General features: G+C 44.1%; 1 protein-coding gene across 1 annotated transcript; it reads left to right on the top strand.

The window, feature by feature from the left end:
* The first annotated feature begins 45,186 nt into the window (after nt 1-45,186).
* LOC145417187 (serine-protein kinase ATM-like) lies at nt 45,187-134,591 on the top strand. The gene is made up of 31 exons (XM_080285961.1): nt 45,187-45,510; nt 47,100-47,330; nt 52,568-52,832; nt 53,915-54,008; nt 56,716-56,847; nt 60,861-61,014; nt 62,204-62,323; nt 65,592-65,743; nt 67,503-67,585; nt 75,023-75,186; nt 77,481-77,634; nt 83,517-83,575; nt 84,800-84,938; nt 88,242-88,366; nt 89,320-89,470; nt 92,751-92,850; nt 94,350-94,476; nt 98,398-98,508; nt 100,827-100,991; nt 104,460-104,669; nt 105,392-105,560; nt 114,012-114,219; nt 117,595-117,796; nt 118,188-118,257; nt 121,746-121,864; nt 123,135-123,287; nt 127,170-127,424; nt 129,475-129,606; nt 131,005-131,151; nt 134,423-134,524; nt 134,568-134,591. The coding sequence occupies exons 1-31, from the start codon at nt 45,187-45,189 to the stop codon at nt 134,589-134,591; spliced, it is 4,641 nt and encodes a 1,546-aa protein (XP_080142087.1).
* The last annotated feature ends 9,588 nt before the right edge of the window (nt 134,592-144,179 follow it).

Genomic DNA, 144,179 nt, shown 5'->3' with positions numbered 1-144,179 from the left:
GGTGATGATGATGATGATGACATTGATGATGATGATAGGTCTGGATGATGATGATGATATTGATGATGGTGATGAAGACAGTGATGATGATGATAACAGTGATGATGGTGATAATGATTGATGATGAAGGTGATGAAGATAGTGATGTTGATGATGGCAGTGATGATGATGATGACAGTGAAGGTGATGATTGATGATGATGACAGTGATGATGATCATGATGATGACTGATTAGTGATGATGATGGTTGATGATGATGATGGTGACAGTGATTGGAGTGATGATGATGATGACAACAATGATGATGGTGGTAGTGATGATGATAACAGCAATAATGATGGTGATGACTGATGGTTGTGATGATAACAGCAATGATGGTGATGACTGATGGTTGTGATGATAACAGCAATGATGATGGTGATGACTGATGGTGGTGATTATGGTGATAATGATAATGAAGACAATGATGATAGTGATGATGGTGACTGATTGTAATGATGATAGTGACAACAGTGATGATGGTAATAGTGATGATGATGACAGTGATGGTGATGACAGTGATGATGATGGTGAAAATGATGATGATGATAGTAATAGTGATGTTGATATTGACAGTGATGGTGATGATGATGATGATTTATTTTTTTTGTTTTTCAGGACCGTGTACACATGGTCAAGGAAGGTGTATCAGCGCTGGTGTCTCTCCTATCGTCCTTCACCCTGCCCAAGCACATACAGGTGACTCTGTCTATCTATCTGTCAGTCTATCTACCTGCCTACCTACCTAGCTGTTTATTGCCGGACACCTTATTCCTCTAAGGGGTGACCACAAACAAACTGCCTCCATGTCACCCTGTCCCCTGTGTGTGTGCATTAATATACTAAATTATCACAGAGAAGGAAGCATTATCATTTTTTTCCTGTTTATTGAGGAAGTTTCCTGACACCATTTCCTAAGCAGTTTATTTATTTATTTATTTATTTTTTTTTATAAAGAAGATTGACTCAGTCAGATACATTTGTGTGAAGCTGCAGAATGTGATGAATGTTTTTGGTGTATCCGGATTCCAGGGGCTTGAATGATGAGTGAATGGAAGTGTGGCCTATTTGGATTGGGCAAGTTTGTACTGTCTGGACATTGCTACTCCTTACCCTGCCCTAGGGTGGGAAAGGAGGTCCGGATGATGATGATGATGATGACGATGAAGAAGATAAACAGAGTAAGGAAGAACAAAAAAAGAAATCCCCACACCAGATTACATGTTTTTTTTTTTTTTTTTTTTTTTTTTTTTTAATAACAGAACGGAGGAAGGAAAAACAAATGGAGAAAAAAAAATAATCCATACACCAGATTACTGGTGTCCTCTGTTCATAAAATATCTGTAACAGTTAGACTTGAAGAGTTGTAGGTTGAAATTTGGAGGAAAACAACTCTGGGGAAGCGAGTTCCAGAGAGATGCAGTTCGGGGAATGAAAGAATTCTGATAGGCAGAAGTTCTGCAATATGGTTGAGTGACATTCCAGTCATGAGCGCTACCAGATGCCCGTGTAGCACGAGGGAAGGCATGGAGAGGTGGCACCATGGACGCAACTTCGTCTGAGCATTTGCCAAAAAAATATCTGTAAAATAATGCAAGGGAGGCAACATTCCTTCTTACTTGCAGGGGAGGTAGTTTATATGTAATGGCAGGGTTGTTAATGATTCTAACAGCTTTATTCTGAATTTTGTCTAGTTGCCTTAATGCAACCTCTCCACAACCATTCCACAAGGGTGAGCAATATTCAAGCTGAGAGCGCACATGACTCTTATAAATTATAGCTAACTGCTCATCGGCGAAGAAGTTACGGACTCTGTACAATAATCCAAGTTTCTTTGAGGCGGTTTTAGCAAGTGATATGACATGAGAGGTCCAGCTGAGGGCACTGTTAAGTGAGACACCAAGAATTTCAATACTTTTGGAGATGGGAATATTAGTAGCACTGAAGGTAATGTACGAGTCTGGCAATATCTGTCTATTGGTAAACTGTATATATTTAGTTTTACTAGCATTAAAAGAGACAAGGTTGTTTTGTCCCCATTCACTGATTGTAGATAGATCTTCATTTATGGAGATCGCTGTATTGAGTTGAGAGGTAGAGATATTAGACTTTGTAAATGGATGTCTGAGTGTGAATGAACTATGTAGTGTTGAGTCATCTGCATATGAGTGAATGGGATTGTGAGTGACAGATAAGAGATCATTAATATGAACCAGAAATAGGGTTGAAAATGCGCCAGAACTGATCCCTGCGGCACGCCTCAGGGCGTTAATTAGTGGAAATTCGAATATACATCATCTACTTTTACTCTTATTTTCCTGTCACTAAGATAAGAAGAAATCAAAGGAACAAAAGACGTTAGTCCATAGCAAGGGAGTTTGGACAGCAGGGAACGGTGCCATACTCTGTCGAAAGCTTTAGAGATATCAAGAGCTACTGCATGAGTTTCTCCAAAAAGATCTATTGATTGATGGATGGTATGAGTTAAGAGATTGAGTATGTCAATGGTGGATCTTTCGTGGCGAAAACCGTATAGTCTATCATTAATTAAGTTGTTGGATTCAAGATGTTTAACAATATGCTTATTAATTAAAGTTTCAAATACCTTACCAAGAGAAGATGTGATAGCTATTGGTCTGTAATTGGAGGGGTCAGACGAACTTCCTTTCTTCGGAACTGGGTGGATATTGGCTTCTTTCCATGAATTTGGGAATAAAGAAGTACGTATGCATAGTCTGAATAATTTAGCTAGGACAGAGGCAAGTTCAGGGGAACACTTTTTCAAAACAATTGGCGGAATTCCATCTGGACCTGGAGCTTTGTTGGTAGGTAAATTGTCTAGGATGGATTTTACAAATCTTGTCTGTATTTTAAGTGGGGCAATTTCGGGAGAATCAAGTTCCAGTACTGAGACATTCTGGCTGGTATCATCTATGGTAGAGTTTCTTGCAAAGGTACTAGCAAAGATATCTGCTTTCACGTGGGTCATTTGTAATATTGCCATATGAAGATTTTAGTGGGGGAATGGAAGATGACTTGTTAAAGTTATTATTGAAAGAATTAAGAGTTGACCAGAATATTCTATTGTCATTAGGGTTGTTAAGTAGTTTTGATGCTTGCTTTTGAAGAAAGTTTGATTTAGATAGATTTAATACAGCTTTTGCATGATTTCTAGCAATTTTAAATTGGGAGAGTGATTCAGGTGTTTTTGATTTTAAGTAAGAGTTATATGCTAATGACTTTTGGGCTGTTGCTCTGGCACAATTGCCATCAAACCATTTTGGAGAGTTTGATCTTTTAGTGAATTGTTGACTTGGTATGAATAAATCCATACCAGCTAGTATTAAGTCACAAATGTGGGACTGGGTAGAATTGGGATCACTAGAGAAGAAAGACTGCCATGGAACATCAGCAAGATAATTTCTAAATCCATCCCAGTCTGCCCTGTCAAAGTGCCATCGGGTCACCCTGACAGGTTCGGAATGGGGAGGTGTAGGAGGGTTAACTAATGAGGCTTTGATGAGATTGTGGTCAGAGGATCCAAGTGGTGACCCTGTATTGATCTGGATTATTTGTCAAGAATAAATCCAAGAGATGGGCATTATGGTCAGGGTTATCAGGTATTCTGGTTGGTTGCTTTACCAACTGGGTGAGATTAAACGATTCCGCAAATAGCTCGCATTCTAGACCAGCGTCGTCAGTCCGGGCAGAATGCAATAGCCATTCAACATTGTGTATGTTAAAATCACCCAAAATGGTAATTTCATTGCCAAGGGCAAGGTCAAGGTTACTCAACTGAGTGGATATGGAATCAAATACACTGGGTTCCGAAGAAGCATTGGGGGAACGATAAACTACACAGATATATTTGGTAATGTTTTGGCAATTTAATTTATATAATGAGTAATCAAAACTGGATGAAGTGAAGTTTAAAATAGTATCAACTGCATATTGGGATTTGATATAACAACAGGTGCCGCCCTTGTTTCGAAAGTTTGTAAGGAGATGGTAACCGGGAAAACAAAATGGAGATATATCAGTAGAGGGTGAGATTTGTGGTTCTGTGAGGAAAAGGGCCAAAGGGGATATGGACTGAAGGAAAAAATGAACTGAGTTTAAATTCGTGGTAAGGCCGCGGATGTTGGTAAAGAATAAGGCCACACCGTCACCTCTTCGCCGACGAGTTTTTCCGGAAATAGCAACAGTCGCTGCTGGCACAGTCGCTTGATAGCGACCGGGAGGACCCTGTGCCTCCAGCCCTACCCTGCCGGTGGTGGCAATCCGAGATACCACCTCATTTGATTGTGAGATTGCAGCGGCCATTACTAAAGATGTGAATAGAAGGTGTGATATGTTATGCGCATGTAGTGTGGTGCAGACAGTTGAAGGTAGAGGTATCATGAGAGCATGCTGGCCTACTCTCTGTGTAAATGAATTCACTGAAAATGTTCAGAAAAGGGAGATGGTCAGGATCAAGTCCTGAGGGCTGGTGAAACGGGAGCTCCAGCTCTCCCTATCACCAGCTTGCCATCAACCTCGGGAGTACTGCCCTGTTCGACTGGTGCTACAGTCTACTCCTCACAGTCTACTCCTCACAAATGTGTCCATTCATACAAAATCTGTAACAGTTGGCCTTGAACAGCTGTAGGTTGGAGTTTGGGGGAAGCTAATCTGGGGAAGCAAGTTCCAAAGAGAAGCAATTTGGAGAATAAAGGAATGGTGATAGGCAGAAGTTGTGCAATATGGTAGTGTGACAGTCCAGTCATGAGCGCTACCAGATGCCCGTGTAGCACAGGGGAAGGCATGGAGAGGTGGCACCATGGACGCAACTTTGTCTGAACATTTGCCATAAAAGTACCTGTAAAATAATGCAAGGGAGGAACATTTCTTCTTACCTGTAGGGGAGGTAGTTTATTTGTAATGGCAGGGTTGTTAATAATTCTAACAGCTTTGTTCTGAATTTTGTCTAGTTGTTTTAACCCATAAAGGCCACAAATCTCCCAGACCCCCAGCCACAGATCCGCAAAAAGTGTCCGATTTTTTAACTTTCACCAAGGTAAAAAAAAATTTCTTACAGGTTTCAAGATCTTAAGTGGTAGGTGGGGGCACTCACCATCCATTCATTCAATGTAGTGCTGCTGTCGGGTCTCTGCTCTTTCGTCTCCTCCACCTTCTTTTCTTCCATCCTCTTCTGTCTTTCTTTTCTTCATTCTTTCCTCTTCCTTCTGCCTGTGGGTGACTCAACACTGAATGTCAAGCCAAATGGTTTCCTGTACACCAGAAAACCATTTACTATGCTGGGTGGTAACCATATAACCAAATTTTGACGCCTGGTGGTTTAGTGGGTAATTATGGCACTCCAATCGGATTGAGCCGGTGAAGGTTTATATCCAAGGGATGGTTGGGGTTGATTGCTCATGTAATGCCACTCAGGGATGAGTGAGGCTGGTCACTCTCATCTTAAATGTCGGGACCAACTGCCTAGCCCCAGGCTCGTACACTCCTCATGGGGCAACGTAGGATTGGATGATGGATGGATGGAATTTGCACACCAGAAGAAAATGTGTATCACTCTCACATGGCTGATGGTTACCACAATATCGACTGTCAGAGAATGTGAGAAATAAAATTGTTACCCCTCGTTTATAAAGAGAAAAAAAAATTGCACCAAAGTAAATTTTGGTCTTATAGATTTGAAGAGGTTGATTTTACACACCAGAAGATGTATACTGTATTTCACTGTCACATGTCTAATGGCTACTGCACAATTGACTGGCAAAAATTTTTAAGAAGCCACACCTTGCTGTGAGCGAGAATTATAGCGGATCTGCATGATAACGAGAGCACAGAACCTATGGGATTTATCCTAACTGGCACCAGGCACCCCACTCACAAACCCAAGCTTTCCCCCTTACAATTACTTATATCCACTAACTACACACACAGTGTTATGGTGAGCATCAGACACACACCTTCATGGTTAGGTTAATAGACAGTGATGACAAGGACACAATAAGGACCAAACACATACCATATACAGACCTGAGATGGGCTGGAGGTAAGGGGTTGTGAGGCAGGGGTGGACATGTAGTGGTCTCCACCACCTGGCATTAACTCCTGCAGTTGGCCAGCATCATGGAAACCCTCACAGCCACCACAAACCACACACACTGCACCATCAGTGTTGGCAGAAACCAGCTCAGGTGTGTGATAACAATGTTTTTGTTCCCCAAGAATGCAGGAGTGCAGATTTTCATCTTGCAGTGACAGTGACAGTCACAGAACCAAGGGATTGTTGTGCTCTACAACATGGTGCTAGGCATGAAGAAGTGCTATGGAAAGGATGTGCAGTATAGCCATAGTATTGTCTTATTCTGCCACTGAGCTATGGTAAATAAGCTGCAAAGTGATGATAATTTTTACCTATAGCTCATTCATTTTAACTTGGCGGGGATTTTCTTTATTTTGCAGCTTATTTCCCATAGCTCAGTGGCAGAATAAGACAATCCTACCATCCTGCATCCTTCCCATAGCAAATGACTTGCACCATATTCTAGTGTTAATCTCTTCCTATAGCTCAGCAATTTTACACCTGGTCAAGGAGAATAAAGGTATAGTGGAGATAATTGTTACCAACACAGGATTATTTCATTTAGGTAAGGAAAGGATAACAAGTGGGTGTGGAAAGTGAGAAGTGTGAACACCAGGGGTAGGCTTGCAAGAGGCACACCAAAAAACCTGGGACGAGTATGACCCCAGGGATAAAGGACTGAATAGGGAGACTGCCAGAGATCAAGCAGCATGGAGAGCTGCCATTAGACGACCTAGGCCAATGCATGCAAGCATGTTAGAGCCTATATAGATGATATGAAGTCCCTGTGTACACAGGACTGGTTTGCATGGTACCTCAAGTTTTACAAATGTCTGGGTAAACTGACTACTGTGCAAATACATACTGGTAATCATGGAGGGCCGGCCTACTGTATGTACTGTATGTTTTTAATGTAAGTGGCATTTATGTTTAACATTTCTTAACCTAGCAAGATAGGTATAAGTAGGTGGTGGTCAACCATTGAACCCCATTTTTTCCCATAGGTAGTATACTGTACTCTGTAACTACTTGTAACATCAGGACCCTTTGTACAGTACAGGGACATTTTATCTTGCATATTCAGTGCAGGTATTTAAGATAGTTTTTCTATGTCTGAGCAGTTATATTGTTTTTTTTTGTTTTTGTTTTTTTTATGCGAGGAGGAAGGAACCAAAGGCCATGAGCCCGCAGTAACAGTTCCCTCCAAGAGAAAAACAAAATACAATAGAGAGCCAAATTCAACATCCGATTATTTTGAGATGCCTGGACACACTGCGTTTGAAAGACTTGAGATCATAGGCAGCAGGAAATACAGACAGAGGGAGACAGTTCCAGAGCTGACCTGTTGCATAAATGAAAGACTGGGAGTAACGGTTAACTCTTCCATTAGAGAGTTGGACAGAAAAGGGATGAGAGTTTGCTGCCAGACGGGTGCTACGCGCCCGTCGTAGAGGTGGAGGAATGCAAGCAGACAGTTCAGAGGAGCAGTGACCATTGAAGTAGTGATAGAAAAGGGATAAAGATGCAACAGTGCGGCGAAGAGACAGAGGTTGAAGGGAGTCAGTAAGAGGAGGAGAGTTAATGAGACAAAAAGCCTTTGACTCCACCCTATTGAGAAGAGCTGTATGTGGGGAGCCTCCCCACACATGAGAGTTGTACTCCACACAGGGGGGGATAAAACCCCTGTATAGAGTCAACAATTGTGCAGGGGTAAAGAAAGAGCGGAGTCGGCTTAGCACACCCAATCTCTTGGAAGCAGATTTTACAAGAGATGTAATATGATCTTTCCAAGATAAGTCCCGAGTAAATGAAACCCCAAGCATGTTCAAGGATGATACAGGATTAAGCTGAATATTATTAAACATTAGTGGGTATACCTGTGGAAGATTTTGTTGGGTTGATAGGTGTAAGAACTGAGTCTTAGATGCATTAAAAACAACCATATTATTATTACCCCAGTCAGAGATACGAGCCAAGTCAGACATTAGGTGTGCCATAGCCTCATCCCTTGTTTGTTGAAGTAACTGTTGAGATGGGCGTTCCGGGAACTGAATGGAAAGGTGAAGGGTGGAGTCATCAGCATATGAGTGGATAGGGTTAGATGTACAGCTTAGAAGATCATTGATGAATAAAAGGAAGAGAGTTGGTGATAGGACAGAGCCCTGAGGAACACCACTGTTGATAGATCTAGGAGAAGAACGATGGCCGTCTACAACAGCGGCTATAGACCGACCAGAAAGGAAGCTAGCGATGAAGGCACAGATAGAAGGATAGAAACCGTAGGAGGGCAGTTTGGAAATTAAAGATTTATGCCAGACTCGATCGAAAGCCTTTGAGATGTCAAGTGCAATGGCAAAGCTTTCGCCAAAGTCCCGAAAGGAGGATGACCAGGAGTCTGAAAGGTAGGTGAGAAGATCGCCAGTGGAGCGTCCCTGACGGAACCCGTACTGACGATCGGAAAGAAAGTTGTGATAGGAAAGATGCCTTAAAATTTTTCTATTAAGAATTGACTCGAAAACTTTTGAAATACAGGACGTTAAAGCAATTGGACGATAGTTGGAGGGTTGGGAGTGGTCACCCTTCTTTGGGACTGGCTGAATGAGAGCAAACTTCCAGCAAGAAGGAAAGGTACAAGTTGACAGACAAAGGCGAAAGAGTTTGCCTAGGCAGGGTGTAAGCACAGAAGCACAGTTCTTGAGAACAACAGGAGGGACCCCATCAGGCCCATATGCCTTGTTAGTACAGAGGTCAGTGATGGCAGAAAATACATCAACTGAAGAAATTTTAATGTCAGCCATGAGGAAGTCAGAGGGGAGAAGTGATGGTGGAACAGCACCGGAATCGTCTAAGGTGGAACTGGAGGAGAAAGTCTGTGCGAAGAGATCTGCTTTATCAGTAGATGAAATAGCTACAGAACCATCAGAGTAGAAAAGAGGAGGGAAGGATGATGAGGTAAAGTTGTTAGAAAGGTTTTTGGCAAGGTCCCAGAAGGAGCGGGAAGAATTCGAGGTGGAGAGTTGAGAGCATTTAGTATGGATGAAATTATTTTTAGCAGAGCGAAGAACAGACTTAGCACGATTCCGGGCAGAAACGTAAAGATGATGTGATTCAGGGGTGGGTTGGCTCCAGTACCTTTTGTAGGCCCTCTCCTTGTTGCGGACAGCATTAGAACAAGCGTGATTAAACCAAGGCTTTCTTGCGTTAGTCAAAGGATATGAGAAAGGACTGTATGCTTCCATGCCCGAGAGAATAACCTCCGTAATGTGCAAGGCACACTCAGATGGCTCCCGGCCATGGAAGCAATAATCATTCCAGGAAAAATCAAAGAAGTACTGCCTGAGGGCCTTCCAATCTGCAGCTCCAAAGTGCCACAGACGACGTTTCCCTGGAGGGTCCACAGGCCGTACCAGAGTGATAGGACAGGTTAAGGTAATAAGGTTGTGTTCGGAGGAGCTGATATAGGGTATTAAAGAGGGTTACCTGTCCCTGGGGGCTGGGGAGGGGAGTGCATCAGTATCCGTCAGTACATCAACTACCATCACCCTTTGCCAGATGTAAGAGAGTTTACGGTTTTTTATTTAGCTTAGAAAAAAAATTTTGAACTGGATGAGTTATATACTGTACAGGTTTCATTGACGTCTACAGTACAAGACACCATTCATGAGTAAATAAAATTGTTTGGAATAAAACGTAAGTACTGAACACATACCTCTAAATATATACACATATACTGTATACATATCTACAGAGAGAGAGATTGAAGTACTTATATAATGAGGCAGTAGCCACAGAAAATGATTAAGAAATGTGATTATAATTGTGGTGCTGGTGATAAATACTATTTCAACAAACATGTTAACTGACCTTTTCCCACAGAATGATATGGTTGAACTGCCAAAGGATGTCAAACAAGAAGAAAGCAGACTGATGCTTCTGAAGGTACTGCTGCCAGTGCAGGCTAAAGGTGAGTAACACGTAATGAAATTTTTTATTTGCGTACATTTTGCTGAACACTGTACGTGAGAGGCAACCGTGAACCCTGGCAGGTACTACCATGAGAGTGAAGTGTGAGTGGCAGACCAAAGAAGACCTGGGACGAGGTCAGAGAGTGTGACCTCAGTGATAAGGCACTGAACAAAGAGGCTGCTAGAGACTGAGCAGCATGAAGAGCTGCCATTAGGTGATGATGATCAATGCATGGCAGCACACTGAAGCCTTTATGAATGAAACAAACATCCAGCAACTGTTGGGAATTAATTACAGCACAGCCTTGTTATGCAATAGAGTTGTTTCAAGTGAAGACCAGTTGTATAAATTATCGCATAATGAGGTTGATATAACATGGGTTCAGTGGGGTTAGGGAGGGTGACCTCAGCCACAAAGCCTGTAATGACCTACCGTATAAAACCTCCACCAGGCACCTGATGTTTGTCCTGTGCCGGTACAACTTGTCACCAAGGGTGCCCTGGCCCCAGGGTGGGGGACAGTTGGAGGGCCTGAATGACAGCTTCACAGAAAAGATACCAGTACAGTATCACTTTACATAATATCACACTGCGTTATTTATCAAGTACTTGCACGGTTATTTAACGAGAGCAGTGGTGTTTCAGTGGCCTGTTGCACACAAAATAAAACATAAGGCAATGGTCGCAGCCAGTACAAACACTGGCCAGGCATCTTGGCTCAGTCAGCTGTGTAGAGACATTGAAAGGGGATTATGGGTACCTAAGGTTGACATGATTTCCAAGTCAGAGACATTGAAAGGGGATGATGGGTACCTAAGGTTGACATGATTTCCAAGTCACAAGCTTTAGGATTTCACACACATAAAAGTAGCACTTCACTTAACATCACACACTGCACTATTTGTTAAGCACTTGCACTGTTATCTGGCAATAACAGTGGTGGTTCAGTGCTCTTTTGTGCACACATTAGAACAAAAGGTAATGATCACAGCAAATATAGACACTGGGCGGCCATTTTGGCTTGTGTGTGTCGCTGTGTCTGCACGAGATTCTCGGAGGCGACTGTTGAAAATACTGTGTCATTGCAGCAAAACTGCAATTAATTTTTTAACATTGTACCAAGACAAGGTATAACTTTTTAATTACAATTGTATTGATTTATCACATAACAGGGTGTTGTATAATGTGGCTGCACTGTAGCTGGTTTTGGCATTGGGTTTAGCTTTCAGTCCATAGAAAGCATCAGCCGTGCCATGGCCAACCTCTGTACACGGATTTCTATAAGACAAAACATGCCATCGTTTGATCAGTTTGAAATAATTTGCATCATTTCATTTGCAAATGCTCCAGCATGCTTGCATGTGCCGACATTGGTCACCTAGTGGCAGCTCTCCACACTGCTTGATCTCTGGCAGCCTCCCTTTTATTAATCTCTGGAAAGCCTTGATGCCTTTTTATGTATATTGCTGCTGCTGTAGGTAATTTTATGTATATTGCTGCTGCTGTAGGTAATTTTATATATTGCTGCTGCTGTAGGTAATTTTATATATTGCTGCTGCTGTAGGTAATTTTATATATTGCTGCTGCTGTAGGTAATTTTATGTATATTGCTGCTGCTGTAGGTAATTTTATGTATATTGCTGCTGTTGTAGGTAATTTTATATATTGCTGCTGCTGTAGGTAATTTTATATATTGCTGCTGCTGTAGGTCTATCTATCTATCTATCTATCTATAGCCCGACGCCCTAATCCCGCAAAGGGTGGCCGCAGACAAAACGCCTCCAAGTCACTCTGTCACCCACCATTTGACTCCCCTCCCCCCAACTCACCCCCCCCTCCCTCATATACCTCTCAACTCCATCCCTCCACCTCATCCTCGGTCTACCCCTCCCTCTCCCTCCCTCCACCTCACCTACATACACCCTCTTAGTCAGTCTTTCATTCTCCATCCTCTCCACATGTCCAAACCACCTCAGTGTATTTCTCCTAATCTTTTCAACCACATCCACATCTACCCCACAACGTTCCTTCACTTCTTCATTCGTCAACCTGTCCCTCCATGTCACTCCACATGCTCCTCTCAAGTAACTCATTTCCACTGCTCTCACTCTTGACTTGTTCCCCTCTTGCAAGGTCCATGCCTCGCTTCCATACGTCAGGGTAGGGATCACAATACCATCATGCAGTGACTTCTTAACTTCCATACTCACCTCCCTATTTCTCATCACTGCTTTCAGTGTGCCAACAACCTTCCTTCCCTGCTGTACCCTTTCACGTACTTCATCCCCCAAAGTTCCATCCTTACTCATCACACTACCCAAGTACTTGAATGCACTCACATTCTCCATATCCTCACCATCCAACCTCACTGCACACTCTGTGACTTCATTCCTCTCAAACACCATAACTTTACTTTTGTTTACATTAACTTTCAGCTTCCTCCTCCTACACACTGTCCCAAATTCATTCACCAAACCTTGCAACTCCCATTCATCTTCACTCAACAATACTGTATCATCAGCAAATAGCAACACCGGAAGCTTCCAAAACTCACCCTCATTCATTAGGGCCACCCCCACATCCACTGCCCTACCTTGTACCTCCTTTACGACCCCATCCATATATATATTAAACAGCCATGGAGACATTACGCACCCCTGTTTCAGTCCCACATTGAGATCAAAGAACTCACTCAGCTCACCATCCACTCGCACCGTAGCCCTAGCTCCCTCGTACATACTCTTCACAGCACTCAACAATTTCCCCTCCACTCCATATATTCTTAATACCTTCCACATACCTTTCCTATCTATTCTGTCATAAGCTTTCTCCAAGTCCATGAAGGCAGCGTACACTTTCCTTCCCTTCTCTAGATACTTCTCCACTAAACATCTTAGAACAAATATCTGATCTACACACCCTTTTCCCTTCCTAAATCCCCCTTGTTCTTCTCCAACTAGCTCCTCTGTCATATGCCTAACCCTATCAATGAGTATTCTACCATATATTTTACCAGTCACACTAAGAAGGCAAATACCCCTATGGTTACCACATACTTCTCTCTCCCTTTTCCTTTGTACAGAGGAACAATTATACCTGATTTCCAGTCCTCTGGAACCCTTCCCTCTTCCCAAGCCAATCTACACAACTTCCATATCCACTCCACAACAATCTCACCCCCATACCTAAGCATTTCACCACACACTCCATCAATTCCTGGGGCCTTTCCCAGCTTAATCTTCTTCATCGCTTCCACTACTTCCGACCTACTGATCTCTTCCTCCCTCCTCTCATCTCTTCTTCTCCCAGCCATTCCCCAACCACTTATACTCACACTGCTCTCACTCTCTACATTCAACAAATCCTCAAAGTGCTCCTTCCATCTCCTCAATTTCTCTCTTTTCTCCACCAACAATCTATTATTCCTATCTTTCACTCCCCTACTATTTCCCCTTTCACACTGCCTTACTTTCTTTACCTCCTTCCAAAACAATTTCTTACTCTCCCTCCATTTCACACTCAGATTCCTCCCAAACTCTTCATCCACTTTCTTCTTACTCTCCTTCACCAGTCTCTTAACCTCCCTTCTCCTGCTCACATATACCTCTCTCTTCTCTCTCTCATCTTCTCCCCTACCTCTACTCGCCAACCATTCACCATATGCCTTCTTCTTTTGTTCCACAGCTCGTTTCACCTCATCATTCCACCATGCTGTCCCTTGCACACCCTTGCATCTCCTCCTCACTCCACAAACTGCCTCACACGTTGCGCTTATCTCTTCCGTGAATATCTTACATACGTCTTCCACCCCTTCCATCTGCTCTAGCTCATACCTTCCCAATCTTTCTTCCACTATGCTCTTATACTCTGTCCTCTTCTCACTATCTTGCAATTTCTCCACTCTTCTCACAGGAGCTGCTTCCTCCTGTCTTCCCCTTCGCCTCCTCAACCACTTTCTTTTATATATTGCTGCTGCTGTAGGTAATTTTATATATTGCTGCTGCTGTAGGTAATTTTATATATTGCTGCTGCTGTAGGTAATTTTATATATTGCTGCTGCTCTAGTTAGGTATTTTGTGATGTAATGAAGGGGTAAATGAAGGCTGTATGTAGCCTTTCTAGTTCAGTAGCCTGTAAATAGAAAAAAAAATATATAGTGTATATATATATATATATATATATATATATATATATATATATATATACTGTATGGTTTTTTCTTTATGCAAGGAAGAAGGAATGAAAGGTCAGAAGCCTGAAAAATTGTTCCCTTCAAGAAAAGATAAAAATAATATAACATGGAGCCAGATTCAAGTTCTATTCATTTCGAGACGCCTGGACACACTGCATTTAAATGATTGGAAATTATAGACTGTAAGAAATACAGACAGAGGGAGACAGTTCCTCAGTTGACCTGTTGCATAAATTAAGGACTGGGAGTAACGGTTAACTCTTGCATTAGAGAGTTGGACAGCAAAGGGATGAGAGTTTGCTGCTAGGTGGAGGAATGCATGCAGACAGTTCTGAGAAACAGTGACCATTGAAGTAGCGATAGAAAAGAGAGAGAGATGCAACAGTGCAGCAAAGAGACAGAGGTTGAAGGGAGTCAGTAAGAGGAGGAGAGTTAATGAGACGAAAAGCGTTTGGATGTACTGACAATACAGTATGTAAACTGTCCATGAATTGAATGGGTTAAATACAGATAGAAAGCCCTTAAGTGTGGTTGTTTGTGCCTGTGAGATGGATTCAGGATTCCAGGGGCTTGAATGATGAGTGAGTCAAGATGTAGCCCATTTGATTGGACAGAATTTAGGTAGGTCTGCCTTTTTTTACCTCTGGACCTCCTTCTGTGAGAAAAGAGATCTGGATGATGATGATGGGGATGGTGGTGAAGATGATGATGATGACAGTGATTGATGATGGTGATGGAGATGGTGATGATGATGGCAGTGATTGATGATGATGATGGAGATGGTGATGATGACAGTGATTGATGAGGAGGAGGATGGGGATGATGATGACAGTGACAGTGATTGATGATGATGGGGATGGTGATGATGATGATGGAGATGATGTGGCAGTGATTGATGATGATGATGGAGATGGTGATGATGACAGTGATTGATTATAATGATTGATGATGATAGGGATGATGAAAATGGTGATGATAATGATGAGTGACACAGTGAGGTTGCTAGGTTTTGCTGATGCATATATGTGTTTCAGGCAAGGGTGCAGTAAGGAAGGACACGCTAAGCAACCCCACCCAGCTGGCCCAGGCACTGCTGTCCCTGTGCCACATCAACCCCACAGCAGCCAAGGTATGTGCCACACTTTTGATAAAACGTTGTCTGTCTGTCTATCTATCTATCGCCAGACACCTTAATCCCCTGTATGGGGTGGCCACAAATAAATTGCCTCCATGTCACCCTGTCCCCTGCAATTTCACTGCCCTGCTCCCGACTCACACCCCTCTCTCTCATATACCTCTCCACTCCATCCCTCCATCTCATCCTCGGCTTTCCCCCCTCCACCTCACTCACATACACTCTCCTCATCAGTCTCTCACTTTCCATCCTCTCCACATGGCCAGACCACCTCAGTGTGTTACTCCTAATACTTGTGTTACTTATAATTACTGTATTGGAGAGTGAGAGACTAACTAGGAGAGTGTATGGGAGTGAGGTGGAAAAAGGGGCATGAGAGGGAGATCAAGGATGAGATGGAGGGATGGAGTGGTGAGGTATATGAGAGACAGGGGTGTAAGTTGGGGAAAGGGCAGCGAAATAGCAGTGGACAGGACAACATGGAGGCGATTTGTTTGTGGCCACCTCATTCAGCATTAAATGTCTGACCTGTATTCTTATCAGTTAAGGAATCTCCCTAACACCTTTTCCTAAGTGATTTACAGTAGACCCTGGCTATAACAGACTTACTGGGGGGAAGCTTGATCCTATAAAGCTGATAATCCGTTATGTCCAATGATCTCCCCCTGAGGTGGGATTTCAAGCACACGTTTCAAAATAAATGAGTATAGATGGATGTGGAAGATGTGCAGATTGGCCTGGGAGGAAGGTGGAGTCCTAGAGGATTGGAAGTCAGGTATAATTATTCTCGTGTACAAAGGAAAAGGGGGAAAAAGAAGTGTGTGGTAATCATAGGGGCATTTGTCTTCTTAGTATAATAGGAAAAGTGTATGGTAGGATACTTATTGACAGAGTTAGAGAAAGAACAGAGGAATTAGTTGGAGAAGAACAGGGAGGCTTTAGGAAGGGAAGAGGTTGTGTAGATCAGATATTCATTCTTAGATCTTTAGTGGAAAAGTTTCTAGAGAAGGGAAAGAAGTTGTATGCGGCTTTCATGGATTTGGAGACAGCATATGACAGGGTGGATAGACAAGGATTGTGGAAAGTATTAAGAATATATGAGGCCCCTAATAACATGGTGTACCGAGCGCCATTGCAAGCGAAACCGAGTTAATCATACCACTATGTAGCCCAAACCCTCTTTGATCTGGAGAGCAACCACGAGGTACAGAAAGCAACTGGCATTAGGGTTCAAATTCCCCTTCTGTAACATGGTCTCACTGCCCGCTTCACCTCAGTGCGTCAACAAGCCTTCATGCTGGTAACAGAATGTACCAAGTGCCTCCAAGCAATGTGTTGTTTGGTATTACCAGATACTAGCATTTCTTTATGCTTACAGTCATGCATTTTTTTTTTTTTTTTTTTAGCATTAATTACTGTACCATTATTCTAACATATGGAATATTTTAGCATAAAATGGGATGATTTTAAGGGTAAGTTAGCCATAAGTACAGAAAATGGGCAAGGCAGAGAGCTCAGCAAGATATTGGCAACTGTGATCTGGGAATCTGTCGCAACGTGACACAGTTTTTTGTTTACCAGCCGGCCTAGAACACTGCCTGGATTAACTGGCTGTTTTCAGAGCTGTTTTAGTGTTTTTTCTCATTGTCTCAAGAACATGAGTGACTCTAGCAGTGAGCAAAAAGCTGCTGGTCCTTCTTGTAACAGAAAAAGAGCGAGGAGGCCACAGATGTGGGCACAAAACATTAGTAAGAAGCTTAGGAACACTGGGCTTTTGCTTTTGTAAATATTTCCCATTGATTGTTAAAAATGTATACTGAGAGTAGGTTTTGTCTCTCAATGACCACATTGGAGAAAAATGCAGCTCTTGTTGTACCTTTCAGAATGCTACTAATTTCTCTTATACCAAGATTATTATGACATGAAAGTATGAACTTCAAGCTTAAAAAAAAAAAAAAAAAAAAAAAATATTCCCTAGTTCCAAAGTTATGGCATTTTCAAAGTTACACAACTTTAACTGCGTTTTTCTCCGTTTTCAACATGTGGCATTCGGTACACTATGTTATTAGGGGCCTCATATGGAGTAGATGAGAAGTTGTTGAATTCTGTGAAGAGTATGTACGATGGTGCTAAGGCTACAGTGCGTGTGGATGGTGAACTAAGTGAATTTTTCTCTTTGAACATTGGGTTGAAACAGGGATGTGTCATGTCTCCATGGTTGTTCAATCTGTACATGGATGGGGTAATAAAAGAGGTACAAGGTAGAGTAGTGGATGTTGGAGTGGCCCTGGTGAGAGAGGATAGTGTTTGGAAACTCCCTGTGCTGTTGTTTGCAGATGATGCTGTGTTGTTGAGTGAAGATGAAGGGGAGCTGTAAGGCTTGGTGGATGAGTTTGGGAGAGTGTGTAAGAAACGGAATCTAAAGGTGAATGTAGGGAAGAGTAAAGTGATGGTCTTTGAGAGAGGTGAAGTCAGTGAATGTACAGCGAGGTTGGATGGTGAGGAATTGGAAAATGTGAGTACGTTTAAGTACTTGGGTAGTGTGATGAGTAAGGATGGAGGTTTGGAGGGTGAAGTGCTTGAAAGGGTACAGCAGGGAAGAAAGGTTGCTGGTTCCTTGAAAGCAGTGATAAGAAACAGGGAAGTGAGCATGGAAGTGAAAAAGTTACTACATGACAGTATTGTGATACCAACTCTAACGTATGGAAATGAAGCTTGGACATTGTTGGAAGGACACAAGTCAAGAGTGAGAGCAGTGGTAATGAGTTATTTAAGAGGAGCCTGTGGAGTCACATGGAGAGACAGGCTGACGAATGAGGATATAAAGGAGCGTTGTGGTGTGGATGTGGATGTGATAGGAAGTGTTAGGAGGAACACATTGAGGTGGTTTGGCCATGTGGAGAGGATGGAGGGTGAGAGACTGATGAGGAGAGTGTATGTGAGTGAGGTGGAGGAGGGGAGAGGGAGGGAGAGGCTGAGGATGAGATGGAGGGATGAAGTGGAGAGGTATATGAGAGAGGAGGGTGTGAGTTGGGAGCAGGGCAGTGAAATGGTGGCAGGGCGACATGGAGGCAATTTGTTTGTGGTCACCCCTTACGGGATTAAGGCATCTGGTAATAGATAGATAGATCCAGTATGTATGGCGGTTTGTTCGGAGTTTCTTAGATGTTTGTTAAGTCTGATATCCAGTTTAGCAGGACACGGTAAAGCGAAGGTCTGCTGTAATTTCCTTCCTTCTCTGTCCATGTTTCCTGCCTTCACTGTCCATGTTTCTTGCCTTCACTGTCCATGTTTCCTGCCTTCACTGTCCACGTTTCCTGCCTTCACTGTCCATGTTTCCTGCCTTCACTGTCTGTGTGTCCTGCCTTCACTGTCCATGTGTCCTGCCTTCACTGTCCATGTGTCCTGCCTTCACTGTCCATGTGTCCTGCCTTCTCTGTCCATGTGTCCTGCCTTCTCTGTCCATGTGTCCTGCCTTCACTGTCCATGTTTCCTGCCTTCTCTGTCCATGTGTCCTGCCTTCTCTGTCCATGTGTCCTGCCTTCTCTGTCCATGTGTCCTGCCTTCTCTGTCCATGTTTCTGGCTCCTACATCAACCCACCCTTGGCTGGGAAAAATCAGAAAGTTCATGATGGTGATGAAACTTACATAACTTGTTCATATATCACAGGGGCGTCATTCTTATTGGAATATCATGAGGGATGGAAATAATAAAGACTGTCCAACTCAAGGTGCTGACTATCTATCTATCTGTCTATTGCCAGACGCCTTAATACCGTAAGGGGTGGCCACGAACAAATCGCCTCCACATCACCCTGTCCCTCGCCATTTCACTGCCCTGCTCCCAACTCACATCCCCCTCTCTCATATACCTCTTCACTTCATCCCTCCATCTCATCCTTGACCTCCCCCTCCCTCTCTTCCCCCCCACCTCACTTACATACACTCTCCTTGTCAGTCTCTCACTCCCCGTCCTCTCCACATGGCCACAAGGCACTGACAAGGTTAAGAATTGAAGCAAGGTCAGGATGATGATTATAAACTTCCATTGCCTGTCAGTATGCTGCTGTGGAGTAATTTTTATTTGAATATCACAGGGGAATAAAAGTGGAGGGAGAGGGAGACTGGGGACGAGATGGAGGGATGGAGTAGAGAGGTATAACAGAGAGGGGGGGGTGTAAGTTGGGGGGAGGACAATGAAATGGAAGGGGACAGGGTGACATCGAGGCAATTTGTTTGTGGCCACCCCATACAGGATTAAGGCATATGGCTATAGATAGATAGACTAGCAACAGTGACATATATCCAGAAGAATGCAGTGACAAGGTACACAAATGATAATGATAAGCTTATGTAACTTTATGCTTCATAGTAATCCTCATTTGTATTTCAGAAAGGGTAGGTGGGGGCCCTTACCATCCACACACTCAATTCAGTGCTGCCCTTGAGTGACTGCCCTTTCCTCTCTTCCTTCCTTCTTGCCTTCCTTCCTCTTCTGTCTTTCTGTCCTTCATTCTTTCTTTTTCCTTCTTTCTATGGATGACTCTACACTGAGTGACAAGCCAAATGGTTTCCTGTACTCCAAGAAACCATTTACATTGCTGGGTGGTAACCATATAGCCAATTTATGGTGCCTGGTGGTTTTAGTGGGTAATTAAGGCGTTCCAATCAGATTGAGCTGGTGCAGGTTTATATCCAAGGGATGGTTGGGGTTTATTGCTCATGTAATGCCACTCAGGGATGAGTGAGGCTGGTCACTCTCATCTAATATGTAAGGACCAGCTTGTCACACCCCGGTCTCCTACGCTCCTCATGGGGCAACACAGAGTTTAATGATGATGATGATGATTTCAGAAAGGAGGGTGAGAGACTGAGTTTAGCGGAGTGAATACTGTGCACAAGAAGGTACTCGACTGATAATGATGATAAGCTTATGTAACTTACCTGTATGCTTCTTAGTAATCCTTATTAGTTTTTCAGAAAGGGTTAGAGGCAATGAATACTGTGCACCAGAAGGCATGGACGAGGCCGAGGGCTGCCGACCACTGCAGTGATGTGGAGGAGTTGTACCTTTCCTCGGCCATGGTGAGGCCACTGCCACTACTACCCACACAAGACCGTGGCGGCGGCAGCAGGGAAGCACCACTCAAAGCACCGGGCATCAGGCTGGTGCTTCAGTATCAACAGAGTGTCATTGCCAGGCTGCATACCTATATACAACAGGTAATGAGGAGGAGCACGATGATGAGATGATGATTGTGATGATGATGATGATGACAGTGATGATGATTATGATGAATGATGATTGATTGATGAGGAGGATTATGATGACAATGATGATGATTGATTGGTGATGAGGATGTTGATGATTGTGATGACATTGATGATGATTGAGTGATGATGATTATGATGACAGTGATGAGGATGTTGATGATTATGATGACATTGATGATGATTGATTGAGTGATGATGATTATGATGACAGTGATGATGATTGAATGATTGATGAAAGTGATGATGATTGATTGATTGATGATGATTTTGATGACAGTGATGATGATTGATTTATTGATGATGAAAGTGATGATGATGATATTGATGACAGTGATGATTGATTGATAAAGTGATGATTATGATGATAGTGATGATTGAGATATAGATGATGATAATAATAATGATGATGATGATGATAATGATAATGATAACTAGTGATGATGATGACTAATGATGATAATAATGATGATGGTGATGACAGGAATGATAATGAAAATAATGATGAGGATAATAGTGATGATGATGACTAATGATGATAAGAGTGATGATAATGACAGTAATAATGATGATGATGACAGTAGTGGTGATAGTGATAATAGTGATGATGTGATGATAATAATAATAATGATGATTAGTGATGATGACAGTACAGTAGTAATGGTGATGATGATGATGATGACCAGCAATGATGATAACGATAACAGTAATGATGATGACAGTAATGATGATAATAATAATAATAATGATGATGACTAATAATGATGGTGATGATGACAGTAGTGATGATGATGGTAGTGATGAGTGCCATTCTTTCCTCAGGTGAAGCTGGATGAAGAACTTGTCACAGCCAAAGGAGTGACAACCAGCCTTCAGATTGTGGAGCTTTCCCTCACACTGCTGCACCACATGTTTGATCCCAGGTGTGTTCAGTTTATCTATCTAGCTGTCTACTGTATCTGTCAGTCCATCTATCAGACTGTGGAGCTTTCAGTCACTCTGTTGCACCACATGTTTTATCCCAGGTATGTGCCCTGTTGTACGTTTTATCTATCTTTCTATCTATTTGTCTATCAGTCTATCACATTGTGGAGCTTTCCCTCACACTGGTGCACCACATGTTTGATCCTAGGTGTGTGACCTGTTGTACATTTTATCTATCCTTCTATCTATCTGTCTATCTGTCTGTCTTATCAATCTATCCATCTATCTATCTGTCAGTCTATCTATCCCTCTATCTGTCTGTCTATCTATCTATCCCTCTATCTGTCTATCTATCTGTCCATCTATCTATCTGTCCACAGCCAGACATCTTAATCATGTAAGTGGTGGGCACAAACAAATCACCTCCATGCTGCCTTGTCCTCTGCTATTACGTTGCCCTCCCCCCAACGTACATCCCCATCTCTCATGTACCTCACTGCTTCATCGCTTCCTCGGTCTCCCCCTTCCTAACCCCCCCTCCACCTCACTCATATCCTCTCCTAGTCAGTCTGTCACTCCATCCTCTCCATATTTTAACTTGGCAAAGTTCTTGTTGTGTTGGAGCTTATTTCACATAGCTCAGTGACACAGTTGAACAGTACCATGGCTTTATCCTTTCCATAGCACTTCTTTGTGACTAGCATCGTATTCTAGTGTTGGTCTAGTGTTATAACTCTTATTAAAGATGGATTAAGGACAGTTTTTCCTATCATGCACTACTGTACATGCACATTACACATCACACACTGTACCTGCTACATCATAGGGGTTGATGCCAGCAAGGGCATGTGGCCAGAAAACTTTGCTCCAGCTACCTAGTGGTGGACCTGAAAGGGGCGTGGCATGGGCTTCGCTGACATAGTTTTGGAGACTGGGTTGGGATGGGGCTCAGCTCTGTGCCAGAGGGTACAGGGCATTGCAGTTCCCAGGCTGCCACTGCCACCCAACAGAGAGGGGCCTGAACCGGGGAGTGGCACCCCAGGAGGCTGCCCTATCAGTGGGTGTATAATGGCAGGACAGTTGCAGTGCCAAGGCGCACTTGGAGGGTGTCCCTGCAGCTGTCCTGGCAGGGTGCCCCAGGGCCACTGCCACAGCCACTGGCCATGGCTGGTGAGTTGTGGGTCCCAGGTCCTAGGCCTTGACTTGGGACTGTGCTGGAGGGTAGGGCGGTGGTCTGTATCCTCCTTTATTTACCCGACTTTTGGCTATTCTAAAATGGTAGATGGAGGCGCTCACCATCCACTCACTCGATGTAGTGCTGCTCTCGGGTGTCTGCCCTTTCCTCTCTTCCTTCCACCCTCCTCTGTCTTTCTTGCCTTCATTCTTTCCTCTTCCATCTGCCTACAGATGACTTTACACACCCTCATCTGTCTTTCCTTCATTCATTCCTTTTCCTTCTGCCTTTGGGTGACTCTACACTGAGTGACAAGCCAAATGGTTTCCTGTACACCAGGAAACCATTTACTACGCTGGGTGGTAGCCATATAACCAAATTTTGGCGCCTGGTGGTTTAGTGGGTAATTAAGGCGCTCCAGTCGGATTAAGCCGGTGAAGGTTTATATCCAAGGGGTGGTTGGGGTTGATTGCTCACATAATGCCACTCAGGGATGAGTGAGGCTGGTCACTCTCATCTTAAATGTCAGGACCGACTTGCCTAGCCCCGGGCTCCTACACTTCTCATAGGGCAACGTAGGATTGGATGATGGATGGATGGCTATACAATTGGTTTCTAAACGTGCATCCCAGTTGTAAAACAAGGGCATGCTGTAATTTGATCACCTAAATTTGATGAGAATTTTTGTCAGTTTGCAGATTATTTCATGTAACTATTTTTTCTTTTAGGTTGGAGGAGATGCTGGCCGATGCACTGAAGATGGTGGAAATGAGTCTTGTGGATATAAGTCACAAGCCAAAGAAGGTGTGTTGGTCCCTGCTGCTGCCACCTCTGCAGACCCTCCACCGCATCTACCACGTCACCGCCGCTGCACCAAGGCTTTATCAGGTAAACAAGTAGATAAATACTAGAGTTCTTTCGCCTTTACTTGGCCCAGATTTTTGTCCCTTGCAGCTTATTTCACCTACCTGAGTGGCAGAAGGAGACAGTGTTGCGTCCCTGGATTTCATCCATATAACTTCTTCATGACTAGCATCATATTCTAATGTTAATCTGTTTGTACAGCTCAACTTTGAAAATAGACTACAGTAATGGCAATTTTAGGCCAAGTTAAAGTGAAAAGTGTATACCAAGGGTGAACAGACCCCTGCCAGGGGGTCTGTTCACCTTTGGTATACTTGGGATGGATGTGTAGTGCATCCTTGAATGCAAGGGGATTAGGATTAGGATTGAAGTGTTGAGAGGAAGGATGGGACTGGAGTGTATTGGTGTTGTGATGGTAAGGGGTAGATTGAGATGGTTTGTGCATGTGGAGAGGATGGAGGATGACAATAATTGGGTGTGGAAAGTCAGAAGTGTGAATGTTGGGGGTGAGGTTGTGAGAGACAGACCAAAAAAGACCTGGGACAAGGTCATAGAGTATGGCCTTAGGGATAAGGGATTGAATATAAACTGAGCAGCATGGAGAGCTACCATCAGGTGACCAAGGCCAATGCATGTAAGCATGTTGAAGCCTTATAAATGAATGGAAATGAAACTATGTCACAAGCAGCTGATAGTGTACCATTCCCTGAGAAAGCAGGTTTACCAGTGTGAAGGAGACATCATGGCACAGTTTCCAGTAACCATCACTGCTTGGCCTGTATTCTCATTGGATAAGGAGGCTCCCCAGCACCTCTTCCTGAACAGTTTATTTCCCAAACTACCCATGAACATCTTTTTGGTGTCATCTTTTCAGTGTTAACATGGGTTGCATGAATTGCACACAAGAATATAGTAATGGAGCAGAATCAGAAATAAACAGTAAGGAAGAGGTGCTAGTAAGCTTCTTAGCCACACAAGAATATAGTAATGGAACAATCAGAAATAAACCAGTAAGGAAGAGGTGTTAGCATCCTAACCACACAGGAATATTTAGTTGAGCAGAATCAGAAATAAATCAGTAAGGAAGAGGTGCTAGTAAGCATCCTACCACACAAGAATATCACTCATGGCCTCATTGCTTGGTGCTTGGCTTGTACTGCTAGTTTTTTTATTAACTGTATGTGTAAAATACTGGATGTAGTGACTGATGCAAGAAATGTAAGCATATTTATCATTTTGAAAGAATGAGAGGGACAGAAGTCAATAGTGAGAGCAGTGGAAATGAGTTATTTAAGAGGAGCCTGTGGAGTCACATGGAGAGACAGGCTGACGAATGAGGAAGTGAAGGAGCATTGTGGTGTGAATGTGGATGTGATAGGAAGCGTTAGGAGAAACACACTGAGGTGGTTTGGCCATGTGGAAAGGATGGAGAGTGAGGGACTTATGAGGAAAGTATATGTGAGTGAGGTGGAGGGGGGAGAGGGAGGGGGAGACCAAGGATGAGGTGGAGGGATGGAGTGGAGAGGTATATGAGAGAAGGGGGTGTGAGTTAGGAGCAGGGCAGTGAAATGGCGGGGGACAGGGCGATGTGGAGGCGATTTGTTTGTGGCCACCCCGTATAGGATTAAGGCGTCTGGCAATAGATAGATAGATTGTTTGCCGCATTCAGTTAGGCAGACAGTGATTAGTTTCTTAATTTATATCATGTTTTTAGTTTCTTTTCTTTTTTCATTATTTTTATATTTTTTATTTATTTATTTTTTTTTTTCAGGGCGAGGATGACAGGATCGATGGTGAGATGGTGCGTGATTTGCTGGTGCGAGTGACGCCGCCGGGTTTATTCTCGTTGGTGATGGACGCAGCAAAGTCTGTGCTGGACAAGTCTAAGTCTCCCTCCACATCACAGCCGGGGTTCTCCGCAACACAGAGTAAGCACTACCATTGAGTAAGTCTGTTGTATTTGTTTATCTGTCTATCTATAGCCCGACGCCCTAATTCCGCAAAGGGTGGCCGTAGACAAAACACCTCCAAGTCGCCCTGTCCCCTGCCATTTCACTGCCCTGCTCCCAGCTCACACCCCCTTCTCTCATATACCTCTCCACTCCATGTCTCCATTTGTATTTGTAACTTGACAAAACTGAGCCATGTTTACAGTTAATGATGAGCTGTGATTGGGTGATGCATGGTTGATATTGAGAATTTATCTATATCTATCAGTCTATTTATGTCTGTCTATCTATCTATTTCTATCTATTTGTAATGATGAGCTGTGATTGGATAGTGTTAGAGTGATGTTGAAAATCTGTCTATAACCAGACATCGGTAGAGAGGTGGCCTGCAGTCCTACCGGACCCAGGTTCAAATCCCGGCTGGGACAGGGAACAGTTTAAGGATTTGAATTTCATTACGGCAAATTTTACTGATCTACCAGAAGACCCACCGACATAACGTAAAAATACCCCCGCCGTGGCTCAGTGGGTTAGAGCGCTCCGCTCTGACCGAAGGGTCGGAGGATCGAATCCACCCAAGGGTCATTGGTAGACATCAGGAAGGGCATCTGGTCATAAAATGCTACACGCTCCAAACCAAAGTCCTCTACCCAGGGGCAACGCCTTAGCCCTTATCCAAAAAAGGGGTACCTGGCGTAAAAACTCACTTTTTAATACCAGTACACCAGTCCTGTATGAGACAGCCCTAGCATGTATTTAATATGGACAGTGGGTGTTAGCGCCGAAGTGGTGACATGTAGAGGTGTACGATATGTAGGAGGACTACTGGGCCTTGGGAGCAGGCTGAGAAGCCTATGCCCAGAGTCGAGCACATAAAAAATAAAATAAAAATCTTGATCCTGGAAGGTGTGGCCACAAATGAAATACCTCCATGTCACCCAATCTCCAGCCATCTGGTTGCCTTCCTTCTTGTTCACAGCCCCCTCACCCTCATATACCTCCCCACCCCATCCCTCCATCTCCTCAGTCTCCCCTTCCCTGCCTCCACCACACTTCTAGTCAGTCTCTCATTCTCTATCCTCTCATCTTCTCTAGTCATTATATAATTCATATATTATAACTTGTCAGAGCTGAGGTATGCCTGTCATTTGAATGCTGGGATGTTAATGGCTGATGTGAAGTTGATGTAGTTCCTTTCTTTTTACCTAACAGAGATTTGTAACCCATTTTTCCGCTTAGTTGGTGGCCAGGTGTATTCAGATTGGGGGTTAAATTTCACTATAGTTTCTGCGCATGATCCTGATGTTATCATTATCATGCCCTGGCAATCTATCCGTTAACTGTGCTTCTGATTTTGTGTATAATATGATGCGCATGTGGTTCGTGTGTAACATGTTCATGTATAATATGAAATCAGATACACTTTTGACAGGTAGGTTGCCAGGGTATGATAACGACAACCTCAGAGTTGTGCGCCACGACTATAGTAACCAAGCAAATTCATTCTTTCCTCATACCTAGGGCTTATTAAATTTGGTGAAACCATTGGGATAAGGACTGAATAGGGAGGCTGCCAGAGATTAAACAGCACGAAGAGCCGCTATTAGGTGATTAAGACCGACGTGTGCAAGCGTGGTGTTGGAGCCTTCAAAAGAAATACAAAGAGTATGATAATACAGCTTAGCATTTCAGTCATGGGAGTGGCCGATTTCCAGTAGATGAAAACAAGCTGACTGTTGTAAATTTGTCTCCCATAATGAAATGAAATACAGTACACTCAACCCCTTGCTATCGCGCCTAATTGGTTACAGCAAACCCGCGTGATAGCTGAATTCGCGATAGCTGAACTGAACAATCAATGGGAAACTTTCTAATTGGTTTTTCGGTGGGCCATTTATCTAACTTTTAACCACTTTATGCCTACGATTTCTTGCCATTCTCTCCTCCAACATGAAATAAAGCATTATTATATTAATAATAACAGTATAATGAATAAATAAACAACAAAAAGGCCATCAAACTTTTATAAGGATTAAGGCATGAGTGGCTTGATGGGTTCTGAGGCATGGGAGTGGCTTAGTTGCCGCCAGATCTCTTTGGCTGTCTCCATTTCTTTACTGTCCACAGCTAAAGGGGGTATCACGCGGTACATCGTATCAGGAACGGCCGAGGAAGATTTAAGTGGAACAAAACTTGCACGCTATCACACACGTTCCTCATACTGTTGCCAGAGCCCCGTCTCAGTTGTAAACACGTGATTACTTTATCGACATCACAGTTTTTTCGGCATAAGAAATATTAACTCTTTATAACGGTTTCAAAACAATTGATATTTATTCTAAAATGCAGTATTAATAAGTATTCAGTGTTAAGCTAAATTTCAATGCTGCAGTACGATATATTCTGTCAAGTTGAATGGGTTTTGGTCACTGTTTTGGCCGTCGTGTCCTCGGCAGGAATCCGTTCAGATGCATTCCAAATGCCCTTGGTATCGTCGGCAATTTTACCACGTTACCATTCCGATTAACCATTGTATCCTCGGCAAACCTCGTATGAAGTGCCATGTGAATAAGTTTCGCTTAGCCTGTCTTCAAACTCGACGCATGATAGCGGTCTTGGGGTGCGTGATAGCATGTACGGTTGTGCATTTGATGTGTGGGCGATAGCAGATAACCACGATAGCTGATCGCGTGATAGCAGGGGGTTGAGTGTAGTTATTGTTGTTATTCCTGTGCTACCCAAGCCTGAATGATCAAGCAGACCCATCAACCAAAGGCAAGCACCCTGCCATGTGGGGCCATCCTGTGCAGTAAAGCGGTTGTAGCTGATGATGCCTTGCCACAGCAAGGCATGGGGATTAGTGTGAAGGCTTGATTCCTGGGTGGATGCCACATTTGCATCTCCACCCAGTTAACAGGGGCACCATAGTAGGCTCCACAGCATCCCATTATTTGGTTATATGGTTACCATCCAGCTGTGTAAATGTTTTCCTGGGTTACAGGACACCATTAGGCTTGTCACTTAGTGTAGAGCCACCTGAAGTGGAAAGAAGAATAACTAGTGACAGGAAAGATGGGGGAAATAGGAAGAGAGAAGATCAGACTCAGAAAAAGAATGACAACTACAGTAAAAGTCCTATTATTCGGCAGCTGATTGTTCGGTAGATCCGACATTTCGGCAGTTTTGAGAAATAGTCCCATTTACGAAAATCATTGATTGTTCGGCAGATGTCCGGAATCATCTCGACAGTCTAGGAAGTGTTATCTATGGCTTGTAGGCCTAATGTTTCATTACACTTCTGTATGTTCACTAATTTCTATATTTTTATTCAGATTCAGGTATAGTACTGTATTGATTACAATATTGCACAGTATCGTACACTACAGTAACCACCCCCACCAAATTAGCGAGGGTTACGTTCCAAGCCCCCACGCTAATTCTTGAAATTTTCATTCTTGATGCCTTCCTGAAAATGACACCGGTAATTGAGTAGCCCATGAACCACTGACACTGTAATGCATTACCCATAAATAAATGTTGCTTGTTAAATCAGTTTCCCCGTTGTTTTTAGCTGTACGGCTGTGACAGCTCTAGTATTTTTATTCCTCAGCATAATGGTGGAAGGGACTGTCCTGTTTAACTGAACCTAACCAAACCAAGTTTAACTGTACCTTATAATTTAACCAAACCTAACCTAACCTAAAGTCAGAAAAATACTTAAAAATAAACTGGAGGAATATGAATTGCTAAGGTCTCTCTGATGAAAGTTAAACGTACATTTAGTGCTCATTCTTTTGTTTGTTTTTGTGCTTAACGTGAAAGAGAGAGCATTGATGCAAACAGTAATATATCCCATTAATCCTTTAATAACCTCCGGCACTGAACAACCTTTTACAGTACCGATGTCAGTGATGTTAAGTTAGTGTGAGCTATAAAGAAAACTGAACAATTATGGGGAGGGAACGAAGGTCAGTGGTATGTTTACATGACTATGCTACGATTCCAAGCAGTTAGGCGGTCGGTTAATCTCAGATGTTTTTGCCCATTTGGTAGATACACCGTAACTTTATCAATCTTTCCGTGACTCATAGCGAATCATAGCATGGGTTTAGGAAGCTAAATAACACATTGCTAGGTGAGCCAGACGATTATCTTCCCATCTTTAAGAAAAATAAATTGATTTCAGAAGAATGGAAGAACTTTACGTACTCAGAAAGGGATTTAATTTCTTCCATTTTCTTATAAGATGTGAAGATAATCGCCTGGCGCACCTAGAAATGTGTTATTTAGCTCCCTAAACCCATGCTATGATTCACTATGATTGACTGGAGAATTGATGAAAGTTACGGTGCATTTACCAAATTGGTGAAAACATCTGAGATTAACTGACCCCCTGACTGCTTGGAATCATAGCATAGAGTCGTGTAATCATACCAGTGACCTTCGTTCCATGTTTTTCCATAGCTCACTAACTCGACATCGGTACTGTAAAGGGTTGTTCAGTGTCGGAGGTTATTAAGGGGTTCATGGAATACATTGCTGTTTCCATCAGTACTCTCCTTTCACATGTAAAAAAAAAAAAAAAAAAAAACGAACAAAAGAGTGAGTGCTAAATGTAATTTATGACTTTCATCAGAAAGACCTTACCAGTTCAGATCCCTTTATTTTATGCAATTTTCTGACTATTTTATTTTGTTTGGAAAAAGTACCGTATACAGCACTCACTCCAAACATATTTGTAATAATATAAGTGGTGATGAGTTCACCAATACAAGTGATGTACTGAGCTGGTAGGTAATATTCCGTATCATTTCGGCCATCCAGGAAGTGTTATCTGACTTGTAGGCCTACTGTGTCATTACCCTTGTATATGTTCACTAATATATACAGTATATATATTTCAGACTCAGGTATAGTACTGTATTGATTGCAGTATTGTACAGTATACAGTACTCTCTCCAAACACAGTTGTAATACCGTACCATAAATGGTGATGAGTGTTCACCAATATATTTAAGGTACTGAGTGGGTAGGTTTTTGATTATTCGGCAAATCTAATTTCTCGGCATCATCCTGGTCCCATAGATGCTGAATAATGGGACTTGTACTGTATAAAGGAAGAAGTGGGCAGCACTAGCTCAAGTGAGTGGATGATGGGCACCCCAACTTTCCACCTGAAATGATATAGTGTAGAGCCATAACAATGTCTTCCCTGCAGTAATATGGTCCTGTATTCTCGTGCTGTCCTGTCTCATTTTTTTCTGCAAGTTTCGACTGAAGAGTTTGGTGGGCGGGGGAGAGCCTTTTTCTTTACTATTCATGTCTCTAGAAGGTTAGTTACTTTTTCAGGGGCTGCCTAGCATGGCCCAACTTGCCTACTGGCGTAATCCTCTCTCCTTATGTTCTGTGCTCTTAATACCATATCCTAATCTGTTTATTTTGCTTTTTACATCTTACTACCCTTCTTCTTGTTACATAAATCCTTGGTATAAGCAAAGGATATCATATCATAATTTTTTGTATCGTATTGTTTATAAAGGCTTCGCGCATGCTTCCGTACATCAGCCTTGGTCACCTGATGGTGGCTTGCCACATTGTTTGATCTCCGGCAGCCTCCCTATTCAGCCCTTATTCCTGAGGCCTCATTCTCTGACCTTGTCTCAGATCTTTTCAGTCAGCCTCTCGCAACCCAACCCCCCTCATTCACACCTCTCACTTTCTGCACCCAGTTATCATCCCCCATCCTCTACACATGCCCAGACCATCTCATTCTGCCCCTCTTCATCACAGCACCAGTACACTCAGTCCCATCTGTCCTCTCAACCCTTCAGTCATTAATTGTAAACCTAGCCCCCACCCCCCCATCCAGGTTATAAAGCACACATAAGAGCAGCCATTTTTCTGCCACAGGTGGTGCATCAGACAGCCTCAGTGTTGACTTAGATTTGATGGACCTTGCCTCTGTGTCGGCCATAGACGACTTCCAGCACTTTGAAGATGATAATTTTGCCTCACCTGAGGATACTACACAAGGCAAGTATAGGTTGATTTATGTTAACTCTCTCTCTCTCTCTCTCTCTCTCTCTCTCTCTCTCTCTCTCTCTCTCTCTTTCCAAACTACTATATATGCAGTGGGCAGTGTTGGCATCATATGTTATCACAGAGGCAGTGCATGTTGGAAGACCACAGTTGTTTTGCTGATACACATACACAGATAAGAAATTGTTTGTATGTGTGCAAGACCAAAACAGTACACACATACATACACTGTGCTGCCATACAAGAACAAAACAGTGGCAAGGTGCAGGGAAATATGAGTGGCTCCTGGGTGGATGCTGCAGCTGCCTTGCTCCATCTGGGGTACAGCACCACATTCACCACACGCACCACCACATAGCGGCTCCATGCGTGTGCTGCTGAATACACTTGATTGACTGATTGATTGATTTGTGTTACAGATGATTTCCGACTAAATGATATAACAACCTGGAGTGTGATGCATCAGTGTGTGAACGCCGGGCTGGGGTGGCTGACCTGCTGTTTACACCCGGCGGATGCGTCCACTGCCCCCTCACACTTCAACACCATCATCACCGTCATCTACGACCAGATTGACAACCATTCCCTGGACAAAGCAAGGCTGGGACTGGTAAGGGATGGATATGATTGTTTTGGTGTTGTTTGCCGTGGGTGTGAACACAGTGATGGTAATGGGATATCAGAGCAGGTGTGAAGGTGAGAGGAGGCATGGGTGGGTAAGGAGGAGGGGAATGCATGTGGCAGTAGTAGTAAAGCAACCCTGATCTGTCTAACTAAACAGACCCATCAACTGCAGGAAAGCAGTTGCCCTTTGCAGGGCCATCCCTTTCAGTGAATCAGTGTCCCATTGCACCAGACATCACCTCACCACAATGAGGTACAGGGAAGAGTGTGCAGGTTTGGTTCCTGGATGGATGCCATATTTGCATCTCCATTCAGTTACAGGGACAGTAGAGTAGGCTCCACATCACCTTGTTATTTATTAATCTAGTTACCAGCGGTGTTGTAAGTAGTTTGCTAGGTCACAGAAAACAGTTAGGCTCGTCACTCAGTGTAGAGTCACCCTAGGAAGAAATAGACAGCACTGTATAAAGTGAATGAATGGTTGTGTAGTAAAGGAGTGTGTGAGACAACGAGGTGTGGAGGGTACTGAGGCAGGGGAAGTGACAGTGGATCAGGCTGGGTGGATGGGTGTTGTACAAGGGCATGTATGGCATGGGTGTGGCTGACATGTTTATCATGACAGTGGATGGATTGGCTCAGTCTGACAGGTAGTTATGAAGCTGCATGTCAGTAGTATGCATATGAGGTGGAGCCAGGATTCCAGGGACTGGATTGGGGAATGAATGAATGTATGACCCATTTGATGTGGCATGTTATTGTTTTTCTTGCTTTCCTGATCATACTCCACCCTACCTCTGGTGGAAAAAACAGGTTGTGTGATGATGGACAAAGAGATTCAATAGACGAGTATATACAAGTGAGGTGGAGGGGGAGAGGAGGAGGGGAAGACCAAGGAAGAGAAGGACTAATGGAGTGGAGAGATATATGAAAGAGTGGTGTGTGAATTGGAGGAAGGGCTGCTAAATGGCAGAAGACAGGGCAGTGTGGAGGTGATTTGTTTGTGGCCACCCCTTATGGGATTAAGGCATCTGGCAATAGATAGATAGATAGATGATGATGAAAATGACAATGATTTGTGTGTGTGTGTGTGTGTGTGTGTGTAATGCATGTGTGTGGCTGATGATGATGATTTTTTTTTTTTCCTCCCTGCAGATATTGAAGTTTGTGGAGTGTGTGTGTGTGTGTGTGTGTGTGTGTGTGTGTGTGTGTGTGTGTGTGTGTAATGCATGTTTGTGGATGATGATGATGATGTTTTTTTTCTTCCCTCAGATATTGAAGTTTGTGGAGTGTGTGTGTGTGTGTGTAATGCATGTTTGTGGATGATGATGATGATGATGTTTTTTCCCTTCCCCCAGATACTGAAGTTAGTGGAGGGTGTGTTTGTGGCTGAGTACAGTGAGAACAACGTACACGACGGGCTGGACATTATGTGTGACGTGTGTCGGATTTATCAGTCCGACGCAGAGGTGATGGAGGCTGCTATCACTGTCCTCGCTGGTGAGTTAAAGCATTGCATGATTTGTGACAGCTGTGGATATGAGTTATTTAGGAGGAACATGTTAGGTGGTGGCAGCCTTCATCCACTCACTTGATGTAGTGCTGCCTACTTCTTCTTTCACCTTTATCATTCTTTTTCTGTCTGTCCTCCTCTCTTCCTATTTCACCCATCTTTCCTGTCACTTTTTATTACTCTTCTTTTCTTTTCAGGTGGCATTGCATTGAGTGACAAGCCTAATGGTTTCCTGTAAGCCAGAAACCATTTACAACGCTGGGTGGTAACCATATAACCAAACCATACATGTTCCCTACATGTCATCAAGTGGGTTGGCAGAGGGTTAGTGCCCCTCCCCGTAAAACAGCTAACTCAGATTCAAACAGTCACCCCTTACAGGATTATGGCATCTGGCTATTGATAGATAGTGAAGGCATTTTGTAAATATTTTCATGTAAGTGTAAGTTGTAAATATTTTCTTGTAAGTGTAAGGACTATATAGTGAAGTCAAGTTGTAAATACCTTCTTGAAGTCAGGTTGTACCTATCTTCAAGTAAGTGTAAGATAATGCATTCACAGTGAGAAAGACACACAAATTGTGATAGATGCTGAAGTAATAAGTAATCAGAAAAGTGTACTGAACATTGCTATACCTTCCCAGCATAAATACCTGAGTATACCTTACATAGAAAACAGCTTTCTCTCATGTATGTGGTGAGCGTGAGTGAGTGGCTATACCTGTACACGAGTACGCAGGACTCAATAAAACTCATTTCCGAGCCTCGGTGGCATTTTAACGACGAAATTCGTTGTTTCCACATCAAAATCTATCATTTTAGCCAAAAAAAAAAAAAAAAAAAAAAAGAAAGAAAGAAAGAAAAAAAAGAAAAGAAATGGCTGGCACTGGGGTGACCCATAGGGCTAAAAATAGCCGGCACGCTGCGGGTTAAATGTCAGGACCAACTTGCCTAGCCCCGGGCTCCTGCAATCCTCATAGGGCATCATAGGATTGGATGGTGGATGGAAGAATGTAACACAGAAGAGTACAGTAAGGTGTAATATGCAGAGTAAATTGCTTAGGAAAAGGTGTTAGCGAGCTTCCTTAAATGGTGAGGATACAGGTCCAGGTGTCTATTAATCTCTGTCTGCTTGTTTGTCTATCATTTTTGTGTTACTTCTGTCTATAGTCAGACGCCTTACTCCCGTAAGGGTTGGCCACAAACAAATCGCCTCCATGTTGCCCTGTCCTCTGTTATTTCGCTGCCCTCGTCCAACTTACATTCCCCTCTCTTATATACATCTCCACTCCATCCCTTCATCTCATGATTCTTCACCTCTTTATTTTTCATCCCCTCACAGCTCTGGTCCACCCCCTCTCTCGTATACTTCTCCATGCCATCCCTGCATCTCATACTCGGTCTTCTCCTCTTTACTCTTTGTCCCCTCACAGCTCTGGTCCACCCCCTCTCTCATATACCTTCCCACTTCGTCCCTCCATCTCATCCTCGGCCTTCACCTCTTTATTTTTCATCCCCTCACAGCTCTGGTCCACGTCAACGGCAGTCGTCTGTCTCGTGATCGCAAGGCTTCTGTCGCCAAACTGATTGACGACTTTTTCACACTGGTGGGAAAGGGTACATATGGCCCGGATGTGATCACCACACTGATTACCCTCACCAATGATGTGGCCAAGGTGAGAGAGAGAGAGAGTAATAGACGGTTTTTTCTCACTGGTGGGGAAGGGTATATATGGACCAGGTGTCATCACCGCACTGATTACCCTCACCAATGAAGTGGCCAAGGAGAGAGAGAGAGAGAAAGAGTGAGTGAGTGAGTGAGTGAGAGAGAGGTAGACAGACAGACGGATAGACAGGTATATGTGGGCCAGATGTCATCACTGCACTGATTACCCTCACAAATGAAGTGGCCAAGGAGAGAGAGAGAGGGGGAGCGAGGGAGAGAGAGTGGGAGAGTGAGTGAGGGAGAGAGACAGACAGACAGACAAACTGGTATATACGGCGCAGGTGTCATCACCGCACTGATTACCCTCACCAATGAAGTGGCCAAGGTGAGAGAGAGACAGACAGACAGATTGAGACACACACACACACACACACACACACACAAGGAGACAGAAAGACAGACAGAGGGAGGGGAAGACAGACAGACAGGTATATACAGCCCGGGTGTCATCACTGCACAGATTACAGTCATAGTAATCCAGTGCATTGTGGATGGTGATGATTTTCACCACACTCCATGGCACTTGGAGGTGTGGTGATGGAGACAGCAGAGGAGTACTTGATTGGCTGACATATATCCTAGTTATTCAAAGCAGTCGAGTGAGGTGTAAACAATGTTGTTGATGTTAATGTTGGTTTTCAGGTGGACCCGCTTGGCACGTGGGGGTGTGTTGAGGGCAGCAGCCAGGGGGTGTTGGAGCGTGTGTCGTATTTCCTGGATGTGCAGAGTAACAGCGTGCGTTGTGTGTCGGCGCTGTCCGTGTACCACCTTCTGGACAGCCTCAGTACTGGCAGTGGCACAGATCTGGTGAAGGCCTTTGAGAAACTGTATGAAGCCACACTGCGAGCCCTGCACCGCACCACAAACACACTGGTAAATACACTGTTTATGCAGATGGGAGGCTGGATGGGTGAGAGGGGGAGTGGGGAGGTGAAAGATGGGTGGGAGGGAGAGTGGGTGGATGAGGGTTAAGTTCAGTAGGTATACAAATGTCTCTATCAGATATGTTTATGTGAAGCTACAGAACGTGGTGAATGTTTTTGGCGTATCTGATAGAGCCAGGATTCCGGGGGTTGAATGATAAGTGAATGGAAGCGTGGCCCAATGGACTGGGCAAATTTGGGCTGTCTGGATGTTGCCACTCCTCACCCTGCCCTAGGGTGGGAAAGGAGGTCTGGATGATGATGATGATGATGATGTAAATGGAGAGGTATATGAGAGAGGGGGGTGTGAGTTGGGAGCAGGGCAGTGAAATGGCAGGGGACAGGACGCCATGGAGGTGATTTGATTGTGGCCACCCCTTACGGGATTAGGGCATCTGGCGACATAGATAGATTGTATGTTTTTAATGCAGAGTATGGCAATGTGTGAAGGATAATAAAACAGAATAGGACAGTAAGGTGTACTAAGCAAAATAAATCACATGGGAAAAGGTGTGAGGGAGCTTCTGAACAGACGAAAATGAGAAATCATTGCACTTCAGCACTATTGTTCATTTGTAAATTCTATCTATCTATCTCTCTATAACCTGACACCCTACTCCCACAAAGGGTAGCCGCAGACAAAACGCCTTTAAGTCACTTTGTCATCCACCATTTGACTGCCCTCCCCCCAACTCACTTTCCCCTCTCTCATATACCTCTCAACTCCATCCCTCCACCTCATCCTCGGTCTCCCCCTCCCTCTCCCTCTCCCTCCCTCCACATCACCTACATACACCCTCTTAGTCAGTCTTTCATTCTCCATTCTCTCCACATGTCCAAACCACCTCAGTGTATTTCTCTTTATCTTCTCAACCACATCCACATCCACCCCACAACATTCCTTCACTTCTTCATACGTCAGCCTGTTAATTCATCTGATAAATTATTACATGATGCTGCATGAGAGGATGGAGAGTGAGAGACTGATGAGGAGAGTGTATGTGAGTGAAGTGGAGGGGGGAGAGGGAGAGGGAGGCTAAGAATGAGATGGAGGGATGGAGTGGAGAGGTATATGAGAGAAGGGGGTGTGAGCTGGGAGCAGGGCAGTGAAATGGTGGGGGACGGGGTGACGTGGAGGCGATTTGTTTGTGGCCACCCCACATGGGATTAAGGCATCTGGCAATAGATAGATAGATGGTTTAGTGTGTGCAGGGGTATTACATGAAGCTGGGTGTGAGAGAGAGAGATTAGAGCAAGAATTTTACATATTTTCTCAAATGTTTCGGCCCACACAGACCCCATCTTCTGAGTGTAGCCTGAAACAGTAGAAAAAGTAAAAATTCAAGCACTAACCTCTCTCTCTCTCTCTCTCTCTCTCTCTCTCTCTCTCTCTCTCTCTCTCTCTCTCTCTCTCTCTCATCACATTGCATGTAGTGTTGTGTGTGTTGCCAGGGTTGATAGGTAAGTTTGTGTGTTGTGTGGTATGCAGGAGACAGTGTGGCAGGAGGTGTTGTGTTGGCAGTGGAGAGTTTGTTGGTCTATCCATCTATCTATCTATGTATTGCCAGACGCCTTAATCCTGAAAGGGGTGACCACAAACAAATCGCCTCCATGTCGCCCTGTTCCCAACCATTTCACTGCCCTGCTCCCAGCTCACACCCCTCTCTCTCATGTACCTCTCCACTCCATCCCTCCATCTCATCCTTGGCCTCCCCCTCCCTCTCCCCCCCCTCCACCTCACTCACATACACTCTCCTCGTTTGTTGGTGTTGATGTGTAAGTGTGTGTTTTGTGGTACAGGACAGTGTTGCAGGAGGAGTGTTAGGTTGGTTGTGGATTTTTTAAGTTTGTGTTTTCATCTATCAATCTGTCTTTTGCCAGACGCCATAATCCCATAAGGGGTGGCCATTTGACTTTGAGTTAGTTTTACAGGGAGGGGCACTAACCCTCCACCAAACCACTTGCTGACACATAGGGAACACGTATGGTTTGGTTATATGGTTACCACCCAGCTTTGTAAATGGTTTCTTGGCTTACAGGAAACCATTTGGCTTGTCACTCAATGTAAAGCCACCCGTAAGGGAAAGAAAAGCATTGAGAAGTGACAGGAAAGATGGGAGAAATAGGAAGAGAGGAGGGCAGGCACAGAAAAAGGATGATAAAGACTAAGGAAGAAGTAGGCAGCACTACGTCAAGTGAGTGGATGATAGTCGCCACCACCTACCACTAATGAGGCTAGGAAACTTAACAAGTTGTGGAGCTGGTTGCATGAATTAAGTATGGAGGAGTGCATGACTAGGGTTTGGTGTCACCCCCTTTGTGTGTGTGTATATATGTAGGTTGTGTGTGTGTGTGTGTGTGTTCATGCGTGCGTGCGTGTGTGTGTAAAACTTTCCAGCCATTATATTAACTCTGCCTGATGGTAATTATGAAGCTACATGTGGAAGGTGTGCCTGTGAGGGGGAGTTAAGATTCCAGGGTCTTGAATGCTGAGTGAATGACTGTGTGACCCATTGCTTAGGCACACTCTTAATTAGTTCTCCCACTATCATGATACACATTAATTTTTTTCCATGATTTCAAGGTCTTGAATGTTGAGTGAATGAGTGTGTGGCCCATTGCATCAGGCACACCATTAGTTCTCCCACTGTCATTATACACATTTATTTTTCCCTTTCCTTGCTTTCTGGGCTTTACCTCACCTCATGTGTGGATGGAGAAAAGAGATAGGATGATGATGATGATGGGGATGGCTAGAATGATGATGATGATGATGACAGTGATGGCTAGGATGATGATGATGATGATGATGATGACAGTGATAGCTAGGATGATGATGATGATGATGATGGATGATGGCAATGATGATGATGATGATGGATGATGGCAACGATGATGATGATGATGATGATGATGGCAATGATGATGATGATGATGATGATGGCAGTGATGATGATGATGATGGATGATGGCAATGATGATGATGATGATGGATGATGGCAATGATGATGATGATGATGGATGATGGCAATGATGATGATGATGATGGATGATGGATGATGGCAATGATGATGATGATGATGATGGATGATGGCAATGATGATGATGGATGATGGCAATGATGATGATGATGATGATGGATGATGGCAATGATGATGATGATGAAGATGGATGATGGCAATGATGATGATGATGATGGCAATGATGATGATGATGATGATGGCAATGATGATGATGATGGATGATGGCAATGATGATGATGATGATGGCAATGATGATGATGATGATGATGGATGATGGCAATGATGATGATGATGGATGATGGCAATGATGATGATGATGATGATGGACGATGGCAATGATGATGATGATGATGGACGATGGCAATGATGATGATGATGATGATGATGGCAATGATGATGATGGATGATGGCAATGATGATGATGATGATGATGGCAATGATGATGATGATGGATGATGGCAATGATGATGATGATGATGATGGCAATGATGATGATGATGATGGACGATGGCAATGATGATGATGATGATGATGGATGATGGCAATGATGATGATGATGATGATGGCAATGATGATGATGATGATGATGGCAATGATGATGATGATGATGATGGCAATGATGGCGATGATGATGATGATGATGATGGACGATGGCAATGATGATGATGATGATGATGATGGCAATGATGATGATGATGATGATGATGATGGCAATGATGATGGATGATGGCAATGATGATGATGATGATGGATGATGGCAATGATGATGATGATGATGGCAATGATGATGATGATGATGATGGATGATGGCAATGATGATGATGATGATGATGGATGATGGCAATGATGATGATGATGATGGATGATGGCAATGATGATGATGATGATGGTGATGATGGCAATGATGATGATGATGGACGATGGCAATGATGATGATGATGATGATGGATGATGGCAATGATGATGATGATGATGATGGATGATGGCAATGATGATGATGATGATGGATGATGGCAATGATGATGATGATGATGGCAATGATGATGATGATGATGGATGATGGCAATGATGATGATGATGGATGATGGCAATGATGATGATGATGATGGATGATGGCAATGATGATGATGATGATGGATGATGGCAATGATGATGATGATGATGGATGATGGCAATGATGATGATGATGATGGATGATGGCAATGATGATGATGATGATGAACGATGGCAATGATGATGATGATGATGATGATGATGGATGATGGCAATGATGATGATGATGATGGATGATGATGGCAATGATGATGATGATGATGGATGATGGCAATGATGATGATGATGATGGATGATGGCAATGATGATGATGATGATGGATGATGGCAATGATGATGATGATGATGGATGATGGCAATGATGATGATGATGATGGATGATGGCAATGATGATGATGATGATGGATGATGGCAATGATGATGATGATGGCAATGATGATGATGATGATGGATGATGGCAATGATGATGATGATGGATGATGGCAATGATGATGATGGTGGCAGTGATAGCTAGGATGGTGATGACAGTGGATGATGGCAATGATGATGATAATGGTTTTTCATTTTTTTCTGGCACACAGGGTACAGTGTTGGAGGAGGTGTCGCGTGAGGAGTGGCGTGGCGCGGTGTCGAGTCTGCTGTTGATGCTTGGGGTGGTGGCGCTCAACTCCCCTTACCTGCGCTCCCGTGCACTGTTTGCCCTGTGCCGTGCAGTACCTGAGCAGCGTGTCAACCCAACCCTTATTGCTAGACTCTGTGCCAGGTGTTTGTTATGTGCTTACTCTCTACCTATCTATATATACAGTACCCTCGCGTCCAAGACAGTAATAGTGATGCCTGGGGGTCCCATCTAGGATGAGAAACGTCTTGGACCAACATAAGACCTTATGGAAAAAATTATTATTGTCACGAAATCTTCAAAAAGTTCCTCTGAAAACATCAACCTAGATCTGTTTTGGCACCAAAGCAAATTTCCTCACCTTGAAAGTGTGTGTTTCTGAGCTTATGATCTGCAGCTTAGGAACTCTCATATCTCCAGCTTAGTAGCCTGAGGTAGTTGGTGGTGCTTCAAGGGGTTAGCAGACGGTTTCCTAGGCATGGAGAGGCGCAGTAACCTAGGAGCAAACGCTGAGGCAACACGCAGTAATAGTGTCCATGATGCACTGGTGAGAGACAAAAGCAAGCCCTGCCTGCTCATTATGTGACCAGATGCCAATATTTTATTGGACAACATCTCAACCACGTCACTCTCCCGGGCACGAGAATCCTGTTGGACCGGGAGAGACCGTGATGGCTGTAGTCTCCTCAGTTTTGGTCCGTTATGAACCGTTCCATATTGGACGTATTCAGCCGTATTACAGCAATATTTTGGATTATTATTTATGGTCTTTGTCTTGGCTGCAAAACATCTTGGACACGAGGGCACTGTACTGTATATCTGTGTATCTGTTTGTTTACCTATGTATGTATTGTATATCCATCTATCCTTTCACTCCATTCATTCATTCTCTCTCTCTCTCTCTCTCTCTCTCTCTCTCTCTCTCTCTCTCTCAGTACTCTTTTCACTCTAATTTGCCTTCAGGTCTGGCTAAATATTGAGCAGGTTAATTAGTATTCCATTCTCTCGCCCCAAAAGACTAGTAATTGACTGTTACTATTTTTCTGTCTCTCTCTATCTCTCTATCTCCAGTATAGCCAGATGCCTTAATCCCGTAAGGGGTGGCCACAAACAAATCTCCTCCATGTTGCCTGTCCCCTGCCATTTCATTGCCTTCACCTCAATGTACACCTCCCCTCTCACATATACCTCTACTCCATCCCCACATCTCTTCCTCAGTCTCCCCCTCCACCTCACACACATAAACTCTCCTAGTTAGTCTTTCACTCCATTCTCCCCACATGGCCAAACCACCTCAGTGTGTTTCTCTTAATGCTTTCTCTCACATCCACATCCACACCACATTGCTCCTTCACTTTCTCATATGTCAGTCTGTCTGTCCATTTAACCCCACATGCTCCTCTCACTCTCCATCCTCTCCACATGGCCAAACCTCCTCCAGGTATTTCTCCAAACGCTTTCTATCACATCCACATCCACACCACAACGCTCCATCACTTCCCCATTTGTCAGTCTGTCCCTCCACGTAACTCCACATGCTCCTCTCAACTTGCTTTTACAGACAAGAAACATAATGGCAGTGATATAAGTGTTTGGCTGACTTGCACAGATAAACAAACCTTCTTCAGTTCATTCCCTATCCCCAGAAAGGACAATGGTGGTTTGGAGAAGGGAAATATAACCCTGCAGTCCATTGGGTTCATCTATCTATCTGTCTATCTATTGCTAGACGCCATAATCCCATAAGGGGTGGCCACAAACACATTGCCTCCATGTCACCCTGTCCCCCGCCATATCACTGCCCTGCTCCCAGCTCACATCCCCCTCTCTCATATACCTCTCCACTCCATCCCTTCATCTCATCCTTAGCCTCCCCCTCCCTCTCTCCCCTTCCACCTCACTCACATACAGTCTCCTAATCAGTCTCTCTCTCTCCATCCTCTCCACATGGCCAAACCACCTCAGCTGTATAAGTTTGCATGATGCTGTTTTTACCGATGAGAAACTGTTGACTATGATAACTGAGTCCTAGATCAGGCCTGGATGGGATGATGTGTGACAGACTAGCCTATCTATCCATCTGTATACCTAGGCTGTTTCCCTCAAAGAAAGGGGGTAGCCAAGAGAGGACGACACTCCCAATTTACTCTCACACACACACACACACACACACACACACACACTTATTCGTATCATAGCCCCAAGGGGAGAAAGGACAGAGCCTCACCGCACCACACCGCACGAGTGTCTCTTCACAGCACTGTTGCATCTTTATCTCTTTTCTGTCACTACTTCAATGGTCACTGCTCCTCTGAACTGTCTGCATGCATCCCTCCACCTATTCAATGGACGCATAGCACCCGTCTAGCAGCAAACTCTCATCCCTTTTCTGTCCAACTCTCTAATGCAAGAGTTAACTGTTACTCCTGGTCCTTCATGTATGCAACAGGTTAACTCGGGAACTGTCTCCCTCCGTGTGTATTTCCTACTTCCTACAATCTCCAGTCTTTCTAACGCATGTGTCCAAGTATCTCGAAATGAACGGATCTTGAATTAGGCTCTCTTGTATTTTTTTTTTTTTTTCATAGAAGGAACGGACTACAGGGTCCTGGCCTTTCGTTCCTTTTTCCTTGCATTAAAAAAAAAAAAAAAAAAAAAAAACTACGTCTGTAGCAGGGTGAGGGGACTAGGGACCCCCTCCCCTTTTTTTTTTTTAATTCTCACAGTGAGACAGACTAGCCTAGTAGGTTAAAAGTTGAACAGATAAAATACTGTATTATATGGGTTCAGTACTGGTTAATTTTTAAACAAGGCCATTACTGTAATAATGATGACTAACTAATTACAGTAAAACCCCCTTATAATGGACTAATCGGGTATAGCCCAGTCCGATCAAGCCAAAAATCCTTTACATCCAATATCCCTCCCTGAGGTGGGATATCAAGCATATGTTTGAAAGTAAATGAGAACAATGACTTATTCTAGTGTTAAAAATGAAAACTATACTCATTTAACACCAACTTGGCCCATAATTTTGTTCTTCTGCAGTTTATTTCACATCCTTGTCATTGCACTTCTTCATAAAACGTATATGTTGTGATCGAGCTGGCTGGATGAATGTTGTGAGGAGAAGTGCATGATCAGGGATTTGGCATGCCTTTTTAATGTGGCAGCATCTAGATTGACTCAGTCGGATACATTTATGTGAAGCTACAGACGTGGTGAATGTTTTGGCGTATCAGATAGAGCCAGGATTCCGGGGGCTTGAATGATGAGTGAATGAAAACGTGGCCCATTGGACTGGGCAGCTTTGGGCTGTCTGGACATTGCTACTCCTCACCCTGCCCTAGGGTGGGAAAGAAGGTCCGGATGATGATGATGATGCTTCTGATCCATCTTTCCCTTTTTAACAGACATTTTTTGTTTTAGTCAGTGAGGTCCAATGGCTTCATAGTTTCCATTAAATCTGATATCCAGTCTGTAAAGGTATATAATAAATTCACTCTTATAATCATTTTGTGGTGCTGGATAACCAAGGGTGGAACTGTCTTCCTCTGTCTGTATTTCCTACTGCCTATGACCTCCAATCTTTCAAACAGTGTGTCCAGGCATCTCGAAATGAACAGATCTTGAATTTGACTCTTCAGTATCTTGTTTTTTGTTTTTTCTTGGAGGGAACAAGCTAATGGGGTTCTGGCCTTTGGTTCCTTCTTCTGTGCTTAAAAAAAAAGGGATTAAATATTGGGTTGGGTCCTGGTGAAATATTGAATAGGATAAATACAACGTTAATCATCATCATCATCATCATCATCATCATCTGGACCTCCTTTCCCACCCTAGGGCAGGGTGAGGAGTAGCAATGTCCAGACAGCCCAAATTTGCCCAATCTAATGGGCAACGCTTTCATTCACTCATCATTCAAGCCCCTGGAATCCTGGCTCTATCTGATGCACCAAAAACATTCACCACATTCTGTAGCTTCACATAAATGTATCCGATAGTGTCAATCCGAACACAAAACCTAATTAGCATCTGATGGTCGTTTGTGGCACAGGATAGCCGAGGGTATGCAGTCCAGCCAGGACGAGGTGGTGGGTGAGCAAATGCCCTACCTGGTGTTGCAGTGGTTGCGACACGACTACACCATCACCGACTTCCCTCCGGCCCTCCACTCCTGTCCCTCCAGCGCCGCCTTCCTCTCCAAGCACTGCGACACACTCATGCCCGTCCTCCTGGAGAGCGATCGCAGCTTTGCAATTGAGACAGTGGCGCGCAGCAGCAGTGTGGATGTCAAGACCCTCCTGGGGAACAATTTCCTGACCCTTATTATTCGCATCTTCCCCTACATTGCTGTGGACGATGCTGGCACTGATGCTCTGCCCAGAGCTAAGGTAATACAGTTTTTATTAGAATTTGTATATACTGTAATATCTATACAGGCCAACCTCGCTGTACAGTCTTATTATTTCCCTGGAAAACCAATTGGATAATGACCAGTTGTATTTCAAACGTAGGGACTGAAAAAAAAAAAAAAAAATGAATATAAAATGGCGCCTTGTTGTGGATCATAGCAATTGAATACACAAAAATGGCAATTGTGTATTGACAAAGGGGTGCTTAAATGTTGGACTTGTACAGTGTGCTGCAAGGGTGTGGGAAGTGACTCCATTTTGTGCAGTGTTTGTAGTAAGTGGGTGCATAAGAGATGTAGTGGTATTAGAGGTAGACTGTGATGATGCTGGTTTCTGCTGACAATAATGGTACATTATACAGTATGTAGTGGAGACCACTACCTGTCCACCCTCAGCCTCACAAACCCTTACCTCCAGCCCATCTCAGGTCTCTATGTGGTATGTGTTTCTTCCCTATTGTGCCCTCGTCATCACTGTCTATTAACCTAACCTGCCGGTGTGTGTCTGATACTTATCATAACACTGTGTAGGTGGTCAGTGAGTTTATATTGTTGCAAAAGGGAAAATTTGGGTTTACAAGTGGGGTGCCTGGTATCAGTTAGGATAAATCGCGTAGGTTTTGGGCTCATGTTATCATGCACTGGGTGTAGTACCAATTATGTGACGTAACCAAGGGATCACTGAAAAAAATATCTATCTACTAGCAATTGCCAGACACCATAATCCCATAAGGGGTGGTCATTTGACTTTGAGTTATTTGTTTTATGGGGAGGGGCACTAACCCTCCACCAACCCACTTGTTGACACGTAGGGAGCATGTATGGTTTGGTTACATGGTTACCACCCAGCGTGGTAAATGGTTTCTTGGCTTACAGGAAACCATTTGGCTTGTCACTTAGTGTAAAGCCACCTGTAAAGGAAAGAAAAGCAGTAAGAAGTTACAGGAAAGATGGGAGAAATAGGAAGAGAGGAGGGCAGGCACGGAAAAAGAATGATAAAGGCTAAGGAAGAAGTAGGCAGCACTACATCAGGTGAGTGGATGATAGTCGCCACCACGTACCACCAAGGGATGGCAGTAATATAATATCAAGTACAGTATATCATATTGCAGGTTTCAGTTTAGCACCTCCCATCACATAGTTTTCCAATGCTCACAACCCTCCATACCTTTCTGTAGATGATGCTGACACAACACTATGCCCAGAGCAAAAATAATGCATTTTCTTTTGTAAACTGCATATAATCCAGCTTTTGTTTAAAGGTAATTAGCTGATTTGGACACTTGGTTTAGCTTCCAGTCTTTAGCAGACATTAGCTGTGTGTATGTGTGTTATGTATATGTATGTGTATGTTTCCAGCAACTGTTGTGAAGTAATCAGCTGGTTTTGGCACTTGGTTTATCTTCCAGCCCAGGTAAGCACCATGTGTACCACGGCCAACCCCAGTACAGGGATTCCCTATCAGGAAACATGGCATAATACTTCCCTAGGGTGGGAAATGAAGTTGAGATGATGATGGTGGTGATGATGATGTGTACATGTATGTCTGTATTTCCTTTGTATCAACAGATCATCATGGCAAAGAGGCATTACAAACTGATAGAGAGAGAGTTGGGTGGAGAACAAGTGAGGGAGCTGATGAAGACGCACATGCGCAGCATTGTGTTGGGGGTGATACAGCTGGCCCACAGACCAGAGGAGATGGGGACCAAGGAGCTGGTGTGGACCCCAGTACCACCACACTTCCCACCACCTGTCATTCTCACCACACTTGCCTTCATTGGCAGGATGTATAACAAGGTAAACACCACAGTGATCTGCTTTGTGGGTCATCTGTTGTGCAGCAGTACCGTTTATGAAGTCAGACTCATGTTTATAATAATAATGATAATAAACATCTGGTATTTTTGCTCAAAAGCACCATTTCTTTTAAAGGAATTCGCTGAAGACAAGGCACATGACTCTGAGGTTGTCATTATTGTGCCCTGGCAACCTACCAGTCAACAGTGTGTCCGATTTCATGTATAATACGATGTGCCTGTGATTTGAGTATAATGTTCGTGTATAATATGATTTGTGCATAATATGATACGAAATCAGATGTATTGTTTACGGATAGGTTGCCAGAGTACAATAATGACATCCACAGGGTCGTGCGCTGCGACTATAGTGTTTCAAACACCATGCTTGTGGCACTGATGAGGAGCTTACAGTTGGTGGCATTGTGTACCCTGGATGGAGGAGCTGCACCATCCACCCAGGAGCCAGACCTCATCATATTTCCTTGCACTTTGCCATGGGAAGGCCCCAAGTGTGACCCTGGTAAAGCACTGTCTGCCAGAAGGGGGCACTGGGTCCCTACATGGTGTATGTACTGTACTGTACCTGCAACACCACCAAATACAACCAGCTGCCTGTGTGTTGTTGATGGATCCGCTTGGCCAAACAAACTGGGATTAAGCAACAGCAGCAAAAATATGTGCTGCATACTGTACAGTAACCTCTCAAATAACGCGAGGGTTAGGTTCCTGGAGAGGTCATGTTGGTTAAAAACGCATTTTTGAAACATAATTTTCTCATGAGAAACAATGGAAATACAGGGGTTACGTTCCTGGACTGTGGGAAAGTCTACCCATTTGGGGAGTTATGCTGCTCTAAACTTGAAAGCAACAATAGTAATTTGAAGGAAAAGCCACGTAAAAAACAAAAACAGCATATCTGGGGAGAAATAAACAACATTTGAGCCTTAGTTGGGCCGAAGCTTTGTTTACTTCTCCCCAAATACATACTGTTTTCGTTTTTTACGTTGATTCTCTTTCAATTCTGCTTCATTCACGGCATTGTGAAAGTCCCTCAACATTATTAATGCATTAGTAGGTCATAAAAACACTACAGTAAAAGCAACATTTTCATTACAGTAAGTAGGTCATAAACAATAACAACACAGCCTCACTTCATCTATGCATCACTTGTCGTCTGCTGCTGTCCCTCCTTACCCCTCTACCCCACCTCCTGCCGCTCCCCACCATAAATTTGTTGTCCCTCCTCGCTCTGCTGTCCTTCCTCTTCCTCTGACTCCCGTGCTACTGGTGGTGATAACTCCCTTAAGTTTTCTGTCTTCTTCATAAAGAACTGCTCTATCTTGGTCAGAGTGGTTTTCTTCTTTCCGTTCTGCAGCATCAAGTTGTAACAATTTAGATCTACCATCACTTTCCTAGCCAAATTTTGTCCGAAAATGAGCCAAATTGCTCAGAATGGGGCCAAACTTCACTTTCGAATATTATAGTTTGAATAAAACCAATTTAATCAACAGACAAATAAAAAATTGTATTTATGCATAAACTGCCACACACGGTCTATCAGCTCGGGACTGTCCAAGGCGCGCGCGGCTAATTTGAAACCATCACGTACATGTAAAGGCGCGTTAAATCGAGAAACTCTTGTTCGTTAAACATATCTCCTTAAATATTTGCTCATGTTAAAACAAAAACGCGTTTTTTGAAACTCGTGTTAGTTGAGAGGTAACTGTATATGCATCTGTACAGTGACAAGAATTACGATGTCTGTTATATACAATACAAACTTCGTGTGCAGAAGTGGCAGCAGCTGAACCCATAATCATCCACCTCATTGCGTCTGTCAGGATCAGGAAAAGAGACAGGCTTTGAGCAGTTCTGTAAAAGATGCAACAGAATTCTTTAGAACAACTGATGCTTTTAAGTAACAAAGATGAAGCATTATTATTTTTTATTTTATTTATTTATTTATTTTTTTTTTTTCATTATGTCTTAAGTACCCTGTTTGGTGGTAGAGAAGATGCCTTCATGTGGTGACGCTGGTATAACTGGGTGACTCTGCAGCCTGGTTATGCAGATGTCCCTCAGCTTCCTCCCTGTCCCCCAAAGAGAATAGTGGACTGCTAGACACACATCACCTCAGTCTGTGGTTCACTGGCTTCACATTTCACTTGAGCCTATGGCTACATGTCATTAGTATTTATTGTTAGGAGAAATGAATTAAAATAAATTATGTTCATATGTTGTGGTAGGTGGGGGCGCTCACCATCCACTCACTTGATGTAGTGCTGCTCTCAGGTGTCTGCCCTTGCCTCTCCTCCAACCTTCTTTCCTTCCACCCTCTTCTGTCTTTCCTTCATTCTTTCCTCATCCTTCTGCCTACAGGTGACTTTACACTCCCTCTTCTGTCTTTCTTTCCTTCATTCTTTGGTAACCATATAACCAGATTATGGCGCCTGGTGGTTTAGTGGGTAATTAAGGCGCTCCAATTGGATTGAGCCTGTGTAGGTTTATATCCAAGGGGTGGTTGGGGTTTATTGCTCATGTAATGCCACTCAGGGATGAGTGAGGCTGGTCACTCTCATCTTAAATGTCAGGACCAACTTGCCTAGCCCCGGGCTCCTATGCTCCTCATGGGGCAACGTAGGATTGGATGATGGATGGATAGATGGATCAGTATTGTATAACTTATAATTTTTCTACATGAACTTGGCCCAAATGTTTGTCCATTTGCAGTTTATTTCATGTAGCAGTAGTCCAGTGACAGAAGTTAATGTTGTGGCTGTACATCCTTTTCTCAGCTTTTTTCCTTAATAGCACCATATTTTAGTGTTTGTGTCTGGACATTGCTACTCCTTATCCTGCCCTAGGGAGGGAAAGGAGGTCTAGATGATGATGATGATAGTGATGATCCTATAGCTTACCATTCAGGATGGAAAGATGGCAAATTTATGTGTAGTTAAAGTGAACAGAGTTAAGTTAATGTCATCAGTACCATGTAAACTTATGAACATTCTCTGTCCCTGTTTCATACCACACCTGCATTCACTGATGGGAAGTATGGTGAGGTAAGCACTCCTAAGCTGCAAGTCGTTTACATCTGTGTGTGCACTACTGGCTTGTGTTGACATTTTCACATGACACCAGCTCCTTGCCAAGCCATTTATATGTGCTTATTGAGATCAGTGACTGTGCCAGCATGTGTAGAGGTTTTCATTTTATAACAACTCTCGAATATGTCGTTTATGTACACTTGCCGAGGCCAGTGACTGCCCTGGCATGTGTGGATCTTTTCACTTGATAACAGCTGTCCATCAGGTTGTTTATGTGTGAAGGCAAGTGTCTGTTCGTGCATGTGTTTGGTGTTTTCTCTTAAAACTGGCTCTCCATCAAATAGTTCGCATTTGTGTGTAACTCAAAAACTCTGCTAGCATGTGTGGATTTCTTGATTTGGTAGCAGCTTCCCAGTAATGAGAGCCTTCATGTGGTGCTGTACACCCTTGGGGGAGCAACTGCAGCATCCACCCAGGAGCCAAACCTCCTATTTCCATGCACCTTGTTATAGGAATGACCGTGGTGAACAGAAGCAGTTGCTTACCTGTGATTGACAGGTCTGTTTGGTCAGAGAGACCAAGGTTAAACAACAACAAATTAACCCTTTAACCGCGGGCATTGTTTTGACCCGACTGGCCTCTCCCGCGGGGGTTCCAGCCAAAATGTAAACAAACTTTAAACCTTTATAACTCTGCACAGAATAAATCTAGAGCGAAAAATAAGGTACCATTAGAAAGTACTAACCTTCGGCTTTGCAATGATATAGGTTTCATGATTTCGTTGACTATCACTGGATGGGCAGTGCCATTAGAAGTGAGCGATCTAAAATCACTATTTTTTGCTCGCACACCATTACCAAATGCCAACCTCATTCTGATAATAATACTATAAACATATATGAACACTGCACATACAATAAACACCCAGTCTGTGTTCACTGAGGCAGGTAAAAGGCACTGTAATTGCCCGCACTTCACTGCCACATCAGCGGTGTTGTAATCACTATTTTTCGCTCACACACCATTACCAAATGCCAACCTCATTCTGATAATAATACTATAAACATATATGAACACTGCACATATGATAAACACCCACTCTGTGTTCACTGAGGCAGGTAAAAGGCACTGTAATTGCCCGCACTTCACTGCCACATCAGCGCTGTTGTCACTCACAAAGCTGGACAGATACTGATGCGTGTTTGGTCAGGGGTGGGAAGTGGGGGCCCGGGGGGTGGGAGGAGGGAGGTGGGGGTTGGCTGGAGTGAAAGAACTTAATAGCTACTCTCCCTTGAAACAATTGGCACACGGAAAAACGCGCGGTATTCAAAATATTCACAAACATTCCAGAATGACACCTGCGGTTTGGTCCAGTTTTTGCAATGTCATTCTGGAATGACACCCGCGGTTAAGGGGTTAAGAGGAGTATGGGAACAGTAGTTGAGAGGCAGCCATAGTGAAAGCTGTGCCTGTGTGCAGATACTGAATAATGCTGGTACCTGTGTGCAGATAATGAATAATCTATCTAGCTATCTACCTGTTGCCAGTCGCCTTAATCCCATAAAGGGTGGCCACAAACAAATCACCTCCATGTCACCCTGTCCCCTACCATTTCACTGCCCTTCCCCCAGGTCACACACCCCTTTGTCATATACCTCTCCACTCCATCCCTCCATATCATTGAAATGAATACTGAATAAATGCTGGTATATGTTGTGTAGGTGATGCTGTGCTAGTGATAGATGGTGGTGACCATCATCCACTCACTTGATGTAGTGCTGCCTACTTCTTCCTTAGCATTTATCATTCTTTTTCTGTGCCTGCCCTCCTCTCTTCCTATTTCTCCCATCTTTCCTGTCACTTCTTATTGCTTTTCTTTCCTTTACAGGTGGCTTTACATTGAGTGACAAGCCAAATGGTTTCCTGTAAGCCAAGAAACCATTTACAGCGCTGGGTGGTAACTATTTAACCAAACCATTCGTGCTCCCTACGTGTCAGCAAGTGGGTTGGTGGAGGGTTAGTGCCCCTCCCTGTAAAACAAATAACTCAAAGTCAAATGCCCACCCGTTAGAGGATTATGATATCTGTCAATAGATAGATAGATAGATGCTGTGCTACTTGCTGATACTGTAGTAAATGGCAGCTTTGCATACTGCTTCAGAGCATAAAGATAATGATGTACCTACAGCACCAGCCACTGTTTGCAACACTGGCCAGCGACTACATTGACGATCTTCATTACATCCTGGAGCGCTGTGCCAGGGACCTGTGTGAGAGCCGCACCCCACCGGCCACCCGCCAGGCCCTGACGGCCCTGGAGGTGGTGGCTGAGGCCCTATTGCCCTGCCTGGCCCACCACTGCCACCGCATTGCACCCGCCGCCCTGCGCTGCCTCACACACACCCTCACCACACACCTCCACACCATCGCCACTACCGCACCACAACTGGCAGGTCAGGCACTACTTATTTTTCTTCTTCTGTCTTCATTTTCATTTTGATGTCCAGCTCCTCTGTCACTGTTGTCATCATCATCATCATCATCATTGTCAAAATCACCTGCTCTCATGCACTGCCACTGCCTCACACACACCATCACCTCGCATCTCCACATCTCCACTCCCCCAAGAAAGAAAGAACCTGAGGCCTAGAGCTTGCAAAACATGTACCTTCTAAAAAAATTATATGCAAAAAGAAATCCATATTCAAGTTCCATTCAATCAAAGTGCCTGGACACACTGACTCTAAAAACTGGAGGTGATAGGCAGTGAGAAAAACAGAGAGGAAGTCATTTGCACAATTGACCTGTTGTATACGTGAATGACAGAGTGCAGGTGATTTACTTTGATGAACTGTCACTTTTAGCAAGCCAAGGAGTAGATTATTGTTGTTATTGTTATTAAAAGTAGAACTGTTGTTATTATTATCAGTGTTGTTGTTTATCATCATCATCATCATCATCCAGACCTCCTTTCCCACCCTAGGGCAGGGTGAGGAGTAGCAGCATCCAGAGAGCCCAAGTTTGGCCAGTCCAATGGGCCACACTTCCATTCACTCATCATTCAAGCCCCCAGAATCCTGGCTGTATCTGATATGCCAAAAACATTCACCACATTCTGTAGCTTGATACAGACATATTCGATAGAGTCAATCCAGACGCTGTCACGTTAAAAAGGGGTGCCAAATCCCTGATCATGCACTTCTCCTCACAACATTCATCCAGCCAGCTCGATCTCATGTCAGTCCCCTAGCCTCACCAACTTCCACACCTCTCTTCCTTACACACTCATCCACCATATCCCTCCACCTTCTCCTTGGCCTACCTCGCCTCCTCCCTCCTTCAAATTCGCTCAGGTATACCTTTTTCACCACTCTATTGTTATCCATTCTCCCCACATGACCATACCATCTCAGTACACTCTCCGATTCTGGTGTCCACAGACTTCCTCACTCCAATAAATAACATAATAATAAAAGTAGTAATAGTAGTAGTAATAATAATAATAATAATTGTAATAATAATGTTTTGCCACCAGGGTATTGCCTCCAGATCCTCTCCAAAGTGTGTACCTTCGCCTTGGAAAATTTCCCTCAGCATTTGGCACCACTCGTCTCACTCATTTTTGGACGGTAAGACTGGTGGGACTGTTTATTTAACCCCTTCGTGGCCGCCGGCGTCAAATCACGTTTAGCCGATGAATGGCCGCCAGCGTCATTTGAGTGCGGCCTATAAAAAACTGCAAAAATTTTTGGGAAGTGAACAAACGTTCTGAACGTCTTCACACAGACCTACAGTACACTACACTCCCATACATTTCATCAAGCAGTTCAGAGCCTGCTGCTGTGATGAGTGGATTTTCGATTATTTCGTTCCTGGTCATGCCTAAACAAGCACAACTACACCCATTATCTTGACCCAGGCAGAACTTCATCTTTGTCCTCTCTTGCAAAACACACACAACCACCTGTTTACGATTATGAAGTAACACTGGCACATACAAAAAAGACATGATAATAAGTGAAAAATACATTTTTGTCTTGGTATCTTTACCTGTTTGCTCAGGTTTGCTGTAATGGTTTGGATCATTAGATGCTGTGCAACTTGTAGAAAACTGTGAACACCTTCGGGAAGTGAACGAAAATCTGGGACATGAGACTGACCTTGACTTCACCCTCTCACTGTAGTCTCACATATCATCTGTCAGCTCACCACCTGCTGTCGTGATGATTGGATGTACGATTTTTTCGCTCGTGGCCATGCCTAAACACACATAGTTACACCCATTACCTCGACCCAGACAGAAAATACAATCATTTTCCTCCCTTGCAAAACACACACGACCACCCTGTTTATGAGACAGCAATATATATTGCGAAAATAACAAGGTAAAATGATAAAGATGAACGTAAAATGATAGAGATGAACATGTTATGACGGAAAAAATACGTTTTCCCCCATCTGTAAACGTATTTATTTCTGCTTTGTATCTGTATTCGTAATAATTAGACTTGTTCTTAGTTCTGAAACTGCATTACGATTCTATTTGTAGCCATCCTCGTGGTGTGGGAGCTGGAAGTTGCGACTCAACTTCCTTATTTCCAATCGGATCTGACCCTCCACTTTATTCTCCCGTGGCAGAATCTAACCTTGGAGGACGTGCAGTTTTCTCATTTAGGACCGAAAATTGAACTCTTTCGCTCCTTTTTTCAAGCATGGGCACAACGATAACGTAAAAAATAACACGAAACTACCATAAACCAATGTTATATCAAATAGGTGAAAAAGTATTCATAACATTTTTTTTCCAGCCATTCCTAACAGATTATGTACTGAAATTGTTTTATATCATCATATCTCATATATGCACAACATTTCAGCACCATTCGTATTGTTTTGGGAGGTAAAAATAAAAATAACAACACCTGCCTAGTTGCGTTGCGGCAGCGCCTCTGGGCTGCGATATCGGTTGCCGATATTTCTGCAACTTCCGCACTCCATTGCAAGCCACAAAATGCGTCTAGGAAGCTGGGATTTGCACTGTTAGGTGCATCTGAATTTTCTGTTCAATATGGCAAGAAAAAATAATCAATTTTCGAAACTTCAAAAAATGGCCCTGGCGTCGGCCTGGCGTGCACTGAAAATTCTGGGCCTTCAGCCACGGAGGGGTTTATTTATTCATGTAATTATTGTTGTTCTATATATCTATTGCCAGATGCCTTAATCCCTTAAGGGGTGGCTACAAACAAATCACCTCCATGTCGCCCTGTCCCCCGCTGTTTCATTGCCCAGCTCCCAGCTCACACCCCCCTCTCTCATATACCTCTCCACTTCATCCCTCCATCTCATCCTTGGCCTCCCCCTCCCTCTCCCCCCCCTCCACCTCACTCACGTACACTCTCCTCGTTAGTCTCGTACTATCCATCCTCTCATTATTATTAGTAGTAGTAGTAATGTTGTTATTATTATTATTTTTGTTATTATTGTTTTGTTATTATTATTAAGACTTTCTATATCAGTTTGGGAAATTTTATTTTTATTATTTTTGTAAGTATTATTGTCTTTCTTTCATTCTTTCCTCTTCCTCCTGACTATTGGTGACTTTACACTCCCTCTTTTGTCTTTCTTTCCTTCATTTTTCCCTCATCCTTCTGCCTGTGGGTAACACTGCGCTGAGTGACAAGCTGAATGGTTTCCTGTACACCAGGAAACCATTTACTACGCTGGGTGGTAACCATATAACCAAATTTTGGCGCCTGGTGGTTTATTGGGTAATTATTGCGCTCCAGTCAGATTGAGCCGGTGAAGGTTTATATCCAAGGGGTGGTTGGGGTTGATTGCTTATGTAGTGCCACTCAGGGATGAGTGAGGCTGGTCACTCTCATCTTAAATGTCAGGACCAACTTGCCTAGCCCTGGGCTCCTACACTCCTCATGGGGCAACACAGGATTAGATGATGTTTGTGGCCACCCCTTAAAGGATTAAGGCATCTGGCAATAGAGAGAGAGAGAGAGGGGCATCAGAGATGGTGAAGACTGTGACAGTAATAATGATAATGCTCATGGTGATGACTATGATGATGATGATGACTGTAACAATGATGATGATCACGAGGATGACGTCGATAGCAATGACGATGTTGCTGATGATCATCAGTCATCATGGTGATGGCCATGAGATGATGAGGATGGTGGTGGTGGTGGTGGTGTTGATGATGACAGTGATATGTGGATGAGGATGAGGATGGCATTGACAGTGATGATGACAGTGATGTTGATGATGTACTGTAGTATTTCCTTGATAAATCTTTTTGTATATAACCCCACTCTATGTGTGCAGGATGGTGGATGCATGCCGGGGCGTGAGTGAGGTAGGTGAGAGGGGGTCGGAGGTGCTGGGGGTTATGCTGCAGAGTCAACATCCAGACATACGCAGGAGCCTCACTGAGCTGCCACCCATCCCTGATCTGGAGTAAGTATAGGCTTGGTATCAGTGCTTAGTTTTACATAACACTTAGTAATTGTAGGTGGTAATATTGTGTAACTGCAGCTGGATGTAGTTAGATAGAGAGAGACTGTAGATGTGGAGAGGATGGAGGATGAGAGTTGGATGCAGAAGGTGAAAAGTATGAACATCAGGGGTAGGGTTGTGAAAGACAGACCAAAAAAGACCTGGGATAACATCATAGAGTGTGACCTCATAGATAAGGGACTGAATAGGGAGGCTGCCAGAGATCAAGCAGCATGGAGAGCCACTGTTAGGTGACGAAAGCTGACATTTACGTGCCTGTTGGAGCCATTATAAACGATACAGTAGATAGATAAATTGATTGAATGATTTTCCCTGCATACAGTTTATTATGTTTATCATGGTACCTGAAGCCCTCTCACATGAATTCAGAAATGGACTCCCGTGGGAGATGTTGTATGCTGATGATTTGGTGTTGATTGCAGAGAACGAAAGGGAGGCGGAGGAAAGATTTAGGAAGTGGAGAGATGGTATGGAGAGGCAGAGGAAAGATTCAGGAAGTGGAGAGATTGTATGGGGCTCAAGGGCTTAAGAGTAAATGCAGATAAAACAAAAGTGATGATATCTAGGGTTGGTGACGGTACTGTCAAAGACGAGGGAGAGTGGCCATGTGCAGTTTGCCACAAGGGCGTGGGAAGTAATTCCATCTTGTGCAGCTGTAGATAGATACTGTAGATAGTCTTTTAGGTTGAGGAAGCTCCCTAATGCCTTTCCCAGGTGATTTATTTTGCGTATTACACCATACAATACTCTTCTGTGTCATAAATCATTCCAGTGCCACCATACTCAGCATAAATAAGATTCAACATGATATTAACCGACCATATTTGAAAATAAATAGCTAAGGAAGAGGTGCTAGGGAGCTTCTTTAACTGACAAGATGGACTGAAGAGATGCCATAGTGAGAAACAGCACTCGATATCCAAAGAGAAAGACTCAGGCTGGACCAAAGGCAGCAGTTAAGTACTCTATCTGTGAAGGAAGGATACTGGTGTTTACAATTCTGTGGCCCAGATTTTTGTCTTGTTCCAGGTTATTTGAGAGGGGCATGTGGAGTTACATAGAGAGATGGCTGACAAATGAGGAAGTGAAGGGCATTGTGGTGTGGATGTGGATGTGATAGGAAGCATTAGGAGAAACACAGTGAGGTGGTTTGGCCATGTAGAGAGGATGGAGAGTGAGAGACTGATGAGGAGAGTGTATGTGAGTGAGGTGGAGGGGGGAGAGGGAGAGGGAGGGGGAGGCCAAGGATGAGATGGAGGGATGGAGTGGAGAGGTATATGAGAGAGGGGGATGTCAGTTGGGAGCAGGGCAGTGAAATGGCGGGGGACAGGGCAGCGTGGAGGCGATTTGTGTGTGGCCACTTCATATGGGATTAAGGTGTCAGGCAATAGATAGATAGCTCAGCTCATTTGTATAATTTATAAAGGCTCCAACCTTCTTGCATATAACAGCCTTGGTCACATGGCGGCTTTCCACAGTGCTTGATCTCTGGCAACCTCCCTATTCAGTCCCTTATCCCTGAGGATAAGGGACTGAATAGGGAAAGCCCCAGGAATTGATGGAGTGTGTGGTGAAATGCTGAAGCATGGGGGAGAGATAGTAGTACAGTGGATGTGGAAGATGTGCAGATTGGCCTGGGAGGAAGGTAGAGTCCTGGAGGATTGGAAGTCAGGTATAATTATTCCCTTGTACAAAGGAAAAGGGGAAAAACAAGTGTGTGGTAATCATAGGGGCATTTGTCTTCTTAGTATAATAGGAAAAGTGTATGGTAGGATACTTATAGACAGAGTTCGAGAAAGAACAGAGGAATTAGTTGGAGATGAACAGGGAGGCTTTAGGAAGGGAAGAGGTTGTGTAGATCAGATATTCATTCTTAGATCTTTAGTGGAAAAGTTTCTAGAGAAGGGAAAGAAGTTGTATGCGGCTTTCATGGATTTGGAGAAAGCATATGACAGGGTGGATAGACAAGGATTGTGGAAAGTGTTAAGAATATATGTAGTAGATGGGAAGTTGTTGAATGCTGTGAAGAGTATGTACGATGGTGCGAAGGCTGCAGTGCGTGTGGATGGTGAACTAAGTGAATTTTTCTCTTTGGAGGTTGGGTTGAAACAGGGATGTGTCATGTCTCCATGGTTGTTCAATCTGTTCATGGATGGGGTAATAAAAGAGGTACAAGGTAGGGTAGTGGATGTTGGAGTGGCCCTGGTGAGAGAGGATAGTGTTTGGAAACTCCCTGTACTGTTGTTTGCAGATGATACTGTGTTGTTGAGTGAAGACAAAGCGGAGCTGTAAGGCTTGGTGGATGAGTTTGAGAGAGTGTGTAAGAAACGGAATCTAAAGGTGAATGTAGGGAAGAGTAAAGTGATGGTCTTTGAGAGAGGTGAAGTCAGTGAATGTAGAGCGAGGTTGGATGGTGAGGAATTGGAAAATGTGAGTACATTTAAATACTTGGATAGTGTGATGAGTAAGGATGGAGGTTTGGAGGATGAAGTGCTTGAAAGGGTACAGCAGGGAAGAAAGGTTGCTGGTTCTTTGAAAGCAGTGATAAGAAACAGGGAAGTGAGCATGGAAGTGAAAAAGTTACTATATGACAGTATTGTGATACCAACTCAAATGTATGGAAGTGAAGCTTGGACGTTGTTGGAAGGACACAAGTCAAGAGTGAGAGCAGTGGAAATGAGTTATTTAAGAGGAGCCTGTGGAGTCACATGGAGAGACAGGCTGACAAATGAGGATATAAAGGACCATTGTGGTGTGGATGTGGATGTGATAGGAAGTGTTATGAGGAACACACTGAGGTGGTTTGGCCATGTGGAGAGGATGGAGGGTGAGAGACTGACGAAGAGAGTGTATGTGAGTGAGGTGGATGGGGGAAGAGGGAGGGGAAGGCCGAGGATGAGATGGAGGGATGGGGTGGAGAGGTATATGAGAGAGGGGGGGGTGAGTTGGGAGCAGGGCAGTGAAATGGCGGGGGACAGGACGACATGGAGGAGATTTGTTTGTGGCCACCCCAAACGGGATTGAGGCGTCTGGCAACAGATAGATAGATGGATCCCTGAGGTCACACTGTATAACCTTACCCCAGGTCTTTTTCAGTCAGCCTCTCACAACCCCACCCACGATGTTCACACTTCTCAATGGCAAAATAAGACAATACTATGGCTCACTGTCCCTTCCACAGCACTTCTTCATGACTAGCATCACATCATAGCATTAATCCCTTGTTTCAGCTCGGTGTTCAAGATGGAGAGATGGCAATTTTAGGCCAGGTTAGAGTGAAAAGAGTGGAGTTTGTTATGTCAGATTGTTATTAGTCAGATATAACAAGTGGCACACGGATATTTGGTGGAGATATAGCAAGCTGATGATGATGATGGTGACGATAATGATAATGACGACAATGTTGATGATGATAATGATGGTGTTGCTGATGATAATGACAATGATGATGATGATGATGAGAATAACAATGATTATGTTAATGTTGATGATAATGGTGATGGTGACAATAATGATAATGATGGTGCTGATGATGATGGTAATATTGATGATAATGTTGATGATGACAATGACAACGATATTGATGGTGATGACAATAACATTACTGATAATGATGATGATGATGCTGTTCACTGTATTCCAGGGCTTTTGCTGGTCTGGCCACCCCAAGGACGGCACACAGATGATGACTAACAACGATATTGATGATGATTATGATGATGACGATGACAATGTTGATGACAATAATGATGATAGTGATTATGGTTTTGATGATGTTGATGACAGTAATGATGATGGTGTTGATGATGATGATGATGACATTGATGATGACAGTAATGATGATGATGATGATGACAGCATTGATGATGATGATGATGATGACATTGATGATGATTATGATGATGACAGTGACAATAACAATGATGGTGATGATGCTGTTCACTATATTCCAGGGCTTTTGCTGGTCTGGCCACAGCAAGGACGGCACACAGAGGGCTGTTGAAGCAGCATCACGGATTCCACACATTGGCAGAGGAGGTGGAGGCGTTCCTTACCTTCCACCCAGACCACATCCACACCTACGCACTCACCCACCTCCACACAATGGTACGCCAGGGTTATCCACGGCCCCACCTTGCCTGCCACAACTACCACACATCCACCATGACCCACCACCACTACCAGCACATTACCACAACCCACCACAACTACCAGCACATCCACCTTGACCCACCACCACTGCCAGCACATTACCACAACCCACCACCGCTACCAGCACATTACCACAACCCACCACAACTACCAGCACATTACCACAACTACCACACATCCACCACAACTACCACACATCCACCACAACTACCAGCACATCCACTACAACCGCTCTACCTACCGCAGCTACCAACACATCAACTACAACCCATCACAACCACAACTACCTGAGTCTTGCTACTATTACAGCATGCAGTCTCTCTCTCTCTCTCACACACACACATCCTGTAGTAAAGAGAAAGCTGAGTATATGTGATATGATGCACTGTGTAGGCAAGTTAACAGTGGTAGTGATAGGTCATGATATTAACCCCTAAAGGCTGACAAATGCAGACAGGCTTTTTTTTTTTTTTTTTTTTTTTTTTTTTTTTTTTTTTTTTAAGGTAAGTGGGGGCACTCACCATCCACTCACTTTGTGTAGTGCTGCTCTTGGGTGTCTGCCCTATCCTCTCCTCCATTCATTATTCCTTCCATCCTCTTCTGTCTTTCTTTCCTTCATTCTTTCCTCGTCCTTCTGCATACGGGTGACTTTACACTCCCTCTTCTGTCTTTCTTTCCTTCATTCTTTCCTCTTCCTTCTGCCTGTGGGTGACTCTACACTGAGTGACAAGCCAAATGGTTTCCTGTACACCAGGAAACCATTTACTACGCTGGGTGGTAACCATATAACCAAATTTTGGCACCTGGTAGTTTAGTGGATAATTATTGCGCTCCAGTCGGATTGAGCCGGTGCAGGTTTATATCCAAGGGATGGCTGGGGTTTATTGCTCACATAATGCCACTCAGGGATGAGTGAGGCTGGTCACTCTCATTTAGATGTCGGGACCAACTGCCTAGCCCCGGGCTCCTATGCTCCTCATGGGGCAACACAGGATTGGATGATGGGTGGATGGATGGACTCTAGTTCTAATATGTAACTTACCTAGTGAGGGTACTGTATAATTTTTTGCCTGTAAACAATCCCTGGTGGGTACTTAAGTTATGAGGACATGGTAATATAAATGTGTGTCCATGCTGTCCCCAGATACAAAACCTGCGTACTCAGGTGGACCTGCTGTACCAGTGTGCAGGAGACGGCCAGGAACCACTGGCACATCGCCTGGCGTATTTCTTGGTCAACCTGGCATCATGTAGCAGGGTGAAGGTAAGATGAAGCTACTTATTGTATTGTCTATCCATCTATCTATCTGTAGCCAGATGCCTTAATCCCGTAAGGGTTGGCCACAAACAAATCACCTCCATGTCTCCCTGTCTCATGCCATTTTGCTGCCCTCCCCCCCCCATATTCCCCCCCCCCAAGGAAGAAGGAACCAAAAGTCAGGGGCCTGCAAATTGTCTCCTCCAAGAAAAAACAAAAATAAGATAACAGAGAGCCAGATTTAAGATTCATTCATTTTGAGATGCCTGGACACAGTGCATTTGAAAGTCTGAAGATTGTAGGCAGTAGGAAAAACAGACAGAGGGAGACAGTTCCAGAGTTAACCTGTTGCATAAATGAAGGACTGGGAGTAACGGTTAACTGTTGCATTAGAGAGTTGGACAGAAAAGGGATGAGAGTTTGCTGCTAGACGGGTGCTACGCGCCCATCGTAGAGGTGGAGGGATGCAAGCAGACAGTTCAGAGGAGCAGTGACCATTGAAGTAGCGATAGAAAAGAGATAAAGATGCAACACCTCCCTCTGTCATATACCTCACCACTCCATCCCTCCCTCTCATTCTCGATCTCCCCCTTCTTCCTCCCCCCTCCACCTCACATATTCTCTCCTAGTTAGTCTCTCACTCCATCCTCTCCACATGGCCAAACCACTTCATTGTATTTTTCCTGTTATTTTATACTGTTGAGTATTTGTATGTATTTCTGTGGATAGGGAAGTTTGTCATGGTTGGTAAGTAAAGGTGAGAAGTGGGTACGTCGGGGGCAGGGTTGTGAGAGGCAGATTGAAAAAGACCTGGGACGAGGTCATAGAATGTGATCCCAGGGTTAAGGGTCTGAATAAGGAGGCTGCCAGAGATCAAGCAGCATGGAGAGCTGCCATTAGGTGACCAAGGCCAATACATGAAGCATATTGGAGCCTTTATAAATGAAATAAAACTAAGGAAGGAATACAGTATTACGGTATATGCATTGTCTATAAACTCCCAGTTATCTTTCATCGCAATGTCCGCCCCAACACAATATCCGGCGCTCCTGGCTTGGCTCTGTTAATGAAATATCCGGCAAAATTATGCATTATTCGGCACCAAAACAGGACATAACCAGCAATTCTCTGCAATATCCGGCGTTGAGGTGTATCATCCAGCTTGTAAATGGTAGCCAGTGAGCGCTGTATTGCTGTATTTTATCATTATTGTATTTTGTGCCTAATTTTCATCTTTTACTCATGGGAATGTTTTTAAGATAGAGGATGGTGATGGATAATAACGCAGTGTCCGGCCCACCACCAAATATTGAGCTGATGGGGGGGTACTATGCAATATCCAGTGTTTTGCAATCCCCAGCACAGGGCTTGGCTGATTTACACCAGGTAATTGAGAGGTTGCTGTACTAGTGTGTCTTGGGGTACTTTTGAGAAGCCTCAGGAGATTACTGGTGTTTTTTTGCTTATTAGGAGATGCTGCATTAAGCCCAAAACAAGGTACAGACACTGCATACTGCCAGATTTATTAATTTCAGTTTTATTTTGCAGGCAATGAGAACGCTCACATATGAGTGTTTTTTCATAATATTATGTAAAAAAATTTTAATTCTTTCAAGGTGAGTCCCGTGCCTAATAATGAGGTCACAAAATACTTTGTAATGTTGTTCAGATGGTTTGTGGTGTTGACTATATACGTCAGGTGATGAAGATTTACCAGTTTTACACATAGGTATGAATATTTCTTGATTAATACTTTTATGGTGGTAGGTGAGGGCGCTCATCATCCATTCACCCGATGTAGTGCTGGTTTGGGTGTCTGCCCCTTCCTCTCTTCCTTCGTTCGTCATCTCTCTTTCCTTCATTCTTTCCTCATCCTTCTGCCTACGGGTGACTTTACACTCCCTCTTCTGTCTTTCTTTCCTTCATTATTTCCTTGTCCTACTGCCAACAGATGACTTTACACTGAGTGACAAGCCAAATGGTTTCCTGTACACCAGGAAACCATTTACTATGCTGGGTGGTAACCATATAACCAAATTATGGCACCTGGTGGTTTAGTGGGTAATTAAGGCTCTCCAATCGGATTGAGCCGGTGAAGGTTTATATCCAAGGGGTGGTTGGGGTTTATTGCTCACGTAATGCCACTCAGGGATGAGTGAGGCTGGTCACTCTCATCTTAAATGTCAGGACCAACTTGCCTAGCCCTGGGCTCCTACACTCCTCAAGGGGGAAACACTGGATTAGATGATGTATATATGTATATGTATTATTATTATTATTATTATTATCCAAGCTACCTCCCTTTCCTTGGGGGAAGCAGCCTAGGTATATAGATAGATAGATTATTATCCATCCATCCATCCATCATCCAATCCTACGTTGCCCCATGAGGAGCGTAGGAGCTCGGCGCTAGGCAGTTGGCGCTAGTTGTTGCTGTTTGCTGATGATACGGTATTGTTGAGTGAAGATGAATGGGAGTTGCAAGGTTTGGTGAATGAATTTGGGACAGTGTGTAGGAGGAGGAAGCTGAAAGTTAATGTAAACAAAAGTAAAGTTATGGTGTTTGAGAGGAATGAAGTCACAGTGTGCAGTGAGGTTGGATGGTGAGGATATGGAGAATGTGAGTGCATTCAAGTACTTGGGTAGTGTGATGAGTAAGGATGGAACTTTGGGGGATGAAGTACGTGAAAGGGTACAGCAGGGAAGAAAGGTTGTTGGTACACTGAAAGCAGTGATGAGAAATAGGGAGGTGAGTATGGAAGTTAAGAAGTCACTGCATGATGGTATTGTGATCCCTACCCTGACATATGGAAGCGAGGCATGGACCTTGCAAGAGGGGAACAAGTCAAGAGTGAGAGCAGTGGAAATGAGTTACTTGAGAGGAGCATGTGAAGTGACGTGGAGGGACAGGTTGACGAATGAAGAAGTGAAGGAACGTTGTGGGGTAGATGTGGATGTGGTTGAAAAGATTAGGAGAAATACACTGAGGTGGTTTGGACATGTGGAGAGAATGGAGAATGAAAGACTGACTAAGAGGGTGTATGTAGGTGAGGTGGAGGGAGGGAGAGGGAGGGGTAGACCGAGGATGAGGTGGAGGGATGGAGTTGAGAGGTATATGAGGGAGGGGGGGGTGAGTTGGGGGGAGGGGAGTCAAATGGTGGGTGACAGAGTGACTTGGAGGCGTTTTGTCTGCGGCCACCCTTTGCGGGATTAGGGCGTCGGGCTATAGATAGATAGATAGATTATTATTATTATTATTATTTTATTGCTGCAGGTTGCACTGGAGGCAGGCAGGTGTCTGGGTGAACTAGGTCCAGTAACCATCAACAACCCAGTGTTCCCCATCAGCACCCCCAGCCATGACCCAGACACCATCACTGACACAGACAAACACACTGCCATTACAGTCCTGACAGCACTGGACAGGTGAGTGGAGAGGGGGAGAGAGAGAAGAGGTGAAGTGTGTAAGTCTGAATGTTATACAAAGGGAAAAAGAGAGAGATATGAAATACATAAACGTGGATGTTGTACAGAGAGAGATGTGACGCGTGTAAGTGTGGATGTTCATGCTGGTGGGATGGAGTCAGCCTTGTGTCTACTTGGCTAGGCGCCACAGAACGCTCTGCTGTTAGACAGAATTGCTAAGTGAGCAAGTTTTTCCTCCCGCCGAGCGAAGAGAGCGAAGGACTGAGGTGGATCGGTCGGTGCGCTGCCCTGCTTGTAAACAAAGAAGATGGCAATCACTACATCTTCCTACTACAAGTGGAACAACTATGGACTTTTTTCACTCCTATGAGGAGGTTAAACTTCACTAAATTCATTGTGTTAAGTAATGAAACATTAAAGATTGTTTGGGTATTGTAGGTTTGTGTGTAAAACCACTATGAACGGGTTAGTGAAGAAGCACCAGTCTCTGAGCTAAGACAAAGTATAATGCCTGCCATCACCATCACGTATATAACAATATATTATTATTGTGTTAAATGTGAGTTTTATTGACACTTGAGCATACAAACTGTATCAAATTTCATCAATCAGTGCTGGACCAGGCAGCCTCCGCCATCTTGAATGTTTTGGTTGGTCAGCTGATCTGTGTCTACTTGGCCGAGCTTTTTTTCACACGATCTGCAGCGTACGGTATTGCCCAAGACACAAGGCAGGATTCCAGGTGCTTGAAAGGTGTGTGGATGAGTGTGTGGCCCAATGTTACTGAGTGTGATGGTGATTTTTCTCCCTCTGTTTGGTGTTTCCCTGCTCTTTGCACCCTACCCCCCCCTCCTCCCATCCTAGGGTGGGAAAGGTGTGGATGATGATGATGACAATGATGATGGTAATGATATTGGTGGTGATGATGATGGTGGTGGTGGTGGTGGTGGTGATGATGATGATGATGATGATAATGTTGGTGATGATGGCAGTGATGATGATGATGATGGTGGTGGTGGTGATGATGATGATGATAATGTTGGTGATGATGGCAGTGATGATGATGATGATGACATACACACCCAGATATCTGATGGATGATGACATGGACGTGGTGGTGGTGATGATGATGGTAATAATGATGATGATTATGAAGATGATGGTGGTGATGGTGATGATGCCTAATACACACTCAGATATCTGATGGATGATGACGTGTGTGTTGGTGATGGTATTGATGGTGATGATAATGATGATGGTGGTAGTGGTGGTGATGATAATAATGATGATGGTGGTGGTGGTGATGATGATGATGAAAATGGTAATGATAATGATGTTGGTAATTATAATGATGATGGTGGTGGTGATGATAATGATGATGCTACCCCCCATCCCCCCAGCTTCCTGATGGATGATGACATGTGTGTGATGGTGGTGGTGGTGATGATGATAATGATGATGGTAATGCTGATGATGATAGTGATGATGGTATTGATGATGATGATGATGAAAATGGTGATGATGATGATGATGGTAATGCTGCTGCTGATGATGATAGTGATGATAATAATAATGATGCTACCTCATACCCCCTCCAGCTACCTAATGGATGATGACGTGGGTGTGGTGATGATGATGGTGGTGATGATAATAATAATGATGATGATGATAATGTTGGTGGTGGTTGTGGTTATAATAATGATGGTATTGATGATGATGATGATAATGATGATGATAGTGATGATGCTCCCTCCCCCAGCTACCTAACGGATGATGACATGGGTGTGGTGGTTGCGGCGAGTGCGGTGCTACACAAACTACTGAGGACTGTGGCTGGGTATGGTGCCGTCTCCCACCTTCCCCCCCTCACACAGCACCACCTCCTCCTCCTGTCACCACCATCACCACCCACCACCACCACACCACCCCCTAAAGGTATGGTGGTGGTAGTAGTGGTAGAAATAGTAGTGATAGTAGTAATAGTATGGGTTTGCTGCTGTCTCCTACCTACCCCCCCTCACACAGCACCACCTCCTACTCCTGTCACCACCATCACCACTACACCACCCTCTAAAGGTATGGTGGTGGTAGTAGTGGTGGTAATAGTAGTAGTAATGGTAGAAGTAGTAGTAGTGGTAAAAATAGTAGTAATAGTAGTAGTGATAAAAATAGTAGTAGTAGTGGTAGAAATAGTAATAGTGGTGGTAGAAGTAGTGGTAGTAGTTGTCATAGTCACATCCAAGACCACTACATTGGTTCCTGAAGGTATATTCATGTGGATGGGTAGTTGTAGTAGATATAAGTTAGTAGTTGTAATAATAATAATAGTAGGAGTAGTAGTAGTGGTCATAGTAGGAGTAGTAGTAATAGTAGTAGTGGGAATAATAATAGTAGTAGTAGTAGTAGTAATGGTAATAATCATAGTAGGAGTTGTAATAATGATAGTAGTAGTAGTAGTGGTAATAATAATAATAGGAGTAGTAGTAGTAGTAATAATAGTAGGAGTAGTAGTAGTAGTAGCAGTAGTAGTTGTAGTAGTCACATGCAGTACCACAGCATGGGTACCTACACATATATCACAGTAACCTTTTATCCAGGGTGGTTCCTTTACAGATGTATTTTCACACGGGGACATTTTCAAACACTTCCCATCTCCCCAGTTGCTCTTTTCCATCAGTGTGTGATCATGTGATAGATTTTGGAACAGGTGTTTAGGAATGATTTGCAGATGATCATGTTCTTCTTAACACCTAACCCGCGGGCCGTCACTCCCCTGACACTCGTTACATAAGTACCATACCGCGGGGCGTCACTTCTGTGATGCTCGTTACATGAGTACCATACCACGGGGCATCACTTCTGTGATGCTTGTTACATAAGTACCATACCGCGGGGCGTCACTTCTGTGATGCTCGTTACATAAGTACCATACCGCGGGGCGTCACTTCTGTGATGCTCATTACATAAGTACCATACTGCGGGGCGTCACTTCTGTGATGCTTGTTCCATAAGTACCATACTGCAGGGCGTCACTTCTGTGATGCTCGTTACATAAGTACCATACTGCGGGGCATCACTTCTGTGATCCAGGGATTTTTCAATCACCCGGGCTGTCAAGTGTGGTCTTGTATCATCCATCAATACTGCCAGTGTGTAGCTATAGGCAGCACTGCTGATACCACTAGCACTCACATCCAGTGTTACCAATTTAGCCATTTTTCTGTGTTTGCCTTGCCTCCCCACCTCCCCTCCCTTACCCTCTCCCCCGCCTAACCACAGCCTGGCTGTGCAACGCAACTCCTGGCCGATTTTTGCCATTCGCCTTTTCCATTGCGATGTGCCCTGTGCCCTATTCTCATAGTAAAAAATATGTATGAAAAAGGGAAAAGGCTAATTGATACTGCCATTGGCCATGAAGTAGCTAATGTATCATCTGCCAACACCCCATGCACTTGGTCACTAACTTTCCCTGTTTATTACCCATTGAAATGTCCCTCAAGACCTGTTCTCGTAATAAAAAATATATAAAAAAAGGGAAAAGGCTAAGTGATACTTCCATTGACCTGGAAGTAGCTAATTTATCATATAATGTCTAGATTTCCTGCTATCCCTGCAGGAAGGGCACAGCGCGGTCCGGCTGCACTGATGTTTTATTTTATTACGCAAAATTTTATGCTAATTGTTAAGCTGTTATTGATATTATTGTCCAGATATGGTTCTTAAATAATCTAAAAGCACATGGGTGGGTGACAGTGACTTGGAGGCGTTTTGTCTGCGGCCACTCTTTGCAGCATTAGGGCGTGAGGCAGTAGATAGATGGATAGATAGATAGATAGACAGGGGCAGTATACATTGGATGTTGGTTTGACTAGGTTTTGCTTACATGCAAGAGACAATCACCCACCACAGACTTCCTCATGTATCTTATCTATCTATAACCACACACCTCAGTCCCATGAGGGGTGGCCACAAACAGATCACCCCCATGTCACCTTATCCCCTGCCATTTCACTGCCCTCCCCCCAGCTTACACCCCCCTCTGGTATCCTGCTTTCAGTAATGGGAGGCACAAGACTCAGTAGATGATAGTACTGGGTTTTCTATCTATCTATCTATCTATCTATAGCCCGATGCCCTAATCCCACAAAGGGTGGCCACAGACAAAATGCCTCCAAGTTGCTCTGTCACCCATCATTTGACTGCCATTCCCCCAGCTTACTCCCTCCTTCCTCATATACTGGGTTTACTGTCTATCTATCTATTGCCAGATGCCTTAATCCCATAAGGGGTGGCCACAAACAAATCACCTCCAAGTTGCCCTGTCCCCCGCCATTTCACTGCCCTGCTCCCAACCCACACCCCCCTTCCTCATATACCTCTCAATTCCATCCCTCCACCTCATCCTCGGTCTCCCCATCCCTCTCCCTCCCTCTGCTTCACCTACATACACCCTCTTAGTCAGTCTTTCATTCTCCATTCTCTCCACATGTCCAAACCACCTCAGTGTATTTCTCCTAATTTTCTCAACCACATCCACCCCACAATGTTCCTTCACTTCTTCATTCGTCAACCTGTCTATCTATCTATCTATTGCCAGATGCCTTAATCCCTTATACGGGGTGGGCACTAAAAAATCGCCTCCACATCACCCTGTCCCCTGCCATTTCACTGCCCTGCTCCCAATTCACACACCCCTTCTCTCATATACCTCTCCACTCCATCCCTCCATTTCATCCTTGGCCTCCCCCTCCCTCTCTTCCCCTCCACCTCACTCACATACACTCTTCTCATCAGTCTCTCACTCTCCATCCTCTCCACATGGCCAAACCACCTGTTACTCCATATTAATTGCCTCATGGTTCTGGGTCCTCCAAACTAAGCCCTCTGACCAGTTTACAATAAATGCTCTCACTTCCCCTTTTGGCAAGCCACATCAGTCCACAAATGTTTTCTATTGGTGTTCTGTGTCTGTTTTGATTATTTTTTAACGAAATACAGTAATGGGATTCGTGAAAGATGTGGAGTGAGGAAGTTGGTGGACACCAGAATCGAAGAGAGTGTCCTGAGATGGTATGGTCATGTGGAGAGAATGGATAACAATAGAGTGGTGAAAATGGTATATCTGAGCGAATTTGAAGGAGGGAGGAGGTGAGGTAGGCCAAGGAGAAGGTGGAGAGATTGGTGGATGAGTGTGTGAGGAAGAGAGGTTTGGAAGTCGGTGAGGCTAGGGAACTGACAGAAGATCGAGTTGGCTGGATGAATGTTGTGAGAAGTGCATGATCAGGGATTTGGCACCCTTTTTAATGTGACAGCATCTGGATTGACTCAATCGGATACAATTATGTGAAGCTACAGAATGTGGTGAATGTTTTTGGCGTATCCGATAGAGCCAGGATTCCGGGGGCTTGAATGATGAATGAATGAAAGCGTGGCCCATTGGATTGGGTAAATCTGGGCTGTCTGGACATTGCTACTCCTCACCCTGCCCTGGGGTGGGATTGAGGTCCAGATGATGATTAACACAAACACAGCAGCAGTTTCCTTGTCGGCATGTACAGTGTCTTCAGTGTTTTTGTTGCTTTGCTCACATGTGCCTCAGTAGATGTTAGTAGGGAAGGAGAGTGATCATTGGCCTCCCATTGACATAATGACACACCCTTCTTTTATATTTTTTGTTTTTTTCAGGGACTTGTATCACCATCTTTGAACATTATTGACAAGTGTGGTGTATTATGAAATGCTTATTATATGTGTATGTATTGGGTATGTTGGTTCACGTATAAAGTTGTTTGATGCTAATGTAACACTTTCTTTCTTTCTTTCTTTTCCACAGAGTTGTTGGTGGTTCGTCACCTTTTTTTTTTCTTTTCAGAGATGTTGATTTCTTTTTCCATTCATAATTTCACTCATGAAGCGAAAGTATATTATCATCATCATCATCATCATCCAGACCTTCTTTCCCACCCTAGGGCAGGGTGAGGAGTAGCAATGTCCAGACAGCCCAAATTTGCCCAGTCCAATGGGCCATGCTTCCATTCACTCATCATTCAAGCCCCCGGAATCCTGGCTCTATTGGATACACCAGAAACATTCACCACGTTCTGTAGCTTCACATAGCTTACATTAATATCATGTGGTGTTTTTCCTCCACACATAGTAAGCTTAGAGGACTGAGTGTACACAGAGGATGTTGTGGAAGAATTTCACTGGGTGTGTGGATGTGATAGGAAGCATTAAAAGAAACACATTGAGGTGGTTTGGCCATGTGGAGAGGATGGAGAGTGAGACTAACTAGGAGAGTGAGAGGAGCATGTGGAGTTTCATTGAAGAGACAGACTGACAAATGAGGAAGTGAAGGAGCGTTGTGGTGTGGATGTGGATGTGATAGGAAGTGTTCGGAGAAACACACAGACGTAGTTTGGCCACGTGGAGAGGATGGAGAGTGAGAGACTGACGAGGAGAGTGTATGTGAGTGAGGTGGAGGGGGGGGAGAGGGAGGGGGAGGCCAAGGATGAGATGGAGGGATGGAGTGGAGAGGTATAGGAGAGAGGGGTGTGTGACCTGGGAGCAGGGCAGTGAAATGGTGGGGGACAGGGCAATGTGGAGGTGATTTGTTTGTGGCCACCCTTTATGGGATTGAGGCATCTGGCAATAGATAGATAGATGCTGCTGAAAGGTGTCCCAGTTTTGTATTTTGTCTGAATCTTGCCTCAGCCCATTCCTAGGTAAATAATAATAATAATAATAATAATCATCTGGCCTTTTGTTTCTCAAAAGCGCCAGTTCTTCCTTTTGGGAATTTGCTAGCGCTTGACACACATACATTATTTTTAGTACTTGGATGGGTGACTGCCTGGGAACACCAGATGCTGTTGGCATCCCTACGTGTCAAGTGGGGTTGGTGGAGGATTAGTGCCCCTCCCTGTAAAACAATTAACTCTAAGCCCTTGGCCACCCCGTCTGGGATACATGGCGTCTGGCAATGAATGAATGAATGAATGAAGAATTGTGACATTTCTTGTATATAATACAAGCTACATCATATATACCTGAAAGTGGCAATAATTACACCCTATAATCATCCATCGTAGTACCTCTCTCCAGGTCATAGCATTTTGAAAAAAGAAAGGCTTTCAGCTGTCTCTTAAAGGATTCAACAGTAGAGAGTTGTCTTATGGACAATGGCAATCTGTTATATAATCTAGGGGCTCTATATGCAAAAGAACAATCAGAGAAAGAAGACTGGTGAATGGCTCCTGGCTCGTCAAGACGCAAGGAATCATCTTCACTGCGTAACATCACACCCGGGCGTGTCGATGGGAGTTTTAACAATTCAGCAAGATACTTCGGTTCACCAAACTTAAGAACCTTGAATGTAATAAGACACAGTTTAAATTCAATTCTAGCCTTTACTGGTAACCAATGCAACTCAATCAGAAACGGGGTAGTTGAGGTTCTCGGGGGGAGACCAAAGATAAGCTGTGCCGCCCTGTTCAACACAGACTGAACTTTTGTTAGTATATTATTTGGCAGACCAACCCACAGTGAATTACAATAATCAACACCAGACAAGACCACTGCATGGACCAATGTTAGAGGCACCGTCTATTCAGGAATCTTCTCACAGAATACAGATTTCTGATATGCAAGTTACACCCTCTTACAACCTGATTAATGTGTTCTTTGTAATTTAACTTAGAATTAAAGTAAACGCCCAAATTTCGAACAGAACTGACTGGATGCAGCTGTGACATGCCAATGTTCAAAGCCAGGGCATTGTCAGTGTCATCACCCCTTCTGTTTCCTCTGATGATGATGATCTCAGTTTTACCATCATTCAGCTTAAGTTTCCTCTTAGCCATCCAGATCTTAATATCAGACATTAGAGATTCAAACTTTGTCTTAGTATCGTTGATATCTGACATCTTAACATAGAGCTGGGTGTCATCAGCATAGAAATGATAGGACACATCATGAGCATCAAGTAGAGACCATAAACTACTTGTGTAGATAGTAAATAGAATTGGACCCAAAACTGATCCTTGAGGGACTCCGAATAGAAGAGGAGCAGAATCAGAGCTAGCGTAATCAACAACCACTCTCTGAGATCTGTCCGACAGATACGACTTAAGGAGCAAAAGGGCACTATCACGAACGCCATAAAAACACAGATCATCCAACAATAGTTTATGATCTGTATCAAAAGCTGCAGACAGATCCAAAAGAACTAGGAGAGAGGACATCCCACTACAAGTGTTTGCCACCAAGTCACTCTGAATCCTTGTTAGTGCAGTTTCAGTCGAATGGTATTTTCTGTATGCAGATTGAACAACAGGAACAACTCTGTTGTGTTCCAGTAGTGGTAAGAGTTGGTCAAGTATGGCCCGCTCAATAATCTTGGATAAAAAAAACAGGTTAGAGACAGGACGATAATTTGTCATGCTCTCGACATCAAGGCCAGGTTTCTTAATTAGGGGCCTAAGCAAAGCACGTTTCTCAGACTGCACAAAATTACTTTCTAAGAAGCATCTATTTATTATGTTGCAGATAAAGTCTGCAGCATGCTCATACACATCAGGCAATTGTGACATGTTACATGGATCGAATGAGCAAAATGTTTTATTAAGTTCTCTGATGTAACATTTGACTTTGTTTACATCCAGTGGATGAAATGTTGAAAGCAAATGATCCCCGGTGCACCGTGGCCGGAAGTCAACTGAGTACACTTCACTAGGAGAACTGCTGTCTAAATCACTTCCTATGCGAGATATCTTACTTGTAAAAAATGAAGCAAAATCAGAAGCCAATTGGGCATCAGATAAAGAAGTTGGTTTAGCAATTACATTCCTCCGACCAACCAAATTGTTCACAACTGCAGACAGTTTTTTTTTTATCACCACCACATGAATCAACTTTATTTTGATAATACCTAGCCTTTTGGGCTTTTACAGTGTGAACGACTGCTTCTCGCAAAAACATAACGCAAACGAGTTACTTCGGTCCGCTGCAAGCACCACTCACGTTCTGCCCTTCTAGGATAAAATGTCAAGATGATGGTGATGGTGGTGGTGGTGATGATGATGATGAGAATGATGCTGATGATGGTGGAGGTGGTGATGGTGGTGATGATGATGATGGTGGTGGTGGTGGTGGTGATAATAATAATGATGATGATGATAATGGTAATGGTGGTGGTGATGATGATGATAATGATGGTGGTGATGATGATGATGATGGTAATGATGACAGTAATGATAACACTGTACATAATATCCTCAGCACTGGATGCAGCACAGTACGAGGCAGTGGTGGGTAAGGATGAGGTGTGGCTGTGTGGTGGTGGCAGCTACCACAATTGGGTGACAGGGCTGGCCACCACACTGATCCAGGCAGGCTGTGGCAATGACCTCTTCACCCACATCCTGCCCATCTTTGCTGTTAAGGTGGGTACGGTACTATTTAAGATGGGTACAGTACTGTTTAAGGTGGGTACAGTACTGTTTAAGGTGGGTACAGTACTGTTTAAGGTGGGTACAGTACTAGTTAAGGTGGGTACAGTACTAGTTAAGGTGGTACAGTACTAGTTAAGGTGGTACAGTACTAGTTAAGGTGGTACAGTACTAGTTAAGGCAGTACAGTACTTCACAGGTTTATCCCTAACACCTTCACACACTGCCATGTCATTCATCTATTCTTCCTATCTGTCAGTAGCCAGATGCCATAATCCTGTAAGGGGTGGCCACAAACAAATCAGCTCCATGTCGCCCTGTCCCCTGCCATTTTGCTGCCCTACCCTTAACTTAAACCCCCCTCTCTCTCATGTACCTCTCTACTCCATCCCTCCATCTCATCCTCATATCTTCCCTGTCCCTCCCCCCTCTACCTCACTCATATACACTCCTAGTTAGTCTCTCACTCCCCATCCTCAAAACAAAATGTCGTTTTTTTTTTAAGGAATAAGGAACCCAAGGCTAAGCCCTCAAAACAGTTCCTTCCAAGAAAAAAAAAAAAAGAGAGAGAGAGCCAAATTCAAGATCCGATAATTTTGAGATGCTTGGACACACTGCGTTTGAAAGACTGGAGATCATAGGAAGTAGGAAATACAGACAGAGGGGGACAGTTCCAGAGTTGACCTGTTGCATTAATGAAGGACTGGGAGTAACGGTTAACTCTTGCAACATAACATAAAGATGATGCCATGTTTGCCCTCAAGAATCCCTGTATTGGGGTTGGCCGTGGTACAGCTGGTGTTTCGTATGGACTGGAAGCTGAACCAACTGACACATCCAGCTGGTTACCTCACAACATACCGGTTCATACACACACACACACAATAATACAGCTAATGTTTTCTGTGGGCTGGAGGCTAAATGAAGTGCCAATACCAGCTAATTACTTCACAGCAGTTGCTGGAAAGTATTACCAGAAAGGAGATTTGAGAAACACATTGGGGTGGTTTGGCCATGTGCAGAGGACGGAGAGTTAGAGACTGACGAGGAGAGTATGTGAGTGAGGTGGAGGGGGGGGGAAAGGGAGGCCAAGGATGAGATGGAGGGATGGAGTGGAGAGGTATGTGAGAGAGGGAGGTGTGAGCTGGAAGCAGGGCAGTGAAATGGCAGGAGACAGGGTGACATGGAGGCAGTTTGTTTGTGGCCACCCCTTACGGGATTAAGGCGTTTGGCTAGAGATAGATAGATGGATAGACAGATAGATAGATTGGCAGACAGATCAGTAAGGCCTCCCCCAGCCTGTACAACATTGGGTACACACTCATTTACCTAGAAACGTACAGTGTGTGTGTGTGAGATGGGGAGAGTTAATGCAGTGCTCTATACACCAGTGAGAGGATGTTTGGAATGTTAAAGGATGATAATGACTCTCTCTCTCTCTCTCTCTCTCTCTCTCTCTCTCTCTCTCTCACTTCAGTATGACAGAAAATGGATGTAGAGTGATGATGCATGTGTGTGTGTGTGTGTTTATTGTGGATGTTTATGCCTATGTGGGGGAGTCAGGATTCCAGGGGCTTGAATGGTGAGGGAATGAGTTTGTGGCCCGTGCAGTTCAGCAGACTTATCAAGTTTATGCTACCTCATGTCATCATTGGGCGGGAAAAGTAGTTTGGGTGCTAATGATAATGATGATGGTGAATTCAGTATGGCTTGGGGAACAGAGACAGTATGATGATGATTGATGATGATGAAGATGCTGTTGATGATGATGATGGTGCTTGTGATGTTGTTGATGATGCTGGTGATGATGATGATAATGATAATGATGACAATGATGGTGGTAAAGATGGTGATGATGGCAATGATGATAATGATAAAAATGATGGTGATGATGATGGTATTGATGGTGATGATGACAATGACAGTGATGATGGTATTGATGATGATGATGACAGTGACAGTGATGATGGTAATGATGATGATGATGTTGATGACAGTGATGATGGTAATGATGGTGACAATGACAGTGATGATGGTAATGATGATGATGACAATGACAGTGATGATGATGATGATGATGACAATGACAGTGATGATGGTAATGATGATGATGATGGTAATGATGATGATGATGACAGTGATGATGGTAATGATGATAATGATGATGACAGTGATGATGGTAATGATTATGATGATGACAATGACAGTGATGATGGTAATGACGATGACAACAACTACGATGAAGATGGTGACGATGATAGTGATGATGGTGATGCTTTTCCTTGTAGGCAGAGATGAGTGCGATGGTCCTGCCTCTGGTCATACACACTGCCCTTGTGAACGACAGTGGGTGGCGGAGGGATGTGTTGTCTCAGCAGTTTACGCGCTTCTTCCATCACCACGTTCAGGCCACGAAAGAGGGTGCGGAGGGGAAGAACGAAGGTGAGCTGTATGCCTGTGGATCTCTTTATCTATCTGTCTGTCTACCTATCTATCTGTTTATCTATCTATCAGTATGTTACGCGCTTCTTCCATCAGCACGTCCAGGCCACGAACGAAGGTGCGGAGGGGAAACACGAAGGTGAGCTGTATTCCTGTGGATCTCTTTATCTATCTGTGTGTGTGTGTGTGTGTGTGTGTGTGTGTGTGTCTTTGTCTGTCTCTCAGTGTCTAACTTTGTCTCTCTGTCTATCTACATTTCTCTGTATATGTCAGTCAATCTCTCTATCTGCATCTGTTTGTGTGTATGTGTGTCTGTCTGTCTTTCTATCTCTCTATATCTGTGTATCTATCAGTTTATCCATCAGTGCACATGTTTCTTTGTCTGTCTGTCTTCCTATCTATGTATATTTCTGTGTGTATCTATCAGACTATCTCTCCTTCTCTCAGTCCATATCTGTATCTATCTATTTGTCTATCTATCTATCCATCTATCGTAGAGATGTAGCACCACAACTGTCTGTCTTTCTGTCTGCCTATCTATCAGTGTATATATGTGTATCTCAATTTTCAGCCTCTGTGTCAATGAATGTACCACTTATTTTACTGGCCCTGCTGTTCATAATATTTCCAACTCCATACTTTTCCTGTCCTTGTGTCTGGATCCTACCGCACTCCATCCTTAGGTGGGAGCAAAGTGTTAAAGTGGTGGTGGTGGTGGTGGTGATGATGATGATGATGATAGTTTTCCTACGTGCATACTTTTTCTTGGGTCTGGACACTACCTAACCCTATCCTCAAGCGGGAGAAAGGTTACAGTGCAATTGTGGTGATGGTGATTGTCACGGGGTTTTTGTGAATTTAAGAATTAAATAAAGGTTATGTGTTTTGCTTGAAAATAGAGACAACGAATTGACTTGTGAAGTCTAGCAGTAAGTGATACTTTATGCAGGGTTACTTCGCTGATTCTCTAAGGACAAGAATTTATAAACTTTCTCAACAGTACACAGCAGAGACTAATTACTCACGAGTGCTGTTTGTTAGTACTGTTGGCCTCTGGAGAAAGTGACTTCACCCCTGACAATCAATAACTAATGCTATTAATGATAAACAGATTCTTGCTGGTGCATTAACTCCTGGTTGGCACAACAGATTTAACCTTAATACAAAAGGACTGGGCTAGGTACCAGTTATGAATAATACAAAGCATTTATGCGAACTAGGAGCAGCAACTAGAATAAGCTTAATGTGGAGAAATAAAACACGAGTTTACATTACATTAAGCTCAAGAAAAAGAACTGTAAATTTGTTAATTACAATTAAATAAATTTATGTTACATGAGTCTCAAAATGACTTCAAAATAACAAGGAGGATACACTCACTCGCTCATTCAAACGCTAACACATAAACCTAGGAAAAACGAAAAGAAATACTGGTCAGTGGAGGGGCTAAGCAGAATGACTGGGCGTCGATATGTAGGATGGACGCTGCAATTCGCTGAATTCTCTTCGCCGATTCACGCTAGGTGGAGATTTCAGGAACTCGCTGTAGAACGAACCTGCTCTCACGATTATCCAAGCCTGACTAAGTTCGAATTATGGAAGGGGGCAAGAGATGGCCGTGCTTGGTTCAACGGTCAACGAAAGTAAAGTGAGTGATACACACTCACAATAAATCACTCAGCGAAGGCGCTAATGTCACGCACAAGGACGATCACTTATGAAACAGTGAAAATTGTTCTGAAAACACTCCCGATCAGGTGCATACGAGGACGGTTAAACTGAGTGATAAACAGTGGGAATTCCACTAGAATTCGTGGTTTTCCCACTGATGAAGAATGTAACAAATTTATAAACACGCTCACGCCAATTCATGACAATGATGTTGATGATGATGTTCAGGTAAACATGTGTAGACAAAAGCTTCAGTAGTTTTGTAAGGATCATGTTGAGGTGGCAGCAGCAGCAGCAACAGTATTAATAATAGTAGTTGCATCCCCAGTCTCATTTCATTGTAAACCCAGTGAACTGCAGGCTGAAGATGCTCTCTTCCCTGCAGTCCACCGTCCTCATTTTGGGGGATAAGTAGAGATGAGACACATTAGCGTAACCAGGCAGCTCCACTGCCTAGTTCTATCAATCCCACCACATGAAGGCATCCCTCTCTGCTATCTTATTGAGGTGGTGGTGGGCTGTGGGTGCTATGGTGTGGTGTGTGTGTTGTGGTGGTGATGGTGTTGTGGCAGAGGGAATAACATGCTCTCTCCTCCAGGGAAGGAGATGGTGACCAGCAAATCAGCCATCCAAACCCTCCTTGGTGTCATTGATTACCTGCGTACACAGATGCCAAGCAAGAAATTCTCATCAAGGTAATGTGTTGGTTTATATATACGGCATGCCAGTTTATAGTACTTTGTATGTGAGCTAAAAGGGTGTATGTAGGTGAAATGGAGGGAGGGAGGGGGAGGGGGAGACCGAAGATGAGGTGGAGGGATGGAGTTGGGAGGTATATGAGGGAGGGGGGAGTGAGTTGGGGGGAGGGCATTCAAATGGTGGGTGACAGAGCGACTTGGAGGCATTTTGTCTGCGGCAACCCTTTGTGGGGTTAAGACATCAGGCTATAGATAGATAGATAGACTTAAGCTTATGGTATATAGTAATAGCGGTATAATTTTGGGCTTTAGATTTAGCTTATGGAGGGATGGAGTGGAGAGGTATGTGAGAGAGGAGGGTGTAAGTAAAGTTGGGGGGAGGGTGACATGGAGGCAATTTGTTTGTGGCCACCCCTTATAGTATTAAGACATCTGGCTATAGATAGAGAGACTAAGATACACTTACTTGGTGTTGAAGACCTAAACAGATTACAGAAAATCCTTGTTATATACCAGCTTTGTTTTTCACAGTATCACTACGTTTCCCATACAACTGGTGCTGTAAATTGGGGGAGAACCAGGAAATCAGCATAACAGGTGGCAGTGGAACTTTAATTGGCCATTTGTATTTACTTTCATCTCGGTTGCAAAAAAGAATGTGAAAAAAGAAGTACCCTGTTGAGGCCTGTTACTAACGTACCCTTTTATTATAACATATTATAACACTTGTGGCACTGGCAAGAAGCCTACATGTGGTGGTGCTGTGTACCCTGGGTGAAGCAAAGCAGCTGCATCATCCACCCAGGAGCCAAACCTCCTCATATTTTTTCAATGCACGTAGCCATGGGAAGGACCCTGTTCCAATCCTGATGAGGCAGTGTGTACCACAAGGGGGCACCAGATCCCTGCATGGTGTATGTACTGTACTGTACCTGTAGGGTGGCCACACTGAACCAGATTCTTACTTGTGGTTGATGGGTCTGCTTGGCCAGACAGACGGATTAAGCAACAGCAGTAACATCTGTATTTATTTGTATTTGCTGAGCTTGATTTGTGGGCTCGTACTATAATGTGTTTTTCTGTTTATTAACTAGTGGAATTATGTATACTTATTACACAATATTGCAGTGCATCTCCCTCACTGTTAGGCATGATAGTTACCACTTTCAGTCAATTGACTGATTTTCTTTTGTATTCCTGTTATCACCAAACAGTTTTATTCAGCTGAGGAAAACACAATACAGTCATGCCTTGCTACATCATGTAAAAGCTAATTGTAAAATAATTTACTGTTTACTGAGGTTGATATAATATGGGTTTAATGGGGATAGGGAGGGGGCCAAATGACCTCATAGCTTGGGGGGGGGGGAGTCTTGCCCTGGGCACCCTCAGCAGGAACACACTTTCCACCTGGGTAGCATCCTTGCCAGACACAATATCCAAGTTACAAGTTTCAGTATTTCACACACAAAAACTTATCACTTCACATAATATCACACACTATGCTAGTTGTTACACACCTGCACTGTTATCTGCCAGCAGCAGTGGTGTTTCATTGGCATTTCATGCACAAAATGAAACAAAAGGGCGACAGTCACAGTGAATGTAAACACTGGCGGCCATCTTGGCTCAAATGCCTGACTGTTGGCTTGCATGGGTGTCCGTAGTTCTTACTGCCTGTTGTCTCCAGTCTGTCAAACTCAGTGTGTCCAGGCATCTTGAAAACTACAGATCTTGAATTTGGCTTTCTGTCATCTTGTTTTTGTTTTTTCTTGGAGGTGACAATCATATGGGCTGCTGGCCTTTGGTTCCTTCTTCCTTGCATTAAAAAAAAAACGTTCACAGCCATCACAATTTTCATATAAACGTATTTTGCCATCTTTATCAAAAAACTGGGCAGAACATTAAGTTCATCATTCTGTTGATTTGTCACATACCAAACCAACATACACCAAGGCCATAGTGTACTGGTGAAGGGGTTAATTAAGGCTGTAATGAACTCCTCCAGTTGGTAGTTAACACTGTACGTTCATGTGGAGATGCACAAATAAAATCTGTCTATCTATCTATCTATAGCCCAACGCCCTAATCCCGCAAAGGGTGGCCACAGACAAAACGCCTCCAAGTCGCTCTGTCACCCACCATTTGACTGCCCTCCTCCCGACTCACTCCCCCCTCCCTCATATACCTCTCAACTCCATCCCTCCATCTCATCCTTGGCCTTCCCCTCCCTCGAAGTAATGAGTTCAGAATCTACAGGAGTCAGACAAAGCAAATGTTTTCCATGTAAGCCAGAGGTCTGTATTCTTATTGGTTAGGAAAGCATCCTAGCACTTGTTCCGTAGTGATTTATTTTTGGATTCAGCTGGTTAATATCAGTTTGTATGTTTGGACATGTGGAGAGAATGGAGAATGAGACTGACTTAGAGGGTGTATATAGGTGAAGTGGAGGGAGGGGAAGACCGCGGATGAGGTGGAGGGAAGGAGTTGATAGGTATGTGAGGGAGGGGGGGAGTGAGTTGGGGGGAGGGCAGTCAAATGGTGGGTGACAGAGTGACTTCGAGGCGTTTTGTCTGCGGCCACCCTTTGCGGAATTAGGGCGTTGGGCTATAGATAGATAGATAGATGTTATTTATGTTAAGTATGGTGGTATTGGAATGATATATGTAACAGACAAGGATAGTAAGGAGTAATTAGCAAAACGAATCATGTGGGAATAGGTGTTAGGGAGCTTCCGTACCCTGCAGGAACAGTGGCCAAAGAGTTAGTTAATACAGTGGGTGGTGACCATGTGCTGTATTGAACTAATGGACATGTTATTTCTTCTTCTCTCTCTCTCTCTCTCTCTCTCTCTCTCTTTTCCATGGAAGAAAGAACCAAATCACATAAGCCTGGAATATTGTTCCCTCCAAGAAAAAATAAAAGCAAAATACCAGAGAGCCAAATTCAAGATCCATTCATTTTGAGATGCCTGGACACACTGCATTTAAAAGACTGGAGGTCATAGGCAGTGGAAAACACAGAGAGAGACAGTTCCAGAGTTGACCTGTTGCATAAATTAAGGACTGGGAGGAACGGTTAACTCTTGCATTAGAGAGTTAGACAGAAAAGGGATGAGAGTTTGCTGCTAGACAGCTGCTACGCGCCCGTCGTAGAGGTGGAGGAATGCATGCAGACAGTTCAGAGGAGCAGTGACCATTGAAGTTGTGATAACAGTAGGAAAAGAGATCTCTGTCTATCTATTGCCAGATGCCTTAATCCCATAAGGGGTGGCCACAAAAAAATCGCCTCTTTGTTGTCCTGTCCCCCGTCATTTCACTACCCTGCTCCCAGCTCACACCCCTCTCTCTCATATACCTCTCCACTCCATCTCTCCATCTCATCCTTGGCCTCCCCCTCCCTCTCCCCCCTCCACCTCACTCACATACACTCTCCTTGTCAGTCTCTCCATCCTCTCCACATGACCAAACCACCTCAGTGTGTTCCTCCTAACGCTTCCTATCACATCCACAGGTAGAGATAAAGATGCTAAGGCACTCCAGCTGGGTGTGGCTGTTATAGGTGTAAGTTCAGTGGGTGGTTGGGAACTGGTCACCTAACACTGGTGTGGGGTTATTGACAGGTCACCCACGCCCTCACTGTCTGCACTTATAGCCTCACTCCAGTCCCTTGCACTCCTGATGGGATGGTAAAGGATTGCATGATGAGGACAATGGTGGTATTATTATTCATCCATCCATCCATCGTCCAATCCTACATTGCCCCATGAGGAGCGCAGGAGCCCGGGGCTAGGCAGTTGGTCCTGACATTTAAGATGAGAGTGACCAGCCTCACTCATCCCTGAGTGGCATTACATGAGCAATAAACCCCAACCACCCCATGGATTTAAACCTTCACCGGCTCAATCTGATTGGAGCGCCGTAATTACCATTATTATTATTATTATTATGTTATTATTATTATTATTATAAAAAGACACCATTTGAGAGGAACCTGTGGCTGAAGCTGAACTACCGGGATGTTGCTCATGCTGCACAGTACTGTGGCACACACTTCTCAGCACTTCTCTTCATTCATCTGTACTGTAAGTCAACCATGGGGCATCACTGTTCAGGGAAGAAAGGTTGCTGGTTCCTTGAAAGCAGTGATAAGAAACAGGGAAGTGAGCATGGAAGTAAAAAAAGTTACTACATGACAGTATTGTGATACCAACTCTAACGTACGGAAGTGAAGCTTGGACGTTGTTGGAAGGACACAAGTCAAGAGTGAGAGCAGTGGAAATGAGTTATTTAAGAGGAGCTTGTGGAGTCACGTGGAGAGACAGGCTGACGAATGAGGATATAAAGGAACGTTGTGGTGTTGATGTGGATGTGATAGGAAGCGTTGTGAGGAACACACTGAGGTGGTTTGGCCATGTGGAGAGGATGGAGGGTGAAAGACTGACGAAGAGAGTGTATGTGAGCGAGGTGGAGGGTGGAGGGGGGAGGGGGAGACCGAGGATGAGATGGAGGGATGGGGTGGAGAGGTATATGAGAGAGGGGGGTGTGAGTTGGGAGCAGGGTAGTGAAATGGCGGGGGACAGGGCGACTTGGAGGCGATTTGTTTGTGGCCACCCCAAACGGGATTGAGGCGTCTGGCAATAGATAGATAGATAGATTATAGTAGGTAGTACTGAATTATTATTATTATTTTTTTTTTAATTATCATCATTATTGTTATGAGAGAACCATATTTACCAAGCTGTTATCACAGACTCCTACAGCAGAATAATTAACCAAATATCAATAAACTACCAGATGTTCTTCATGACACACAGGGCTAAAAAGACACCATTTGAGAGGAACCTGTGGCTGAAGCTGAACTACCGGGATGTTGCTCATGCTGCACAGTACTGTGGCGCACACTTCTCAGCACTTCTCTTCATTCATCTGTACTGTAAGTCAACCATGGGGCATCACTGTGCACTCTGCCCTGTATATTCACCACCACCTTTGGCTCTCCTCTCCTTTCACTGATCCACCTGGTGAACAAGCCTACATCTTTTCTATCCTTAATGACCTAGAGCAGCTTGTACAGCACCCTACCCGTATCCCTGACCGCCTTGGAGAGAGCTCCAACATACTTGACCTCTTCCTTACAACTAATCCTTCTGCTTACACTGTTAATCTTTTCTCTCCATTGGGCTCCTTTGATCACAACCTTATTACCTTAACCTGTCCTATCACTCCGGTACGGCCTGTGGACCCTCCAAAGAAATGTCGTCTGTGGCACTTTGGAGCCGCGGATTGGGAGGCCCTCAGGCAGTACTTCTTTGATTTTCCCTGGATTGATTATTACTTCCATGGCAGGGAGCCATCTGAGTGTGCCTTGTGCATTACGGAGGTTATTCTCTTGGGCATGGAAGCATACATTCCTTTCTCATATCCTTTGACTAACGCAAGAAAGCCTTGGTTTAATTACGCTTGTTCTAATGCTGTCCACAACAAGGAGAGGGCCTACAAAAGGTACCGGAGCCAACCCACCCGTTAATCTCATCTCCATTATGTTTCTGCCCGGAATCATTCAGACACCCCCACTGCTCACTGTCAGTTCATGCACGTCACTTGTGTAGTGAGCAGCTCTTCTTGGACTGTTGTTATGGAGGCGCATGTGGTAGCCTTCTTGGTGGTTCCCTACCTGCCTCAGGCCTTGTTATTCCATGCATGCCTCTTCCTAGGGGGTGTGATGGCCCCCTCACTGTCAGAAAGTGCATAGTACCACTGATTACTTCACATCTCTGAGCTGGATATTGCCTAATTTTGCCGGATATTGTTTTAATAGAGCCAAGCAAAAAGTGCTAGCTATTGCTACAGTGAATAATTGTGAGTTTACTGTGGTCTGTTATTACAACTCAGCAGTCATGATGGGAAGGGGCAATTTCAGGCCAGGTTAGAGTGAATAGAGTAGGAAATATATGTATTGCAACCCATTGTGCCCCATTTAACAAGCATTGTTTGTTATAGCCGATGGGAGTTTGATGGCCCTCGTAATGTCCATTCAATCTGATATCCACTCATCCGAGGTCCGTTATAGCGAGGGTCTACTGTAGTTCCCTCAGTTATAGCCAGGCAGAGATTTTCCTTGTTTGGCAGCCTATTTCTCAACAGCGGGATAAGACAAGGCAACACCTCTCCGTCCTTTCATGGAACTTCTTTGGGATTTGCACCTCATTCTAGAGTTGGTTGGTTTTTGTCTGATGCAACCTGGCCACTCCCAGAAATCAAATACTAAGTCATCTATCTATCTGTCTATTGCCAGACGCCATAATCCCGTAAGGGGTGGCCATTTGACTTTGAGTTATTTATTTTACGGGGAGGGGCACTAACCCTCCACCAACCCACTTGTTTACACGTAGGGAGCACATATGGTTTGGTTATATGGTTACCACCCAGCGCTGTAAATGGTTTCTTGGCCTACAGGAAACCATATGGCTTGTCACTCAATGTAAAGCCACTTATGGCCAAAGCTGAGGTCTATCCAGTGATGGAGTCGAGATGACACACGATGTCCCTTCAGAGAAGCACGGTGATAGGCAAGGAACTCTTCCGCGTTCCCACACCATTCAGTTACTCCAAGATCTCCTAGGTCCTCATGCTGACTCTTAAATATTCCTGGATCTGTGTTGAACTCTGGAATGGCTTTATCAGGGGTCCATGCATAAAGTCATGCATTGGTGGAAGGGTAGTGTTCAGGAACCCACTGTTGACGTACATATCTGGTCAGAAGCGCTTGGGGTGTCACACGAGCCATGTAAACATAGTAAGTGATCACACTAAATATTTGTCACATGGTGTGCAACCGCATTTTTGCCTCGGGCCTCCTTGACTAGTAGCCATCTGGTAGGTTTGATGGTTGCCTTAAATTCATTGGGCCTTAGATATGAGATAGGAATGGGTCTCCTTGGTTACTAGTCAAATGTATCCTCCAGTGTGACTGCACTTCATTAACTAAGCTGTAAGGAATGAGGGGTCTTTGTTGGGTGCAAACAAACCAAGTATAGTTTAGTCTTATGTTGCTGTCTGGCTTTCTAGATGGAGAGGTGGCAGTTGTATGCCTATTGAAAGTGAACAGAGTAGTGATTGAGGCTTGTATTCTCAGTGGTAAGGAAGCTCCCTGACACCCCTTCCTCACATACTGATTTTTCAATATGGCTGGCTAATACATTTCATATTCAGAGGATGGTGATATTAGAAAGGTTTAAGTAACACAGAGGAGGACAGCAAGTTGTAATAAGCAAAGTAAATCACTTAGGAAGAGGTGTTAGGGCATTACCTTAACTGATGAGAGTACAGGACTTAGAGTTTAATTCTTTTGCAGCCTGTTTCGCATAGTTGTGTGGCAGGATAAGTCAGTGTTGTGGCCCGGCATGCTTTTATACAACACACATACAACTTTGGCATGCTTCTCATACAACATTTTTCTGGCTGGCGTAATATTCCAGCATTAATATCATTTCACATCAGCATTCTGGGAGGAGTGATGGCAGTTTTTTGCCTGTTAATGTGATTGGTAGTCATAGTAGTACTCTGTTATTGGTGATAGGTGGTGGCGACCATCTTCCACTCACGTGATGTAGTGCTGCGTACTTCTTCCTTCGCCCTTATCACTCATTTTGTATTTCTCCCATCTTTCCTGTCACTTTTTGTTCCTCCTCTTTCCGTTTCAGGTGGCTCTGAATTGAGTGACAAGCCTGTGTTTAAAACCATTTACAGCACTGGGTGGTAACCATATAACCAGCCCATACATGTTGTCTGTGTGTTGACGAGTGGGTTGGCGGAGGGTTAGTGCCCCTCCCCATAAAACCACCAACTCAGAGACAAACAGCCACCCTTATGGGATTATGGCATATTATTATTATCGTAGTGAACCATATTGTGCAAGCTGTTAAGTTAAAGTGAATGGAGAATTTCATCATAATTTCATCCAGTCCTTCAGTGTGTATTTCATCCAGTCCTTCAGTGCTTATTTCATCCAGTCCTTCAGTGCTTATTTCATCCAGTCCTTCAGTGTGTATTTCATTCAGTCCTTCAGTGTGTGAAGTGGCTGGGGACAGGGTGACATGGAGGTGATTTGTTTGTGGCCACCCCTTACTGGATTAAGGCGTCTGGCAATAGATAGACAGATAGATCTTCAGTGTGTATTTCATCCAGTCCTTTGTGTATTTCAGTCTTTCAGTGTATAAAGCTGTTGTCTATGCAGGTGAGGTGATGCAGTGGATGGCGATGGACGAGGTGGAAGTTGAAAAGCGTCGAGACCCCCTCCTGAAGCAGCTACACCTATCGCTACACCCAGAAGCACACACCCTCACTACACTACTACTGGAGGTGTGTGGCCCTGCAGTACTCTCTCTCTCTCATATTTGTGTGTGTGTTCAGTGAAAGAGGGGTGTAAGTTGGGGAGAGGGCAGTGAAATGGCAGGGGACAGGGTGACATGGAGGTGATTTGTTTGTGGCCACCCCTTACAGGATTAAGATGTCTGGCTATAGATAGATAGTAAAGTGGAAGTGTCATATACAAACAATTTCTCTCTCTCTCTAGATAGATAGATAGATAGATGGATAAATAGATAGATAGATCAATAGATACGAAGGTAAATAGATTAGATAACTCAGTATTGTGGGAGAGCTTGTGTTTGGTGCATTGACTTACTATTATTAGTTATTATTATTATTATTATTATTATTATTATTATTATTGTCATTACTATTATCACATCATTATTATTATTATTATTATCATCATCATTATTATGAGGGAGGGGGGGGTGAGTTGGGGGGAGGGGAGTCAAATGGTGGGTGACAGAGTGACTTGGAGGCGTTTTGTCTGCGGCCACCCTTTGCGGGATTAGGGCGTCGGGCTATAGATAGATAGATAGATCATTATTATTACTACTGCTACTATTATTACTATTACTATGGTATTATTACTATTATTATTATCACTCATCTTAAATGTCAGGACCAACTGCCTAGCCCCGGGCTCCTACGCTCCTCATGGGGCAAATTAGGATTGGATGATGGATGGATGGATGGATTATTATTATTATTATTATTATTATTATTATTATTATTACAGTATTATTGTTATTATTATTATTGTTGCAATATTAATATTATTATTACTATTATTAATATCATTGTTATTGTTATAATTACCATTATTATTATTTTTTTATTACAATATTATTATTATTTTTTTATTACAATATTATTATTATTTTTTTTATTATTTTTATTATTATTATTATTATTATTATTATTGTTATTATTATTTTCAGATTTACAGCAGCCTTGGTGACCGTGTGGGCATAGAGGGTTGTGTCAGCAGCATGAAGGTACCTGGTGCCATGGCCAAGGCCCTGCGGTGCCACCACAGGGGTCACGCACTGCACTCCCTCGCACTCTTTGACGCTGCCGCCAACACTCAGGGTAATGCCTGTCTATCTATTTATCTATCTGTCTGTCTCTCTGTGTATGCTACCCAGTCACGCACTGCACTCCCTGACGCTCTTTGATGCTGCCGCCAACACTCAGGGTAATGCCTGTCTATCTGTTTATCTATCTGTCTATCTGTCTGCCTATCTATCTATGCTACCCAGTGCCACCACATGGGTCACGCACTGCACTCCCTCACACTCTTTGACGCCGCTGCCAACACTGTCTATCTATCTGTCTGTGTCTGTCTGTCTATCTCTCCATCTATCTATCTATATATGTCTCAATATATGTCTAATGATCTGTCTGTCTATCTGTCTCTATCTGTTCATCTGTCTGTCTCCATCTATCTATCTCTGTCTGCCTGTCTGTTTATCTATCTAATTGTCTATCTGTCTATCTATCTAATTGTCTGTCTGTCTATCTATTTATCTATCTGTCATTCTATATCTCCATAGCCAGATGCCTTAATCTCATAAGGGGTGACCACAAACAAATCACCTCCACATCACCCTGTCCCCTGCCACCTTGCTACCCTTCCCTCAGCTTACACCTGCCATTCATATACCTCTCCACTACGTCCTTCCATCTCATCCTCGGTCTCCCCCTCCCTCTCCCTCCACCACACTCGCATACACTCTCCTAGTTAGTCTCTCACTTTCCATCCTATCCTTAGGCATACACAAAAGTAACTGTAATTCCTTCACTTATAACCAGGCAGAGATTGTCATTGTTTTGCTGCCTATTTCTCAGTGGCAGGATAAGAAAAATTCATTGAGGTGGTTTGGCCATGTGGAGAGGATGGAGGATGAGAGACTGATGAGGAGAGTGAGAGGAGCATGTGGAGTTACCTGGAGAGACAGACTGACAAATGAGGAAGTGAAGGAGCATTGTGGTGTGGATGTGGATGTGATAGGAAGCGTTAAGAGAAACACACTGAGGTGGTTTGGCCATGTGGAGAGGATGGAGAGTGAGAGACTAACTAGGAGAGTGTATGTGAGGGAGGTGAAGGGGGGGGAGGGAAGGGGAAGACTGAGGATGAGATGGAGGGATGGAGTGGAGAGGTATATGAGAGAGTGTAAGTTGTGGGGAAGGCAGTGAAATAGAAAGGGATAGGGTGACATGGAGGTGATTTGTTTGTAGCACCCCTTGTGGGATTAGGGCATCTGGCAATTGATAGATATATAGACAGACAGACAGATAGACAGGATAAGAAACACATTATAAGACACACACCACACTACCATTTCTTTAACACTGGAGAGAGAGATAGAGAGAGAGATCATTCTTGTGGTACCATCAAGATAGCTGGCTGGTTCCACACAATGGCCACACAGACATCCCTTAACTCCCCCCCTGTCCCTGGAAAGGAGGATGGTGGACTGCAGGAGAAGGTCAACTTCAGCCTGCAGTCCACTGGGTTCAAGGATTACAACTGTATGCTTTTTTACCAAACCTCTCCCTGAGTTTCATCCCATTACAGCTTTGTTTATGCAACAGGTCAACTCTGGAATTGTCTCCCTCTGTCTGTATTTCATATTTCCTATGATCTCCAGTCTTTCAAACGCCATGTGTCTAGGCATCTCAAAATGAACGCATCTTGAATTTGGCTCTCTTTTGTTTTTGTTTTGTTTTTTCTTGGAAGGAATGGTTTGTGGGCTCCTGGCCTTTGGTTCCTTCTTCCTCGCAGTAAAAAGAAAAAAAAAAGTGGAAACAAGTGGGTTAGGTTAACTGACCACCACCGGCTTATGAGCTCTGGCCCAAAAGAAACCAAACTTTTTAAATAGCTCACCAACCAGCTGGCAGAGTGTGATTGTAACGGGATTCCTGTGTAACTGGCTGGTTTTCCTTCCTCTGTTCTGTTATTAAAAAAATAGAAAAAAAGTTAGTTTACATGGTAGGTGAGGCACTCACTGTCCACACACTCAGTGTAGTGCTGTTCTTAGGTGTCTGCCCTTTCCTCTCCTCCCTCCTTTCCTTCTTTCCTCTTCTGTCTTTCTTTCCTTCATTCTTTCCACGTCCCTCTACCTACGGGTGACTTTACACTCCCTCTTCTGTCTTTCTTTCCTTCATTCTTTCCTCTTCCTTCTGCCTGTGGGTGACTCTACACTGAGTGACAAGCCAAATGGTTTCCTGTACACCAGGAAACCATTTACTACGCTGGGTGGTAACCATATAACCAAATTATGGCGCCTGGTGGTTTAGTGGGTAATTAAGGCGCTCCAATCAGATTGAGCCGGTGAAGGTTTATATCCAAGGGGTGGTTGGGGTTAATTGCTCATGTAATGCCACTCAGGGATGAGTGAGGCTGGTCACTCTCATCTTAAATGTCAGGACCAACTTGCCTAGCCCCGGGCTCTTACACTCCTTATGGGGTGGCATAGGTTTGGATGATGGATGGACATTAATTATTCATCGAGGAACACGTGCTTGAGTGAACATATGGGTAGTGAACTTGACAATTTGTTGCAAGTTGAACAGTGAATGATCTTGAAGAGCAGTGTGTTTGCCAGAAATTCTGTTTCAAGGTAAGAAAAACTTTTACAGAAACTTTTCAAATGCTGCAAGAGGCATTTGGGGGAGGCTTGTTTGAGCTGTACACAGTATCACAAGTGGTTTCAACTGTTCTAATTGGGAAGAACATCCACCAAAGATGATCCCACATCTGGATGGCCTTTCACTTCGAGAGATGACAATCACGTTGAAAAAATGCATGCTGTTTCGTTTCGTTTTCATATTTAAAGGCTCCAGCATGCTTGCATGTGTCAGCCTTCATCACTTAATGGCAGCTCTTCATGCAGCTCCATCTCTGGCTGCCTCCATATTCAGTCTCCTACCCCTGAGGTCACTCTCCATGACCTCATCCCAGGCCTCTGTGTGTGTGTGTGTGTTTTTTTTTTTTTTTTTTTTTTTTTTACCTGAGGTTTACACTTCTCACTTTCCTCACCCTGTTGTCACCCTCCATCCTCTCCACATGTCCAAACCATCTTAATCTACCCCTCCTCATCACAATGCCAATACACTCCCATCCCATCCTTTCTCTCAACTCTTCAGTTGTAAGCCTAGCCCCCCCTCCCTCCCCCAGGCCTTGCATTCGTGGATGCACTGCACATCCATGTAATCATTGTCATTTCTGTACATTTGAGCCTACAAATATTCTCTTCCTTTACTGCCCAGGTGTCACTACCTTACAGCATTACACTTCCAACACATGCTGCGCACAGAGGTCCCTTAGCATGGATCAGTAATATATGATATTGTATTGACTTTACAGGTATGGTGAGGGGTCTGCAGTCTATGGGGTTGTACGATATACTGAACGACTTCCTGACTGACACATCGCTCACTGAGTCAAGAGAATATTCTGAGGCACAGTAAGTTACCTTATATTCATGGGATACATTCACTCCTTGTTTTCCCACAGGTGTCAGGGAACAGATACACCCATCAGTAGTGACAGCCCACAAATACAAGTATCTGTCTATCTATAGCCCAACACCCTACTCCCGCAAAGGGTGGCCGTGGACAAAACGCCTCCAAGTCACTCTGTCACCCACCATTTGACTGCCCTCCCCCCAGCTTACTCCCCCCTCCCTCATATACCTCACAACTCCATCCCTCCACCTCATCCTTTGTCTTCCCCTCTCTCTCCCTCCACTTACATACATACACCCTCTTAGTCAGTCTTTCATTCTCCATTCTCTCCACATGTCCAAACCACGTCATTGTATAAAAGCCACCCTTGCCTTATGATGGACTGTTATGCCAGTTTTGTGTATATAGTAAAACCTCACTACAACAGAATACTTGGGGGGAAGCCTGATCTGATAGAGCTGAAAATCTGTTATATCTGATGGTCTCCCCTGAGATGGGATTTCAAGCACATGTTTGGAAATCAATGAGTACAGTGGCATATTTTAGTACCGGTACTAAAAATGAAAGCTACAGGAATACCCCGATATCCAGCGCCCTAATAACCGAGCACTCGCTACACCAAACAAAAGAAATTGGGGATCATTCCCACAGTCCAAACGGCCGTCGATTCACTAGTTCAAGCATTCTGCCTCTCCCTAGATTTGAAACGTGCATGTCCGAATGTGGATGTAGTGGTGTGCATGGCTCTCCCCATCTCCTCGTTTCCCCCATCCCCACCCCTCAGGCCCCCACCCCCTACCAGCTGAGCAAAAATGGCCATCTGCCTCTCCACCAAATAATCAAAGCCGCCTGGCCACCTCACGAGCTGTGCGCTGGTAATAGACTCCAACCCACCAGCTGAGCAAAAATGGCTGTCTGCCTCCCCAATGAATGGTCATAGTTGCCTGGCCGGCCAGTAGAGTCTGAGTCAGTGCTGCCAGGCGTGTCTCCCTCCCTGTCCCCCACCCTCCCCCACCCCCACCAATGCACTGGCTGCTTGGCCTGCACTCGTCCACTCTTCCCGTGTCTGTTGCCCTGAATGCATCTCACCACTGCACCTCCCACCACCTTACCTTCCTGCATATGTGGTGTTTGATGTCCCATTTTTAGCAATAGTATTGTTTATGAAGATAATAACATTACCACTGGTGTTTCTGTGTCAGTCTCTATTGAGTAAGGTATATGAGAGTTTGTGTTTGGGCCTGGAACACATCTCTGGCTTTTCTTCAGTTTCTTATGGGGAAAATTGCCTCGATATCCAACATACTTGCTGACTGAACATTCCCACGAGTACACAACATTACCGGATATCAGAGTGTGCCTGTGTACCCATTTTACACGAACTTAGCCCATAATATTGCTGTTTTGCAGTGTATGTCACAGCCTTGCCATTTTGCTTCTTCATTAATTACTGTACATGTGTTGTGTCCCATTGCACCCCTTTTAACGTTCATTATAGCCGATGGACGTCCAGTGACTTCATAGTGTCTGTTAAATCTGATATTCAGTCCATCGGGAATTATATTGAGGTTTTGGTATATGAGCTTATGATTTGCTGTCATTCTATAGCCAGACGCCATAATGGGGTAAGGGGTGGTCCTGAATGGGGCAACATAGGATTGAATGATAGATAGATAGATATAACAACAAGGTGAGACTGATGAGGAGAGTGTATGTGAGGGAGGTGGAGGGGGATGGGGAGGGAGGGGGAGGCCAAGGATGAGATGGAGGGATGGAGTGGAGAAGTATATGAGAGAGGGGGGGTGTGAGCTGGGAGCAGGGCAGTGAAATGGTGAGGGACAGAGCAACTTGGAGGCGATTTGTTTGTGGCCACCCCTTACAGGATTAAGGCGTCTGGCAATAGATAAATAGATAGAATAAGGTGATGATGAGGGTGAAGACAGTGTAACTATTTCCTGTTGTGTGGGTGCAGGTGGGCTGCTTGCTGGCGGCTGTCCAAGTGGGATGATGCTTCGTTCAGGGGTCCTGTGGTGGTGGAGGAGGGGGTGTTGAGGCAGGAGGAGGGGGAGGGCTTTAACTGTGCTGTCTTCAAGGCCCTGCACTCCCTCAAGGCCAGAGACAGACCTGCCATGCACCACCACATCAGTACCGCTAGAATGGCAACAGCTGCTAGACTCAAAGTTGTAAGTTGATCAATGTGTGTGTGTGTGTGTGTGTGTGTATAGTATGTATGTACTGTATATTATGTCTGTGTTCTTACCTAATTGTATCTTTACAGGAATGAGTCAAGCTCATACTGTCCCGTGTCTTAAACCATTTTTATCATACATATCCTTAAATTTGTGAATTGTTTTGGTACACACTATTTCATTCGGTAGCGCATTCCACAGATCAGTTGCCCTGTTTGGGAAACTGAGTTTCCTTACGTCTTTATTGCCTCTCTTTTTATGCAGTTTTTTGCAGTGTCTTCTTGCTGATGCTTCCCCATAGGTTATATATTCATTTATGTATTTTCTCTTTCCCTGATATGCATTTATATAGCATAATCATGTCTCCTCTTTCCCTTCCCTTCTGTAATGTTGGTAGATTCAGTTTTTCTAGTCTTTCTTCGTAGCTTAGATCCCTTAAGCTTGGTACCCATCTTGTAACGGCCCTTTGAACTTTTTCAATCTTATGTATATGTGTGTGTGTATTTACCTAGCTGTGATTTACAGGAAGGGAGTTATGCTCATACTGTCCTGTCTCCATAACCACTAACATTCAGCTTGGTTTTGAAATCATGAATATCCTTGGCATTTATCACCTCTTTATCCAGGTTATTCCATGCTTCAGTAGTTCTGTAAGGGAAGCTGTATTTATTGATGCCTCTCTTGCATGTGGTCCTTTTCAGCTTTTTGTTGTGACCCCTCGTTTCTCTCTCGTCCCACAAAAACAGGGCCTTCCTGTCAAGCTTCTCCATTCACTTGCATCATCTGTACACATTAACCCGCCGCATCCCGTTGATGTATATATACTTCCACACGTTTTGTCACTGTCAGTCCTGTTGACGTATATAAATGCGCATCAATTGCAAGGTCCCTAATTTACACAATTTTCAATTTTCGCTAGTGATTTTTGGTACGTATACACGGGACACCTTCCTCTACAAGATGCCAGGCAAGGACAGTGCCTTACCCAGCATGACCTCCCCCCCCCACCACGCCATTGTCTCGGCAATTCACCTGTTACCAGTGACCTGGCCAATAAAGACATGTCGTGCCACGGTACGAAATTCAGGGCCAGAGTGATTTCCCAATCAATGACAATGTGGAGGACAAAGTTTACGTAGCATTAGAGGAAGAAACAGTCAGAAATGATGATCAGATATTGTGGCTAAAGAAGGTCAGGTATGGTGATGAGTTAGTGAGTGAAACAATGCTTATAATGCCTATATTACTGTTTGAAACCAATATACTCTCGTACTACATATAAATTCGTACCAAATAAATAAATAAATACCGTTTATGAGTGGTGTGCAATAGTTATCCTCCCATAGAACTCGTTTTCTTTTGCAGCCAGCCTGATAGAAAACCCAGTAAGGTAAGGAGGTACTCCTACCTGTATCGAGTATTTTAAACCTCAGGTGAGCGATTTCTCTATGATTTTCCGATGTTTCTCATCAAAGGTGGAGGTTTGAGCCAACAAAAAAAAATTCCAAAAATGGTAGGGATTGGGGGGAGTCAGTGGTGGAAAAGTGGTTGGGATGGGGCGGGTTAATCAAATCTCCTCTTATCCATATTTTTTTCTGGGGTTGGACAGTTTTGTCACAACAGTCTTTCCTCGTACGGTAATTCTCTCTTCGTTGCTGCTCTCTGTATTCTTTCAATCCCTGAGGTGGGATTCCAGCCATTTATACAACAGGTCAACTCTGGAACTGTCTCCCTCAGTCTGTATATCCTGCTAGTTATGATCTCCAGTCTTTCAAACGCAGTGTGTCCAGGCGTCTTGAAATGATTGGATCTGGAATTTGGCTCTCTCTTGTATTTTGTTTTTCTCTTGGAAGGAACAGTTATTGTGGGCTTGTGGCCTTTGGTTCCTTCTTCCTAGCATTAAAAAAAAAAAAAAAAAACGAATACCATAACATATTCTAGCACAGTACCAAAAATGAAAACTATACTCATTTTACACTAACTTAGCCTATTCATTCATTCATTTATTGCCAGACGCCATGTATCCCAAACGGGGTGGCCAAGGGCTAAGAGTTAATTGTTTTACAGGGAGGGGCACTAATCCTCCACCAACCCCACTTGACACGTAGGGAGAACTTTATGCCAACAGCATATGGTATTGTACCACGTAATAATGCACTCAGATCAACAATACATAATAATAATAATCCATCCATCCATCATCCAATCCTACATTGCCCCATGAGGAGCGTAGGAGCCCAGGGCTAGGCATTTGGTCCTGACATTTAAGATGAGAGTGACCAGCCTCACATCCCTGAGTGGCATTATGTGAGCAATAAACCCCAATCACCCCTTGGATATAAACCTTCACCGGCTCAATCCGACTGGAGCACAATAATTACCCACTAAACCACCTGGCACCAAAATTTGGTTATATGGTTACCACCGAGCATAGTAAATGGTTTCCTGGTGTACAGGAAACCATTTGGCTTGTCACTCAGTGTAGAGTCACCCACAGGCAGAAGGAAGAGGAAAGAATGAATGAATGAAAGACAGAAGAGGGAGTGCAAAGTCACTCGCAGGCAGAAAGACGAGGAAAGAATGAAGGAAAGAAAGACAGAAGAAGATGGAAGGAAAGAAGGATGGAGGAGAGGACAGGGCAGACATCCGAGAGCAGCACAACATTGAGTGAGTGGATGGTGAGTCTCCCCACCTACCACACACTAATAATAATAATAATACCACACACTAATAATAATAATAATAATAATAATAACTTGGCCTATAATTTTGCCTTTTTGCAACTTATTTCTCATCCTTGTCATAGCACTTCCTCATGACTAGTACAGTATTACTATAGTCTTATTACAACTCAGCAGTCATGATGGGGAGGGCAATTTCAGGCCAGGTTGGAGTAAAAAGGATAGGAAACATATGTACTGCCACCCACTGCATCCCAATTAACGGACACTGTTTGTTTTAGCCTCTGGAAGTTTGATGTGGATGTGGTTGAGAAAATCGGGAGAAATACACTGAGGTGGTTTGGACATGTGGAGAGAATGGAGAATGAAAGACTGACTAAGAGGGTGTATGGAGATGAAGTGGTGGGAGGGAGAGGGAGGGGAAGACCGAGGATAAGTTGGGGGGGTGGAGATGAGAGGTATATGAGGGAGGGAGGAGTGAGTTGAGGGGAGGGCAGTCAAATGGTGGGTGACAGAGCAACTTGGAGGCTTTTTGTCTGTGGCCACCCTTTGCGGGATTAGGGCGTCGGGCTATAGATAGATAGATAGAAGTTTGGTGGCCTTTGCAGTGTCTGTTAAATCCAGTTTCCGTCACACCGGGGTCTGTTATAGTGAGGATCTGCTTGTCTATTGCCAGAACCAGATGGAAAGCAGTACATCCATATACCCATTCCTGTGTCAGCTGCAGATACTGTCAGAGATGGAGGAGGCTGCCAAGTGTATGTCCCTCCGCCACAAACCACAGGAGGTAAGTTGCTCTCTCTTCTGTCTATCTCATACTCTATCTGTATCTCTCTCTCTCTCTCTCTCTGCCTATCTGTCTATAGCCAGACACCTTAATACAGTAAAAGTCCAATTCTTCGGCATCCAATTCCTCGGCAAATCTGATATTTCGGCAGTTTTGAGAAATAGTCCCATTTACGAAAATCTCTGATCATTCGGCAGATTTTCCGATTTTTTTCGTCAGTCTTGAAATTCTCCATGAGTCCTTAGAGCCTGTTGCAGGACCTTCTACTGCTGGGGACTTTTTCCAGCAGTAGCAGACTCCAATCAACCCCTTCTATTGTACATATGTAAATAAGGAACCTACTATAAGTTTAGGTAAGTGCATGTGAACTTGTAGGCCTAGTGTATCATTACATTTATATACAGTATGTTCACTAATTTCTTTATTTTTCATATTCATGTATAGTACTGTATTCATTACAGTATTGTACAGCATCAAACAGTATACAGTACTCTCTCCAAACACATTTGTAATGATATGAGTAGTGATGATAGTGTTCACTGAAACATGTAAGGTACTGAGTGCGTAGGGTTTTTGATAATTCGGCAATTTTGATTTTTTGGCACTTGCCTGGTCCCATAGATACCGAAAAATCGGACTTCTGCTGTACCATAAAGGGAGGCCACAAACAAATCACCATCATGTCACCCTGTCCCCTGCCATTTCACTGCCCTCTTCCCAATTTAACATCCCCCTCTCTCATACACTTCTCCACTCCATTCCTCCATCTCATTCTCGGTCTCCCTCTCCCTCTCCCCCCTAGCAAATTACCTCCATGTCGCCCAGTCCCCTGCCATTTCACTGTCTTCCCTCCAACTTAACACCCCCTCTCTCATGCACCTCTCCACTCCATTCCTCCATCTCATCCTTGGTCTCCCTCTCCCTCCCTCTGCCTCACTTACATACACTCCTAGTTAGTCTCTCACTCCATCCTCTCACATGGCTCTCAAGGGTCAATATTGTTGGTAAATGAAGCTCCCTTGCACCTGTTCCATAGCTATTTATTTTTGGATTCAGCTGGTTTGGTGTCATCTTGTGTGTTATTTTTCTCCATTTGTTTTTCCTTCCTCCGTTCTGTTATTTAAAAAAAAAAAAAAAAAATACTGAGTGTGGTGGTATTGCAATGATGAAAATGATGCACAAAAGGGTAGTGAGGGGTAACAGGGAAAATAAACCACTAAGGAAGAGGTGTTTGGAAGCTTCCCCAACTAATGAAAGTACCGGCCAGGCTACCACAACAGACTCAGGTCTTACTGTGTATTTATGTTTACCAGTAATTTTGTTCTTCTATCTATCTGTTGTCAGACGCCTTAATCCCGTAAGGGGTGGCCACAAAACAAATCGACTCCACTTCACCCTGTCCCCTCCCATTTCACTGCCCTGCTCCCAGCTCACACCCCCCTTTCTCATGTACCTCTCCACTCCATCCCTCCATCTCATCCTCGGCCTCTACCATGCTTCCATACACTCTCCATCCTCTCCACATGGCCAGACTACCTCAGTGTGTTTCTCCTAACACTTCCTATCACATCCACATCCACACCACAACGTTTCTTCACTTCCTTGTCAGTCAGTCTTTCCATGTGACATCCTATCTTCAAATTATTTTATTCAGCTTGGGAATAGAATCTGTACAGTATCTCTTGTTTATCACGTAATGGGTGCCAAACATGATGCATGATAACAAGAGCACAGAACCTATGGGATTTATCCTAACTGGCACCAGGCACACCACTCACAAACCCAAGCTTTCCCCTTTACAATTACTTATAGCCACTAACTACACACACAGTGTTATGGTAAGTATCAGACACACACCTTCATGGTTAGGTTATTAGACAGTGATGACAAGGGCACAATAAAGAAGAAACACACACCATATAGAGACCTGAGATGGGCTGGAGGTAAGGGGTTGTGAGGCAGGGGTGGACATGTAGTGGTCACCACCACCTGGCATTAACTCCTGCAGTTGGCCAGCATCTTGGAAGCCCTCACAGCCACCACAAACCACAGATTATGCATTTTCAATAGAAACCCGCTCAGGTCCATGATGATGAAGTTTTTGAGCCAAAAAATGCATGATTTGCAGTGATAATGAAAACCAGTTTAACCAGGTGCCAGAGGCATATCTAAACCTCAAGATAAGGCAGGGCTAGCTAATTAAATACTACAGGTACTAATCAAGTTCACACTTTTGTAAAGTTTGAACTGTGGTGGCTACATTTGCTTTTACTTTTTAAGTCTGCACTGTATACACAATGCATCCATGTTTGTTTCAGCTGAGCCTGTATGTAAAGGATCTCAGAGACAAGTGGAGTGAGCGAGAAGTTGGAGTGGAGCTGCGGCACCAGGAGGTGATTGTGGCGGCGCGTGTGTCAGCACTGAAGGCCATAACCACTGGGTGCAGCAACCCACAACTGCACTCCCTCCTGCATGCCACTCTGGTACAAAGGATCACATTCACAACTTCTGTTTTTCACATAACATTTCTTTCACCTCTCAGTATCCACAGCAAGTGTCTTTTAGCTACATTGATTATGATAACTGATTTATAAACCACTACTATACCGTTTGTACATAAACTTGGCCCAGACTTCCATCCTTTTGCAGCTTATTTCACGTAGCTCTGTGGCAGAAAAAGACAATGTTACTGCCCTACATACCTTCCACAGCACTTCTTTGTGACTAGCATCATAATCTAGTGTCTGTTCTTACAACTGAGCATTCAAGACGGAAAGTTTAAGCCAAGTTAGAGTAAAAAGAGGATAGCATTTAGATAAATAGATAAGTTATACCTACATTTACAGAAGCTGTAGTAATCATCATCATCATCATCATCATCATCCAAACCTCCTCCCCCAACCCAAGGTGGGGTGAGGTAGGGTCCAGAGAAAAAAAAAAAAGATAGAATAAGGTACTGATCAATGTTTCCCCCATTGAAATGAGCCACACTCCCATTCACTTACTGCTCAGGCCCCTGGAATCCTGACCTCACCTGATTAGTAAAAAAAAAAAGGGGGGGGGGGATGCACATAGCCACACACTGGTCACACCCTCACCCCTACTCTGCACAAAATATATCCAGCCTGCTTGATCTCTTGTCAGTTCCCTTGCCTCTCTCTCTCTCTCTCTCTCTCTCTCTCTCTCTCTCTCTCTCTCTCTCTCTCTCTCTCTCTCACTTTCTTACCCCATCTGTACACCATCTTTCCCCTCCCCCAAGGAAGAAGGAACCAAAGACCAGGAGCCTGCAAACTGTTCCTTCCAAGAAAAAAAAAAAAAAAATACAAGAGAGCCAAATTCAAGATCCATTCATTTTGAGATGCCTGGACTGCATTTGAAAGACTGGAGATCATAGGAAGTAGGAAATACAGACAGAGGGAGACAGTTCCAGAGTTGACCTGTTGCATAAATGAAGGACTGGGAGTAACGGTTAACTCTTGCATTACCCTTTCCACCACCCTACCTACATGCATCCTCTCTATATCACCACACCATCTAATTACACCTTCTTCTTGGCCTACCACATCTCCTGTCTATCTATCTATCTATTGCCAGACACCTTAATCCCATATGGGGTGGCCACAAACACCTCCTGCCACTCTCAGACACACCCACATATACCCTAATACCCTTTCCACCTCTCTGTCCACACCCATTCTCTCCATATGCCCCTGTCCACACCCATTCTCTCCATATGCCCATACCACCTAACCACACTCTCCTCAACTTGGTGTGGTATTAATGTAAATATTAATGCTTTTTATACCAGCAGGACACTGTGCAATTCCCCCACATCACACCAGCTCACCATACACACCACATCACACCAACTCACCACACACACCACATCACACCAACTCACCACACACACCACATCACACCAACTCACCACACACACCACATCACACCAACTCACCATACACACCACATCACACCAACTCACCACACACACCACATCACACCAACTCACCACACACACCACATCACACCAACTCACCACACACACCACATCACACCAACTCACCATACACACCACATCACACCAACTCACCATACACACCACATCACACCAACTCACCACACACACCACATCACACCAACTCACCATACACACCACATCACACCAACTCACCATACACACCACATCACACCAACTCACCATACACACCACATCACACCAACTCACCACACACACCACATCACACCAACTCACCATACACACCACATCACACCAACTCACCATACACACCACATCACACCAACTCACCATACACACCACATCACACCAACTCACCATACACACCAACTCATCACACACACCACATCACACCAACTCATCACACACACCACATCACACCAACTCACCATACACACCACATCACACCAACTCACCACACACACCACATCACACCATACACACCACATCACACCAACTCACCATACACACCACATCACACCAACTCATCACACACACCACATCACACCAATTCACCATACACACCACATCACACCAACTCACCACACACACCACATCACACCAACTCACCACACACACCACATCACACCAACTCACCATACACACCACATCACACCAACTCACCACACACACCACATCACACCAACTCACCACACACACCACATCACACCAACTCACCACATCACACCACATCGCACTCACCACATGCATCACATCACACTCACCACACGCATCACATCACACCAACTCACCACACACACCACATCACACCAACTCATCACACACACCACATCACACCAACTCACCATACACACCACATCACACCAACTCACCACACACACCACATCACACCAACTCACCACACACACCACATCACACCAACTCACCACACACACCACATCACACCAACTCACCACACACACCACATCACACCAACTCACCACACACACCACATCACACCAACTCACCACATCACACCAACTCACCATACACACCACATCACACCAACTCACCACACATACCACATCACACCAACTCACCACATCACAGCCACTCACCACACGCACCACATCGCACCAACTCACCACACGCACCATGTCACACTCACGCACCACACGCACCATGTCACACTCACGCACCACATGCACCATGTCACACTCACGCACCACATGCACCATGTCACACTCACGCACCACACGCACCATGTCACACTCACAAACCACACGCACCACATCGCACCAACTCAGGTGAAAAGAGTATGTGTGTTGACTGTCTATCAGTCTATCTATAGCCAGATTCCTTAATCCTGTAAGGAGTGGAGCCACAAACAGATCACCTCCTTGTCACCCTGTCCCCCGCCATTTTGTTGCCTTCCTCCCAGCTTACACCGTCCACTCTCATATACCTCTCTACTCCATTCCTTATCTCATTCTCAGTCTCCCCTTCCCCTCCCCCCTTCCATTCATAAACGTACAGTCTCCTAGTTAGTCTCTCCCTCCTGTCTGCATGGCTAAACCACCTCAGTGTATTTCTAATGCTTTCTATCACATCCTCATACACACCACAACATTACTTCCTCATTTGTCAGTCTGTCTCTCCATTGTACTCCACATGCTCCTTTCACTCTCCTAGTTAGTCTATCCATCCTCTCCCCATGAACAAACCACCTCAGTGTATGCTCTCTATCACATCCCCATCCACACCACAATGCTCCATCACTTCCTCATTTGTCAGTCTGTCTCTCGATGTAACTCCACATGCTCCTTACTCTCCTTCCTCTCCACACGGCCAGACCACCTCAGTGCATGTCTCTTAACACATACATCCACACCACAATGCTCCATCACTTCCTCATTTGCCAGTCTGTCTCTCCATGCAGTCCCACATGCTCCTTTCAGATACCTCTTTGACATCATTTGCCTTTTCTGCACCACAGCTAAGGAAGAGCAAGGTGGGGCGTGAGGGAGGGAAGTTTGGCGGTGCGGGGTGTGAGTGGGCGGTGAAGGAGGCACAGCAGCTAGCCCCACGCCTCTCCCAGTCTGGCAAATGGCTCAACACTATGGAGCATGCCAGGGTGACCCGAACACACAACGATGTCAAGATGGCCATACAAGCAATGAATCCACTGGTAGACCATTTTAAACAGGTTAGTTACTTGATGCTGGTGGTATTAGTAGTTGTAGTAGTAGTAATAGCAGTAGTTGTTATTATGGTGGTGGTGGTAGTGCATCCAATTTCATATCATAGTATACACGAATGATATTATTATGCACGAATATATTATACACGAACATATTATACATGAATCACAGGCATCTCATCCACGAAATCAGATGCACTTTTGAATGGTAGGTTGCCAGGGCACGATAATGACAACCTCAGAGTCACGTGCCATGATTATAACAAAGCTTGACTTGTACGGGAAGGGTTGGTGACAGAGGAGGAGCAGAAGATGATGTGGTTAGGGGTCTTTGTCAGATGATGTGGATGTGATAGGAAGTGTTAGGAGAAACACACTGAGGTGGTTTGGCCATGTGGAGAGGATGGAGAGTGAGAGACTGATGAGGAGAATGTATGTGAGTGAGGTGGAGGGGGGGAGAGGGAGGGGGAGTGGAGAGGTATATGAGAGAGGGGGTGTGTGAGCTGGGAGCAGGGCAGTGAAATGGCGGGAGACAGGGCGACGTGGAGGCGATTTGATTGTGGCCACCCCATATGGGATTAAGGAGTCTGGCAATAGATAGGTAGACAAACAAAGACTGACATGTACAGGAAGGGACGGTGACACAAGAGGACCAGAAGATGATGTGGTTAGGGGTCTCTGTCAGATGAGATCAAGGAGGCTGTACTAACAAAGACTGACTTATACAGGAAGGAACAGTGACACAGGAGAACCAGCAGATGATGTGCCAGATGTACACACTGTATGGCTCGCTGCTGATGGACTCCCGCACCAGACCCGCCCGGGGCATCATACAGGACTACTACAACGTGGCCATCGCCAGGCAGGAGGACAACCCACCCATCAACGACAGCATTGGTTTGTTCTATAGCCTTTTTTCTCTAACCCTCGAAGCTCATGCAGTTAGTTTCTGTGTGTGTGTCAACCCCATACATCCACAACAACACTGGTTCATTCTATAGCCCTTTTTTCTTTACCCCTCTTATCTCATGCAGTTAGTTTTTTTATTTATTTATTTTTTGTAATGTAAGGAAGAAGTCATTGAGGCTAGGGAACTGACAAGAGATCGAGCTGGCTGGATGAATGTTGTGAGAAGTGCATGATCAGGGATTTGGCAGCCCTTTTTAACGTGGCAGCGTCCAGAATGACTCAGTCGGATACATTTATGTGAAACTACAGAACATGGTGAATGTTTCTGGCATGTCCTATAGAGCCAGGATTCCGGGGACTTGAATGATGAGTGAATGGAAGTGTGGTCCATTGGATTGGGCAGATTTGGGCTGTCTGGGCATTGCTACTCCTCACCCTGCCCTAGGGTGGGAAAGGAGGTCCAAATGATGATGATGATGTAAGAAAGAAGGAACCAAAGGCCAGGAGCCCACATATTGTTCCCTCCAAGAAAAAAACAGGAACAAGATAACAGAGAGCCAAATTGAAGATCCATTCCTCTTTTGAGATGCCTGGACACACTGCAGCCAACCAGAATACCATATAATACTGACCACAGTGCCTGTCTCTTGGACCTCTTCCTGACAAATAACCCATGTGGAGAGGATGGAAAGTGAGAGACTAACTAGGAGAATATGTTTGAGTGAGGTGGATGGGGAGAGAGGGAAGGGGAGACTGAGAATGAGATGGAGGGATGGAGTAGGGAGAGATATGAGAGGGGGGGGTGTAAGTTGGGGGGAGGGCAGCAAAATGTCAAGGGACAGGGTGACATGGAGGTGATTTGTTTGTGGCCACCTCATATAGGATTAAAGGATTTGGCTATAGATAGTTAGATAGAATACATGATAAAGGTACTGTCACCACTTCGATCCTCCAACCACACTCTCCTTAAAGCATCGTTAGTCAGTTGCCACAAACCTTCCCATTCTGAACCTGTCAGGGTGACCAGATGGCACTGATAGGGCAGACTGGGATAGATTTAGAAATTATTTTGCTGATATTCCATGGCAGTCTTACTTCTCCACTGACATCAGGTATACCCAGTCCCTCATGAATGACCTAATAGAAGCTGGTATGGAATTGTTCATACCCAGTTAGCTATTTACTAAAAGACAGGACTCCCCAAAATGTTTCAGCAACATTTGTGCCAGAGCAACAACCCAAAAGTCCTTAGCTGATCTACAGAATCCCTCAGTTACTTTATAATTGCAAGAAACCACACAAAAGCAGTAATAAATATTGCCAAATCAAACTTTCATCATAACCATGCCTCCAAAGTGTTAAATAATCCTAGTGACAATAGAAAATTTTTTGTCAACCCTAATTTCTTTCAGTAGTACCTTTAACAAGTCATGACCCATTCCCCCACTAATATCTTCAGATGAAACCAATATAAATGACCACATGGAAAAGTGAACATCCTTGCCCAGTACGTTTGCCAGAAATTCTGCCTTTGCGCAGTGGCAGTATCGTAACCAATGAGGTCTTGCCTAAGTGACGCGTATTTGTTGCTGCTGTAAAGCTCGAAATTGGGAAAAGTTTTCAATACCATCTCAGCACTTCTGCGGCACCTCGGTTTGGGTTACCTTTCCTAGAAGGGTAGTCAAGTCGTACCCCACCTGCTCGTGGTGACCTCGCAGACACCCTGTTTTTTTTTTCCATTTCTGTTTTTTGTGCTTTTTTTCCTTCGGTTTTCTTTTTTCCTCCTAAATTAGGGTGACACAAACGGGGGCGGCGCTACCCGGGTTTTTCCCGGGTAGTATTGTATATACGTTTTGCTGTTGTTGTCATTTTGTTTTTTTTTGTTCTCCCTTATCATGAGTAAACAACACCAGTGCCCTCGCTGCAGTAGGTCTGTAGCAAAAAGTGCACCAGCACTGAAGTGCGCCTACTGCAGCGAGTGGATTCATACAGCTTGTGAAAATTTGGATGCAGGCGACTATCCATTCATGAAGAGGAGCCACCAGCTGGGCTTTTGCTGGCTGTGTAGCCAGTGTGTTGCACCAGCAGACGAGGTCTTGGCTGGTGGAGAAAGTAGTACCAAGAAGGAGTATGAAGGTAAAGTTATTGGGCCAATCTTTCAAGCAATCAGAGACGTATCAAATAGACTGGAGGCACTAGAGACCAAGGTCTCATCACCTATGGCGGTCACACAAGATCAGGCCAAGTCATTTGCGGATGCTGTTCGTGGGTCTCTCGTGGGGGGAGGGAAGGATCTGCCTGGGGGCGTGATTGAGATCAGTGCTCATGGCCAGAAAAAAGCCATTCATAGTCAGCATGTACTGATTGTGAAACCAGAGAGTGGCGCTAGTGCCCTGACAAATCAGATGGGACCAGAAGACATCAGAGGCGTACTTAACTCGGTACCGGTTGACAGCTGCCTTAAGACCAAGGCTGGTGGGCTAGTAATGAAGTTTCCGTCAGCTGAGGCCAAGGGGGAAGCAACTGGGGTGCTGACTGATCATTTTGGCTCTGAGGGCACTTTTTGCATATCAGAGCCAAAGAAAATTCTGCCTAAAATGACCGTGACAGGCCTTTCCTCTTCCTTGGATGACTCTGACATCATCCCAAATATTCTGAGAAAAAACAATAAAATTAAGATGCTCGTTGATTAAGGTTGTACCCTCAACCTTCTCTTCACAAGGACAAGGAATGACACCAAAACTGCTGTCTTGAAGATGTCGCCAGAGGTGAGATCCTCCATTGTAGAACAGGGCAATTACATCTATGTGGATCTTACAAGATGCCGTGCTTTCGATAGATTCTGGGTTACACAGTGTCATCACTGCCAAGGCTTTGGTCATACATTTGAGAGATGTTCTAGGAAAAGTGATGAACCTAAATGTGTCTTTTGTGCTGGAGCCCATAAATCTAAGGACTGTAGTAACAGAAATTCTCCCAAATGCATCAACTGCTCTTCTTTAAGACATCAAGATGCTAATTCAAAGTCACAGGTGGTTGCCCATTTTGCTTCAAGTAGAGAATGTCCAAGTATGATTTCTCATAGGAATAGATTGATTGAAAACACCAATTTTGACCATTCAAAAAACTGACTACGTCCCTCTTGAACCAGTTAAGGATGGGTCTTTTAAATATTCGTTCCATCCGTAATAAGATAGACTATATTAATGAAACCCTAAATCAGCACGAGCTTGACATATTGTGCTTGACTGAAACCTGGTTGTATGAGTCTGATATCGATATTATTCGTAATGCCTTGCCTAAGACACATTCTATTATTAGTATTCCCAGGCCTGCTGCTGACTATCCAGGAGGAGGCGTAGCACTCATCTACTCTGCAGCACTTGCAAACGTTTCTCTCATTGACTTAGACCTGACCCCATCATCATTTGAATTTATGAAAGTATCAATAAATTTCCATCAGAATACCATTAGAATTGCAATTGTCTATCGACCAGGTCATCCGGGCAGAGATCGAGGTTTTATGGAGGAGTTTGGGCAGTTTCTTGAAGGGTTTTCTCTTAAACCTGGAGGACTTCTTGTTTGTGGTGATTTCAATTATTGGGTTGACAGTCCAGAGTCAAAACCATTTTCTTCAGAATTCCTTGAGTTGATCACCCAGAACAATTTTTTCAATCATGTGAGTAATCCAACTCATGTCTCAGGACATGTCCTTGACTTGATCTTGTCCCCTGTTGGTTGCAGGCGCGTATCAGATGTGGAGGTTGACTCATTTGACCCCCTCATCTCTGATCATGCTCTGATCACTCTTAGTTTTGATGTCCCAAAATCCCCTTCATATAAAAAGGTCATCAGGTTCAGAAATTACAACAATGTTGACCGCCAGTTGATGTGTTTTGAAATTGATCAACGTTTAAACTCCATCGATTCTTCAAGTCTTTCTTCTGGTGAATTGGTTGATATTTACAACAACGAGCTCAGGTCAATTTTTGACCATTATTGTCCTGAGGTAGTAAAAACAATCACTGTACGTGATAATTCTCCGTGGTATGGTCCATCCATTAATTCTTTGCGTAGACAACGTAGAAGGGCAGAACGTGAGTGGCGCTTGCAGCGGACCGAAGTAACTCGTTTGCGTTATGTTTTTGCGAGAAGAGCAGTCGTTCACACTGTAAAAGCCCAAAAGGCTAGGTATTATCAAAATAAAGTTGATTCATGTGGTGGTGATCAAAAAAAACTGTCTGCAGTTGTGAACAATTTGGTTGGTCGGAGGAATGTAATTGTTAAACCAACTTCTTTATCTGATGCCCAATTGGCTTCTGATTTTGCTTCATTTTTTACAAGTAAGATATCTCGCATAAGAAGTGATTTAGACAGCATTTCTCCTAGTGAAGCGTACTCAGTTGACTTCCAGCCACGGTGCACCGGGGATCATTTGCTTTCAACATTTCATCCACTGGATGTAAACAAAGTCAAATGTTACATCAGAGAACTTAATAAAACATTTTGCTCACTCGATCCATGTAACATGTCACAACTGCCTGATGTGTATGAGCATGCTGCAGACTTTATCTGCAACATAATAAATAGATGCTTCTTAGAAAGTAATTTTGTGCGGTCTGAGAAACGTACTTTGCTTAGGCCCCTAATTAAGAAACCTGGCCTTGATGTCGAGAGCATGACAAATTATCGTCCTGTCTCTAACCTGTTTTTTTTATCCAAGATTATTGAGCGGGCCATACTTGACCAACTCTTACCACTACTGGAACACAACAGAGTTGTTCCTGTTGTTCAATCAGCATACAGAAAATACCATTCGACTGAAACTTCACTAATAAGGATTCAGAGCGACTTGGTGGCAAACACTTGTAGTGGGATGTCCTCTCTCCTAGTTCTTTTGGATCTGTCTGCAGCTTTTGATACAGTAGATCATAAACTATTGTTGGATGATCTGTATTTTTATGGCGTTCGTGATAGTGCCCTTTTGCTCCTTAAGTCGTATCTGTCGGACAGATCTCAGAGAGTGGTTGTTGATTACGCTAGCTCTGATTCTGCTCCTCTTCTATTTGGAGTCCCTCAAGGATCAGTTTTGGGTCCAATTCTATTTACTATCTACACAAGTAGTTTATCGTCTTTACTTGATGCTCATGATGTGTCCTATCATTTTTATGCTGATGACACCCAGCTCTATGTTAAGATGTCAGATATCAACGATACTAAGATAAAGTTTGAATCTCTAATGTCTGATATTAAGATTTGGATGGCTAAGAGGAAACTTAAGCTGAATGATGGTAAAACTGAGATCATCATCATCAGAGGAAACAGAAGGGGTGATGACACTGACAATGCCCTGGCTTTGAACATTGGCATGTCACAGCTGCATCCAGTCAGTTCTGTTAGAAATTTGGGTGTTTATTTTAATTCTAAGTTAAATTACAAAGAACACATTAATCAGGTTGTAAGAGGGTGTAACTTGCATATCAGAAATCTGTATTCTGTGAGAAGATTCCTGAATAGACAGTGCCTCCTAACATTGGTCCATGCAGTGGTCTTGTCTCGTGTTGATTATTGTAATTCACTGTGGGTTGGTCTTCCAAATAATATACTAACAAAAGTTCAGTCTGTGTTGAACAGGGCGGCACGGCTTATCTTTGGTCTCCCCCCAAGAACCTCAACTACCCCGTTTCTGATTGAGTTGCATTGGTTACCAGTAAAGGCTAGAATTGAATTTAAACTGTGTCTTATTACATTCAAGGTTCTTAAGTTTGGTGAACCGAAGTATCTTGCTGAATTGTTAAAACTCCCATCGACACGCCCGGGTGTGATGTTACGCAGTGAAGATGATTCCTTGCGTCTTGATGAGCCAGGAGCCATTCACCAGTCATCTTTCTCTGATCGTTCTTTTGCATATAGAGCCCCTAGATTATATAACAGATTGCCATTGTCCATAAGACAACTCTCTACTGTTGAATCCTTTAAGAGACAGCTGAAAGCCTTTCTTTTTTCAAAATGCTACGATCTGGAGAGAGGTATTATGACAGATGATTATAGGGTTTAATTTTTGCCACTTTCATGTATATATGATGTAGCTTGTATTATATACAAGAAATGTCACAATTCTTGTAATTGTAAAAATAACAAGCGCTAGTGAATTCCCAAAAGGAAGAACTGGCGCTTTTGAGAAACAAAAGGCCAGATTATTATTATTATTATTATTATTACAGGAAGTCAGTCAGAACATTCCTGTACTACAACTTGTCTATCCCAGAATTGCTCCAGTAAAGGTACAGACTAGATACCGTACTCATAATCCATCCTAGACAATTTACCAACCAACAAAGCTCCAGGCCCAGATGGAATTCCTTCAATAGTTTTCAAAAACTGTTCCACGAAACTTGCTCCTGTTCTTAGCAAATAATCCAGACTATGTATATGTACCTTTTTATTCCCTAATTCTTGGAAAGAAGCCAATATCCACCCAATTCCAAAGAAAGGAAGTTCCTCTGACCCCTCTGATTACAGACCAATAGCTGTCATATCTTTTGGTAAAGTATTTGAGACTTATAAATAAGCCATGTGGAGAGGATGGAGAGTGAGAGACTGACAAGGAGAGTGTATGTGAGTGAGGTGGAGGGGAGGAGAGGGAGGGGGAGGCCAAGGATGAGATGGAGGGATGGAGTGGAGAGGTTTATGAGAAAGGGGGGTGTGAGCTAGGAGCAGGGCAGTGAAATGGCGGGAGACAGGGCAACCTGGAGGCACTTTGATTGTGGCCACCCTTTACGGGATTAAGGCACCTGGCAATACATAGATAGTTCTCAGCAAGTGAAAGATAAGTGTAAAAGTAGATTTATATAACAATTTCCACTTGATTAGTGCCAGCATGCCACAAGGATCAGTCCTGGCTCCAACCCTGTTCCAGATTAAGGTATATTAATGATCTCTTGTCTGTCACCCATAATCCCATCCATTCATATGCAGATGACTCAACACTTCACAGTTCATTCACACTTAAACACCCATTCACAAAGTTTAATATCTCTAACTCTCAACTCAGTACAGCCATCTCCATAAATCAAGACTTGTCTACGATCAGTGAATGGGGACAAAATAACCCTGTTTCATTTAATGGTAGGAAAACTAAATTTATACAATTATTTAATGGACAGAGATTGCCTGATTCCTACCTTCAGTGCAACCAATATTCCAACCTCTGAAAGTGTTGAAATTCATAGTGTTTTGCTTATAATGGCCTCAGCTGGACCTCTCATATTAGATCACTTGCTCATACCTTCTCAAAGAAACTTGAATTATTGTCAGAATCCACAACATCTTCACGGACGAGCAGTTAGCCATAATATACAAGAGTCATGTGTGCTGTCAGCTTGAATATTACTCACCCTTGTGGAGTGGATGTGGACAGGTTGCACTAAAACAACTAGACAAAATTCAGAACAAAACTGTTAGAATCATTAACAACCCCGCTATTACAATAAACTACCTCCCCTACAGGTAAGAAGGAATGTTGTCTCCCTTGCATTATTTTACAGATACATTTATGGCAAATGTTCAGACGAAGGTGCATCCATTGTGCCACCTCTCCATTCCTTCCCCTATGCTACACGGGCATCTGGTAGCGCTCATGACTGGACTGTCACACTGCCATATTGCACAATTTCTGCCTATTACCATTCCTTTATTCTCCAAACTGCTTCTCTTTGGAACTCACTTTCCCACAGTGGTTTCCCCCAGACTTCACCCTACAGCTGTTCAAGGCCAACTGTTAACAGATTTTTTATTAATGGAAGACACCTGTAATCTGGTGTGTGTGGATGGTTTCTTTTATTATTAATTTTTTTCCTTCCTCTATTCATTTTCTGTAAAAAAAAAAAAAAAAAAAAAAAAAAAAAAAAAGAATTGTCATTTTTCCTTCGTTAATGCTGAGTTGTATAAATGTTCTGTCACAACAGTATAATGCTAGTCACAAAGAAGTGTTCTGGAGAGGATATAGGGCTGTAGTATTGTCATTTTCTGCCTTAGAGCTATGTGGAATAAGCTTGAAAAAGACAAAATTTTGGGCCACGTATGAGTGAAAACAGTACATTGGGTGTGCACTTAACTCTCCAAGTAATTTCAGCTGAGCCATTTTGGTTTAAGAGTTAGTTTTGTGTGGGTGTGCAGCTGTGATGTCCACCCAGGAGCCAAACCTCCTCATATTTCCCTGCACCTCACCATGGCAAGGACCCTGGTATAACCATGGTGAGGCGGTGTCTACCACAAGGGGGCGCCAGATCCCTACACAGTGTATATACTGTACTGGCCCCACAGAACCAATTGCTTACCTGTGGTTGATGGGTCTGCTCAACCAGGCAGATCGGAGTTAAGCAGCAGGAGCAACACTTTATGCAGCTTGTAATTGCTATCATATTGTGGCCACAACAGGTGCTGGTTGTTCAGGTACACTGGAGGACACATACAACGAGCTGGCCACGTACACCTTTGAATTGTACCGCCAGCTTCACCAGTACTTGGAGGGTGAATCCACCAAGGGCAAGCGTGCCAACATTCAACGCTCCAGGGAGGAAATTGCCCGTGTGGAGGACCTGGGACGGGGCTGTACTGACCTGGCCCTGAGGAAGGACCTGCGCAGGTGAGACTAGAAGAGTACAAGGCCAGGTGGGTTACTGTGTATCAGTGAAATAATGATCACCCTCTCCTTTTTATGTGTATATACTGTATATATATATCATCATCATCATCCGGACCTCCTTTCCCACCCAAGGGCATATATATATACCTGTATACATATTTTTATTGTTTGGTACCACCAGAGAGGTGGCAGTACTGTTCAAGCTGAAGGAGTGTGACCATGTGCAGTGTGTCACAAGGCTGTGAGAAATAGCTCCATTTTATGCAGTGTTTGTGATAAGTGGGTGTATACGAGGTGTGGTGGTATTAGAGGTAGGCTGCAAAGAATAAAAATAATATTGTAATCTGGTCTTTTGTTTCTCAACACCACCATTTCATCCAGTAAGGAATTTACAAGTGCTTGGCACAATTCAACACGTTTACAATTTAAAGAAAGATCATCATCATCATCATCATCTAATCCTGTTTCCCCGCGAGGAGCATAGGATCCCGGGGCTAGGCAAGTTGGTCCTGACATCATGAGAGTGACCAGCCTCACTCATCCCTGAGTGGCATTACATGAGCAATAAGCCCCAACCATCCCTTGGATATAAACCTGCACTGGCTCAGTCTGATTGGAGCTCCGTAATTATGCACTAAACCACCAGGCACCATAATTTGGTTATATGATTACCACCCAGCATAGTAAATGGTTTCCTGGTGTACAGAAAACCAGTTGGCTTGTCACTCAGTGTAGAGTCACCCATAGGCCGAAGGAAGAGGAAAGAATGACAGGAGAGAGAGTGTAAAGTCACCTGTAGGCAGAAGGAAGAGGAAAGAATGAATATGGCACATAATGTAATTATAATGATACTGTACTCCCCTAGTGTTGGCATCAGTGGAGGGTGAAGTAGTACACTATGCAGTACAGTGCACTTAATCCCATGTGGTCTGATGGTGACTGGCTCCCACAAAGATTACTCCACCACAGGGGTTCACAGCAGTTGGGTTTAGCCACCACATGGGTCACAAGAGCAGATGGCACAGATACGTCCTCACTGTATGGCATCCATGGGAGAGAATGAGAGAGCGACAGTAGGCGTGATGCATTGGGTGGGCTGCTTCCACGACTAAACACATTGTGCTTGGCTGGTGCATTGTGGGGTCTGCCTCCACACTGATTGGGCCCCATGTCTGAGCCAGATGGTACACCTCACTGCTAAGAAATCTATAGTACCACCGATCGCTTCCCATTTCTGAGTCAGATAGTGCCTAATTTCACTGGAAATTGTTCTAATAAGTCAAGCAGAAAGCACCGGGTGATGCATTAGGCCGAATGTTGTGACAGCGGATAATTGAGAGGTTACTGTAATAATGATTTCTGCTTTGTCATTATTCAGTTTAAGTCTCTTGTTTGTCATCCACACCTTAACCCCTAAAGACCACAAATCATCAACCCTGCCTGCTCCCGGAACCCCAAAAGGGTCTGACTTTTCAGCTTTCACCGTGGTAAATTTTGGCCTTACAAATTTCAAATGCCTCATTTTACACACCAGAAAAGGTATAGTTCTCTTTCATTCGTCTAATGGTTACTGCATGATCAATCGTCAAAGAACGTAAAAAATTAAAAATGTTAGAGAGAGAAGAAAAAAAAAATTACATCAAAGTACATGTTGGTCTTCTGGGTTTGAAGAGCTTGATTTTACACACCAGAAAATGTATATGTCATTCTCATATGTCTTATGGTAACTGCACTGTTGACTGTCAAAAAAACAAAAAGAAAAAATTGTCCCCTCACCATGAGCAAAAATGGGACATCAATAGGCAATAGGGGGAACAGGGAGATGGAAGGAGTGTAGGGGGGCATCAGGAGGGGGGGAAAGGGAGGGAATATGTCTACCACACACAGCCAATACGGTCTATGAGGGGTATGGGGGGTAGTTTGGGTGGGAGGGGACACAGAAGGCAGGATCCAATGGGGCAGAGGGAAATGGGGAGATGGTGTGGGGAGGGGGGGGTCCCCACACTCAGGGATAGGGCTGGATTATGCCTCCCACCACGTCATCTCTTAGTTTTCATTGGCTAGGTACCATTTACGTCATAAAAGTGGTGGGGTTACAGCTCTCCAGTTTTTTGTAACCCGTCCAATCGTCAGCCATAGGACTTCACGTACCAAGTTTGGAAACTGACAGTCGTCGGACATAGGTCTTTAGGGGTTGATATCAGGCATTAGAGATTGCTGTTTATTCTTAGTATTTATTAATATTTGTTGTCATAACACAGAGCTGCATGCCATCAGCATGAAAGTGATGGAACACATCTTATAGAGATGATAAACTACAGTAAACTCTCAATTATCCAGCATAATCCAGCCAAGCCCTGTGCCAAATAATGTGATACGTTATATACTTAGTACACCCCCTTTGGCTCAATATTGGGCGTCTGGCCAGATATTGCATTACTATCCATCTTGACCCTCAATCCTAAAATCTTCCCTGTGATTAAAAGATGAAACTGAAGCATAAAATACAGTAAAGTACAGCAGTGATACAATACAGTAATGCGGTGCTGGTTGACTACTGTTTATGAGCTGGTTGAAACACCTTCATTTTTCTTGTGTAAAATACAGGTTTGTCAGTTCATTATGACTTGCCATAAGTGCTTGGGATAGATTAAAAGCATTCTACTTGCCAGAGTGCCAGGGGGTTCTAAGAGATCTTTCAATGCAGTATGTGTTAGGAGAATGCTGGAGGGTAGTGAGAGGTGGACGGTAAAGGAAGAGGATATTCATAGGCTCAGATGTACGGAAACGATAATGATTAGATGAATGTGCAGTGCATCTGTGAATGCAAGAACTTGGGGGGCTAGGATTGTGAATGAAGAGTCGAGAGGAAGGATGGGACTGCAGTGTGTTGGTGTTGTGATGAGAAGAGTAGACTGAAATGGCTTGGGCAGGTTGAGAAGATGGAGGATGACAGTTGGGTGCGGAATGTGAGAGGTGTGAATGTTGAGGTTAGAGTGTGAAAGACAGACCAAAAAAGACCTGGGACAAGGCCATACAGTGTGACCTCAGGGATAAGAGACTAAATAGATAGGCTGCTAGAGATTGAGCAGTGTGGAGAGCTGGCATTGAGTGACCAGTGCCAATGAAGGCAAGCATGTTGGAACCTTTATAAACAAAATCTATCTATCTGTCTATTGCCAGACGCCATAATCCCGTAAGGGGTGGCCATTTGACTTTGAGTTAATTTGTTTTACGGGCAGGGGCGCTAACCCTCCACCAACCCACTTGTTGACACGTAGGGAGCATGTATGGTTTGGTTATATGGTTACCACCCAGCGTTGTAAATGGTTTCTTGGCTTACAGGAAACGATCATTATTATTTTTCCCTTCCAGACACTTGCTGATCCTCACCAGGAACGTAGAGAGGGACTGCGACACACTGGCCGACCTGGAGCAGCAGCGGGAGATGTGCTTATTTGAGGCCATGAAGAACTTCCTCAAGTGCCTGCAGGCCTCAGCAAAATACCACCTCCACGTGTATAGAGTCATAGCACTGTGGATCGAAAACATCGGAAACCATCGTATCAATGAGTTGGTAAGGTGATTCTCTCTTTCTCTCTCTGAAAATGTTCTTTACTGTTTTATGTATGTCTACTGTGTGTGTGTGTGTGTGTGTGTGTGTGTGTACATCTTTTTATTTTACAGATGAATGTTTGAATGATGCTAAATGGCAGGAATAATGATGATACTATACTTTGTGAAATAGCATTCTAATAATGTTAAAAATTAATTTTTATGTGGATGAATACAGTGAGCTAATTCTCTCTCTCTCTCTCTCTCTCTCTCTCTCTCTCTCTCTCTCTCTCTCTCTCTCTCTCTCTCTCTCTCTCTCTCTCTCTCTCTCTCTCTCTCTCTCTCTTCTCTGTTAGATGGGTGAGTACAGTCCGGGTGTGCCAAGCCACCATTTTGTGCCACTCCTGTACCAGCTAGTGGCTCGGATCACCTGCAACCCAGACCAGAACCCCACCTTCCACACCGTCCTTCGCAGCATAGTAGGTTTGTGGACTCGCATTTCCGTGTATGCCACATACAAAGATTCCTTAGCATGTAGGGAGAGCCCTCTCAGTGTCAGGAGAGGCAACAGCTCTCTGAACTTCTTACCACCCCACCCTCTAGCCACAGAGCTGCTCCAGCCCCACCTCCAGCACATAACGTCTCCCAAATAACAAAACTCTTCCACACACTCAAGAGGCTCACCAGCAAGATCAATCCTTTCACGCCTGACAATCTCCACCTGCTCTCCCCGACATGCCGCACACATGAAATCAGCGCCCACTTATCACAAACACTGCATTATCTTGCAGTCTGCCTCTAATACCACTACATCTCTTATGCACCCACTTATCACAAACACTGCACAAGATGGAATTACTTCCCACGCCCTTGTGGCAAACTGCACATGGCCACACTCCCTCGTCTTTGACAGTACCACCACCAGCCCTAGATACCATCACTTTTGTTTTATCTGCATTTACCCTTAAGCCCTTGTGCCCCATACCATCTCTCCACTTCCTAAATCTTTCCTCCACCTCCCTTTCATTCTCTGCAATCAACACCAAATTATCAGCATACAACATCTCCCACGGGAGTCCATTTCTGAAGTCACATGAAAGGGCTTCAAGTACCATGATAAACAGCAAGGGTCTCAAAACTGACCCCTGATGCACACCAACATTCACAGAAAACTCATCACTCAAATCTCCATTCACCTTTATCTGGGTGAGGGCACCCACATGCATGGCCATAACCACCCTAACCAGCCACTCCTCCAAGTCAAGCTTTCTCATTGCCCACTTCACCACCTCTCTAGGGACTGAAGGGACTCTGTGGATCAAATATTTGCAGTGAGACAGATGATGGAGAAGGTTTGTGAGAAATGCTGTAAGGTGTTTATGGCATTCATGGATCTGAAAAAGCATACGACGCAGTGGACAGAGAAGGATTGTGGAAGGTTTTGCGCATGTATGGTGTAGATGGTAAGGTGCTAGGTGCCGTCAAGAGTTTTTATGATGGTAGTGAAACATTTTGAAGGGTTAATGGGCATCTAAGTGAATGGCTCACGATCGGTGTGGGCATGCGACAGAGTTGTGTGATGACCCCATGGTTGTTCAATATATATATGGATGGGTGATGCGTGAAGTAAAAACACGAATAATGGAAAGGGGGATGGCGTTGGTAGTGAATGGTGATGGATGGAATATCTCAAATTTGTCGTATGCTGATGATGCAGTACTGCTTGCAAGTACTGGACAAGAACTTGGTAGGGTAATGCAGTTTTGCTGATGTCTGTGAGCGTCATGCCTTGAGAGTAAATGTAGAGAAGAGTAAACTGATGGTTACTGAGAGAAAAGGTGACTCCCAGTGTGATGTTACAGTGAATGGAGAGAGACTGGAATTAGCGAGAGAGTTCAGGTACTTGGGTACAGTGGTAGAAAAGAGAGGAAAATGTGCAAAAGAAGTGGAAAGTAGTGACACAAGGAAGAAAAGTAGCTGGTGCAATGAAGGCCTTGATAAGAAACAGAGGCTTCAGTGTTGCAGCTGCATGAGGCTTACATGAAGAAGTGTTAGTGCCAGCTTTAACATTTGGATGTGAGACTATGGTGTGGCATGAAATTGAAAAGTCAAGAGTAAGAGCTGTGGAGATAGGACTGCTGAGGAATGTACGTGAAGTACAGAGGGTGGATACGTTTCGTTTCGTTTCGTTTTTAAAGGCTCCAACATGCTTGCATGTGTCAGCCTTGGTCACCTAATGGCAGCTCTCCACGCTGCACGATCCATTGCAGCCTCCCTGTTCAGTCCCTTAACCCTGAGGTCACACTTAATGACCTCGTCCCATGTCTTTCTCGGTCTACCCCTCATAACCCCACCCCCAATATTAATACTTCTCACCTTCCTTACCCAATTACCATCCCCCATCCTCTCCACATGTCCAAACCATCTCAATCTACCTCTCCTCATCACAACACCAATACACTCCAGTCCCATCCTACCTCTCAACTCTTCCATCGTAAACCCAGCTCCTCCAGGATACGAAATAATGTGATTCGTGAAAGATGTGGAGTGAGGAAGTCTGTGGACACCAGAATCAAAGAGAGTGTGATGAGATGGTATGGTCATGTGGAGAGAATGCATAACAATAGAGTGGTGAAAATGGTATATCTGAACAAATTTAAAGGAAGGAGGCGAGGTAGGCCAAGGAGAAGGTGGAGGGATATGGTGGATGAATGTGTGAGGAAGAGAGGTTTGGAAGTTGGTGAGGCTAGGGAACTGACAAGAGATCGAGCTGGCTGGATGAAAGTTGTGAGAAGAAGTGCATGATCAGGGATTTGGCACCCCTTTTTAACGTGACAGCGTCCGGAATGGCTCTATTGTTTACATTTATGTGAAGCTGCAGAATGTAGCGAATGTTTTGGCAGATCCGATAGAGCCAGGATTCTGGGGGATTGAATGATGAGTGAATGGAAGCGTGGCCCATTGGATTGGGGAAATTTGTGTGGACATTGCTACTCCTCACCCTGCCCTAGGATGGGAAAGGAGGTCTGGATGATGGTGATGATGATGATGATTATTATTATTATTATTATTATTATTATTATTATTTATTTATTATTATTATTATTATTATTATTATTATTATTATTTCAACACCTCACACTGCCCTAGGGTGAGAAAGGAGGTCTGGATGATGATGATTATTATTATTGTTTATTATTATTATTATTATTTATTATTATTATTATTTATTATTATTATTATTTATTATTATTATTATTTATTATTATTATTATTATTATTATTGCAACTCCTTACCATGCCCTGGGGTGAGAAAGGAGGTCTGGATGATGGTGGTGATAGTATATAGGCATTAATCTAAGCTTTCTTCTCATTCATGTTATTGTTTAATGCATATGTGTAGTGCACCCCTGTCCCACCACAGCCTTCCCATGGTAGTATTATGTTCCAGGAGAAAATATGACACTTGGAAGAATATGAATGTGTCCTGTAATGCCCTGAGTGTGGTGTTATGACTGATATTTAAATTCCTTATTGATATTGTTTGAGCTACTTATTTTCTTGGAGAAGATTAGGACTTAGTAAAAATGTGAATGCAGGCTTTAATAAGTCTGTTGTACTGATATTCAATAATGGAAGCTCTCTCTCTCTCTCTCTCTCTCTCTCTCTCTCTCTCTCTCTCTCTCTCTCTCTCTCTCTCTCTCTCTCTCTTCTCCTTTTCTTTCCCTTCCCCTTCCCTTCCCTTCCCTTCTCATCCCTCCCCTCCCCTTCTCTCCTCTCCTCTCCTCTCTTCTCCTCTCCTCTCCCCTTCTCTTCTCCAATCCTCTCCTCTTCTCTTCCCTTTCTTTCCCTTCCCCCATCTCCTCTCCTGTTCTCATCTCATCTCTTCTCTCCTCTTCTCTTCTCTTCCCTTCCCTTCCCTTCTCTCTCCATTCCTCTCCTCTCCACACTACTCCTGTCCTCTCTTCCAGACCACATATGCCTGGATCACCCCCACCACAGTCTGCCGGTGGTGGTGGCGCTGGCCCACGCCCACGCTGACGATCGCTTCACCGCAGTCGGGAAAAAACAGATGAAAGTCATGGAGGAGGTTTGTGTTTGGAACGTGTTTGTGTCGGATTAATACCTGATGTAGCGTACGTCATGGATTTGTGGTTACCAGAGATTTTTATTTATGATGGAAGATGAGTGTGTGAGGAAGAGAGGTTTGGAAGTCGGTGAGGCTAGGGAACTGACAAGAGATCGAGCTGGCTAGATGAATGTTGTGAGGAGAAGTGCATGATCAGGGATTTGGCACCCCTTTTTAACGTGGCAGCGTCCAGATTGCCTCTGTCGGATACTTTTATGTGAAGCTACAGAACATGATGAATGTTTTTGGCGTATCCGATACAGCCAGGATTCTGGGGGCTTGAATGATGAGTGAATGGAAGTGTGGCCCATTGGATTGGGCAAATTTGGGCTGTCTGGACATTGCTACTCCTCACCCTGCCCTAGGGTGGGAAAGGAGGTCCGGATGATGATGATGATGATGATGATGATACTTTAACTTGGCATAGATTTCCATCCATTTGCAGCTTATATCACAGAACTTACAGGCAGAAGAAGACAATGCTGTGGCTCTACATCTTTTCCATAGCATTTCTTCATGACTAGCATCATATTTTAATGTTAATATATCACCACAACTCAGAATTTCATGATGCAAAACAGAGAGATGGCAGTTTTAGGCCAAGTTAAAGTGAAAAGAGTGAGAAGTAAAGAGGAGTGACCTGGGACTCCACCACAGATATGCTGAGTTCCTTTGTTGACTTACATTCCCTTCCTTACCCCATTCTAGGTGGGAAGAGGTCTGGATGATGATGATGGTTTGGTGGTGATGCTGGTGGTGGTGGTGATGATGATGATGATGATGGTGGTGATGATGATGATGGTTGAGGATGATGATGATAGTGATTGATGATGATGATGGTGGTGAGGATGATGATGAGTGAGAAAATCCTGTAGCTCATGACTGATAAGTTAAAAGTGGGATAAACACACACACACACACACACACACACACACACACACACACACACACACACACACACACACACACTCTTCAAAGCAATTTAACAATGAATCACCAGCAACTTTCGATGAAGACAAGGCTTTAACTAGGATATAACAGTTTATAAATATGAAACAACTTTACATGACCAAAGTATAACCATGGACTAAGTAGGTTGTTGTGTTGTGTTAGGACTGTGTGGAGGGGGCCAAAGTATAACCCTGGCTAAGTAGGTTGTTGTGTTGTGTTAGGACCGTGTGGAGGCAGCCAAAGTATAACCCTGGCTAAGTAGGTTGTTGTGTTGTGTTAGGACCGTGTGGAGGCGGCCAAGGTGCTGGTGACGCAGCTGAAGAGCACCGGCCTTGGGGCACACCTGCACGAGTTTGAGAGAGTGTCGCTGGCCTACCTCTCCCTGGCCAACTGGGCCGGCGCCATCAATCCCAGGCAGCGGCCGGGGCGACAGGTGAGGCAGTAATGTATGCTTTTTTCACACTCAGGCTGAGCAGACCCATCAACCTCAAGTAAGTAACTGATTTTTGTGTCTGTTTTTCGTGTACGGTACAGTATTGGCGGGTCCCATTACACGTGTGGGATACATTAACCCATTGGCTCCCAGACCTGTACGAGGGATTTTGCTGGAAGGGTGCTAGGCGTACCATCCTCTGTCTGTCGGCTCATAGTCGCTAAGGTCATAGGTCCCTTCCCCAGGGTTCCCTTCCTTATTAAATTTTGAAAATACCCTGTTTGGTCCTGTATTGAAGACACTTGGTGCTAATGGGTTAATGAAGGGCTGCTTGGATAACAGAAACTTGTATAACAGCGTACATGACTTATAGGAAAATAGGTTTAGGTTACATGACCCTGCCGGCATCACTGAATTGGGGTCTATATTGCCCATTGTACTATCGTCAGTTTCACATTTAATGGATGTTGGTGATGAGGGAGTGGGGGGTGAGCTGGGGGGAGGGCAGTCAAATGGTGGGTGACAGAGTGACTTGGAGGCGTTTTGTCTGTGGCCACCCTCTGCAAGATTAGGGCGTTGGGCTATAGAGAGATAGAGATGGTATAACTGGACCCACCTGTACACACACCAGGTAGGGATCCAACACCCCTTGTGGTGGACACTGCCTCACCAGGGTCATACTAGAATCCTTGCCCAGAGTGACATGAAGGGAAGTATAAAGAAGCTTGGCCCTGGGTGGATACTGCATATGCTCTACTCCAGGGTTCGCAGCACTACCACATGCAGGCTCCGTGTCAGCACCCATGTTTCAGTGTGGACGCTGCTGCTGGTTCCCACTGCTGTACCTTCTGCCGTGCTTTACTGAACTGTACAGCCATCAGCACGTGCCCCCAGCACTTCACTGTTGGAATGTGGGTGTGAGGGAGACACAGGGTAGAGCTTAAGTCTATTCTATCTATCTATTGCCAGATGCCTTAATCCCGTGAGGGAAGGCCACAAACAAATTGCCTCCATGTAGCCCTGTCCCTCCATTTCATTGCCCTGCTCCCAGCTCACACCCCATTCTCTCATATACCTCTTCACTCCATCCCTCCATCTCATCCTTGGCCTCCCTCTCCCTCTCCCCCCCTTCACCTCACTCACATACACTTCTCGTCAGTCTCTCACTCTCCATCCTTAAGTCTTTACAGTATTTTCCCTAACGTTGCTGGTCACACCGAACCCATCCTTAGCTGGGAAAAAGGCCATGATGGTGATGCTTATGGTGATGTATGTCTTTTCTGCTGCCATTTTTTGTTTGTTTGTTATGCCAGGTGAAGGCTGTCTGTAAATGGGTTCTGTGTAGCCTGGAACATTAGAGAAAAAAAAAGAATTCAAGATGTGATTCTCTCTCTCTCTCTCTCTCTCTCTCTCTCTCTCTCTCTCTCTCTCTCTCTCTCTCTCTCTCTCTCTCTCTCTCTCTCTCTCTCACCCAACATTTCTGCTTGTTGTAATGGATCATCTGCTTCTCTGTGGTAGTAGTAGTAGTTGTTGTTCCCTAGGCAGTCTGGCCGAACAGCCCCGAGTCCCTTAGGAAGGCCATGGCCAAGACCGGGCTTTCCCACAGAGCTCTCAAGGAGTGTATGTTGTGTTGTTGGTGTAGGTGATTGTGTACAATGCAGTCTTGCTTAATGTGCTTAATAGTATGGGGTGCTGTGTTGCATCCTGGACAGGCATCAGCAACTGAGCCCCTCGCAGGGCCCAAGAAGCTCTACTTCTCTGTTGGCTGTGGCAGTGGAAGGTATAACAATAATTGTTTTTATTTGATAACAGTATGTAACACAACAAGATCTTGGATGAGGAAGTGTACTAACACCTTATCCTTTGCAATCCGTTTTGCATGTTACACCTTGCCAGTCTTGAGTATTGTATTTACATGTTTCTGTTATCAGCATAGATAAATACAATAAAACCAGTTATTAAAATGGTACATGCAGGAAAAAATTGGTAACGGAAAGGTGTTTGGGAGCTTCCTCACCCTATGAGAGTACTGGTCCAAGCGTACGTGATGGGGGGAGGGTCTCTGTTGTTTGGGGAGGGCGGGGGAGTATGGACGGCAGGACACAATAACAAAACAGGATTGTTGGCAGACTTTGCTCATTGCCGTCCCTTGTGCCATCCTTAGCTGGGAAAAGAGATCATGTTGGTGATGCTTGAGATGATGGCTGTCTTTTATAGCCATTTTTCCTTCTTCATCTTCTTATGTCAGGTGAAGATCAGCCAGAAGCAGCCACTAACACATAGGTCTGTGTTGTAAATCTGATTCTCCTCTTTGAAGGTAGGGTTGCAATAGGGAGACCTAAAAAAACTGGGCTGAGTTCACAGAGTTTGACCTCAGGGATAAGGGACTGAATAGGGAGGCTGCCAGAGATCAAGCAGCAAGGAGAGCTGCCATTAGGTGGCCAAGGCCAGTGCAAGCAGGCATGTTGGAGCCATTATTAGCAATACACTACAGTTCTCTAAATAGATAATAATGTAAATACAGTATTGTAAATTGCAGTGTCTTCAAAAGTAGAGTAGAGAGGTATATGAGAGAGGTGGGTGTAAGTTGGGGGGAGGGCAGTGAAATGGCAGGGGACAGGGTGACATGGAGGTGATTTGTATGTGGCCACCCCTTACAGGATTAGGGTGTCTGGCAATAGGTAGATAGATATAGATTCAGCCTAAAATTGATAGCTGTCTTTCCCATACTACAGTTTTGTTTGCTTCTTTGGTCACAGGTGAAAGTCAGCTCAAAGCAGCTATTTATCAACCTTAGGGATCTGTGTTATAAATAGATTCTGCTATAAACAGATTAAGTAAACTCTGACTTATCTATCTGTCTATCTTTCTGTCTGTCTGTCTCTCTATCTATCTATCTATCTATCCATCTATTGCCAGACACCTTAATCCCATATGTGGCCACAAACAAATCTCCTCCATGTCACCCTGTCCCCTGCCATTTCCCTGCCCTCTTTCCAGCTTACACCCCTGCCATCCCATCCACCTCTCCATTCCATCCCTCCATCTCATTCTCAGTCTCCCCTTCCCTCTCCATCCCTCCATCTCATCCTTGGTCCTCCCCCTCTCTCTCCATCCCTCCACCTCACTGACATACTCTCCTAGTTAGTCTCTCACTTTCCATCCTCTCCACATGGCCAAACCACCTCAGTGTATTTCTCCTAATGCTTTCTGTCATATCCACATCCACACCACAGTGTTCCATCACTTCTTCATTTGTCAGTCTCTCTCTCCATGGAACTCCACATGCACCTCTCTTCTAGTTAGTCTCTCACTCTCCATCCTCTTCACCTTGCCAGACCACCTCAGTGTATTTCTCCTAATACTTCCTATCACATCCACATCCACACCACAACTCTTCTTCACTTCCTCATTTGTCAGTCTCTCACTCCATGCAACTGCACGTGCCCCTCTCACACTCCTAGTTAGTCTCTCGCTCTCTATCCTCTCCACATGGCCAAACCGCATCAGTGTGTTTTTCCTAATGCTTTCTGTCACATCCACGTCCACACCACAACACTCCTTCACTTCCTATCTTATCTATCTATCTGTCTAGCTATCTATTGCCAGATGCCTTAATCCCTTTTACAGGGTGGCCACAAACAAATCGCCTCCATGTCACCCTGTCCCCCGCCATTTCACTGCCCTGCTCCCAGTTCACACCCCTCTCCCTCATATACCTCTCCACTCCATTCCTCCATCTCATCCTTGACCTCCCCCCTCCCTCTCTCCCCCTCCATCTCACTCACATATACTCTCCTCATCAGTCTCTCACTCTCCATCCTCTCCACATGGCCAAACCACCTCAATGTGTTTCTTCTGATGCTTCCTATCTTATCCCAGGTACAAATTGACTGCAAGGAGCCCCTGATGCAGCTCCGAGACCTTCGCCATACTGCCGCCCTCACCCGCCCCCTACAGATCCAGCCGTCCTGCCGCTACGAGCCCCCAATCATCAGTGGGTGGGGGAACAAGTGTACCTTTGTCGGGGGGATCAATGCCCCCAAACGACTGACTGTGAGGACCTCGGACGGCCATGAGTACTTTGAGCTACTGAAGGGACGGGACGACCTCAGGCAGGATGCTGTGTTGGAGCAGGTGAGAGAGAGAGAGGGGGGGGGAGGGAAAGGGAGACATACACACACACACACACACACACAGATGGATAGGTGGCTGAAAGTTTTTTTTTTTTTTTTTTTTTTTTTTTTTTTTTTTAATAACAGAACGGAGGAAGGAAAAACAAATGGGGGGAAAAAAATAATCCATACACCAGATTACTGGTGTCCTCTGTTCATAAAATATCTGTAACAGTTAGACTTGAACAGTTGTAGGTTGAAATTTGGAGGAAGACAACTCTGGGGAAGCGAGTTCCAGAGAGATGCAGTTCAGGGAATGAAAGAATTCTGATAGGCAGAAGTTCTGCAATATGGTTGAGTGACATTCCAGTCATGAGCGCTACCAGATGCCCGTGTAGCACGAGGGAAGGCATGGAGAGGTGGCACCATGGACGCAACTTCGTCTGAGCATTTGCCAAAAAAATATCTGTAAAATAATGCAAGGGAGGCAACATTCCTTCTTACTTTGCAGGGGAGGTAGTTTATATGTAATGGCAGGGTTGTTAATGATTCTAACAGCTTTATTCTGAATTTTGTCTAGTTGTCTTAATGCAACCTCTTCACAACCATTCCACAAGGGTGAGCAATATTCAAGCTGAGAGCGCACATGACTCTTATAAATTATAGCTAACTGCTCATCGGCGAAGAAGTTACGGACTCTGTACAATAATCCAAGTTTCTTTGAGGCGGTTTTAGCAAGTGATCTGACATGAGAGGTCCAGTTGAGGGCACTGTTAAGTGAGACACCAAGATTTTCAATACTTTTGGAGATGGGAATATTAGTAGCACTGAAGGTAATGTACGAATCTGGTAATATCTGTCTATTAGTAAACTGTATATATTTAGTTTTACTAGCATTAAAAGAGACAAGGTTGTTTTGTCCCCATTCACTGATTGTAGATAGATCTTGATTTATGGAGATGGCTGACCTGAGTTGAGAGGTAGAGATATTAGACTTTGTAAATGGATGTCTGAGTGTGAATGAACTATGTAGTGTTGAGTCATCTGCATATGAGTGAATGGGATTGTGAGTGACAGATAAGAGATCATTAATATGAACCAGAAATAGGGTTGGCGCCAGAACTGATCCCTGCGGCACGCCGGTGTTAATTGAGTGGAAATTTGAATATACATCATCTACTTTTACTCTTATTTTCCTGTCACTAAGATAAGAAGAAATCAAAGGAACAAAAGACGTTAGTCCATAGCAAGGGAGTTTGGACAGCAGGGAACGGTGCCATACTCTGTCGAAAGCTTTAGAGATATCAAGAGCTACTGCATGAGTTTCTCCAAAAAGATCAATTGATTGATGGATGGTATGAGTTAAGAGATTGAGTATGTCAATGGTGGATCTTTCGCGGCGAAAACTGTATTGTCTATCACTAATTAAGTTAAGTTATTTATGAGAAATTCTGGGTAAAATTTTGTATATGATTACAAGAAAAATTACTTCAGTTAAGGAAATATTATTAACAAATGTCTCCCTAGCACCTCTTCCTTACTTATTTATTTTTGGTTGTGGCTGGTTACTGCAGCATCCTTCTCTACCTTCTTTAGGTGGTGATGACCATCATCCACTCACGTGATGTAGTGCTGTGTACATCTTCCTTCACCTTTGTCATTCTTTTTCTGTGTCTGTCCTCCTCTCTTCCTATTTCTCCCATGTTTCCTGTCACTTTTTATTGCTTTTCTTTCCTTTTCAGGTGACTGTACATTGAGTGACAAGCCTAATAGTTTCCTGTAAGCCAGGAACCCATTTACAATGCTGGGTGGTAACCATATAACCATCCCATATGTGTTCCCTGCATGTCAGCAAGTGAGTTGGCAGAGGGTTAGTGTCCCTCCCCATAAAAAACTAACTCAAAGACAAACAGCCACCCCTTATGGGATTATGGCGTCTGACCATAGATAGATAAATATTCTCATTTTATAAACAGTACGAATAATATGTGGGAACAATTTCTCTTGTTTTATCAGTGTATGGCACTAATACCAATACCAGTGTTATACCCGTGTATGTTTTGCAATTGCAGGTATTCAGCATCGTCAATCAGCTCCTTGCCGGGGACAAGGAAGCCCGAGAGCGCTGCCTGTCCATCCGAACCTACCAAGTTGTTCCATTGTCGCAGAGGAGCGGCCTGATACAGTGGTGCACCAATACCCAGGTAATTGCCAGCACCATCACCATCATTGTCATTGTCATCATCACCATCATCATTGTCATTATCACCATCATCATTGTCATTGTCATTGTCATCATCATGTCATCATCATTATCATATTAATCACTTACAATTTTCATATAGTCGGAGGTGGTAGGTGGTGGTGACTGCCATCCACTCACTTGATGCAGTGCTGCGTGCCTCCTCCTCCTCCACCTTTCTCATTCAATCTCTGTGTCTGTCCTCCTTTCCTCCTATGTTTCCCTTTGCTTCCTTTCATTTTTATTACTGTTACTTCCACTTCAGGTGGCTCTGCACTGAGTGACAAATCCAAATATACTTAGTTTTTTTAATAAGGCAAAGATGCACTTGACAGGTTGGTGATGATTGGCTGAATGCAACATGTCTGAATAACTATCTGTCTGTTGCCAGACTCCATAATCCCATAAGGGATGGCCATTTCACTTTGAGTTATTAGTTTTACGGGGAGGGGCACTAACCCTCCACCAACCCACTTGTTGACACGTAGGGAGCACGTATGGTTTGGTTATACGGTTACCACGCAGCGTTGTAAATGGTTTCTTGGCTTACATACTAACCCTAATTCCTCCCTCAGATTTATGCTTTTTCAGTTAATAATGCCAACGAGTAAAGAGATTATGAAGTGATGTTGTGTTCAGCCAGTCATCACCAGCCTGTCAAGTGCGTCTTTACCTCAACAAGATAAAACTGAGTATACTGTAGTTTCATATACAGTTGTCCCTCAGTTTGTGTGGCTAATATCTCTGGGAATTTTATAAGTCAAATACTCATATCACAACGTTGAAATCCATGTCTTCGGCAAACTGATATGGTCTGTCTGTCTATCTATTGCCAGATGCGTTAATCCGGTAAGGGGTGGCCACAAACAAATCACCTCCATGTCATTGAGGTGGTTTGGCCATGTGGAGAGGATGGAGAGTGAGAGACTGATGAGGAGAGTGTATGTGAGTGAGGTGGAGGGGGGGAGTGGGAGGGGGAGGCTAAGGATGAGTTGGAGGGATGGAGTGGAGAGGTATATGAGATAGGGGGGTGTGAGCTGGGAGCAGGGCAGTGAAGTGGTGGGGGATAGGGCAACATGGAGGCAATTTGTTATCTATAGCCCGATGCCCTAATCCTGCAATGGGTGGCCGCAGACAAAACGCCTACAAGTCGCTCTGTCACCCACCATTTGACTACCCTCCCCCCAGCTTACTCCTCCCTCCCTCATATACCTCTCAACTCCATCCCTTTACCTCATCCTCGGTCTCCTCCTCCCTCTCCCTCCCTCCACTTCACCTACATACACCCTCTTAGTCAGTCTTTCATTCTCCATTCTCTGGTGTGCCTTTAATACAGTATGTGCTATTGTTACGTTTGCAGTCGTTTGGTGAGTACCTGATTGGCAGTGATAAGAAGGGCGGGGCACACCGGCTGTACCACCCCAGGGACTACACCCCCGACCTGTGTTATGCCAAGATGAATGAGGCAAGGAGGAGATCAGCCGAGGACCGGCATGAAGTATTTAAGGTGAGCACTTTGGCATGGAAGTGAAAAAGTTACTACATGACCGTATTGTGATACCAACTGTGATGTATGGAAGTGAAGCTTGGATGTTGTTGGAAGGACACAAGTCAAGAGTGAGAGCAGTGGAAATGAGTTATTTAACCCTATCCCATAAAGGGGTGAGCGTAAATTCTGGCTGTGGTGCGTAACTCTTGCTCAAGAGCTTTCAGAACAGTCGCGTAGAGATATTTTACTTCTGATGCTCATAGGAAAATTACTATTCATCATAGAAAGGTCACTTTGGTCTCATTTTGAAGATGAAGACTTTTTCTCTGTCATACGTTGTTCAAAAAGACAATACAGTATATACAAAATAAAATGCGAAAATGAGTAGAAGTTAGCTGACATGCTAAAGAGTTACACTCCTTTAAAATAATATTCGCCTCAAAAAAACTATTCAGGAAGAGTAATATTTTTTGCTTCAATATGTAGCAGAATAAATTTCCTTTCCAATAATGCATCATTTGTTGTATTTTCTTAAATAATAACGCAGCATTTATACGCGAGAAAAAGGAGCATAAGTGTTCGGTGGGAAGTCAAGGGGTGTACATCCTACCTGTGAGGAGCCTCACACCACACTGAGCCAAGCAAACCAAGTGAGCAGTCATGCACGAGCCGTGGCAGGCTTAGCTCCACCCACTTTTGCCTGTCATCCAACAAAAATGACGACTTCCTAAATATTTCTGCACCAGCCGTGGCAGGCTTAGCTCGACAAACAAATTGCCTCCACGTAGCCCTGTCCCCCACCATTTAACTGCCCTGCTCCCAATTCACACCCCCATCTCTCATATACCTCTCCACCCCATCCCTCCATCTCATCCTCGGCCTCCCCCTCCCTCTTCCCCCCTCCACCTCACTCACATACACTCTTTTCGTCAGTCTTTCACCCTCCATCCTCTTCACATGGCCAAACCACCTCAGTGTGTTCCTCATAACGCTTCCTATCACATCCACATCCACACCACAACGCTCCTTTATATCCTCATTCGTCAGCCTGTCTCTCCATGTGACTCCACAGGCTCCTCTTAAATAACTCATTTCCACTGCTCTCACTCTTGACTTGTGTCCTTCCAACAACGTCCAAGCTTCACTTCCATACGTTAGAGTTGGTATCACAATACTGTCATGTAGTAACTTTTTCACTTCCATGCTCACTTCCCTGTTTATTATCACTGCTTTCAAAGAACCAGCAACCTTTCTTCCCTGCTGTACCCTTTCAAGCACTGCATCCTCCAAACCTCCATCCTTACTCATCACACTACCCAAGTACTTAAAAGTACTCACATTTTCCAATTCCACACCATCCAACCTCGCTGTACATTCAGTGACTTCACCTCTCTCAAAGACCATCACTTTACTCTTCCCTACATTCACCTTTAGATTCCGTTTCTTACACACTCTCCCAAACTCATCCACCAAGCCTTGCAGCTCCCCTTCATCTTCACTCAACAATACAGTATCATCTGCAAACAACAGTACAGGGAGTTTCCAAACACTATCCTCTCTCACCAGGGCCACTCCAACATCCACTACCCTACCTTGTACCTCTTTTATTACCCCATCCATGTACAGATTGAACAGCCATGGAGACATGACACACCCCTGTTTCAACCCAACCTTCAAAGAGAAAAATTCATTTGGTTCACCATCCACATGCACTGCAGCCTTAGCACCATCGTACATACTCTTCACAGCATTCAACAACTTTCCATCTACTCCATATATTCTTAATACTTTCCACAATCCTTGTCTGTCCACCCTGTCATATGCTTTCTCCAAATCCATGAAAGCCACATACAACTTCTTTCCCTTCTCTAGAAACTTTTCCATTAAAGATCTAAGAATGAATATCTGATTTACACAACCTCTTCCCTTCCTAAAGCCTCCCTGTTCTTCTCCAACTAATTCCTCTGTTCTTTCTGTAACTCTGTCAATAAGTATCCTACCATACACTTTTCCTATTATACTAAGAAGACAAATGCCCCTATGATTACCACACACTTCTTTTTCCCCTTTTCCTTTGTACAAGGGAATAATTATACCTGACTTCCAATCCTCCGGGACTCTACCTTCCTCCCAGGCCAATCTGCACATCTTCCACATCCATTCTACTACTATCTCTCCCCCATGCTTCAGCATTTCACCACACACTCCATCAATTCCTGGGGCTTTCCCCAATTTAACTTTCTTCATTGCTTCCACAACTTCCATCCAACTGATTTCTTCCTGTCTTCTCACCTCCCTCCTTCTCCCAGCCATTCCCCAGCCACTTATCCTTGCATTACTTCCATCCTGTATGTTCAACAATTCCTTAAAGTGTTCTCTCCATCTGCTCACTTTTTCTCCCTTCTCCACTAGTAATCTACCATTTTTATATTTCACTCCCCTGCTAACCTCACTTCCACCCTGTCTTACTCTTTTCACCTCTTTCCAGAACATTTTCTTACAGTCCCTCCACTTTACACTCAAATTCCTTCCAAATTCCTCATCCACTCTCTTCTTACTCTCTCTTACTAATCTTTTCACCTCTCTCTTTCTTTCTACATATAACTCTCTCTTCCGCCTCTCAACTTCTTCCACGCCCCTATTTCTCATCCATACATTGTATGCTTTCTTCTTTTGTGCCTCAGCCTGTCTCACCTCTTCGGTCCACCACGCTGTTCCTTGCACCCCCCTCTGTCTTCTCTTCCTCCCACACACCACATCACATGCTGCACATATTTCTTCTGTAAATATCCTGCACACACCTTCCACGTCCCCCATCTGCTCCACTTTCTTAAAATCTATCTATCTGTTTATTTGTATCTATTTGTCTATCTATAACCAGACACCTCAATCCCATAAGTGGCAGCCACAAACAGATCTTCAAAATCATGTCCTCTTTGTTATGGGTGCTCTCCTTCCAGCTCACACCTTCACATTTCTCTTATATCTCTCCACTCCATCCCTCATCACACCCTCGGTCTCCCTCACTTCCTTCATCACACTCCATCCCTCCATCACATCCTTGGTCTCCCTCACTTCCCTAATCACTTCCCCACCACTTCTGCTACTGCTTTCTCATTCCCAGTACATCCTACACCACTCTGAACAGTACAGTATTGCTTTGCTATTCCCAGGACAGTCTAGAGCACTGACACTATGTGCTGTGGGATTTCTTCCTTACTACTACTCCTCCTCCTCCTCCTGCTCCTCCTCCTCCTCCTTAGCACTCATCTTTGCCTATCCTTCCCAGGACATCATGCGGCACTTCCACCCAGTGTTCCGCCACTTCTTCCTGGAGCAGTACACGTCGGGGCGGGAGTGGCACAGGCAGCGGACGGCCTACACACGCTCTGTGGCCGCCTCCTCTGTGGTGGGCTACATCCTGGGCCTGGGAGACCGCCACGTGGAGAACATACTGATAGACCGAGCCACCGCAGAGGTTATCCACATTGACCTGGGTATTGCGTTTGAACTGGGGAAGGTCCTGCCCACACCAGAGACTGTGCCCTTCCGCATGACTCAGGTAACACGCACGACAGGCACCTCCATCATCCATCCATTCTTTCATTCATCCATTCTTTCATTCATTCATTCATCCATCCATCCATCCATTCTTTCATTCATTCATCTGTCCATCCATCCATCCATTCTTTCATTCATTCATCTGTCCATCCATCCATCCATTCTTTCATTCATTCATCTGTCCATCCATCCATCCATTCTTTCATTCATTCATCTGTCCATCCATCCATTCATTCTTTCATTCATTCATTCATTCATCTGCCCATCCATCTATCATCCATCCATCTATCTGTCTATCTATCTGTCCATCCATCCATCAATATATCCATCATCCCTAGCACCTTTTCAATAGCAATTTATTTTTGAATATGGTTGGTTAATATCTTTTTGTTTGTTATTTATGCAGAGTATGGCAATATTTGAAGAATTAAATGACACGGAAGAGGACAGTAGGGTGTAATAAACAAAATAAATTACTTGGGAAAAGGTGTTAGGGGGCTTCCTTAACTGATGAGAGTACCAGGTCTTAGTGCAGACATATAAGGCAAGAGTGACCAGTTGCTCTTCCCTGAGTGGCATTACATGAGCAGTACACCCCAGCCACAGCTTGGATTTAAACCCTTATACATCACACCACTAGGGCTGGCAGTCTCATTGGGTAAGGAAGCTCCCTAACACCTATTCCCAAGTGATTTATTTTGCGTGTTGCACCTTGCCATCCTCTTCTGTGTTACTTAAATCATTCTAACATCACCAGTGTTTTTATAAATAACATAGAAAATGGTGTTAACCAGCTGTATCCAAAAATAAATAGCAGAGGTGCTAGGGCACCTTCTTAATTGCCGAGAATACAAGCACAGGTTTCTGTTTGGCAATATGGCTACCACTCAGTGTAGTAAATGGTGTATTGGGCTACAGGAAACCATTTAGCCTGCCCCTCAGTGTAATTCACCGGAAAGCAGCACTACGTGAAGTGAGTGGATGATGGTCACCCCCTCCTATGCCATACAAATAACCAGAATAACAGGTATTGAATTTGTGGTAGGTGGTGGCAACCATCATCCACTCACTTGATGTAGTGCTGCCTACTTCTTCCTTCAGTTTTTTTTTTTTTTTTTTTTTTTTTTTTTTTTTTTCCCCTGTCACTTTTATTACTCTTCTTTCCTTTACAGGTGGCTTTACATTGAGTGACAAGCCAAATGGTTTCCTGTAAGCCAAGAAACCACTTACATTGCTGGGTGGTTAATCATATAACCAAACCCTACGTGCTCCCTACGTGTCAGCAAGTGGGTTGGTGAAGGGTTAGTGCCCCTCCCCATAAAACAACTAAATCAAAGACAAACGGCCACCCCTTAAGGGATTATGACGTCTGGTTATAGATGGACAGTGTTAATAATATAGCAAAACCTTGACTTAATGAACGTCCATGGACTGGATATTGGATTTAACAGACAGTATGAAGTGAAGGAGCATTATGGTGTGGATGTGGATGTGATACGAAGCGTTAGGAGAAACACACTGAAGTGGTTTGGCCATTTGGAGAGGATGGAGAGTGAGAGACTGATGAGGAGAGTGTATGTGAGTGAGGTAGAGTGGGGGAGAGGGAGGGGGAGGCCAAGGATGAGATGGAGGGATGGAGTGGAGAGGTATATGAGAGAGGGGGGTGTGAGCTGAGAGCAGGGCAATGAAATGGCAGGGGACAGGGCAACATGGAGGCAATTTGTTTGTGGCCACCCTTATGGGATTAAGGCATCTGGCAATAGATAGATAGATAGATGAAGCCACCAGACGTCCATCAACTATAACGAACAATATCCGTCAAATGAGGCACAGTAGGTCTTAATACACATGTATAAAGAAATGCTATGACAAGGATATGGAATGAACTACAAAAGGGTGAAGTTATGAGCCAGGCTAGTGTATAATGGGTATAGTTTTAACATTTTGTTCTGGAATATGCTGTTGTAACTCATTTATTTTCACACATGCTTGACATCCCACCTCACAAAGGGATACTGGATGCAACAGATTTTCAGCTTTATTGGGTCAGGCTTTCCCACAATTGGTCCGGTATAGTGAGGTTGTGTTTATGATGCCGTGTTATTTGTTGCAGGACATGGTAGATGGCCTGGGTGTGTTGGGCATAGCGGGCAGTGTCCAGGGTGACGGTGAGGTAACGCTGCGTGTGCTGCGGGAGTGTATGGAGGTGCTGGTGACGCTGGTGGAGGTGCTGCGTCACGACCCACTGCACCACTGGACACTCACACCACAACAGCTGGCACGCCTTCAGGACGCCGGACACAATGATGGACTGTGTGCGTACCTTACAGTGGCTGATGTCTAGTGAAACCTGATATAACATTACCTTGCCTTGCCTTACCTTACCTTACCTTATCTTATCTTGCATTGCCTTGCCTTGCCTTATCTTACCATACCTCACCTTACCTTACCATACCATACCTCACCTTACCTTACCTTGCCTTACCTTGCCTTGCCTTGCCATGTCTTACCATACCTCACCTTACCTTGCCTTACCTTGCCTTGCCTTGCCTTGCCAAACCTGATCTAACTTAACTAACCTAACCTACCCTAACCTACAAGGGAGAAAAGTGAGTTATTTTTATTATTTATTATTATTATTATTATTACTAGCATAGTATTGTTATTACTATTTTGCACAGGAATGATCAGATGGATGCATAGTGTGTCCTTAAATGCTAGGCCTCGGGGGGCTAGGTTTACAATAGGAGAGTTGAGAGGTAGGCTGGAACTGGAGTGTATTGGTGTTGTGATGAGGAGAGGTAGACTGGGATGGTTTGGGCATAAGGAGAGGATGGGGAATGACAGTTGGGTGCAGGAAGTGAGAAGTGTGAATGTTAGGGGTAGGGTTGCAAGAGGCACACTGAAAATGACAGTGTGACCTCAGGGATAAGGAGCTGAATAAGGGGCTGCCAGAGATCAAGCAGCATGGAAAGCCACCATTAGATAACCAAGGCCAACGCATGCAGACGTGTTGGAGCCTTTATAAATGAAACAAAACGATTATTATTAATTTACTACATCATTTCTTTTGTGTGATGTTGCTTCTCATACGTACTGTACTATTTGTCAACCCTTCCTGCACCAGGCATAGTGTCACTGGCGTCATGTACCAAGTCTGTGTGTGTGTGTGTGTTGGAAGCTGGCAGTGTTGACCATGGTTTCAGTGCCACCCCTGAGAGGAAAATGGACGTTTGTTTTCTTTCTGATTTGTATTTAAGCTGACAGTGTTGAGGATGTGATGGAGGGATGGAGTAGAGAAGTATGTGAGAGAGGGGGTGTGCTGGTGGGGAGGGCAGCAACATGGCGGGGGAATGGACAGCAGAATGGCAGGGGACAAGGTGACATGGAGTTTATTTGTTTGTGACCACCCTTAATGGGAGTATGTCTGGCTTTAGATAGGTAGATGGACAGAGAGTATTGATGATAGCTTCTGTACAGTACCTAAGAGAAAAATAGATTATTAGAAAACTACTGTATTCCTTAACCATTGCCTGATGTAGTTCCTGTAATCATCTGTGGGTCCTTGCCATTGCAGTTGTGACCACCCCTCCATCAATGGCGGAGAAGATGGTGGTGCAGGTGCGTCAGAAGCTGGCTGGTATGGAGGACGGGTATTTCCGCAGCCCCAGTGAGCAGGTGCGCCACCTCCTGCACCAGGCCACTGACACCAAGAACCTGGCACTGGTCTTCCCTGGCTGGAGGCCCTTTGTGTGAACCTCAAGGCTGGTCCTCTGTATAAGTCAGCCACGTGTTCCTAATACTCTGACTCAGGTGATGCAGCGGATATAGGCTTATTTATTACTCTGGTGCTGCAGAGAGAGGCCTTCATGTGGTGGCATGAACAGAACTGGCCTGTGGAGCTGCCTGCTTGTACAGGTGTCACTCATCTCCCTCCCCATCCCTCCAAAAGAAGGATAGTGGACTGCAGGAGGAGGACAGCTTAATCCTGCAGTCCACTGGGTTCATGCTGTTATTTCCCCAGGTTTAGTTGATATTATGTGGCTCAGGTGAGGCTGGTCACACTGCAGGACAAACAGCCTTCATCAGTACCCTCACTGCTGCAGGTATTTCCTTAGTTTAATTATTTGGAGGTTATAAAAATACATTATGAAGTGGTTACCCAGTTGGACATGTTTGGGTGAAGCTGCAGAACGTGGTGAATGTTTTTGGCGTATCTGATAGAACCAGGATTCCGGGGGCTTGAATGATGAGTGAATGGAAGCGTGGTCCATTGGATTGGGTAAATCTGGGCTGTCTGGACATTGCTACTCCTCACCCTGCCCTCGGGTGGGAAAGGGGGTCCAGACAGTGATGATGATGTATACTCATTGGTTTACTCTATACTAGATTACAACTGTGTCCAAGCTGGTATACCATATTCAATTTCAGTTTGTAACCTTTTTATATGCAAGAATTTTTATTTTATTTTAATGTTTTAGTCCACTGAATTTTCTAGCATCATTTTGTGCTTAATTTTACTGCCACTTCATGATGGCCAGTATTCTTGTCAGTTAAGGAAACTCCCTAATGCCTCTTCTTAAGTAATTTATTTTCTTTATTGCACCTTACTCTCCTCCTCTGTGTTAATTAAGTAAATCTGTCAAATATCACCTCACTTTACATACATAGCACACAAAGCATATTTCTTCTTAAGCAATTTATTTTGTTTATTACACCTTACTCCCCTCCTCTGTGTTAAGTAAATCCTTCTAATATCACCTTACTTTACATACATAGCACACAAAAGGACATTAACCAGTCATATCCAAAAATGAATCACTAAGGAAGAAATGCTAGGGAACTCCTTAACCAGTGAGAATAAGGACCAGTGTTATGTGGTTCAGAAGAGTCAGTTATTTTAAGTTCGTAACTCACGGCAATCCTTCCCAGAATCCAAGCTGCATTTATTTTATTGACTCCTTCTCCGCCAAGAATATTATCTACCTTTTTTTAATGTCACTTTCACTGTCTATCTATCCATCATCAGAAGCCTTACATACCTTCATCCCTGGTCTTTCTCGGTCTGCCTCTCACAACCCTACCCCTGACAATCACAGTTCTATATCTGTCTGTCTGTCTATTGCCATATGCCTTAATACTGTAAGGGGTGGCCACAAAAAAATTGCCTCCATGTCACCCTGTCCCCTGCCATTTCACAGCTTTCCCCCAACTTACACCCCCATCTCATATACCTCTGTACTCAATCCCTCTATCTCATCCTCGGTCTCCCCCTCATCCTTCCCCCTCCACCTCATTCACATGCACTCTCCTAGTTAGTCTCTCTCCATCCTGTCCGCCACTACTACTTGTAATTGCAGGATGAGATGGAGGGATGGAGTGGAGAGGTATATGAGAGAGGGGGGTGTAAGCTGGGAGCAGGGCAGTGAAATGGCTGGTGACAGAGCGACTTGGAGGCGTTTTGTCTGCGGCCATCCTTTGCTGGATTAGGGGGTCAGGCTGCAGGTAGCTAGATAGATAGTATTTCTGAATCAGGTTCTAAAAATTCCTTCTCTGTTACCAAATACATACTGTAATATATCTTTCATCGCATGACACATCTTCTTTCTCATCAGTAGCATCACCATCTTGCAGTCTCAGTGTACTGTCCTTTCGCATCGTGTTGTTTATAAAGGCTCCATTATCCTTGCATGCGTCGGCCTTGGTCACCTAATGGCGGCCCTCCATGCTGCTTGATCTCTGGCAGCCTCCCTGTTCAGTCCCTTATCCCTGAGGTCACACTCTATACCTTCATCCCTGGTCTTTTTCAGTCTGCCTCTCACAACCCTACCCCCGACAGTCGCACTGCTCTGTCTATCTGTTTTTCAGTTGCATTAGTACCATTAGGGGTGGCCACAAACAAATCACCTCCATGCTGCCCTGTCCCCTGCCATATCACTGCCCATCCCCCAGCTCACACACTTTATTTTCCTTTATTTTCATTTTACTGTTAAGAAGCCAGTACGACATGGGTTTATTTTTACCTCTAATAATATCCTTCTCATATTTTCCTTCCTCTTTTGTTAGTTTTACATATTCTATCTGTCTATCTATCTGTTGCCAGATGCCTTAATCCTGTAAGGGGTGGCCACAAAGAAATTGCCTCCATGTCACCCTGTTCCCTGCCATTTCACTGCGCTGCTCCCGGCTCTCACACCCTTCTGTCAATGTACCACTCCTCTCACTCTACCTCTCTTCATCACAACAGTCAGTATGTTGTCTGTGTCATTATAATATTTTTAAAAGTTCAGGTCTACTCTTAAAGGTACATCATACCCTCTAATTCTCATATTTTCTTTAACATGTTCTCCATTACCAAGTCTATCAGTTCGTGTGCCTAGGATTGCTCAGTCATCCCTGCATCAACCCTTGTGCTCCATACCCTTTCATCACTTCCTAAATCTTTCCTGCATCAATTCCTTCCCAGTCAGCCTATCTGCAATCAACATCTCCAATTATTACCAGTCAGTTTCTTCACTCAGTCAGCGTATTTAGCCCATGTAGGGATGCTTTCACCAGCTGCTCCTACTCATCTGTCTTCCCCCTAGTCTATAAAGACATATACACCACAGCTGTGCCCAGCTTCCCACCATGTTCAGCAATCTGTCATCCCTTTTCTGTCCAAGTCTCTAAAGCAAGAGTTAACCATTACTCCCAGTACTTCATGTATGGAATAGATCAGCTCTGGAACTGTCTTCCTCTGTGTGTCTTTATTTCCTATTGCCTTTGACCTCCAGGCATTTAAATGCAGTGTGTCCAGGCATCTCAAAATGAACGGATCTTGAATCTGGCTCTCTTTTATTGTATTTATTTTACTATTTATATACTTGGAGGGAACAGTTCTGTGGGCTTCCAGCATTTGGTTGCTTCTACCTCGCACAAAACAAAGGGGGGAGCCTACTAATGGAGAAGAAGTGATTTTATTCAGTACAGGACAGTCCCTGTAATCAGTGTAACATCATCTGTTGGCACTGGTCCATTCCTACAACTTAAGCACTCAGTCATGTATGTGTGAAATTCATTGAGTCTCTACTGTGATTTTGAAATGAGTCTCCTTGGTTACTAGTCAGATCATCCCACAGCTTGGCTACACTTGACCGTCAACTGAGCTGCTAGAGGCAGGGTATATAAGTGAGGTTACAATAAATAGATGATAGTAGAGAATAAGTTGATGAAGGCTGTATCCACCCTCACTAGTTGACCACTTGTGAGTTTGGGCGTACAAGGAAGGTGAAAATATCAGCATTGATAAGCCTTATAATATTGATGTAAATTGTGTTTAGAATAGAGACATCTATCTATCTGTTGCCAGACGCCACAATCCCGTTTGGGGTGGCCACAAACAAATCGCCTCCAAGTTGCCCTGTCCCCCGCCATTTCACTGCCCTGCTCCCAACTCACATCCCCCTCTCTCACATACTGTGTGAAAAAAATTCTTGCCAGAATATGAAGTACTTGTTGACCAATGATAAGAGTTGGATGTAGCTGTAAATAAGAAAAATTGTAATCAGTTTTTTAAACACAGGGTAAAGATGAATCATCTTGATTATTGTACTTTCCATATTTATGGCAAAATCGTTTGTTTATTCATTTGTTTTTGAAGGTTCCAACATGCTTGTATGCATTGGCCTTGGTCACCTAACGGCAGCTGTCCATGCTGCTCAATCTCTGGCAGCTTCCCTATTCAGTCCCTTATCCCTGAGGTCACACCCAGTGATCTTGTCCCAGGTCCTTTTAGGTCTACCTCTCACTATCCTACCCCCAATATTAACACTTCTCACCTTCCTCACCCAGTTATCATCCCCCATCCTCTCCACATGCCCAAACCATCTCAGTCTACCTCTCCTCATCACAACACCAATACACTCCAGTCCCATCCTACCTCTCAACTCTTTCATCGTAAACCCAGCCCCCCCAGGCCTTGGACGCAGGGACACACTGCACATCCACCTAATCATTGTCATTTCTGTACATCTGAGCCGGCGAATATCCTCCTCCTTTACCGCCCGGGTCTCACTACCACACAGCATTACACTCCTAACACATGCAAAGTAGAAATATAAGATTGCTCAACAGTACAGTACTTAAGGTGATGGCAAAGCTAATTTCTGATATTTTTCTGTTCAGACTTTGGTTTGTTCTAATACACTGCTATAAAAATGATGAGTGTCGATATATGGAGAGACAGACTGACAAATGAGGAAGTGAAGGAGCGTTGTGGTGTGGATGTGGATGTGACAGACAGCGTTAGTAGAAATTTAGGTGCTTTGGTCATGTGGAGAGGATGGAGAGTGAGAGACTAACTAGGAGAGTGAGAGGAGCATGTGGAGTTACATGGAGAGACAAACTGACAAATGAGGCAGTGAATGTAATAGAAAGTGTTAGGAGAAATACACTGAGGTGGTTTGGCCATGTGGAGAAGATGGAGAGTGAGAGACTAACTAGGAGAGTGAGAGGAGTATGTGGAACTACATACAGTAGAGTGACAGACTGACAAATGGGGAAGTGAAGGAGTGTTGTGGTGTGGATGTGGATGCGATAAAAAGCATTAGGAGAAATGTAGGTGGTTTGGTCATGTGGAGAAGATGGAGAGTGAGAGACTAACTAGAAGAATGTATTTAAGTGAGGTGGAAGTGGGAGAGGGAGAGGGAGACTGAGGATGAGATGCAAGGATGGAGTAGAGAGGTATATGAGAGAGGGGGTGTAAGGTGGGGGAGGAGGGTAGTGAAGTGGCAGGGGACAGGGCGACATGGAGGCGATTTATTTATGGCCACCCCTTACGGAATTAAGGCGTCTGGCTATAGGTAGATAGGTTTGGTGATGTGGAGAGGATGGAGGATGAGAGACTGACTTTGTGATTCCCATTTTACTCTAACTTGGCCAAAAATATCCTTCTCCCCATCGTGAATGCTCAGTTTTAACAACAGATTAAGGCTTGAGTATGATGCAACCCTGCCATTTCGTTGCCCTTCCCCCAGCTCACACACACCCTCTCTCATATATCTCTCCACTCCATCCCTCCATCTCATCGTCGGCCTCCCCCTCTCTCTCCCCCTTTCCACCTCACTCGCACACACTCTCCTTGTCAGTCTCTCACCTTCCATCCTCTATATTAGTTACACATTCGGTTTTCAACAACGCGTCCCAGTCCTACATGAGGATGTGGTGTTTGTCATTGCCTGAAGGGGTGTGTAATGCCTTTATTGTGTCTGTAATAATGATGACAGTATTTTGTGACTGTGATGCCAGGTACCTGTAATAATATTTTTATTTTTGTTATTCGTGTCTTTTTTTTCCCATCAGTTTGTATATTATCCAGGTAGATCTGTACCTAAGGTATATTTATTGTGGTAGGTGGGGGCACTCACCATCCACTAACTCGATGTAGTGCTGCCTTGGGTGTCTACCCTTTCCTCTCTTCCTTCCTTCCCCTTCTGTCTTTCTTT

Source organism: Coenobita brevimanus, chromosome 109 (assembly GCF_032717465.1).
Source record: "Coenobita brevimanus isolate Jiangsu-jjx chromosome 109, ASM3271746v2, whole genome shotgun sequence".
Taxonomy (NCBI): Eukaryota; Metazoa; Arthropoda; class Malacostraca; order Decapoda; family Coenobitidae; genus Coenobita; species Coenobita brevimanus.
Note: the sequence above shows the minus strand (reverse complement) of the source record. Positions and strands in the feature narration are given on the sequence as shown.

Coding starts and splice junctions, on each gene's coding strand:
- LOC145417187 (XM_080285961.1), top strand. CDS start 45,187: ATGCAGTCCAGCCAGGACGAGGTGGTGGGTGAGCAAATGCCCTACCTG. Junction 54,009..56,715: donor GTCTCACTCATTTTTGGACG/GTAAGACTGGTG, acceptor CTATGTGTGCAG/GATGGTGGATGCATGCCGGG. Junction 67,586..75,022: donor GAGGACTGTGGCTGGGTATG/GTGCCGTCTCCC, acceptor TAATATCCTCAG/CACTGGATGCAGCACAGTAC.